General features: G+C 42.1%; 5 protein-coding genes across 10 annotated transcripts in view; 3 read left to right on the top strand and 2 right to left on the bottom strand.

The window, feature by feature from the left end:
• Positions 1 to 6,604: 6,604 nt before the first annotated feature.
• On the bottom strand, positions 6,605 to 26,719 carry LOC129868152 (oocyte zinc finger protein XlCOF6.1-like). Of its 2 annotated transcripts, none has more exons than XM_055941847.1 (2): positions 26,423 to 26,719; positions 6,605 to 7,497 (listed from the first exon to the last, which is right to left on the bottom strand). In XM_055941847.1, the coding sequence occupies exons 1-2, from the start codon at positions 26,613 to 26,615 to the stop codon at positions 6,791 to 6,793; spliced, it is 900 nt and encodes a 299-aa protein (XP_055797822.1). In that variant the 5' UTR covers positions 26,616 to 26,719; the 3' UTR covers positions 6,605 to 6,790. The 2 variants fall into 2 exon arrangements, with proteins under 2 accessions (XP_055797822.1, XP_055797821.1); XM_055941846.1 differs by lacking the exon at positions 6,605 to 7,497 and adding an exon at positions 11,583 to 12,928 and having other exon boundaries at positions 26,423 to 26,700.
• A 14-nt stretch (positions 26,720 to 26,733) lies between these two features.
• LOC129868151 (NHL repeat-containing protein 3-like) lies at positions 26,734 to 39,142 on the top strand. Its single transcript, XM_055941845.1, has 7 exons — positions 26,734 to 26,927; positions 32,021 to 32,176; positions 32,385 to 32,535; positions 35,664 to 35,864; positions 36,154 to 36,245; positions 37,474 to 37,586; positions 37,730 to 39,142. Exons 1-7 carry the CDS (start codon positions 26,835 to 26,837, stop codon positions 37,983 to 37,985), a joined length of 1,062 nt encoding a protein of 353 aa, XP_055797820.1. The 5' UTR covers positions 26,734 to 26,834; the 3' UTR covers positions 37,986 to 39,142.
• Positions 39,143 to 50,297: 11,155 nt separating this feature from the next.
• On the top strand, positions 50,298 to 78,931 carry emsy (EMSY transcriptional repressor, BRCA2 interacting). Of its 5 annotated transcripts, none has more exons than XM_055941840.1 (21): positions 50,298 to 51,001; positions 51,992 to 52,100; positions 55,217 to 55,325; positions 55,464 to 55,563; positions 55,709 to 55,783; positions 58,219 to 58,394; positions 58,994 to 59,143; positions 59,329 to 59,588; positions 59,812 to 60,055; positions 60,275 to 60,499; positions 60,618 to 60,764; positions 62,796 to 62,969; positions 68,073 to 68,209; positions 68,588 to 68,764; positions 70,005 to 70,182; positions 70,520 to 70,693; positions 71,557 to 71,715; positions 73,989 to 74,146; positions 76,447 to 76,995; positions 77,649 to 78,077; positions 78,257 to 78,931. In XM_055941840.1, exons 2-21 carry the CDS (start codon positions 52,095 to 52,097, stop codon positions 78,452 to 78,454), a joined length of 3,825 nt encoding a protein of 1,274 aa, XP_055797815.1. In that variant the 5' UTR covers positions 50,298 to 51,001; positions 51,992 to 52,094; the 3' UTR covers positions 78,455 to 78,931. The 5 variants fall into 5 exon arrangements, with proteins under 5 accessions (XP_055797815.1, XP_055797819.1, XP_055797817.1 ...); XM_055941841.1 differs by lacking the exon at positions 50,298 to 51,001 and adding an exon at positions 51,029 to 51,496; XM_055941844.1 differs by lacking the exon at positions 51,992 to 52,100 and having other exon boundaries at positions 50,298 to 50,914.
• A 28,687-nt stretch (positions 78,932 to 107,618) lies between these two features.
• Positions 107,619 to 117,092, bottom strand: LOC129868148 (transforming growth factor beta activator LRRC32-like). The gene is made up of 3 exons (XM_055941839.1): positions 116,788 to 117,092; positions 115,587 to 115,683; positions 107,619 to 112,309 (listed from the first exon to the last, which is right to left on the bottom strand). The coding sequence occupies exons 2-3, from the start codon at positions 115,677 to 115,679 to the stop codon at positions 110,387 to 110,389; spliced, it is 2,016 nt and encodes a 671-aa protein (XP_055797814.1). The 5' UTR covers positions 115,680 to 115,683; positions 116,788 to 117,092; the 3' UTR covers positions 107,619 to 110,386.
• Positions 117,093 to 121,227: 4,135 nt separating this feature from the next.
• klhl35 (kelch-like family member 35) overlaps positions 121,228 to 122,736 on the top strand; it is a 7,464-nt gene continuing 5,955 nt past the window's right edge. The window contains exons 1-2 of the mRNA XM_055941838.1: positions 121,228 to 121,467; positions 122,410 to 122,736. The exon at positions 122,410 to 122,736 is cut by the window's right edge and continues 566 nt beyond it. Of these exons, the coding sequence (XP_055797813.1) occupies positions 121,447 to 121,467; positions 122,410 to 122,736 (348 nt within the window). The 5' untranslated portion in view covers positions 121,228 to 121,446. The remainder of the gene's footprint in view (positions 121,468 to 122,409) is intronic.

Raw genomic sequence — 122,736 nt, 5'->3', positions numbered from 1 at the left:
CATCTGCAGGGAGAATGTCATCAAACATCACTAGACCCCTGGTCCTTGGAGCCTTAGTGCCTTCTTCTTCTGCTCTTTGGGTAGCCAATCACTCGACTTCTAAAGCAGTACCTCGTGGCAAAACTGCAGATACTGCATTTTGTAATGCATTGCTAGGCTACTGTATTTTTAAAGGGTGGCTGAACTTCCTGACTTTAAATGTAAAAATAATGTATCATCGACATTTGGAACTATTGACATTTTAAAATATTGTCCCATTGTGTCATTTACTGATGGTCCCTATCTAGCCCCATAGGGATATTAAATATCAAACCAAATTGACCATAGGCATTACAATTGGGTCAAGTCCAGCTGCCTTCTGAATTTATGATTACTTGTGTGCCTCCAGCTATGGCAATGTGGTCAGAATTGAAATAAACCCAACCTAAGGAAAACTGTTACAGTACCTTTCATTCCGTAACATACATTTTTTTCCGATCATTGCACAAATCTCAGTTTTGGACGAGACTAACTTTATAACCAAAGTTAACCTGTTTCAGCTGGGTAGTCAATTTTTACACAATAATAAATGTTTCTGATTGATATTGATGACACATAGGTAATTTTCAAAATGAGCAGTTGCTTTTTACGGGCAATCACTCATTAAATGCATAGCTGAGTATTCTAAAATAACATGTAATATGTCAAATGCTTTGAAAACAATATGTGTAGACTAACAGTGAAATGCTTACTTAAAGGCCCTTCCTAACAATTCTGAGAAAAAAAATAATAGAAAGACAATAACACAAGGAATAAATATACAATGAGTAACGATAACTTGGCTATATACACAGGGTACCAGTACTGAGTCGATGTGCAGGGATGTGAGTTATTTGAGGTAGATATATACAGTACCAGTCAAAAGTTTGGACATGTACTCATTCAAGGGTTTTTCTTTATTTGTAATATTATTCTACATTGTAAAATAATAGTGAAGACGTCAAACCTATCAAATAACACATGGAATCATGAAGTAACCAAAAATGTGTTAAACAAATCAAAATATATTTTATATTCTTCAAAGTAGCCACCCTTTGCCTTGATGACAGCTTTGCACACTCTTGGCATTCTCTCAACCAGCTTCACCTGGAATGATTTTCCAACAGTCTTGAAGGAGTTCCCACATACAGTTGAAGTCGGAAGTTTACATACACCTTAGCCAAGTACATTTAAACAGTTTTTCACAATTCCTGACATTTAATCCTCGTAAAAAAAATCCCTGTTTTAGGTCAGATAGGATCAGCACTTTATTTTAAGAATGTGAAATGTCAGAATAATAGCAGAGAATTATTTATTTCAGCTTTTATTTCTTTCATCACACTCCCAGTGGGTCAGAAGTTTACATACACTCAATTAGTATTTGGTAGCATTGCCTTTAGATTGTATAACGCGGGTCAAACATTTTGGGTAGCCTTCCACAGGCTTCCCACAATAAGTTGGGTGAATTTTGGCCCATTCCTCCTGACAGAGCTGATGTAACTGAGTCAGGTTTGTAGGCCTCCTTGCTCGCACACGCTTTTTCAGTTCTGCCCACAAATGTTCTATAGGATTTGTGATGGCCACTCCAATACCTTGCCTGTGTTGTCCTTAAGCCATTTTGCCACAACTTTGGAAGTATGCTTGGGGTCATTGTCCATTTGGAAGACCCATTTGCAACCAAGCTTTAACTTCCTGACTGATGTCTTGAGATGTTGCTTCAATATATCCACATAATTTTCCATTCTCATGATGCCATCTATTTTGTGAAGTGCACCAGTCCCTCCTGCAGCAAAGCACCCCCACAACATGATGCTGCCACCCCTGTGCTTCACGGTTGGCATGGTGTTCTTTGGCTTGACAACCCTCCCCCTTTTTCGATGGTCATTATGGTCAAAGAGTTCTATTTTTGTTTCATCAGACTAGAGGACATTTCTCCAAAAAGTACGATCTTGTTGCAAACCGTAGTCTGGCTTTTTTATGGCGTTTTGGAGCAGTGGCTTCTTCCTTGCTGAGCGGCCTTTCAGGTTATGTCAATATAGGACTCGTTTTACTGTGGATATAGATACTTTTGTACCTATTCACAAGGTCCTTTGCTGTTGTTCTGGGATTGATTTGCACTTTTCGCACCAAAGTACATTCATCTCTAGGAGACAGATCGCGTCTCCTTCCTGAGCGGTATGACGGCTGCGTGGTACCATGGTGTTTATACTTGCGTACTATTGTTTGTACAGATGAACGTGGTACCTTCAGTCATTTGGATATTGCCCCCAAGGATGAACCAGACTTGTGGAGGTCTACAATTATTTTTCTGAGGTCTTGGCTGATTTCTTTTGATTTTCCCATGATGTCAAGCAAAGAGGCACTGAGTTTGAAGGTAGGCCTTGAAATACATCCACAGGTACACCTCCAATTGACTCAAATGATGTCAATTAGCCTGTCAGAAGCTTCTAAAGCCATGACATCATAGTCAACTTAGTGTATGTAAACTTCTGACCCACTGGAATTGTGATACAGTGAATAATACGTGAAATAATCTGTCTGTAAACAATTGTTGGGAAAATTACTTGTGCCATGCACAAAGCAGATTTCCTAACCGACTTGCCAAAACTATAGTTTGTTAACAAGAAATTTGTGGAGTGATTGAAAAACACGTTTTAATGACTCCAACATAAGTGTATGTAAACTTCTGACTTCAATGGTCCAACTCATCCCAAACCATTTCAATTGGGTTGAGGTCGGGTGATTGTGGAGGACAGGTCATCTGATGCAGCACTCCATCACTCTCCTTCTTGGTCAAATAGCCATTACACAGCCTGGAGGTGTGTTGGGTCATTGTCCTGTTGAAAACAAATGATAGTCCCAACTAAGCGCAAACCAGACCATAAGGACCACAAGGACAGATTTCCACCGTTCTAATGTCCATTGCTCGTGTTTCTTGGCCCAAGCAAGTCTCTTCTTATGATTGGTGTCCTTTAGAAGTGGTTTCTTTGCAGCAATTCAACCATGAAGGCCTGACTCACGCAGTCTCCTCTGAACAGTTGATGTTGAGATGTGTCTGTTACTTGAACTCTGTGAAGCATTTATTTGGGCTGCAATATCTGAGTGGCAGTTAACTCTAATGAACTTATCCTCTGCAGCAGAGGTAATTCTGGGTCTTCCTTTACTGTATTGACTGAACTTCATCTATAAGTAATGATGGACTGTCATTTCTCTTTGCTAATTTCAGCTGTTCTTGCCATAATCTGGACTTGGTCTTTTACGAAATAGGGTTATCTTCTGTATACCACCCCTACCTTGTCACACACAACTGATTGGCTCAAACGCATTACGAAGGAAAGAAATTCCACAAATGAACTTTTAACAAGGCACACTGGTTAATTTAAATGCATTCCAGCTGACTACCTCATGAAGTTGGTTGAGAGAATGCCAAGAGTGTGCAAAGCTGTCATCAAGGCAAAGGGTGGCTACTTTGAAGTATCTCAAATATAAAAACATTTTTTATTTGTTTAACACTTTTTTGGTTATTCCATGTGTTATTTCATAGTTTTGATGTCTTCACTATTATTCTACAATGTAGAACATACTCAAAATAAAGAAAATCCCTGGAATGAGTAGGTGTGTCCAAACTTTTGACTGGTACTGTAGATATAGGTAGAGGTAAAAAGTGACTAGGCAACAGGATAGATAATAAGCAGTAGCAGCACGTTTGTGATGAGTCAAAAGTGTTACACCATGCCCAAACCGGATGCGCATATGCGCATCATGTGCAAATTGATTTTGTCCCCCTACACCAAATGTGATCACGACACGCAGGTAGAGATATCAAAACAAACTCTGAACAAATTATATTATTTTGGGGACAGGTCGAAAAGCATTAAACATTCATGGCAATTTAGCTAGCTTGCAGTTGCTAGCTAATTTGTCCTATTTAGATATCTAGCTTGCTGTTGCTAGCTAAATTGTTCTGGGATATATACATTGAGTTATTCTTTTACCTGAAATGCACAAGGTCCTCTACTACGACAATTAATCCACACATAAAAAGATAAACCGAATAGTTTCTAGTCATCTCTCCTCCTTCCATGCTTTTTCTTCTTTGGACTTAATATGGCGATTGGCATCTAACTTTCATAGTTACCACAACAACCGACAGAACTCAGTTCATCTTTCAATCACCCACGTGGGTATAACCAATGAGGAGATGGCACGTGGACATATGCTTCTAAAAGCCAATGAGGAGATTGGAGAGGCAGGACTTACAGCACGTTCTGCGCCACAAATAGAAACAACTTCTATTTTAGCGCCTGGCAATGCAGACGCTCGTTGGTGCGTGCGAGCAGTGTGGGTGCAATGATTGAATAACAAGTATGTGTAAATTTATTTTGCAACGCTCGCGCTTGCGATGTGGCCGTTGCGGTCAGCATGTTAGTGCAAAGGAGGGGGGGGGGGGGGGGGGTGTCAATGCAGATAGTCTGGTTAACTATTTAGCAGTCTTATGGCTTGGGGTAGAAGCTGTTCAGGGTCCTGTTGGTTCCAGACCTGTTGCATCGGAACCGCAGAGAACAAAGGCTATGACTTGGGTGGCAGGAGTTTTTGACAATTTTTAGGGCCTTCCTCTGACACCGCCTGGTATTGAGGTCCTGCATGGCAGGGAGCTTGGCCCCAGTGATGTACACTACCCTCTGTTGCACCTTGCGGTCGAAGGCCAAGCAGTTGTCATACCAAGCGGTGCTGCAGGCAGTCAATATGCTGTCAATGGTGCATCAGTCAAACTTTTTGTGGATCCAAGGGCTAATTGTAAATTATTTTCAGCCTCCTGAGGGGGAAGAGGCATTGTCGTGCCTTCTTCCCGACTGCATTGGTGTGGGTGGACCATGTTTATGACGTGGACACAGAGAAACTTGAAACTCTTGACCTCACTACAGCCCTTTCTATTGTGGACACCAGGTTTTGTACTATGTGTTGATCAGTGACGGTCAGTGCCGTATAAGGTGAGGGAGAACGTTTTTATTTTTTTGAGCATAGCCTTATTTCTATTACAGCATACTGGATGACTGTCATTCATATTCCATTCACCCAGTTCAATGTAACATTGATAGGTTTAGGCTACTATATGATACTCACATTTTCCCTATACCTATTATGAGGTTGCTACAACCTACACTCTGAATTAAAGTTTACAACGTAGGTGCACACAGGCCGAGAGAACATTTTAGGGTGACAGTGACACATTGACAGACAAAACGTTTCTTAAACGGTCTAACACAAATCGGCGGAATGAATAAACCCCTGATCACACGTAAACACAGTTCACTTTCATAGCAACCATGTTGTATTCCTTCTCGCGTCTATGCTCTCTCCTCCTCTCCCCTTTTCCCTTCGCGTATGGACTTCAATGCACAACACATCAGCTGTTTGTGACCAGGCGGAAAAAAACTTTCAAGCAATAACGTTACAGCGTTCAGTTAGTAAGCAGTTTAGCAGTTACAATAAATCATGCACATTTGTGGCCTGCTGGAGGTCATTTTGCAGGGCTCTGGCAGTGCACCTCCTTGCACTAAGGCGGAGGTACCGGTCCTGCTGCTGGGTTGTTGCCCTCCTACGGCCTCCTCCACGTCTCCTGACGTACTGGCCTGTCTCCTGGTAGCGCCTGCATGCTCTGGACACTACGCTGACAGACACAGCAAACCTTTTTGCCACAGTTTGCATTGATGTGCCATCCTGGATGAACTGCACTGCCTGAGCCACTTGTGTGGGTTGTAGACTCCGTCTCATGCTACCACTAGAGTGAGAGCACCGCCAGCAGTCAAAAGTGACCAAAACATCAGCCAGGAAGCATAGGAACTGAGAAGTGGTCTGTGGTCACCACCTGCAGAATCATTCCTGTTTTGGGGGGTGTCTTGCTAATTGCCTATAATTTCCACCTTTTGTCTATTCCATTTGCACAACAGCATGTGAAATTTATTGTCAATCAGTGTTGCTTCCTAAGTGGACAGTTTGATTTCACAGAAGTGTCATTGACTTGGAGTTACATTGTGTTGTTTAAGTGTTCCCTTAATTTTTTGGAGCAGTATATATATATATAAATATGTATATATATATATGTGTATTTATATATATATATATATATATATATAAATATGTATATATATAAATATGTATATATATAAATATATATGTATACATATGTATATATATATATGTATATATATATATGTATATATATGTATATATATGTATATATATATATATATATATGTATATATGTATATATGTATATATGTATATATGTGTATATATGTATATGTGTGTATATATATATATGTATATGTGTATATATATATATATGTATATATATATATATATGTGTATATATATATATATGTGTATATATATATATATATGTGTATGTATATATGTATATATATATGTATGTATATATGTATATATATATGTATATATATATATGTATATATATATGTATATATGTATATATATATATATATATATATATATATATATATATACATATATATATATGTATATATATATATATATATATACATATATGTATATATGTGTATTTACATCAATGGATAGGTAGAGACTTCCTTTTCATTCCTGTAAGACAAAAAATTAAGGCATGGTCCAAGCCCTGCACTTTTAAAATGGTTGTGTTCCTATGGGAATTTGCACATATCTAGAGCGCCATGATTCGGTAAAATACGTAAAAAAAAAAAAAATCCTTTCAACCCTATATCTTTAAAATCTCTTATTTCCCAACAATTGGAGGACAAGTATGTTGTTTTAACTGGAATGATGTGGTAAAGCCTTTTTTGCAAAAAGAACATCTATATGGTCTTTCCCCTGTGTGATTCCTCATATGCACTCGCAGGTGTCCAATTTGACCGTAGCATTTCCCACATTCATTGCAGAAATAAGATTTCTCCCCTGTATGGGTCCTCATATGCCTTTTCAGAAAAGATTCCCAATTGAACCTTTTGCCACAAACATGACACCTGTATGGTTTCTCCGTATTGTGAGAAACCATAATCACCTTTCTCATATGAATCTTGTTCTTCATATGCCTCTTGAGATCCCAGTTCCGTTTGAAACATTTTCCACAAATTTGACAAGTAAATGTTTTATCTGATACTCTGTAGCCGTCTCCATCAGGTTCTGTTTTCATCTCAGTTGTGTTGGTGGGCGAATCCACAATTCGGATTTGGAAAAGATAAGAGGGCTGAGGTGGGTCCTGATTTTTCCCAGAGGCAGGAGTGAATATGAAATCTTTGTTATCAGAATCCAGCCTTTCAAGCAGCTGTTCCCCTTGACTGGTCCAGAGTTCCTCCTGTTCCTCTTTAATCTGAGTGGGCTCTGGGTCCTCCTGCCCCAGACTGGGGTTCCACTCCTGCTCACAGTGCTGCTGCTCAGTTGGAAGCTCCTCTTCAGAGACTGGGAAAGAGTGCTGCTGTTGGTCTGGAGAGAAGGATAGGGAATTAAGAATCGTACAATTTTTTTGGGGACATATTTTCAGAATTAATGGGACCCTACGGCCTATGGTTATACTAAGGCAACAAAATATATACAGTGCATTCGAAAGTATTCAGACCCCTTGACTTTTTCTACATTTTGTTACGCTACAGCCTTATTCTAAAATTGATTAAATACTTTTTCTCCCTCATCAATAACACACAATACCCCATAATGACAAATTCAAAAACAGGTTAAGACATTGTTGCACATGAATAAAAAATAAAAAACAGAAAAACCTTATTTACATAAGTATTCAGACCCTTTGCTATGAGACTTGAAATTGAGTTTAGGTGTATCCTGTTTCCATTGATCATCCTTGAGATGTTTCTACAACTTGATTGGAGTCCACCTGTGGTAAATTCAATTGATTGGACATGATTTGGAAAGGCACACACCTGTCTTTATAGGTTCCCATAGTTGACAGTGCATGTCAGAACAAAAACCAAGCCATATGGTTAAAGGAATTGTCCGTAGAGCTCCGAGACAGGATTGTGTCGAGGCATAGATCTGGGGAAGGGTACCAAAACATTTCTGCAGCATTGAAGGTCCCCAAGAACACAGTGGCCTCCATCATTCTTAAATGGAATAAGTTTGGAACCACCAAGACTCTTTCTAGAGCTGGCCGCCCGGCGGAGAAGGGGGAGAAGGGCCTTACTCAGGGAGGCGACAAAGAACGTGATGGTCACTCTGACAGAGCTCCAGAGTTCCTCTGTGGAGATGGCAGAACCTTCCAGAAGGACAACCATCTCTGCAGCACTCCAGCAACCAGACAGAGTGGCCAGACAGAAGCCATATGACAGCACGCTTGGGGTTTGCCTAAAGGCACCTAAAGGACTCAGACCACGAGAAACAAGATTATCTGGTCTGATGAAACCGAGATTGAACTCTTTGGCCTGAATGCCAAGCGTCACGTCTGGAGGAAACCTGGCACCATCCCTACAGCGAAGCATGGTGGTGGCAGCATCATGCTGTGGGGATGTTTTTCAGCGTCAGGGATTGGGAGACAAGTCAGGAGAGGGAATGATGAACGGAGAAACGTACAGAGAGATCCTTGATGAAAATCTGCTCCAGAGCACTCAGGACCTCAGACTGGGGGCGAAGGTTCACCTTCCAACAAGAAACGACCCGAAGCAAACAGACAAGACAACACAGGAGTGGCTTCGGGACAAGTCTCTGTATGTCCTTAAGTGGCTCAGCCAGAGCCCGGACCCGATCAAACATCTCTGGAGAGACCTGACAGAGCTTGAGAGGATCTGGAGAGAACAATGGGAGAAACTCCCCAAATACAGGTATGCCAAGCTTGTGGCGTCATACCCAAGAAGACTCGAGGCTGTAATCGCTGTCAAAGGTGGTTCAACAAAGTACTGAGTAAATGGTCTGAATACTTATGTAAACGTAATTTTTCTGTTTTTTTATTTGTAATAAAAACCTGTTTTTGCTTTGTCTTTATGGGGTATTGTGTGTAGCTTGATAAGGGAAAAAAGCAATTTTAATCAATTTTAGAATAAGGCTGTAACAAAACAAAAATGAGTATTTCAGTCTGTAATAAAGCCCTTTTGTGGGGAAAAACTAATTCTGATTGGCTGGGCCTCGCTCCCTAGTAGGTGGGCCTGGGAGGCAATATGCCCACCCACTTGGGAGCCAGGCCCAGCCATTATTTATATAAACTCAGCAAAAAAAGAAACGTCCCTGTTTCAGGACCCAGTCTTTCAAAGATAATTAGTAAAAATTCAAATGACTTCACAGATCTTCATTGTAAAGGGTTTAAACACGGTTTCCCATGCTTGTTCAATTAACCATAAACAATTAATGAACATTCACCTGTGGAACGGTCGTTAAGACACTAACAGCTTACAGACGGTAGGCAATTAAGGTCACAGTTATGAACTCTTAGGACACAAAAGAGGCCTTTCTACTGACTCTGAAAAATACCAAAAGAAAGATACCCAAGGTCCCTGCTCATCTGCGTGAACATGCCTTAGGCATGCTGCAAGGAGGCATGAGGACTGCAGATGTGGCCAGGGCAATAAATTGCAATGTCCGTACTGTGAGACGCCTAAGACCGAGCTACAGGGAGACAGGACGGACAGCTTATCGTCCTCGCAGTGGTAGACCACGTGTAACAACACCTGCACAGGATCGGTACATCCGAACATCACACCTGTGGGACAGGTACAGAATGGCAACAACAACTGCCCGAGTTACACCAGGAACGCACTCTCCATCAGTGCTCAGACTGTCCGCAATAGGCTGAGAGAGGCTGGACTGAGGGCTTGTAGGCCTGTTGTAGCAGGTCCTCACCGGCAACAACGTCGCCTATGGGCACAAACCCACCATCGCTACACCAGACAGAACTGGCTAAAAGTGCTCTTCACTGATGAGTCGCGGTTTTATCTCACCGGGGGTGATAGTTGGATTCGTGTTTATCATCGAAGGAATGAGCGTTATACCGAGGTCTGTACTCTGGAGCAGGACCTCAACGCTGTGCGTTACAGGGAAGACATCCTCCTCCCTCATGTGGTACCCTTCCTGCAGGCTCATCCTGACTTGACCGTCCAGCATGACAATGCCACCAGCCATACTGCTCGTTCTGTGCGTGATTGTCAGTGTTCTGCTATGGCCAGCGATCTCAATCCCATTGACCAAGTCTGGGACCTGTTGGATCGGAGGGTGAGGGCCAGGGCCATCCCCCCAGAAATGTCCGGGAACTTTCAAGTGCATAGGTGGAAGAGTGGGGTAACATCTCACAGCAAGAACTGGCCAATCTGGTGCAGTCCATGAGGAGGAGGAGGAAATGCAGTGCAGTACTTAATGCAGCTGGTGGCCACATCAGATATTGACTGTTACTTTTGATTTTGACCCCCCTTTGTTCAGGGACACATTATTCAATTTCTGTTAGTCACATGTCTGTGGAATTTGTTCAGTTTATGTCTCAGTTGTTGAATCTTATGTTCATACAAATATTTACACATGTTAAGTTTGCTGAAAATAAACACAGTTGACAGTGAGAGAATGTTTTTTGGGGGGGTGAGTTTATATATATAAACAAAATGCCCCCCCAAAATATCCAAGAAGGATGTTAAACTTTATTAAAACATACATTTGTTTTACAATGTACACATTGTCTGTCCCAGAACAATAAGACTGTTGGATGCCGGTTATGTTTGTGGACATCTGTAAATACATCCACCTCGCAACCTCTGTGTGAATCATAAAATGTCCGTTTTCCACACCGGTTGTAGTACTTGCTGCATTAACTGCTCCTGTGCGATTCCTCATATGCCATATCAGGCTACTCCTCTGCCTGAAGGATTTACCACATTCCTTGCACTGAGTTTTTCCCTAGTCTCTTGATTGTTACCAGAACACACACATGGTGTGTGAATGATCATGGGATTTTTAATTGGCATGCCTTGATTAAGTATTTTCTACACAAAGAGCATCTGTATGGTCTCTCCCGTGTGTCCCTTCATACGCCTTTTCAGATCAGATTCCCAATCGAAACGTTTGCCACAAACATGAACACTGAACTGTGTTCACTTGTGTGTTCCCTCATTATGCGAGTTGTGACTGAAGCAGTTGCCACATTCACTGCATGAGGGTCACAAATGTGACTATCCAGATTTCAGACACAAGTAATTTCACACACACACACACACACACTGCTACATTCTGAAACACCATTGTAGTCTCCATCTGGTTCTGTTAACCTCTTCAGTTGTGTTGGTGGGATAAAGATATTAACCAATTTGGATTTGGTTAATATCTGAGGGCTGAGGTTTCGATCCTCCTGATCACATTTACTTTTCACAAAGGCAGGAGTGAATATGAACTCTTCAGCCCTTCCAGCTGCTCTTCTGCCCGCCTCATTGGTCCAGAAATCTTCATGTTCCTCTTTAATCTGTGTGGGGTCTGAGTCCTGCTTCATTCCTGCTCACAGTGCTGATACTAAGAGGGAACATCCTCTCCTATCCTCAGAGGAGGATAGGAAAATAATCTTTCTCAAAAAATGTATTCCTTAATCAATGTTTAATATGGTACGGTACATTTATTGATTATTATAAATCACTCAGAAAATGTCCTTACACTTTCAGAGCTTGAATATATGTCAGCATGGTCATTTGACATCGTCAGAGATAATAAAAGGAAATATGTATTTATTTCCTTAATGAAATATTATTTCCTTAATGTCCAGTTATCTGATTACAGCAAAGTGGTGAGCTTACATTGTACAGCGTGCATACCATAAAAGAAACAGACACCAAGAACAAACATAAACAATGGAACAAATGGCAACAAATGGGATGGCAGGTAGCATAAATGTTAGAGAGGCAGGCCAGCATTTCAACCCCACATTATAACAACACAATTTGAAAAAGTCAAAAGGAGTGAATATTTTTTTTATACCCACTGTATATTGTTTCTCTCCAGTGTGAATAATCAAAATGTTCAGTTTTCCACTCAGGTTGAAAAAGTTTCTGCATTATTTGCTCCTGTGTGTGATGCCTCATATGGTTGCTCAGAGTTCCCTTCTTCCTGAAGGATTCGCCACATTCCTTGCACTACTGTAATTTCTCCCCTGTGTGTGCACTCAAATGTTTAGTCAGACTTATTTTCTGGTTGAAGCATTTACCACAATATTGACAGCAATACTGTTTCTCCCCTGTATGACTTGCTGTATGTAATCTTAATTGAAATGCTGTGGTAAAACATTTTCTGCACAGGGGACACTTGTGTGGTTTCTCCCCTGAGTGTCGCCTCATATGCACAGTCAGATGTCCGATCTGACGGAAGCATTTGCCACATTCATTGCAGCCATAAGGTTTCTCCCCGGTATGGGTCCTCTTATGCCTTTTCAGATCAGATTCCCAATAAAACAGTTTGCCACAAATATTACACCTAAACGGTTTCTCCCCTGTGTGTCCCCTCATATGCACTGTCAGATGTCCGATCTGACTAAAGCATTTGCCACATTCACTGCAGCAATAAGGTTTCTCCCCAGTATGGGCCCTCATATGCCTTTCCAGAGCAGATTTACAGTTGAAACATTTGCCACAAACAAGACAAGGGTTTTCACCAATGTGACTTGGTTTCATCTTGATCTCTTTAGTTGTACTGGTAGGGGACTCCACAATTTGCATTTGGAAAAGATGTGAGGGCTGAGGTGGGCCCTGATTTTCGACAGAAGCAGGAGTAAATATGAATTCTTTGGTATCCGACTCTAGCTCTTTAAGCTGCTCTCCCCCCTGACTGGTCCAGAGTTCCTCATGTTCCTCTTTAATGTGTGTGGTCTCTGGATTCTCCTGCTTCAGACTGGGGCTCCACTGCTGCTGTTCAGGGGGGACCTCTTCTGGGAGCCAGAGCTGATGGAGGTCTGGAGAAAAGGATAGGAAAGAAGAATCTTTCAAAAACTATTAATTCCTTAACCATTGTCTTACATGGTTAGTTGGTACACTTACAGTCCATTTATACTGGATAGACGCATGGTTGCTTTGAGTTGGGAGCAGTCTGACCGCATGCCTTTTTATCGGATTCTCCCAGAGAACCTTGAGGCCTCTGTTGCCTGATCTTCCATCATTCTACACTCAAAACGACTAAGTCCTACGATTTACAATGTTAAATAACGCTAATACGTGAACATTGTGAACACCACTTTTTATTTCTTTACTGTAATAAGCTTGGAAAAAATATTTAAAACTCTGTTGGTGCTCAAATCAATTGCAAAATCCACAACCCAATGCTCTTTCTGGAAAGTGCCATGGGCCAGCTGTTGCTAGCCTAGTCTGCGGCTTGCTAAATTTTACTTTCAGCGTTCAAATGTTGACAAAATGACTAATATGCTGACCAAACCGGCTCCGCACGTGCGTCTGTGTGCGCCATCGTGCAAGTGTTGATTTTGTCTATCCCCATCAAACGCGTTCATGGCACGCATGTTAAAATATCAAAACCAACTGTGAACCAACTACATTAACTTGGGGACAGGTTGAAAACACACATGAAAAACATTCACGGACATTTAGCTAGCTTTCTGTTGCTAGACAATTTATCTTGGGAGATAGACATTGGGTTATTTTATCTGAAATGCATATGTTTACTTTTTTTGCTGGATCCGAGTATAAATTGTTATCCATTTTGAGTCCTACAAAATTGTGTGTACTCCAACAATTTATCCACTGTTAAAAAGCTAAACCTTGTTAGTTTTCTTTGAATAATTTCTTCAAATGTTATATGGCAGTTGGCAACCAACTCTAAGGTGCATTACAGCCACCAATTGGACTGGAGTGTGGACCTTGTTCATCTTTTAAAAATCACCCACATGAGTATATATGCTAGAGGTCGACTGATTAATCGGAATGGCCGATTAATTAGGGCCAATTTCAAGTTTTCATAATCGGTAAATCAGCATTTTTGGAAACCGGCTTGTCACCAAAAACACTCACAAACTTTTACAGACGCACAACCGAGAGCATCCTGTCGGGCTGTATCACCGCCTGGTACGGCTGCTGCTCTGCCCATAACCGTAAGGCTCTACAGCGGGTAGTGAGGTCTGCACAACACATCACTGGGTGCAAACTACCTGCCCTCCAGGACACCTACACCACCCGATGTCACAGGAAGGCCAAAAAGATCATCAAGGACAACAACCACTCGAGCCACTGCCTGTTCACCCCGCTATCATCCAGAAGGCGAGGTCAGTACAGGTGCATCAAAGCGGGGACCGAGAGACTGAAAAACAGCTTCTATCTCAAGGCCATCAGACTGTTAAACAGCCATCACTAACATTGGATGGCTGCTGCCAACATACTGACTCAACTCTAGCTACTTTAATAATGGAAAAATTGATGTAATAGCCACTTTATATAATGCTTACATACCCTACATTACTCATCTCATATGTATATACTGTACGCTATACCATCTACTGCATCTTGATGTAATTAAAGGCATCATTAGCCACTTTAAATAATGTTTTCATACCCTATATTAGTCATCTCATATGTATATGCTGTACGCTATACCATCTACTGCATCTTGCCATCTTGATGTAATTAAATGCATCATTAGCCACTTTAAATAATGTTTTCATACCCTACATTACTCATCTCATATGTATATACAGTACCCTATACCATCTACTGCATCTTGCCATCTTGATGTAATTAAATGCATCATTAGCCACTTTAAATAATGTTTTCATACCCTACATTACTCATCTCATATGTATATACTGTACCCTATACCATCTACTGCATCTTGCCTATGCCGTTCGGGCATCACTCATTTATATATTTTTATGTACATATTCGTATTCATTCCTTTACACTTGTGTGTATAAGGTAGTTGTTGTGAAATTGTTAGGTTATATTACTTGTTAGATATTACTGCATGGTCAGAACTAGAAGCACAAAGATTTCGCTACACTCGCATTAACATCTGCTAACCATGTGTATGTGACAAATAAATTTGATTTGATATTGCACTCCATGAGGAGACTGCGTGGCAGGCTGACTACCTGTTATGCAAGTGCAGCAAGGAGCCAAGGTAAGGTGCTAGCTAGCATTAAACGATCAAAAAAAACAATCAATCAATCTTAACATAATCACTAGTTAACTACATGTGGTTGATGATATTACTAGTTTATCTAGCTTGTCCTGCGTTGCATATAATCGATGCGGTGCCTGTTAATTTATCATTGAATCATAGCCTACTTCGCCAAACGTGTGATTTAACAAGCGCATGTCGTTGCACCAATGTGTACCTAACCATAAGCATCAATGCCTTTATTAAAATCAATAAACAAGTATATATTTTTAAACCTGCATATTTAGTTAATATTGCCTGCTAACATGAATTTATTTTAACTAGGGAAATGGTGTCACTTCTCTTGCGTTCCGTCCAAGCAGAGTCAGGGTATATGCAGCAGTTTGGGCCGCCTGGCTCGTTGCGAACTGTGTGAAGATCATTTCTTCCGAACAAAGACCATAATTATGTACAATTCTGGCAAATTAATTATGACATAACATTGAAGGTTGTGCAATGTAACAGCAATAATTAGACTTAGGGATGCCCGTTAGATGAAATACGGAACGGTTTCATATTTCACTGAAAGAATAAACGTTTTATTTTCAAAATGATAGTTCCCGGATTTGACCATATTAATGACCTAAGGCTCGTATTTCTGTGTGTTTATTATATTATAATTAAGTCTGACTGAGCGGGGGTAGGCAGCAGCAGGCTCGTAAGCATTCATTCAAATAGCACTTTCCTGCATTTTCCAGCAGCTCTTCAAGCATTGCGCTGTTTATGACTTCAAGCCTATCAACTCCCGAGATTAGTCTGGCAATACTAAAGTACCTATTAGAATATCCAATAGTCAAAGGATTATGAAATACAAATGGTATAGAGAGAAATAGTCCTATAATTCCTATAATAACTACAACCCAAAACTTCTTACCTGGGAATATTGAAGACTCATGTTAAAAGGAACCACCAGCTTTCATATGCTCTGAGCAAGGAACTTAAACGTTAGCTTTTTTACATGGCACATATTGCACTTACTTTCTTCTCCAACACTTTGTTTTTGCATTATTTAAACCAAATTGAACATGTTTAATTATTTATTTGAGGCTAAATTGATTTTATTGATGTATTATATTAAGTTATAATAAGTGTTTCTTCAGTATTGTTGTAATTGTCACTATTACAAATATATATATATATATATATATATATATATATATATATATATATATATAAAAAAAAAATATATATATATATACATAAAAATAATAAAATAAAAAAAATCAGTCGATTAATCGGTATCAGCTTTTTTTTGGTCCTCCAATAAAATCGGTATCGGCGTTGAAAAATCATAATCGGTCGACCTCTAGTATATGCTCTTAAAAATCTATAAGTAGGTGGGAGAGGTGGGATATTCAGCACGGCAAGCGTCTAAAATATACTGAACGAAAATAGAAAAGCAACAGTGTTAGGCCCATGTTTCATGAGCTGAAATAAAAGATCCCAGAAATGTTCCATATGCACAGGAAAAATGTTGTTCTCAAATTTTGTGCACAAATGTATTTATGCTCACTAACAGGGATGTTTCTCCTTTACCAAGATAAGTCATGAGTCAAGTGGTGGTCACACCAGATACGTACTGGTTTTCTGATCCATAACCCTACCTCTTTTTTAAGGTATCTGTGACCAACAGATGAATATGTGTATTCACAGTCATTTGAAATCCATAGATTAGAGCTTAATGAATTTATTTAAATTTACTGATTTTGTTATATGAACTGTAACTCAGTAAAATCATTGAAATATTTGCATGCAGCATTTTATTTTTGTTCTGTGTCAAACCAAGTTATATTTTAGCGCCTGGCTACGCAGGTGCTAAATGATTGAATAATGAAATGATTGAATAACATGTATGTGTGAATGTATTTTGCAACGTGGCCGGTTTGGTCAGCATAAGTCATGGCATTAGAAAACAAAACTGCCATTATCATGTTATGTTCCCAGATGCACGCACACACACACACACACACACACACAACGTTCATGCTTATAATTAGTTAGCTACAATGACTAGCTATATTACCTACAATTATACATCTAGCTAAACTAACTAGCCAGCCAGCCAAAGCAGGGTCATGGGTGGAAGGGATGCAACGTCTGTCAAAACCGACTTCATACTTACCAAAATCCCCTAGTATTTTTATCAGCAGCGGTGGCAAAGGTGTGGGGGGTGCTGGGGTCACCACCATGTAGAAATGAATAGGGGATATAACCTTAACCACCAGAGCTAGTTCATGGTGGTTAGCATGCAACAACAACAGCTGGGCGCTAGTTAGAAAGTTATGTTTATTTTGACGGGCGAGTGAGAAATAACTTGTAATAATATATTATTCTAAACAAAATTCTATGTTTTAAGTGTGAAGTACACATTGGTCTAAAGAAAGGAAATTCACATGAGCACCACAATGCCTACTCCATTCATGCTCTACCAAGTTTTTCCCAACACCCTGCTTTGACCTACTACAGAAGCGGTTGGCCTATTGTACTTCAAACAATGTGCATGCAGGTTGCTTAGGATTTAAACCTTCTCAAATAGCCTAATTCATACTCAGAGGAGGTGCTCCCACAATAATGTGATTTGAACTGCATACAAGTTAAAGTATTGGATTCTTCGCACACACACTCCAACCCATTCCAAGCTTTTTTTTTTCTTTCTATGAAAGCAAGCTGTGCTTTTATACTTAAAAGGCCATCATGCTAGATTGAGCGAGCGGCTTTGCACTGTAGTAATGTGGTGCCTGCCGGTATTTCCTTAAACCTTTATATTAGCAATACATATCATTGACAAAAATATATATTTCATAAAACATTTTCAGGTCAGTAGGTGTCCAACATAATAACAGATTGTGGCATGTTGGAAAGTCACTCATATATCACTCATATTTTTAGGGGGGGGGGGGGGCTGGAACTGTCAGCTAAGTGGTAATAAACTGAGAAGAGATTTCAGGAGATAATGCAGATGTGTGTATGTATGTGCGTTAGTAATAGAAGGGATAAAAATAACGTTTTTGTATATGCACGTCAGAGATCTCTCGAGAATAAACACTATTGATTCATTTGGACACGGGTCTATGTCTATTTTATGCAAATAAGGATCTTAAATATTCTTAGAAATGGTGTTTGCTTTGTATAATTAAATTGGTTAATGAACATATAGGAAACGAATTCCTTCAACAGTAATATCAACAAAATCAGAAACACTTGTTTAGCAAACATGGTCCTGTTTTATCAATTGCTGTGCTGATCAATGGGCAGTTTGAATTGGTCGAATGAATATGTAACAATACATACAGCCTCATGATACAGAGTGAGAGAGACACAGACAGAAATGACTAACAGAAATGAAATAATGTGTCCCTGAACAAAGGGGGGGGGTCAAAATCAAAAGTAACAGTCAGTATCTGGTGTGGCTACCAGCTGCATTAAGTACTGCAGTGCATCTCCTCCTCATGGACTGTACCAGATTTGCCAGTTCTTTCTGTGAGATGTTACCCCACTCTTCCACCAAGGCACCTGCAAGTTCCCGGACATTTCTGGGGGGAATGGCCCTCGCCCTCCGATCCAACAGATCCCAGACTTGCTCAATGGTATTGAGATCCGGGCTCGTCGCTGGACATGGCAGAACACTGACATTCCGGTCTTGCAGGAAATCACGCACAGAACAAGCAGTATGGCTGGTGGCATTGTCATGTCAGGATGAACCTGCAGGAAGGGTACCACATGAGGGAGGAGGATGTCTTCCCTGTAATGCACAGCGTTGAGATTGCCTGCAATGTCAACAAGCTCAGTCCGATGATGCTGTGACACACTGCCCCAGACCATGACGGACCCTCCATCTCCAAATCGATCCACCTTCAGAGTACAGGCCTCGGTGTAACGCTCATTCCTTCTACGATAAACACAAATCCGACCATCAGCCCGATGAGGAAAAACCGCGACTCGTCAGTGAAGAGCACTTTTTGCCAGTCCTGTCTGGTCCAGCAACGGTGGGTTTGTGCCCATAGGCGACATTGTTGCCGGTGATGTCTGGTGAGGACCTGCTTTACAACAGGCCTACAAGCCCTCAGTCCAGCCTCTCTCAGCCTATTGCAGACAGTCTGAGCACTGATGGAGGGATTGTGCATTCCTGGTGTAACTCGGGCAGTTGTTGTTGCCATCCTGTACCTGTCTCGCAGGTGTGATGTTCGGATGTACCGATCCTGTGCAGGTGTTGCCACTGCGAGGACGATCAGCTGTCCGTCCTGTCTCCCTGTTGCGATGCCTTAGGCGTCTCGCAGTACGGAAATTGCAATTTATTGCCCTGGCCACATCTGCATTCCTCATGCCTCCTTGCAGCGTGCTTAAGGCATGCTCACGCAGATGAGCAGGGACCCTGGGCATCATTCTTTTGGTGTTTTTCAGAGTCAGTAGAAAGGCCTCTTTAGTGTCCTAAGTTTTCATAACTGTGACTTTAACTGCCTACCGTCTGTAATCCGTTAGTGTCTTAACGACCGTTCCACAGGTGCATGTTCATTAATTGTTTATGGTTCATTGAACAAGCATGTGAAACTGTGTTTAAACCCTTTACAATGAAGATCTGTGAAGTTACTTGGATTTTTACAAATTATCTTTGAAAGACAGGGTCCTGAAAACGGGACGCTTCTTTTTTTGCTGAGTTTATTATTTGACATTATACCGTATCGTTTGACCAATATCGCAATATGATTTTTGCGCTAGTTGGCTGTACTTGCACCAAAACTCCAGTATTTTTCCTTTATTTGATTGTTTTCCCATCTTTTTAAATAGTGAGCCAATTTGTTTTTAGCACTATTATTTCCATGACTGATCAAAGCGTGTCTTTTCTCATGGCTCTCTTATCCTCTGCAACAGACATATGGTGAGTAATATGTAATAGTAATATGTTTGGAACATCGAATAGCAATACATATCAAATCGGCATGAAAGTATCATGATAGTATCGTATCATTAGGTCCATGGCCATTCCCAGCCCTAGACTACAGCTCAGCGTTCAACACCATAGCACCTTCCAAGCATCGAGCCACACCATTGAGAGCATCTTGACTGGCTGCATCACCGGTATGGCAATAGCACTGCCCTCGACCACAAAGTGCTATAGGGTTGTCCGGACTATCTTGCACTGACTCTATGCACACTCACAAGATTACACACAGTGCCTTCAGACAGTATTCATACACCTTGACTTGTGCCACATTTAGTTGTGTTAGACAGAATTCAAAATGTATTAAATTGATATTATTTTACTCATCTACACACAACATCTCATAATGAGAAAGTGAAAACATGTTTAGAACTGTTTGCAAATTCATAAAAAATGAAATACATAAGTATTCACACCCGAGTGAATACGTTATAATCACCTTTGGTAGCGATTACAGCTGTGTGTCTTTCTGGGTACGTTTCTAAGAGCTTTGCATACCTGGATTGTACAATATTTGCCCATTATTCTTTTAAAAAATTATTCCAAGCGCTGTCAAATTGGTTGTTGATCATTGCTAGACAACCATTTTCAAGTCTTGACACAGATTAAGCAGATTTAAGTCTAAACTGTAACTCGGAACATTCACTGTCTTATTGGTAAGCAACTCCAGTGTAGATTTGGCCTTGTGTTTTGGGCTATTGTCCTACTGAAAGGTGAATTCATCTCCCAGTGTCTGGTGAAAGCAGACTGAACCAAGTTATCCTCTAGGATTTTGTCTGTGCTTAGCTCCATTCCGTAGATTTTTTTATCCTGAAAAACTCCCCAGTCCTTACTCAATAATGTGTTGTGTTGAATTTGACCCCAAATTAGTTGACACATTTTTTGCAGTATTACTTTAGTGCCTTGTTGCAAACAGGATGCATGTTTTGTAATATGTTTTATTCTGTACAGGCTTCCTTTTCCCTCTGTCATTTAGGTTAGTATTGTGAAGTAAGTACAATGCTGTTCATCCATCCTCCGTTTTCTCCCATCACAGCCATTAACTGTAACTATTTTAAAGTCACCATTGGCATCATGTTGAAATCCTTGAGGGGTGTCCTTCTTCTCCAGCAACTGAGTTAGGACAGACACCTGTATATTTGTGGTGACTGGGTGTATTTGGTACAACACCCAAAGTGTAATTAATAACTTCACCATGCTCAAAGGGATATTCAAAGTTAGATTTTTTTACCCATCTACCAATAGGTGCCCTTCTTTGCGAGACATTGGAAAAACTCCATGAATCTGTGTTTGAAATTCACTGCTCGACTGAGGGACCTTACAGACAATTGTATGAGGTCATTCAAAAATCATGTTAAACCTTATTGCACACAGTGAGTCCATGCAACTTATTATGCGACTTGAGCAAATGTTTACTCCTGAACTTATTTAGGCTTGCCATAACAAAGGGGTTGAATTCTTAAATGACTCAAGACATTTCAGCATTTCTTTTTTAATTAATTTGTAAACATTTCCAAAAACATAATTCCACTTTGACATTATGGAGCACTGTGTGTAGTCCAGTGGGGGACAAAATGTCAATTTAATACATTTTAAACTCAACTGAAACAAAATGAGTGGGGAAAAAAGAAATCAAGGGGTGTGAATACTTTCTGAAGGTACACATACACACCTGCTACTCTATTTTTTTATTCTGATGCCTAGTCACATTGATCTGGTACTGGTACTCCCTGTATATAGCTTCATTCTTGTGTATTTTAATCCTCGTGTTACTATTTTTTAATTCCACATTGTTGGGAAGTGCTCGTAAGCAAGCATTTCACGGTAAAGTCTACATCTGCTGTATTCGCTGTATGTGCAAACATTGTTAGAAGTAATTTCCTTAGTATGTGACATCACAGTTTAGCAAGTGGGAGAAGTTAGAGCTCAGATGATAGACAAGTTTCCCACTAGTAATTACTAGTTGGAGGGGCGTTGAATTAGATTTTTCCCAGTCGTATAATGGCATTTACAAATTAACGAGATGTTATGAACGCAGCATTACTCCAATCAAACTAACGCTTAACACTCTCCCAACATCTGCAGACAGATTCAGTCTCCTTTTACAAGCGGCAGTATGACAGTTTTGACAGAAGCTGCATCCCTTCTAGATGGGGCTAGTAGTAGTAGCTAACTAGCTACAGTGAATCCAGCACGTAAAATAGACAACTCCGCTTAAAATGTGATATTCATGAAGACAACATGCAACCTGTTTGTAATGTTTCAAGACACGTATTCAAGATAAGTGGATCTCAACTGTACCCACATCCAACTGAATAAGACGCTTCACAGTTGAGCTTGACCTTGTCAGCAAAATATTTACTTTGTCATTAAGATATAAAACATTTTTATACCCAACAACTTACAAGTTCATGGATATCATCATTGTTGGGAAAATACACATTTTAGAGTGGTAGGGGGAAACCCCTGTGCACACAGGCAGATACTTCTGTAAGGCTGTTTTTATTCATCAGTGGCACTATTGTAGCTATCCAGTACACAGTTCTGTGCATGCCAATTAAGTGTTAGAATGGTGGCTAAGTTTGACATGTTTTCTTATGGGAAATGCTAAATGTTCCCCGTCTTAGTAATACATGTCTTTGGCTGATAGGGCTGCTGCACGAATTTCGCAATTTCAAAAATGGCCACACATTGATCAGGTCACACGCAGTCACATCCTCCTAGTGCTGAGCAATAAACCAAAATGTCTGTAATTTGTTTTTTTAAAACAACTAATTGACCGCGTAGGTTAAATTATTTGAATTCCATTTTTTTTTTTTTATCTGAGCTCAATGCGCACACTGCACAGTTTCTCTAGAGATAAATCAGATCCAACCTGAACTGTGCAATATAAACTGAAAAAATAAATAAAGGGAACACTTAAACAACACAATGTAACTCCAAGTCAATCACACTTCTGTGAACTCAAACTGTCCACTTAGGAAGCAACACTGATTGACAATAAATTTCACATGCTGTTGTGCAAATGGAATAGACAAAAGGTGGAAATTATAGGAAATTAGCAAGACACCCCCAATAAAGGAGTGGTTCTGCAGGTGGTGACCACAGACCACTTCTCAGTTCCTATGCTTCCTGGCTGATGTTTTGGTCACTTTTGAATGCTGGTGGTGCTCTCACTCTAGTGGTAGCATGAGACGGAGTCTACAACCCACACAAGTGGCTCAGGTAGTGCAGTTCATCCAGGATGGCACATCAATGCGAGCTGTGGCAAAAAGGTTTGCTGTGTCTGTCAGCGTAGTGTCCAGAGCATGGAGGCGCTACCAGGAGACAGGCCAGTACATCAGGAGACGTGGAGGAGGCCGTAGGAGGGCAACAACCCAGCAGCAGGACCGCTACCTCCACCTTTGTGCAAGGAGGAGCACTGCCAGAGCCCTGCAAAATGACCTCTAGCAGGCCACAAATGTGCATGTGTCTGCTCAAATGTTTGGCATTTGCCAGAGAACACCAAGATTGGCAATTTCACCACTGGCGCACTGTGCTCTTCTTCACAGATGAAAGCAGGTTCACACTGAGCACATGAGCACATGTGACAGACGTGACAAAGTCTGAAGACGCCGTGGAGAACGTTCTGCTGCGTGCAACATCCTCCAACATGACCGGTTTGGCGATGGGTCAGTCATGGTGTGGGGTGACATTTCTTTGTGGGGCCGCACAGCCCTCCATGTGCTCGCCAGAGGTAGCCTGACTGCCAATAGGTACCGAGATGAGATCCTCAGACCCCTTGTGAGACCATATGCTGACACATGCACATTTGTGGCCTGCTGGAGGTCATGTTGCAGGGCTCTGGCAGTGCACCTCCTTGCACAAAGGCGGAGGTAGCGGTCCTGCTGCTGGGTTGTTGCCCTCCTACGGCCTCCTCCACGTACTGGCCTGTCTCCTGGTAGCGCCTCCATGCTCTGGACACTACGCTGACAGACACAGCAAACCTTTTTGCCACAGCTCGCATTGATGTGCCATCCTGGATGAACTGCACTACCTGAGCCACTTGTGTGGGTTGTAGACTCCGTCTCATGCTACCACTAGAGTGAGAGCACCGCCAGCATTCAAAAGTGACCAAAACATCAGCCAGGAAGCATAGGAACTGAGAAGTGGTCTGTGATCACCACCTGCAGAATCACTCCTTTTTGGGGGGTGTCTTGCTAATTGCCTATAATTTCCACCTTTTGTCTATCCCATTTGCACAACAGCATGTGAAATTTATTGTCAATCAGTGTTGCTTCCTAAGTGGACAGTTTGATTTCACAGAAGTGTGATTGACTTGGAGTTACATTGTGTTGTTTAAGTGTTCCCTTTATTTTTTGGAGCAGTGTAGATACTTTTGTACCTGTTTCCTCCAGCATCTTCACAAGGTCCTTTGCTGTTGTTCTGGGATTGATTTGCACTTTTCACACCAAAGTACGTTCATCTCTAGGAGACAGAACGCGTCTCTTTCCTGAGCAGTATGATGGTTGCGTGGACCCATGGTGTTTAAACTTGCGTACAATTGTTTGTACAGATGAACGTGGTAACTTCAGGCATTTGGAAATTGCTTCTAAGGATGAACCAGACTTGTCTACAATTTTTTTTCTGGAGTCTTGGCTGATTTCTTATGATTTTCCCATGATGTCAAGCAAAGAGGCACTGAGTTTGAAGGTAGGCCTTGAAATACATCCACAGGTACACCTCCAATTGACTCAAATGATGTCAATTAGCCTATCAGAAGTTTCTAAAGCCATGACAATTTTCTGGAATTTTCCAAGCTGTTTAAAAGGAACAGTTAACTTAGTGTATGTAAACTTCTGACCCACTGGAAATGTGATACAGTGAATTATAAGTTAAATAATCTGTCTGTAAAACAAGTGCTGGAAAAATTACTTGTGTCATGCACACAGTAGATGTCCTAACCGACTTGCCAAAACTATAGTTTGTTAACAAGAAATTTGTGGAGTGGTTGGAAAAACAAGTTTTAATGACTACAACATAAGTGTATGTAAACTTCCGACTTCAACTGTACCTCTACCTGAAAATACATGATCTAAGTGATTGATAGTTGGTATTCAGCCATCCTAGAAGTATACCTCATTTACTTTGAAGAACTACAAAATAATGATATAATATACAAAATAATATATTTATATGTCACTACTATCATGGCACTTTTATTAATAAATATAGGACAACACACACACCACGACAATAGAGACAACACTACATAAAGAGAAAGCTAAGACAACAACATAGCAAGGGCAGCGACACATCATGGTAGCAACAACATGGTAGCAGCACAAAACATGGTAAAAACATTATTGGGCACAGACAACAGCACAAGGGGCAAGAAGGTAGAGACAACAACACATTACGCAAAGCAGCCACAACTGTCAGTAAGTGTCCATGATTGAGTCTTTGAATGAAGAGATTGAGATAAAACTGTCCAGTTTGAGTGTTTGTTGCAGCTCATTCCAGTCACAAAGGTTGCAGTGACATCCATAACCTGAGCAGAAACCAGATTGCATAACAGAGAGAATACTATAGACATCAAGAAAGCCAGTCAGTTGATTACTGACAAGTTTCCTGCACTTTTGATAAACAAGCAAAATAGAAATAGGCCATATAACAGTTAGGATCAGCTTGATCTCCCCCTTTAAATCAAGGACTCTCTGTGGCTGCTTTCCAAGCAATGGGAACCTCCCCAGAAAGGAGAGAGAGGTTAAAAAGGTTGGAGATAAAGGGGCAGCAACCTTAAAGAAAGGGTCTAAACCAGATGGTTTTGGGGGGTCAAGTTTAAATGTAAAACCATGTGAGATGAAAATAGACAAACTAAAGGGTGTGCAATGTGTAGGGCCACTTGAGTGGACATTCTGAACCTTGTTTGAAGTCACTAGGTCACATGACCAAAGAGCTATTGAAATTCTACATTTTGGAAAATTCATGTAAAATCATGTGAGATGAAAATGGACAAACTAAAGGGTGTGCAATGTGTGCCTATGCCATCAGGTTAGCTACAACCAGTTTTGAAAGTGTTAGGAATAATGGTTAAAGAGCTATTGAAATTTGAACATTTTGATTTGTCACCATGTTGACGCTCCCTAACTGCTGTCGGTGGACGTAAGGAAAACTACAGGCGAATATCCAACCTGAAACTGTCTTTACTTCGGTTTACAGGGACTATGCTTGGGAAACCCTTATTCCCAATCCCACTTTCTCCCCATGACCGCAACCATAGCACGACAAACGGTAACTTTGACCACTAGGGTCGTAGCCTACATTACATGCTTCAAACCATGACTCGACACAGTAGTTGCTACAAACCTGCTCGATGTAATTTTATCTCCGGATTGAAAACCAAATCAAGCAGCCGTCGTAAACGCTTGATCTCCTCCTTTGAACTGGAAATTTCGTCCTGGTATTCTGTTATCGTTTTTTCCACTTCTACGTATATCTCCACAGCAACCGCGGTTAGTCGCTTGGTAAGAAACCCATTCAACAACTGTAGTTTGGACATTTTGAAGACCTAATGTAAAAGACTTGATCACTTCTAGCTAGTAGACTCGCTACGTATGGAATAAACCTCTCAGACAAAATGTACCCAAGACCACGTGACCTCAACTGCGAACATCGTCATGTGATCAAAGTAGGAAGTGGCGTTTTCGTCTGATTCAAAGGTGCTAGGTTGGGTGGAAGCGCCCGATATATTTGATTGTTAACCTTCCAAGGTTTCCCCATGAAAAGACGAAATCATATGTGTTTGATAGTGACGACCATGGGGACACTTTTTCTGCTTATGGTGGTATTATATGGTTCAATAAATTCACAGGTACGTAGCTCCTTTCAATTGTTTTTATGGTATTGACTTACCTGTTTTGTTGACTGTCAGCATCATATCCTTCCTTGCCCTTGTTGAGTTAGCTAACAGTTGCCAGTATCAATAGTTACTTGTCATATGTGCCCTAATACATAGATTACGAAATTATTTCTCACTTAAAACCCTGTTCAGAACAAACGGTCTGTTTTAGAACAGGATCCTGTCTGTCCTGTTAAGATAAAAAAGTCAAAATACTGGGCTGCATTCAGTACGTCTTTGTAGTTGAACCAACGGGATGGGTTGTGGTAAATGCCCTGTTTGAGACCATCAAATCCATGAGATATTGTGGGTAAATGGTCACTGACTGATCTACAAATAATAATGAGTAGTTCATTATTGTGCAAAATGATTTGGAGATAAATCAGTCGGCTGCAATGTAGAACAAGCCCAAAGACAGTACAGTATAAAACCCCACAGTGGATGTGTCATAATACCCATAAAACCTAGCGGCCAAACAGGAAAATGGATCCAATCGTTTTCCAGCATTAATTTTTACCCATAGGGGATTTTAGAAACACTTCAAGAAAGGGCTGTGTTTTGTGTAGGCTGATCCTGGCGTGACGTTTTGATAACCATGTAAATCTCTCTCTACGACAAGGTGACTTTTATCAATATATTCCCCTCTATTTAATTAGCATCAAAGTAGACATCATGCAAAACTACAAATCCCTGCAAACTCCTGCACGTCATCTCTAACTGACCCCTTTGCTAACAGGTATTATGTCAATTTGAAACTTGCGCAAGACAGTTAACAGAATTGTCAATTTAAAGAAATGTAGCTAATTTATTCATTACTATATTTAGATATTAGATAGTTAATTCAGAGATTATTACCTTTGCCTCAATTCAGCAGTCTCTTCCAAATCATGGTATTTGTGGTTCTTTGTGATACTAATTAGCTGCTAATGTGTCTATTTCATTTTTGGGGGGTAAATACAGGTGAATATATTGATAAATCACCTTGTACTAGAGAGATTTAGACCGCTTGCTTTCCAGCCGAAACAGTTTGGTAGAATTGGTGCATATATTATGACAACATTTTGTGACGTTTTGGACATCGGTGCCGTTTTTTAAGGCGGTTTGGGCACCCATTTTTTTTTATAGTGGCAAGCCGAAGTATGGAGCCGAAGTCTTACACCCCTTTGTCTGTGATTGGTCAACAGTAGGGATTCTTCAATTAAGACTTTGTTGTCATTCAATGAGAGACGACTCGTTTTTATGCACATTTTTTAATTGAAAAATACTGCACCAAACATCTTAGTTAGATGTAAAATTGTGCAACTAAGATCTCTTCTGAAAAAATGTCAAAATTAATGACAGATTTCTTGAGTTATCTTTGATTAATTCTGACTATTTTGAGGAAGTGTATACTGACTACAGCATCTCAACATGGACATACAGTAATATTGCTGCTTTTTTTCTAATTTCTGAAGCGAAGGTCTTTTATTAAGGGAGTATTGCAAACACACTTGTTTGATGGGAACCATTTCCCTGTTTGACCACTAGGTTTTATGGGTATTATGACTGATGCTGTGGCAGTCGCCAGCAGCATACCACTACTGGCTTGCTTCTGAAGCTATGCAGGGTTGGTCCTGGTCAGGCCCTGGATGGGAGACCAGATGCTGCTGGAAGTGGTGTTGGAGGGCCAGTAGGAGGCACTCTTTCCTCTGGTCTAAAAAATATCCCAATGCCCCAGGGCAGTGATTGGGGACACTGCCCTGTGTAGGGTGCCGTCTTTCGGATGGGACGTTAAACGGGTGTCCTGACTCTCTGAGGTCATTAAAGATCCCATGGCACTTATCGTAAGAGTAGGGGTGTTAACCCCGGTGTCCTGGCTAAATTCCCAATCTGGCCCTCAAACCATCATGGTCACCTAATAATCCCCAGTTTACAATTGGCTCATTCATCCCCCTCCTCTCCCCTGTAACTATTCCCCAGGTCGTTGCTGCAAATGAGAACGTGTTCTCAGTCAACTTACCTGGTAAAATAACGGTAAAATAAATAAATAAATAAAACTCTGTGAAGATAGGCAGAAACTGCTTCTCCAATAGAAATCCCCGATCACGCTTGTTGGCAATGTTATGGTGACGTTGGCTAGCTAAGCCAAAGATAGTTAAACTGTGTCGTTTACAGTGGTAACAAATTAAGCATAGTAGGCAGAACAAGCAAGGAGGTGGGCAGGTTTGAGCATGTATTTGTATATTTCCATTAGGGAACACCTCCTGTGAAGTATGAAAACTGTGCACAAACTCAATTCGACCTTGCACTCCTAAACAACGCAATTTTTAAAAACTTTGGATAAGCATAGACTCCATAAAACTTAGTACACTGTTCTGAACAGAGTTTTTAGTTTGGGGGACAGAAAAATGGATTAAAATCAGATTTTTCATAGATGAGAAAATTTGCAGAATGTCGGCCCAGTTTCACCGAGTGCCATCCTCTCCCACTACCTGCGACTGAACTTCCTCTCACTACCACATTTGGTGGTGAGAAAACGTTGTAAACGGATGCTTCAGGTTGATAGCCTTGTGACGTGTCTGGGTTACCCCTTCTGTCTGTGATAAGCTAATGCAGAAACACATCATCGGGTCTAAAGGTTGTCTGTCGCCGAACTGCGAATGTGCAGGCCGTCAAAAATCAAAGACACTCCTTCGATATAAAATTGCTTTTGACGAAAATGAAAACGTGTCAATTTCACAAGGTTGGAGTAATGACTTGTTCAGCTACTTAGAATATTGGCTCGAATTTAGGTTGTTCCTTTAGATTCTGAGAGAATTAACACCTAAGGAAGAATATTTCACTTCTGTCATTGACTTCTCAAATCCAAAACCCCGGCTTGTTCTGATCTCATGCATTCCCCGGAAGTTTTGCTTTGTTGCGCCTCTGGGTTTAGAAACTTTGTTGGTGGGAACCATCATGAAACTGAATAAATATGTTTTTTTTTATCTTGGAATGTGTAAAGGGGATTTTCAGGTGAATATAAAAAGAGAGCAGTCGTTGATAATATCAATAAAAAATCTGTCCGGGTTTATTACAAGTTGCAACAAGGAGACACCTCCAGAACAGTAGTAGAGAAAATGTCTGGCCCACACACTACAGAACATTCTTTAAACACCAGCCTGAGAGGCTTGAAGGAAGTCACAACATTAGCTGCTACAGAATCACACAGTGTCACAGATTCTTTATCTGTTATTCAACACTGGCAGACATTTGATACTGGCAGCTAAACAGGTCAAAGGTAGGAACATCAGCACTTAGTTGCTACCGATAGAAAACAACTTAATTAAATATGGTACTTAAACACACAGTAAATCCTGTTTTACTACCCCCAATGGAATGCATCTGTCTGCGTCTCCCCGCACATACAGTGCCCTCAAAGTATTCACACCTCTTGAATTTTTACACATTTTGTTGTGTTACAGCCTGAATTTGAAATGGATTAATTTTAGATTTTTTTGTCATTACACACAATAGCCCATAATGTCAAAGTGGAATCTTGTTTTTAGAAATGTTTCAAATTAATTCAAAATGGAAAGCTCAAATGTCTTGAGTCAATAAGTATTCAACCCCTTTGTTATGGCAAGCCTAGATAAGTTCAGGAGTAAAAATGTGCTTAACAAGGCACATAAGTTGCATGGACTCACTCTCTGTGCAATAATAGTGTTTAACATGATTTTTCATGACTACCTCATCTCTGTACCCCACACAAACAATTATCTGGAAGGTCCCTCAGTCGAGCAATGAATTTCAAGCAATGAGTCAACCACAAAGACCAGGGAGGTTTCCAATGCCTCACAAATATGGGCACCTGTTGGTAGATTGGTTTTAAAAAAGCAAACATTGAATTTCCCTTTGAACATGGTGAAGTTATTAATTACACTTTGGATGGTGTAGCAATGCATCCAGACACTATAAAGATACAGGTGTCCTTCCTAACGCAGTTGCCAGAGAGGAAGGAAACCGCTCAGGGATTTCTCCATGAGGCCAATGGTGACTTTAAAACAGTTACAGAGTTTAATGATAAGAGAGAACTGAGGATGGATCAACAGCATTGCGGTTACTCCATACTAACCTAAATGACAGCTTGTAAAGAAGGAAGCCTGTAAAGAAAAAAAAATATTCCAAAACATGCATCCTGTTTGCAATAATGCACTTAAGTAAAACTGCAAAAAAAATGGCAAAGTAATGTCCTGAATACAAAGCGTTAACTTTGGGGCAAACACAACACGTCACTGAGTACCATTCTTCATATTTTCAAGCATGGTGGTGGCTGTATCATGTTATGGGTATGTTTGTCATCAGCAAGGACTAGGGAGTTTTCAAGGATAAAAAGAAACGGAATAGAGCTAAGCACAGGCAAAATCCTAGAGGAAAACCTGGTTGAGTCTACTTTCCAACAGACACTGGGAGACATAAACCTTCCAGCAGAACAATACGCTAAAATTCAAGACCAAATATACACTGGAGTTGCTTACCAAGACGACAATTAATTTTCTTGAGAGGTCTAGTTAAAGTTTTGACTTAAATCGGCTTGAAAATCTATGGCAAGACTTGAAAATGGCTGTCTAGCAATGATCAACAACCAACTTGACAGAGCTTGAAGAATTTAAAAAGAATAATGTACAAATATTGTACAATCCAGGTGCGCAAAGCTCTTAGACTTACCCAGAAAGACTCACAGCTGTAATCGCTGCCAAAGGTGATTATAACATGTATTGACTTTACTTATTTAATCAATATATATTAGTCTTTTATTTTTCATAAATTCTAACATGTATAAAAAAATGTATATTCCACTTTGACATTACAGAGTATTTTGTGTAGATCGTTGACAAAAAAATGACAATTAAATCCATTTTAATTCCACAATATGTGGAAAGAGTCAAGCAGAGTGAATGCTTTTTCCGAAGGCACTGTACCAGCAAGTTTATTACATATCAATCCATATCAACAGTAAATCAAATACAGTAAAATAATTAGGCCTAATCAAATAATTTCCCATTAGAATGCATAAGGCAATGTTTTTTTTTTTTTTTTTTTGTCAGCAATCGGAAACATCTGGCCTAAAACCAGATTACAGACTTCTTGGACGACCACTGTACAAATTGGATATCAACTGGCCCAAATATCCCGAGCTTTTCAGCGGCGAGGTATTTGGAGTGGCTGTCAACCAGTATGCCGGTGTTGTATATGTTGCACAGGTCAGTATGTTATCTTGATGTCCTGTATTTGATTTATAGCCAATGGTGTTATGATACAAAACTTAAAGGGAAAAGAAAAAGCAAGGCTTAAAAAAACAGATTAACATAACATTGTCATTGTAAAAACAGTGCTGAGTACAGATGTGCTGTACAAAATAGATGACAATGTAGGCTATTAGGTATTAAATAACAAAACTTCTATGTCCAGAGAGGTGAGACGGTTCCAAAGGTGCTGGTGTTCACAAGAGACGGAGAGTTCCTACAGGCCTGGAACACGAGCACCCTGGAGATGCCCCATGGGATATTTTTGGCCGACGCCGCCACCAACCCCACTGTGTGGGTCACGGACGTAGGAAACGGTAAGGCCTCACAGCAGACCTATGCCCGGTTTCCTGATAGAGATGGAACTTAAGCTTATGAGTGTAACGATGCACCTTTCCTACAACGACCGAAGATGTAGCATGCGTTTCCCAAAACACCATGCAGAGAGAACGGTTGCTAAGTCCGTCGTTGGAGTATGTGTCGATACTGATATGATCGAAAGGAAGGGAGTGCTGCTTTCGGATCAGCTTCATTCAGCTCTTTCCTCAACATTGTAATTACAGTGCATTTGGAAAGTATTCAGACCCCTTCACTTTTTCTACATTTTGTTACATGAAAGCCTTATTCTAAAATGGATTAAATAAAACATTTTCCTCATCAATCTACACACAATATCCCATAATGACTAAGCAAAACAGGTTTATAGAAATGTCTGCAAATGTATAAAAAAATATATTTAAAAAATACCTTATTTACATAAGTATTCAGACCCTTTGCTATGAAGCTTGAAATTGAGCTCATAGGCATCCTGTTTCCTTTGATCATCCTTGAAATGTTTTTACAACTTGATTGGAATCCACCTGTGGTAAATTAAATTGATTGGACATGATTTGGAAAGGCACACACCTGTCTGTATAAGGTACCACAGTTGACAGTGCATGTCAGAGCAAAAACCAAGCCATGACGTCGAAGGAATTGTCCGTAGAGCTCCGAGACAGGATTGTGTCGAGGCACAGATTTGGGAAAGGGAACCCCAAAATTTCTGAGGCAATGAAAGTCCCTAAGAACACAGTGGCCTCCATCATTCTTAAATGGAAGAAGTTTGGAACCGCCAAGACTTCCTAAACAAGAACCCGATGGTCACTCTGAAAGAGCTCCAGAGTTCCTCTGTGGAGATGGTTGTCCTTATAGGTTCTCCCATCTCAAGATATAACTCTTTGGCCTGAATGCCAAGCGTCACATCTGGAGAAAACCTGGCACCATCACTACGGTGAAGCGTGGTGGCAGCATCATGCTGTGGGGATGTTTGTCAGCTGCACGGACTGGGAGACTAGTCAGAATCGATAGCAAGGATGAACGGAGCAATGCACAGAGATCCTTGATGAAAACCTGCTCAGGACCTCAGACTGGGGCGAAGGTTCACCTTCCAACAGGACAACGAACCTAAGCACACAGCCAAAACAACGCAGCAGTGGCTTCGGGACAAGTCACCGAATGTCCTTGAGTGGCCCAGCCATAGCCCGGACTTCAACCCGATCAAACATGTCTGGAGAGAACCTAAAAATAGCTGTGCAGCAATGCTCCCCATCAAACATGACAGAGCTTGAGATGATCTGCAGAGAAGAACGGGAGAAACATTCCAAATACAGGTGTGCCAACCTTGTAGCGTCATACCCAAGAAGACTCGAGGCTGTAATTACTGCCAAAGGGGCTTTAACAAAGTACTGAGTGAAGGGTCTGAATACTTATGTAAGTGGGATATTTCCGTTTTTTATATTTTTATTTTCTAAAAACCTGTTTTTTCTTTTTATTAATGGGGTATTGTGTGTAGATTGAATAAGGCTGTAATGTAACAAAATGTGGAAAAAGTGAAGTGGTCTGAATACTTTCCGAATACACTTTATTTCACAATACTGATGCCGTATCGGCTCCTACAGAGATATTACCATCTACGGCTGCAAATACTATAATGCTTACCCAATAAAAATGCTCTAAATCACAGATTTTGCACGTTGCGCACATGTTCGGCTGCACCATTAAATATTTTTGGACAAATTACAGATCGTAGTTTACATGTAGCAAATAGAACTCAATTGATTGAACATAGTTTACTCGTTTATCTTTTAATGCAGTCATCTCGGTTTGTATTTGAAGCATATTTTTATGTTGCTTGTTTGTATCAATTGCAAAGACATTGGCAACTTTGTATATTGTAGTCAACTTTGTTCTGAAGTTATTGAGGTCAGAGAGAAGGATAAACCATGTGGTTCTATGTTTAGCGGAGATCTTCTGTGTATGTGACGCGGGAGGGCAAAAAAGCATCTAACAACGCACTTAGCTGTTCTTGAAGTGGTCTGATGTAGGGTTCAGATTACGAGTGTTTTCAATTGCAACTTTAACGATAGTTTTGGGAAACCACTCAGAGATTTAATGATGGTCATACGAAGGTTCTAACGATGAACTTAGCCATAAAGAGCCACTGAACAGGCCGATTGGCACGTGTTTTTCTATTGCTCATTAGAAAACTAGATTTCAGTCTTAGAGGTGTGTTTCTTGACCGATTCCGCATTTGGTTAAGGATGTTTGTTCCCTATGAGACACTGTAGATGCAGAAGCCTATTTCACTTCCTCAAAAAATCCCCAGAATTAATCTAAGAACTCATGAAATCTGTAATACATTTTTACATTTTGGCCGAGGATGTTTTAGATGCACAATTTTACATCTAACTCTAACTAAGGTGTTTGGTGCAGTATTTCTCAAGTAAAAACATTTACGAAGTGTTGTCTTATGTAAACAGTCGGAGCTGCTGGGCAGATCTGTCTCACTGACTATGCTATTGGATAGAGAGCAATCACCGCAGATGTTCACCCTATGTTAGTGGGCAATTGGACATCGTCAAATCAAAACCTAACCTTCATTTACCGGTGTGACACACAAATGTTCCAAACTCTGTTTTAGACTAGACTGACTGAATGACCAAAATCATCTTATTTACACTTTGTAGTCAATTTTGACTCTAAAATAACTGTTTCTGACTCATATCGATGCCACATAGGCCATTTTCAAAGGGATTTGTCGCTTTTTAAAGGCAGATGCTTTTGGTAAACCGGGCCCTGGGTCGTGTTCATTAGGACACGCAATGGACAACATTTTGCAACGGAAAACTGAAGCGCTATTGTGAACGTATTCTATGTACTAAACACTTTAGTATTGTCAAAATACGGTGTATTTACTTTGTTTGTCATACACACATCTGGCTGATAAACAATGGATCCAGCTAAAGTGCCTTGCCTAATAGAAAACAGTTTTTACACCACCTCATCACTCATCTATTTCCCAAAATATGAGCCTCCTTGACCTGTCTGCTGTCTCATTGCTTAGAATGCTGCTGTATTCTCAGTGTTTTGAGTGACTACTGTATTTTTCCTATCCAATCTGTTGTAGGCCCGTATGGTCACTGCATTAAGCAGTACTCTCCCTCGGGCAAGCTGCTCCAGGTGCTGGGCTCAATGGGGGAAGCTGGCTCTGGGGTCAACCCGCTCCAGTTTGACCAGCCCGCTGAAATCTTTGTTCACAGCTCTGGGGAGATCTACATAGTGGATGGGGACGGAGGGATTAACAACCGCCTCATCAAACTGTCCAAAGGTGATGATGACATTATAACCACAGAGAGCCTAGAATAAGTTATGAGTTCTATATGTCATTCTGTGGTTCTAACATTACGTTCTGTGCCAGAGCCACACTTCCAAAATGCCATTTATATGGGAATGTCAGTTCTAGAAATTATATTTCCAGAACGGACATTCCCATTAAAGTTCTCGTAATTCTATTTGTATGGCCATTCATAGAAAATGGTGATAGTACGCATTGAAATAACATAATGCTATAGCCATGGTGTGATCCATGTTATAACCTCTATATGGTTTCTCTATAGACCTGGAGGTGCAATGGATGCACGGAGAGAAGGGCCAGGGCCTTGCACAGTTCTACATCCCCCATAGTGTGGCAGTAGATAACTATCAAAGGGTAGGTGCATTGTGCAGGACTCTGCTGTATAAGCAGTGCTGTGTTGAAGACAACTTCAAGTTCAAAACCTTATTGTCCAATATTGTGAAGTGATGTCTAAGCAGGCACCTTGTGGTTGAAATGCTTCACAAGCTGAAATCCAAGTCTCATCTCACTCAACTTTATAGAACTGTACCTGATACAGATTGTGGTGACATTTTCGTGTTGCAAAGTGCAAGAAATACTGTAAACCTCAGAATTTTGCAGTGTAATTTAATGTGAAACTTTTCTTCAATTATATGTGTTATATGGGCTCCTGAGTGGCGCAGCGGTATAAGGCACTGCATCTCAGTGCAAGAGGCGTCACTGCAGTCCCTGGTTCGAATCCAGGCTGCATCACATCTGGCTGTGATTGGGAGTCCCATATTGCGGCGCACAATTGGCCCAGCGTCGTCCTGGTTTGGCCGGGGTAGGCCGTCATTGTAAATAAGAATTTGTTCTTAACTGACTTGCCTAGTTAAATAAAGGTGAAATAAAATAAATAAGGTGGCGATTAATTTAAGTAGAGTTTAGTAAGCTGGGCATTACATAAATACACTGAGTGTACAAAACATTAGGGACACCTGTTCTTTCCATGACATGGACTAAACAGGTGAAAGCTCTGAAACATTATAGATGTTAAATTGCGTGTTAAATCCACTTCAATCAGTATAGATGAAGGGAAGGAGACCGGTTAAAGGAGGAGTTTTAAGCCTTGAGACATGGATTGTGTATTTGTGCCATTCAGAGGGTGAATGGGCAAGACAAAAGATTGAAGTGCCTTTGAACGAGGTATGGTAGTAGGTGCCAGGCACTACCGGTTTGTGTGTCTGGAACTGCAACGCTGCAGGGGTTTTCACACTCAACAGTTTCCTGTGTGTATCAAGAGAATGGTCCACCACCCAAAGAACATCTGTCCAACTTGATACAACTGTGGGACGCATTGGTGTCAACATGGGCCAGCATCCCTGTGTAACATTTTCGACGCCTTTATAGTCCATCCCCCGACGAATTGAGGCTGTTCTAAGGGGAAAAGTGGGTGCAACTCAATATTAGGAAGGTGTTTCTAATGTTTTATACACTCAGTGTAGTCTCCTCTTTATAATGCATATTATTTAAGAAAAGTTTCAAATGAAATCACACTGCCAGATTATGAGGTTTATGGTAAGCTTTGGATTTTGTGGTAATTGTGTGTTGTGGTGTTGCGTAGGTGTGGGTTGCTGACAGAGGAAACAAGCGAATCCAGGTGTTTAATTCTGTGACTGGAGACTGGCTTGGAACATGGGGAAGCTGTTTCAATGAGGACGCACCCTACTCTGTCAGGTTGGTAGTGATAGTCCCAATATTTACCTGTCAGTCTTATTTTGTTATCTTTCATGGACTAACTGGTTTTGCTAACTGCAACTCAATATTAGGAAGGTTTCCTTAATGTTATGTACACTCAGTGTAAGTAATTATCCCCATAGGTTGACACCAGACCAGAAGTACTTTGTGGTGGTGCAGCTGAACACCAATCAGATCTCCCTACTGGAGGCTCCACCTGTGGGTGTCATTGGTCAGTGCCAGGTGGTCAGTGTCATCCAATTGGCTGAAGACGTCAAGCCCCACCTAGTGGACCTGGACCTGAAGACGGGGGCTCTGTATGTGGCTGAGATTGGTGCCCAGCAGGCTCAGAAGTTTACCCCATTCAGCCTGGGTACTGGCTTCCTGCAGGATGGTTGATGCACTCTATTATAGGCCGTGTTCCAGGCGGACTACATTGCAGACACATGACAGATCTCAGAAGAATTGGTGTTTAACATATCAGTTCACCACATCATATGATAGCAATCTGATGCCCGACTGCGCAGTCTCTGACGTGGGCACAGAACCACTGGCTGATGCAGTGCAACGTCTGCAATGTAGTTGGCCTGGAACACGACCATAATCATTTGATGAGAAGTTAACATGTATATTTAAATAGATTCAAATGAGCCAGGCCACTTATTGGACAAATCAAAGATGCCATTTTCTCCCCATACTGCTCGCTAACTAAGGCATAAAGTCCTTTGTATGTAACGTGCTACGCCAAACAGGAACTCTTAACCAGCTCTATATGTTTACTGTTTAGTTCTTATGGAGGTATAGAAAAGTATTGCATGTCCAACTAACCAATCTCACTGGTCACTTACGTTAACGGCTTGATGTTAACCAAACCTCATGATCCTGTTACTTAATTGCATGAAAGAAATGGTTGTAAGAACCATAATTTGAATTTCTTTAAGGCAGCTATGTTTTAAAAGCGTCAAAGTGACTTGTGCTGTATGAGGTACTACTACTATCAAGTGAGAAACTTGTTTTCTTACTTGCAGTATGTTTGATCACAGTAATATGACCAGTGCTATTCAGATTAGATTTGAAAGGGTTCGGTCTCATCCGCTAGCCTGGATATCTTTTGCCAGGGGATGTGTCGTGATATATGAAATGTGTGGTTTTGCATTGAAAGTGTATAACATAAGCTTTTAATGCATAACATAAGCTTTCAATGCAAACGCATAACATTATTATGCTTGTGTGTGCATATGGTTTCATTGGAATTACAAGTCATATCATCCTGTCTTTTTTGTGTTTTTACCCTGGGGAACAAATCTTATTTTATGGGGAAATGTTTACATTGCTTGCTCCTGAATATTGTTTATGGTCATATGCATATCATATTTTGTTAATTTTGATTGTATGAATGTATTGTGATTTGTTTCTGCTGCTTTTTATTAGTGCCATAGTCATGCTCGGCATCATTGAATGTTCATTGAATTTTCAATTTTTATGTTGCTTGTTCTTTCATTTTCAAGGGTAAAGATTGACAGAAATAAGATCTAAATAAACTTTTTGAAAACCAATTTTGTCATAGTGATAAAGCTTCCCCTGGCTTTTGTCTGTCATTATTTTGATGCATGAATACCAGGGGAGGACGGCTCATTATAATTTCTGGAGTGGAGTGTAATGGCTGCAATAGAGTGAATGGAATGGTATCCAAAACAATATTAGGAGCTGTCCTCAGCAGCCTCCACTGATGAATCCACAACCCCTTCATGTAAAGGGATTCTGAAAACAGCAAGGCAAAGAAAAACAGGAATTACAGTCTGAGTGACAAATGTAATTAAATTATCAATCCACAGTAATTGTAAACAAAATGCTGTGAGAAATCTGGTTTAGTAGAATAGAGTTGAAATCGGAAGTTTACATACACTTAGGTTAGAGTCATTAAAAGTCGTTTTTCAACCACTCCACAAATGTCTTGTTAACAAAATATAGTTTTGGCAAGTCGGTTAGGACATCTACTTTGTGCATAACACAAGTAATTTTTCCAACAATTGTTTACAGACAGATTATTTAATTTATAATTCACTATATCACAATTCCAGTGGGTCATAAGTTTACATACACTAAGTTGACTGTGCCTTGTAAACAGCTTGGAAAATTCCAGAAAATTATGTCATGGCTTTAGAAGCTTCTGATAGGCTAATTGACATCATTTGAGTCAATTGGAGGTGTACCTGTGGATGTATTTCAAGGCCTACCTTCAAACTCACTGCCTCTGCTTGACATCATGGGTAAATCAAAAGAAATCTCCAAGACCTCAGAAAAAAAATTGTAGACCTCCACGAGTCTGGTTCATCCTTGGGAACAATTTCCAAATGCCTGAATGTACCACGTTCATCTGTGCAAACAATAGTATGCAAGTACAAACACCATGGGACCACGCAGCCTTCATACCGCTCAGGAAGGAGACGCGTTCTGTCTCCTAGAGATGAATGTACTTTGGTACAACAAAGACAAGGTATTGGAGTGGCCATCACAAAGCCCTGACCTCAATCCTATAGACAATTTCTGGGCAGAACTGAAAAAGTGCGTGCGAGCAAGGAGGCCTACAAACCTGACTCCGTTACACCAGCTCTGTCAGGAGGAAGGGGCCAAAATTCACCCAACTTATTGTGGGAAGCTTGTGGAAGGCTACCTGAAACATTTGACCCAAGTTCAACAGTTTAAAGGCAATGCTACCAAACACTAATTGAGTGTATGTAAACTTCTAAACCCACTGGGAATGTGATGAAAGAAATAAAAGCTGAAATAAATCATTCTCTCTCCTATTATTCTGACATTTCACATTCTTAAAATTAAGTGGGGATCCTAACTGACCTAAGACAGGGGATTTTTGCTCGGCTTAAATGTCAGTAATTGTGAAAAACTGAGTTTAAATGTATTTGGCTTAGGTTCTAGGTAAATATCCGACTTCAACTGTAGGTGTTCCTTTTGTCCAGGTGGGAAAGGGCAGTGTGGAGTGTAATAGAGATTGCATCATCTGTGGATCTGTTTGGGCGGTATGCAAATTAGAGTGGGTCTAGGTTTTCTGAGATAATGGTGTTGATGTGAGCCATGGTGGTCTGCTGAAAACATGTTGATATTACAGACTCGGGAGAGGTTTAAAATGTCAGGGAAGACACTTGCCAGTTGGTCAGCGCATGCTCGCAGTACACGTCCTGGTAATCCGTCTGGCCCTGCGGCTTTGTAAATGTTGACCTGTTTAAAGGTCTTAATCACATTGGCTGCAGAGAGCGTGATCACACAGTCTTCTGGAACAGCTGATGCTCTCATGCATGTTTCAGTTTTATTTGCCTCAAAGCGAGCATAGAAGTAGTTAAGCTTGTGTCACTGGACAGCTCTCGGCTGTGCTTCCCTTTGTAGTCTGTAATGGTTTGCAAGCCCTGCCACATGCGACGAGCGTCAGAACCGGTGTAGTACGATTCGATCTTAGTCCTGTTTGATGGTTAGTTGGAGGGCATAGCGGGATTTCTTAGAAGCTTCCGGGTTAGAGTCCCGCTTGAAAGCGGCAGCTCTAGCCTTTAGCTCTTTGCGGATGTTGCCTGTGTAGCGTGGTTCGTTCTGCGTTGTGTAATTCTTAATGAAGACGCTGCCACAACTGATGGTCTGCTCGTTGAAATCTTTTTATTTGCCCTGCACACGAAGAGACAACACACACGTTACCCTTGGTGCAGTCACAGCTATCCGGCACCTTGCTAGCCGAGGGTCAGGCAAAAGAGAATGATAAAGTGGTATGGGGATACAGATAACCCGCGATGGGCCAAACCAAAATATACAAAACTTTTACAATCACTTGTATGTACAATATTGGTATGAAAAAGTGTTTGTACACCAAATAAAAACATTAGCTATGCAGCTGTAATTAAATAAAAAAATACACTGAATTATTATTATTATTATCAGATTATTAACATCCCCTCTTGACCTGGCCTATTTGAATTGGTCCTTGTGTGCAATTTGGTGCGTAATCTAGGGGAACAACATCACACTGCTACATTCACCCCCACTGTTTTACACTAGATTATAGACCCAAAACAAAACACATTACCTCAAAGGTAACAAAGCAAAGAAAGAAAAAAAAAAAATTCACACCCACAGGGCGACAGAGTAACCCAGTGTAGTCCCTTAATTCTAGACCCACAAATGGTCGATCAGCTGAAAAGCTATCCCGCGAAGGATTAGGAAAAATAAGGGGGTAGCTAATCCCTTATTCAACCGTATACGAAAAATGCCATTTACATTTTATGCCGATGGACTACACACAAAGTTACATGAATTGTCAAATATATTAGACAAACCCACAAATCATTCTAAGACATGCTTAGATTTCCTACATTCCTACAAAAGAAAAGGTAGGCAATATCCTACCGTCACTGAGAAAACAAGAACTGTTTCATTTCCTGTGTAGACATAGTTTGGATTAACCTATCCACTGGCTTAATAAGTCTACCCAGTCTAGTCCGAACACCCTCACCCACAAACCTAGCAGGAATGTCACAGACAGCACTAACCCTGCTCAGAGGTCTAACCTCAGGATGGGGAGTACTACAGATCCGCATCTCCGGAGCCAGCACACTTTCAGTTACCGACTCAACACTAGTAGTGTCAGACGACTGATCAGAATCCTGGTAGATTGTCACAGACCACACTGACGAAGCATCTTCAACCAAGGTAACATCATCCACACTGAATGGAGTTTCACAATCAGAACTCTTGTAGGCTTCGGGGATATCTCTCTGGTCCACTTCTGCTGAGCACACCTCACTTAAGGGGACTTCATACGGTTGTTCCACCTCACTTCCATCAGCCGGGACTTCACCATCCTCTTGGAGTATCCTCCCAGAAGACTCAGGAAGGCCTGCTACCCAGTGGACAGTCCTGGCGTCACTCCCATCCATTTGGCTGGACATTGCAGACATCTCAGAGATCACGTCACCACTCGATAGAGATCCGTGACCCTCAGGTTCCTCCCACGAAGGTAAAGGCAGAAAGTTGACTGGCATAATCAGGTTCCTATGCACAGTTTTGATGCGTCCAGTGGTAGGGTGTTGGATACGATATGTGTTCAGTGAGCTGTTCTTTGCAACCACTATGTACACCACACTCTCCCAGCGATCAGCCAGTTTCTTCTTGCCCCTCTCCCCCTTGTTAGCAAGTAGAACTCTATCTCCCTTCTGCACCGAGTGACCCTTAGACCGTCTGTTGTAGACCTCGGCTTGTCTCTTTTGTTGCTTACTGGCATGCTGCTGGGCCAATGTCATGGCCTCTCTCAGATCCTCACCCAGAGACTGGACATACTTATCCACATCTACTGTGTCCCCATCCAACAGCACACTTTCAAACATAACATCTACCGGCAACCTAGGGGTGCGTCCGAACATCAAGAAGAAGGGTGGAAACCCAGTAGTCTCATGAACAGTGCAGTTATAGGAGAATGTCAATGTGTTCAACATCTGAGGCCATTTAGCCTTAGACCTAGCTGGCAGAGCTCTAATCATCCCACCCAGTGTGCGATTCAGACGTTCTGCTTGACCGTTACCCATGGGATGATAAGGTGTGGTGTGGGACTTTTCAACACCAGATAACTGAAGTAATTCTGCAATAAGTAAACTCTCGAAGTTTGCACCCCTGTCAGAATGGATGCAATCAGCGAACCCATAAATGCAGAAGAAATTATTCCAGAGAACACGAGCAACAGTCTTAGCAGACTGGTTTGGACATGGATACGCACAGGCCAGCTTAGTAAAGTGATCAGTCACTACTAACACATCAATAGACTTGTTGTTTGAATCTTCGGCAGTCCAGAAATCAATACACACAAGTTCTAAAGGTGCCGTTGTCACAATGGAGACAAGTGGGGCTCTTGCTTCAGGCTCAGGTGCTTTACTCAACACACATCTCTTACAGTGGGCCACATATTCCTTGACATCCTTCTCCATAGATTCCCAGTAAAACCGCTGTCTCGTGAGCCACAATGTGCGCTGCTGACCCTGATGACCAGCATCATCATGAACTCCCTTCAACACAAGGCCTCTCAAAGACACAGGTACGACATACTGGAATATTTTCTTCTTACTCACTGGGTGTTTTGAGACACGATACAGAATCCCTAACCGCGTGGTGAGTTTCCCCCACTGTCTTAGAGTATAAACTGTTTCTTTAGCTTCAAAGACTCGCTCTCTCCTAGATGGGCGCCGGCCTCTATCTACAAAGAACATTACTCTGCTGATGATAGGATCCAGTGACTGGTTATCATACAGCTCCTTGTGTGTAAGGACAGGTAAAGGGCTCTGACCCATGGACATCAACTTCTCAAGGTGCTGCACATGTGAAACGGACCTCACTGTGGCACCATCATCCCATCGGCGATGGGCTTGGAGGACAGCAGACACCTCTTCACAGGAAACCAACCCACTGACATTGTCTCCAGCTCTACTCAACTCACTCCCAGGAGCCATAGACGTTCCACAGCCAGCCTCGGGCTGCTCACAGGAGAGACGGAACATGTCTTGTACATCATCCAGTCGAAGACCTCTGGCTTCCTCCAGCAGGACATCATATGGAATTCTTGTCAGTCGGTGCAGAACTTTGGGGCGGACAAATGGCTCTCTGCTCAAAGCATCAGCAACGACATTCTTGGGCCCTGGTATGTACTGGATATCAAAATCAAAAGGTGCCAGCTTTGCAACCCATCTCTGCTCACATGCATCAAGTCTCGGCTTTGTAAGAATATATTTGAGTGGATTGTTGTCGGTCCACACCGTAAACTTATGCCCTCGCAGCCAATGGCTGAACTTATCATGAATGGCCCATTTCATGGCTAGAAATTCCAGCCGGTGAGCAGGATACTTGGATTGTGCATGATTAAGAGATTTACTAGCAAAAGCTATTGGCCTGGCTATGGCCTTCCCATCTTGCACTTGGGATAGTACCGCTCCCAAACCACTAGTAGATGCATCAACAGAAAGCAAAAATGGCTGAGAAAAATCTGGATGAGCCAGCAGTGCCTGGTCAACTAGTGCTGCTTTCAAAGCTTCAAAAGCGAGTTGACACTCGGCAGTCCAGTCTGCAGCAGTGAGCCTGCGAGAGGGACCAGGCCTCTTTCTGCCCTTGCCTCTCCTAGGCTTCTTCTGACCTGTAGTCAGCTGAAACAATGGCCTAGCAACCATGGAACAATTCTCAATGTAGTGTTGATAGTATACTACCATACCAAGGAAAGAACGGATTTTGCTAGGAGACGGAGTGACACCATCAGCTTCCATCATCTCACTCTCAGTCACATTCAAAATGGTTTGAATCTTAGCAGGATCAGTGGCTACGCCCTCCTGAGAAATGATGTGGCCCAAAAACTTAACAGACCTCCTCAAAAACTTGCACTTAGACGGAGACAGTTTAAGATTGTGCTCCTGCAACCGCTGGAAAACCATCTCAAGTCTCTGCAGACTCTCTTCCTCCGTCTTAGCAAAAACCATCAGATCATCCAAATAGCAAAGGAGACTTAGAAAGTTTTGGTCCCCAAAGATGGTCAGCATCATTCTCATAAACGTAGCCGGGCTGTTGCAAAGGCCCTGAGGCAAACGATTGTACTCGTGCAGACCTAAAGGAGAGGAAAAGGCAGTGTATTTCTTATCCTCTTCATGCAGTGGCACATTGTAGTACCCTGATGTCAAGTCCATTGTGCTGAAGAAGGCATTACCTCCCAGCGCCGCCAGTACATCAGCCTGATGAGGCAGGGGATGAGCATCCTTCACTGTGCGGGCGTTTAACCACCTGAAGTCAGTACATAGACGCAAGTCCCCATTCTTTTTCCATACCAGCACCAATGGTGAGGCATACTCGCTGCTGGATTTTCTGACGATTTCCTTTTCCTCCATATCATCCAGTGTTTCCCTGAGTTTTTGGTAATCAGCTGGAGAAAGCCTACGATAAGGTAATCGAAATGGGCGGTCATCAGTCAGCCGTATGCGATGGCAGAACTCTTTTGCCTCTCCACAATCCAGGCTATGTCTAGAGAACACCGTGTCATACTTCTCAATTAAACCGACAAGTTTGTCTTTCCAGAACTGTGAGACTGGACACTCCTCAACCGACAGGCCTTGAAGTCCAAGATTGCTCAGTGTACTGTTTCCATTAACTACACTGCCATCAACTGAACTCTTGGCTGTAAGACTGCCATGTGAGCTGTCACATTGTGCTTTTGCCACGTTCTGGTAAGCAGCTTTCTGCTTGACATCATCAAAATCCTCCAATGCAATACAAGGGTACACATCTGCCACTTTAGCATTTCGTCTCAGGGTAACTGGCGAAGTTGTTGGATTCACAATCTTCACAGGGAGCCATCCATCCCCCCACAGAGGCGTAACTACTCTCCCTACTAGTATGTGTCGATTCACACAACGAGACGTGCTGGGTTCGACAACAACAGTACTGCCCACAGAGAGTTTTGTCTTTGGGGGTAAGCGGCCCCACACAAGATGCTCACTCATGGGTTGGAGCGTTACTGCCCTCTTCAACTTAATGGTGCCCACTTTATCTGGGATGGAGTCTCCTCTCCATCTCTCCAGATTTGATAGGAGACGCAGGAACTGGCTGTCCTCACACTGTCCAGAGGGACCTGGCGTACCCACCACCTGCCAGTAGCTGTCATTTGATTTGAACTGTCTAATCAGAGACTTCAACACGTTAGTGCCAACAATGAGTTCATCAACCTGCCCATCTACAATCAGCACTGGGACTACATAACTGAAGCCATAAAGCTGTAGTTTCAAGTCACACATGCCCACTGGGCTAGTTTGCGTCCCACCACAACCCACCAGTATGATGTCTGAAGGAGCTAGAAAGTTCCCCTCTACCACTCCTGCCTCCCTCAACCGAGGTACAATATCTGCGCGCAGAGTAGTAGCCATGGACCCACTATCTAACATCCCCTTCAGCTCAACTTTATCCTGTACTAGCACGGTGGTGTAAAACAAACTGTCATTCTGAGAAATTCTCATTGTGTTCTGAAAAATTACTGTGTTGTTCTTGGGTACTGACTCACAAAAATAAGAATAAACAGATTGGATATCATCATCAGTGGAGGAAAAATTAGACTGCCTCACATTGCCCTCCTCAGAATGGAGACTTTCTAGTTTTCCTGAGACCTGCCAGTCTGCCCACATACAGGGCTCTTTCGCTTCCCAGTCTCACTACAGTCAAAGCTCATGTGGCCAGGAGAGAAGCACTTGAAACACAGCTGGTGCATCTGACAGTGAGCTTTGGTCCAGTGATTAGTGCTTCCACAGACAGCGCACTCACGCTCACGTTTGGGGAACTGTTTACGGGGCCCTCTGTTCACAGACTGAGTATTGCTGACAAGAGCCTTCTCTAGCATACTCAAAACCTTCTCTAATGTCCCACCCTCAGATACAGATTGGGCCTGTTCTGGTTCACGGCCACATCGAGAAAAAGATGACACATTAGGTCTGCTCTCAGGATCCACTTCCTCCTGGGGGGAGTCGAAGACAGCAGCCACCTGCTGTGAAAGTTGTGTTCTACATGCTTTACGCTCCCTTAACAGTTCATCCAAACGATCCTGTACCTCACTGGCTGTCCAGTCACGAAGGGGTTTGCATTTGAACACTTGGGCCAACTCTTTATCAGGACAGTTACGTACAAACATGACTGCCAACTCTGAGCACTGATTGGGCAAGGTTCTACCCTCACTTACAAGGTACTGTTCAGCTGCTTCTGCAGCTTTGTTAAGCCTAATCCAGAAATCTAGTGGACCCTCATTAGCATATGGTCTCATTGAATAGAAGTCAGCTAATGGCATACCTGAGTAGACAGTATCCCCAAAGTGTTGCTTGAGAACACTGAACACTGCCTTAACATCTGTGACAACAGGGTTGTTACGCATCCAGACTTTGGTCACATCCCGTGCCCTCCCCATGAGCCTAGACATCACCTCCCCAACATTCTCAGACCCAGTGTAACCCCTCTTCTCTAGGTAGACTCCCATTAGCTCCTCCCACTCCAGGACAGAGTACTTATCTGAGCCATCACCCCTGAAGAAAGGTGGAGCACTAACCTCTGACTTCACAACCAGATTCAGCTTGGACGCATCAATTAAAGTTGACCCACATTGTTGAGGCAGGGGAAACTGCTGGGATTGGTCAGGGGAATGGGCAGGAGAAAGACTTGAAGCCCCAGGCTGCAGTAAACTCGCTCTGATAGATTCTCCTATCTCTGAACCAATCTGCTTAATAAGGTCACTAAGCTGACTCGGTGTCCCATTATTACTGAGGACTGGGGACAATGGTACATCAAGAGACAGAGGTGGGATACCCTGGTCAGGTGGAGTAAACAGCCTACCCCTCCCAGTGCTTGTAAACTCAGGACTAGCAGCCACTCTACTCCCAGGAGCTGACTGTACCAATGGTGTAAATGCATGGACACCCCTCCCTCTACCCACACTAACCACACCAAAATCGCCAGCATAACTCATCTTATGGACTTGAGAGTCTTCCATGGCTCAATAGAGAACTAAACTACAATGTAATTTACTGCATACAAATACAAAAAAAAAATGCAATAAACAAATTCCCTCAAAACATGCAAATAAACGCCAATACAATTATCTAGTGAATATGCTACATTCACCTTCACTATTTACAGTATACATTCACTTATAGCAAACCATCAACAAGTGCGCATGCGCGGGTCGCGCATCTCCTCCACATGCACAGCTCCGGTGGTCAGCTTGAGCTAACCAGTCGGCAGGTCGCGGCACCAGTTTGTAGCGTGGTTCGTTCTGCGTTGTGTAATTCTTAATGAAGACGCTGCCACAACTGATGGTCTGCTCGTTGAAATCTTTTTATTTGCCCTGCACACGAAGAGACAACACACACGTTACCCTTGGTGCAGTCACAGCTATCCGGCACCTTGCTAGCCGAGGGTCAGGCAAAAGAGAATGATAAAGTGGTATGGGGATACAGATAACCCGCGATGGGCCAAACCAAAATATACAAAACTTTTACAATCACTTGTATGTACAATATTGGTATGAAAAAGTGTTTGTACACCAAATAAAAACATTAGCTATGCAGCTGTAATTAAATAAAAAAATACACTGAATTATTATTATTATTATCAGATTATTAACATCCCCTCTTGACCTGGCCTATTTGAATTGGTCCTTGTGTGCAATTTGGTGCGTAATCTAGGGGAACAACATCACACTGCTACACCTGTAATCCATGGCTTCTGGTTGGGGTATGTATGAATAGCATTCTCACATAGGTGTTCCTTTTGTCCAGGTGGGAAAGGGCAGTGTGGAGTGCAATAGAGATTGCATTATCTGTGGATCTGTAGGGGCGGTATGCAAATTGGAGTGGGTCTAGGGATTCTGGGATAATGGTGTTGATGTGAGCCATGACCAGCGTTTCGAAGCACTTCATGGCTACAGACGTAAGTGCTACCGGTCGGTAGTCGTTTAGGCAGGCTACCTTAGTGTTCTTAGGCACTATGGTGGTCTGTGCCCATGTTGGTATTACAGACTCAGACAGGGAGAGGTTGAAAATGTCAGTGAAGACACTTGCCAGTTGGTCAGCGCATGCTCGCAGTACACGTCTTGGTAATCCGTCTGGTTGGGGTATGTACATACGGTCACTGATGATGTGGTGTACTCCTCAATGCCCTAAGATTCCCGGAACATATTCCAGTCTGTGCTAGCAAAACAGTCCTGTAGCTTAGCATCTGCTTCATCTGACCACTTTTTTTATTTATCTCGTCACTGGTGCTTCCTGCAACCTCCTGTGATGGATATACAGACAATATACATCTCTCCACACAATGGGAGTCATTGTCCACAAAGCAGCATGGCGGGCTGTCTAGCTCCCGCCTACCCTTTCTTTGGAGTGAAGGATATATCTCATTATCGTAATCAATTTTTTAATCTTCAATAAGGGTTGCTGACGTCAACCGCCTGATTTCAACGGAGAGACGCTATGATACTAGCCTCATGGCATGAATATGCTTCTCTGATATAACGTTTTTTTTTGTCAAAGTCGCCATAGTGTCACGTGTCCTACTTAACGACCCTGAGTTTATAAGCACGGATATCGAGTCTGCAGCACGAGCATGCTTTTGCGGCACAGTCGATAGCGCGCTGGAGTTCGGTCTATCTCCCGGGTGGTGCAGTGGTCTAAGGCACTGCATCTCAGTGCTACCTGCGCCACCAGAGTCTCTGGGTTCACGCCCAGGCTCTGTCACAGCCGGCCGCTACCGGGAGGTCCGTGGGGCGATGCACAATTGGCATAGCGTCGTCCGGGTTAGGGAGGGTTTGGCCGGTAGGGATATCCTTGTCTCAGTATGTAAATGTAATAAAAAATGTATGCACTCTACTGTAAGTCGCTCTGGATAAGAGCGTCTGCTAAATGACTAAAATGTAATGTAAAATGTCGAGGGTTCGAGACCTGCTCCTTGCCTGTTTCAATACATTGGTGTCAGAAGTGGGATCGGACCTTGCATCCACGACAGTGCGTGTGCGTGGCCGGTGAGCGCGTTCCTGTAATACGTAGAGTCGCAAGCTAGCGCGAGGAAAGGAGGGAGTAGTGTAACGACCCTGGGTTTATAAGCGCGGAAATCGAGTCTGCCGCTCGAGCATGCTTTTGCTGCAGAGTCGATATCCGCGCTTATAAACCCAGGGTCGTAACATTATATTAGTACACTCGTAACAATTTAAGCATTACGAAACTCCTATTTGATCAATTAAACCTCACGTAGCAAATAAGCCATTAATTTTTGATGTTGATCAAATTCGATACTCATTGACTTTGACGCCAACTGCTGGAGGGAGTTGAGCAACCCTTCCTCCAACCCAACCTCTGTTTAAAAATGACATTTGAGAGAAATGGTATGAATGGGCGGGATTTATAACTTGTGACTGTGGTAACTAGTGACGACCAATGCCAAAACCCGTGCACAAAGAATGTCAACAGTGACGTCATTGGGTCCTAAAAAAAGTGTTAGAAAAACTGCCTATTTGGATTTATGTCTCTGGGTATACCTGAATGGGTTTATTTTTTAACCGTTTTTCATTATTAGTCCATATGTGAAAAAATAAGGGGGTTATAGATCCCAAAATGATCAATATTAGATCTTAACTTTTCAAAATCATGTCAATCCAATCCAGGTTTATTTTTGGACAACATCATTTCAGGCCCAAGTGTTTTGACGTTGTTCAATCATGGCGGAATTGAAGGTCTTTGGAACTGAGGTGGATCCTCATTAAAGAAAAACATATTTTGGTGTGTGCAACTTCTGTTGGATTAATATGTAATAATGTATTGATCCTTTCAATCAGTACTGTCATAACGACGTTGCAACACTGCATGGTAAGTTGGAAGAATGAAAGCTACCAGCTAGCCGAATAGCTAGCTATCAAACGTCGTTAGCTTACTCCCAGGGGGATGCTTGCACAACTTGAAATGCTTGATAGTAGCTAGAACTATGCAAACAGTTTATCTTAGTGTTATATATTATACAAATATATATTTATTTGCTGTAATGTCATATTTTGAGTGTCATGCACTCGCAATTTAGTAGTTAACGCGTTACCTCGCTAATGTTGTTGTGCAGGCTAACGCTGGTTTTGCAAACCAGAGTAAGTCATTTGGCACCCGTAGGCTGCTTCTAACTATCTAGTGTCACTGTTTAGCCACGCAACTGAATGCGTTTTCTTCCTATGTCAATGATATTAGGACGGTAGAATTGAAGGAGTATTTAAGCCTCTTACTGAAAGGATGTCAACAGGTACCAACCAATGATATGTATTAACCATAGATGACTGACAGGGGGCGGTGTTTTGAAGCTCCCGCGCAGCCATTCTGGTACGATAATCTCTTTTCACGCCACTTCCATTCCAGGTTAGGATCGTTTATGCAGCAGGCTTGGAGACTGAGGTTAGGTTAGGGTTAGCGTAAAAAATAGGAAAAGGGTTAGTGCTCTACTAACCTGCTACGAAAATCACTTCTTAAAAGTTTGTCCCATTTGGTGCTCCTCTGTTGGGGAAAAACATAATAATAATTAGACGAGGTACGATCATGAATATCCTACAAACGGGACATCAAAAACTGTAATATCCTATGTTTCACGGAATCTTGGCTGAATGACGACATGTATATACGCTGCACCGGCATGACAAAACAGTAAGACGAGGGGGGGCAGTCTGTGCATATTTGTAAACAACAGCTGGTGCACGAAATCTAAGGAAGTTTCTAGATTTTGCTCGCCTGAAGTAGAATATATTGTGAAAAATTGCAGGCCACACTACTTGCCTAGAGTTTTCAGCTATACTTTTCGTGGCTGTTTATTTACCACCACAGACAGATGCTGGCACTAAGACCGCACTCAGTCAGCTGTATAAGGAAATAAGCAAACAGGAAACCACTCACCCAGAGGCGGCGCTCCTAGTGGCCGGAGACTTTAATGCAGGTAAACTTAAATCAGTTCTACCTAATTTCTATCAACATGTTAAATGTGCAACCAGATGGGAAAAAATTCTAGATCACCTGTACTCCACACACACACATGCAAAGCTCTCCCTCGCCCTCCATTTGGTAAATCCGACCACAACTCTATCCTCCTGATTCCTGCTTACAAGCAAAAATGAAAGCAGGAAGCACCAGTGACTCGGTCTATAAAAAAGTGGTCAGATGAATCAGATGCTAAACTACAGGACTGTTTTGCTATCACAGACTGGAACATTTTCCTGGATTCTTCTCGTGGCATTGAGGAGTACACCACATCAGTCACTGGCTCTATCAATAAGTGCATCGAGGACGTCGTCCCCACAGTGACTGTACGTACATACCCCAACCAGAAGCCATGGATTACAGGCAACATTCTCACTGAGCTAAAGGGTGGAGCTGCCGCTTTCAAGGTGCGGGACTCTAACCCGGAAGCTTACAAGAAATCCTGCAATGCCCTGCAACGAACCATCAAACAGGCAAAGCGTCAATACAGGGCTAAGATTGAATCATACTACACCGGCTCTGACGCTCGTCTTATGTGCGAGGCAAGTAACACAGAGGCATGCATGAGAACATCAGCTGTTCCGGACGACTGTGTGATCACTCTCTCCGTAGCCGACGTGAGTAAGACCTTTAAACAGGTCAACATTCACAAGGCCACGGAGCCAGGCGGATTACCAGGACGTGTGCTCCGGGCATGTGCTGACCAACTGGTAGGTGTCTTCACTGACATTTTCAACATGTCCCTGATTGAGTCTGTAATACCAACATGTTTCAAGCAGACCACCATAGTCCCTGTGCCCAAGAACACGAAGGCAACCTGCCTAAATGACTACAGACCCGTAGCACTCACGACCGTAGCCATGAAGTGCTTTGAAAGGCTGGTAATGGCTCACATCAACACCATTATCCCAGAAACCCTAGACCCACTCCAATTTGCATACCGCCCAAACAGATCCACAGATGATGCAATCTCTATTACACTCCACACTGCTCTTTCCCACCTGGATAAAAGGAACACCTATGTGGAAATGCTATTTGATTTGATTTGCTATTCATTGACTACAGCTCAGCGTTCAACACCATAGTACCCTCAAAGCTCATCACTAAGCTAAGGATCCTGGGACTAAACACCTCCCTCTGCAACTGGATCCTGGACTTCCTGATGGGCCGCCCCCAGGTGGTGAGGGTAGGTAGCAACACATCTGCCACGCTGATCCTCAACACAGGGGCCCCCCAGGGGTGCTTGCTCAGTCCCCTCCTGTACTCCCTGTTCACCCACGACTACATGGCCAGGCACGACTCCAACACCATCATTAAGTTTGCAGATGGCACAGCAGTGGTATGCCTGATCACCGACAACGACGAGACAGCCTATAGGGAGGAGGTCAGAGACCTGGCCGGGTGGTGCCAGAATAACAACCTATCCCTCAACGTAACCAAGACTAAGGAGATGATTGTGGACTACAGGAAAAAGAGGACCGAGCACTCCCCCATTCTCATTGACGGGGCTGTAGTGGAGCAGGTTGAGAGCTTCAAGTTCCTTGGTGTCCACATCACCAACAAACTAGAATGGACCAAACACACCAAGACAGTTGTGAAGAGGGCACGACAAAGCCTATTCCCCCTCAGGAAACTAAAAAGATTTTGCAATGGTCCTGAGATCCTCAAAAGGTTCTACAGCTGCAACATCGAGAGCATCCTGACTGGTTGCATCACTGCCTGGTACGGCAATTGCTCGGCCTCTGACCGCAAGACACTACAGAGGGTAGTGCGTACGGCCCAGTACATCACTAAGGCTAAGCTGCCTGCCATCCAGGACCTCTACACCAGGTGGTGTCAGAGGAAAGTCCTAAAAATTGTCAGACCCCAGCCACCCCAGTCATAGACTGTTCTCTCTACTACCGCATGCGGTACCAGAGTGCCAAGTCTAGGACAAAAAGGCTTCTCAACAGTTTTTATCTCCAAGCCGTAAGACTCCTGAACAGGTAATCAAATGGCTACCCGGACTATTTGCAATGTGTGCCCCCCCCCCCCCCCCCAACCCCTCTTTTACGCTGCTGCTACTCTCTGTTTATCATATATGCATAGTCACTTTAACCATATGTACATACTACCTCAATCAGCCCGACTAACCAGTGTCTGTATATAGCCTCGCAACTTTTATAGCCTCGCTACTGTTATTTTTCACTGTCTTTTTACTGTTGTTTTTATTTCTTTACTTACCTATTGTTCACCTAATACCTTTTTTGCTTTTTGCACTATTGGTTAGAGCCTTTAAGTAAGCATTTCAAGTTAAGGTGTTGTATTCTTGCGCATGTGACAATCTTTGATTTGAATGATAATAATAATACAAAATAAAGATTTTGGAAGCTATAGAAATGCTTTTATTCTACATTTGTTTTGACAAGTATATTCCATTATAGACACCTTAATGCATATTTCAAAATTATATGTTAACTGAACATAAAAATGTATAAAAACATACTACTTAAAGCACATTTTTTTTGAGAATACTGTTACTGTCACCACTACAACAAATAAATCCTTAAATGCATGTAATTCTGTCCTTGAAACATTTGATTGAAATACTGTAGAATTCCATTCATTTCTATGGATGGAGTACCAATATGGCCGACAGGTGGCTTCAAAGCCTCTCATTGGCCATTACATAACATCCGTAATCCAGGGTTTATACACATAATTGGTACCAACTCAGGGAAAAAGCTTACTAATAACAATAGACCAGTGGCTTAGGTTAGGTAACTAACTTGTATCAATCCTGTTTTGGAAGCTGCTGGCAATGCTTGTTTATGGTTTAATAATATCCATATTCAGATATGGAACTTCTATTACTGACATCCATATTGCATTATCCAGTTCTGATATATTATGACTTATCAGTACATAGTACATAGTACACCTTCTTCCACCATTACTTTGTACATGAAAGGTACCCTAACACTAAGAGTTGGAGAAACGTACTTTATTTGAAATATGAATATTTGTAGTGCATGGATAATCTAGAAGATTACATATTTGACATGTCCTCTCCTCTTCTGCTCACTCTCAATGTAGTTGATGATTCAGCAGGAGAAACCGCAGCTGACCGGCACCATGCCTGTGGTGTGGCCCACCCTCCTTGACTTGGGCAGGGATGAGTGTAAGAGAATCCTCCGTAAACTTGGTAAGTGCCTTTGAATTTATCCGGCCTCTCTGGCTTGCCTAATGCATGAAGTGATTTGTCACTTTCAAAGAACCCCAAATGTTACTGCTATTTCAGATTGAAAGTTGTTTTTAATGATAAACCATATTGTTTCAACAGAGCTGGAGGCGTATGCCGGTGTTATCAGTGCTTTGCGAGCCCAAGGCGACCTCACCAAGGATAAGAAGGATCTCCTTGGAGAACTCACTAAAGTCCTCAGGTAAACCAGCAAAGTCACTGTATATTTTTCTCATAGCTAGAGGAACCTATGAAATATGGGGCCCTTTTCCTAATAAAAACAAACTTGGCTTGTGACTTAATTGCTCATACTTTCTTTGCTAATACTGTATGGTTGTCTCCCACAGCATTTCAACAGAGCGTCATCGTGCAGAGGTCCGTAGGGCAGTCAATGATGAGCGCCTTACCACCATTGCCTATCAGTAAGTCAAGTTACCGTCTTTAAGGTGATCAATACTAAAACTACATGCACATTATGACCTACTACTACATATTAGTACACACTTCAGCCCCTCAATTTATCATATATTTACCATGAGGAGTACACCACATCAGTCACTGGCTTTATCAATAACTGCATCGAGGACGTCGTCCCCACAGTGACTGTACGTACATACCCCAACCAGAAGCCATGGATTACAGGCAACATTCGCACTGAGCTAAAGGGTAGAGCTGCCGCTTTCAAGGTGCGGGACTCTAACCCGTAAGCTTACAAGAAATCCTGCTATGCCCTGCGACGAACCATCAAACAAGCAAAGCGTCAATACAGGGCTAAGATTGAATCATACTACACGGCTCCGACGCTCGTCTTATGTTGCATCGCTTGCAAACTATTACAGACTACAAAGGGAAGCACAGCCGCGAGCTGCCCAGTGTCACGAGCCTACCAGACGAGCTAAATCACTTCTATTCTCGCTTCGAGGCAAGCAACACTGAGGCATGCATGAGAGCATCAGCTGTTCCGAACGACTGTGTGATCACACTCTCCGTAGCCGACGTAAGACCTTTAAACAGGTCAACATACACAAGGCTGCGGGGCCAGACGGATTACCAGGACGTGTGCTCCGGGCATGTGCTGACCAACTGGTAGGTGTCTTCACTGACATTTTCAACATGTCAGTGAAGTCTGTAATACCAACATGTTTCAAGCAGACCACCATAGTCCCTGTGCCCAAGAACACAAAGGCAACCTGCCTAAATGACTACAGACCCGTAGCACTATGAAGTGCTTTGAAAGGTTGGTAATGGCTCACATCAACACCATTATCCCAGAAACCCTAGACCCACTCCAATTTGCATACCGCACAAACAGATCCACAGATGATGCAATCTCTATTGCACTCCACACTGCCCTTTCCCACCTGGACAAAAGGAACACTTTTGTGAGAATGCTATTCATTGACTACAGCTCAGCACTCAACACCATAGTACCCTTAACGCTCATCACTAAGATAAGGATCCTGGGACTAAACACCTCCCTCTGCAACTGGATCCTGGACTTTCTGACGGGCCGCCCCTAGGTGGTGAGGGTAGGTAGCAACACATCTGCCACGCTGATCCTCAGCACAGGGCCCCCCCCAAGGGTGCGTGCTCAGTCCCCCCTCAGTACTCCCTGTTCACCCACGACTGCATGGCCAGGCACGTCTCCAACACCATCATTAAGTTTGCAGATGACACAACAGTGGTATGCCTGATCAGCGACGAGACAGCCTATAGGGAGGAGGTCAGAGACCTGGCCGGGTGGTGCCAGAATAACAACCTATCCCTCAACGTAACCAAGACTAAGGAGATGATTGTGGACTACAGGAAAAGGAGGATCGAGCACGCCCCCATTCTCATCGACGGGGCTGTAGTGGAGCAGGTTGAGAGCTTCAAGTTCCTTGGTGTCCACATCACCAACAAACTAGAATGGACCAAACACACCAAGCCAGTCGTGAAGAGGGCACGACAAAGCCTATTCCCCCTCAGGAAACTAAAAATATTTGGCATGGGTCCTGAGATCTTCAAAAGGTTCTACAGCTGCAACATCGAGAGCATCCTGACTGGTTGCATCACTGCCTGGTACGGCAATTGCTCGGCCTCTGACCGCAAGACACTACAGAGGGTAGTGCGTACGGCCCAGTACATCACTAAGGCTAAGCTGCCTGCCATCCAGGACCTCTACACCAGGTGGTGCCAGAGGAAAGTCCTAAAAATTGTCAGACCCCAGCCACCCCAGTCATAGACTGTTCTCTCTACTACCGCTTGGCAAGCGGTACCGGAGTACCAAGTCTAGGACAAAAAGGCTTCTCAAAAGTTTTTACCCCCAAGCCATAAGACTCCTGAACAGGTAGTCAAATGGCTACCCGGACTATTTGCATTGTGTGCCCCCCCCCTTTTTTTTTGATGCTGCTGCTACTCTCTGTTTATCATATATGCATAGTCACTTTAACTATACATTCATGTACATACTACCTCAATTGGGCCGACCAACCAGTGCTCCCGCACATTGGCTAACCGGGCTATCTGCATTGTGTACCACCCACCACCCGCCAACCCCTCTTTTACGCTACTGCTACTCTCTGTTTATCATATATGCATAGTCACTTTAACCATATATACATGTACATACTACCTCAGCCTGACTAACTGGTGTCTGTATGTAGCCTCGCTACTTTTATAGCCTCGCTACTGTATATAGCCTGTCTTTTTACTGTTGTTTTATTTCTTTACCTAGCTATTGTTCACCTAATACCTTTTTTGCACTATTGATTAGAGCCTGTAAGTAAGCATTTCACTGTAAGGTCCACACCTGTTGTATTCGGTACTCGTGACAAAGAAACTTTGATTTGATGACAATTGTATCTGTCTTGTCAAGCATGTCAGGTCCCAACAGCTCCTCAGAGTGGTCCATCGAGGGGCGTCGGCTGGTCCCGCTGATGCCCAGACTGGTCCCCCAGACCGCCTTCACTGTGACGGCCAACGCAGTGGCCAGCGCCACAGCCAATCAAAACGCTTCGCTTCTGCTGCCTGCCGAAACAGGAAATAAAGAAGGTAAGATCAGACAGCTCAAGGTGGAAATTTCTCTCAACCACAGATCTAGGATCACATTACCTTGCTCCTAATCTTAGCCTGAGGGTTAATCCATTTGACTTCAATCACTTTTTGATAGCACCTCTTTTGATTTGAACTGAACCTTCCATATGTGTTTGCCCATTTAAATGGACTTTTTGAACCTGAATGCCAAATTATTCAAGAGATAAAAGTGCTCAAACTTGACCTATTTTACATGCCCCCACCATACCATGAGACATACATGTCTTCATCACTGGAAAATATATACTATTGAGATTTGATATAATTTAAAAGCTTACAAACAGGGTTGTCAGACTATTTTATAATTTCTAGAATTTTTTGAATACATTTTTTTACCTTACTTCAATTATGTAAAAATGTGTAATCTCAGACATTTAAAAATATGAGCATATATTGTAGCTTAGACCCTATTTTACGTCATCTGGCCCTGTCAGTAGTTAGGTGTAACTTTCTACCTGCAACATTAACTGAAGAGGGAGGAAGACATTAAATTATGAATCACTTATGTCTCCTTATAGTGTATTTTTATATGAAGCATGGTTGTTATTTGTTTGCAGTGGTTGTTTGCTACTCCTACACAAGCACCACGTCCACCAGTGCCACGGCGCCCAGCGGCAGTGCAGCAGCCACGGTGAAATCCCCCCGTCCGGCCAGCCCTGCCTCAAACATGGTGGTGCTGCCCAGCGGGAGCACCGTCTATGTGAAAAGTGAGTGTCAGAACAGAGATTCCATGTTTGTTTATTATTTTACTTTGGAAATAAAAATACGTGTTATTTAAGAATTTAGCATTGGTTAAGGAGTGTCCGGTGTGACACTCACTTAACAGAACCTGAAGTCTGTCAATGTATCGCTGCATTCTGTGTCTCCGTCTGTATGTTTCTCTCTCCACCAGGCGTGAGCTGCTCGGATGAGGACGAGAAGCCGCGTAAGCGGAGGCGGACTAACTCCTCAAGCTCCTCCCCTGTGGTGCTGAAGGAAGTGGCCAAGGTGGCCCCGCCCATGTCCAAGACCATCACTGTGCCGGTGAGCGGCAGCCCCAAGATGAGCAACATCATGCAGAGCATCGCTAACTCCCTGCCACCGCACATGTCCCCCGTCAAGATCACCTTCACCAAGCCCACCACCCAGACCACTAACACCACCACGCAGAAGGTGAGCAGGACAGAACTGACCATTGTTCAGTATAAATCCTCTTGTTCTATAGGCAAAGAGTCAATATAGTGAGGTGTGAGCCAGATAATATAGGAATGGTTGGATATGTTTGAATGGTCGTAAGTGATTGCATACTGTTTGCAAACTCGATTGTAAGTGATTGTGTATATGAACTTGATTGTAAGTGGCTGTGTAATTTACTGTATAATGTATGTTTTGTCAGGTGATCATTGTGACGACCTCTCCAAGCTCCAACTTCGTTCCAAACATCCTGTCCAAGTCTCACTCACACAACTACGCGGCGGCCATGTCTAAGTTGGTGTCCACCTCCATGCTGACCTCGGCCAACCAGAAGCAGACAGTGTTCATCCCGGCCAGCTCCAGTCCCTCCTCGGCCCCAAACACGGTCGCTGTGACCACCATGGTTTCTTCCAGCCCATCTGTGGTCATGTCGACAATAGCGCAGGGTAGGTTTGAATGTCCCACTTCCTGCAGTGTTTTCAAATAGTTTGCTTACTCAGGATTTATTACCGGCCTTCGCCCAATTTAGACAAAGATTGTCTTGTTCTAGCTACTAAGACCTTTCATGTATACAACATTTTATTGAAACTGGAATTGTACTGAATTGTGTGTATCTGATTGGTCTTTGAAACTGACCACTATTGCTTGTCCTCTCCCTGTGCCAGGTGGCTCGTCGACGGGCATGAAAGTGGCCTCCGCCAGGCTCCCCTCTCCTAAGACCATGGTGGGCTCTCCAACCCAGATTCTGGCCCAGTTCCCCAAGCAGCACCAGCAGTCACCCAAGCAGCTGCAGCAGGGCTCCCCCATGGGGGCCGGCGCCATGGGCCAGGCCCAGTCCTCTACCACTCTCCCCGGCTCCAAACCCACCATACAGATTAAGCAGGAGTCAGGTGAGTACAGGGCGTGATACCCAAATCTACTGGTGTTAGTACTCTACCCTGAGTGTGCAAGTGTACAGAACGTGTTAATCATGTATTTAACTAATAATTTGTCTAATTGTACCTGTAGGTGTGAAAATCATCACCCAGCAGATACAGCCCAGTAAGATCCTGCCCAAGCCCTCTGTAGGCATGTCCAGCAGCAGTTCCTCCCCCATCATGGTTGTCAGTAGCAACGGGGCCATCATGACCACCAAGTTGGTGTCCCAGCCCACAGGTGTGCCTTCTCACATACGGCTTTTCGACTGTAACACAAGTGTTACACTAGTGTATACACACTGATGTTTTACTAGGTAAACTGTGTTTCCAAAGCTAGGGCTGACAGTGAGGACTTGTGAAGAACAAAATCAACAACCTTTGCATAATCAAAACAGTTGCTTTGTGAGGAGGTATTAACTAGAGGTTGACCGATTAATCGTAATGGCCGATTAATTAGGGCCGATTTTCAAGTTTTCATAACAATCTGTAATCGGCATTTCTGGACACCGATTTGCCGATTATTTAAAAAAAATTTTTTTATTTTTTACACCTTTATTTAACTAGGCAAGTCAGTTAAGAACACATTCTCAATTTCAATGACGGCCTAGGAACGGTGGGTTAACTGCCTTGTTCAGGGGCAGAACGACAGATTTTTACCTTGTCAGCTCGGGGATTAATTTTTGCAATCTTCTGGTTACTAGTCCAACGCTCTAACCACCTGCCTTACATTGCACTCCACTTATCTTATAAAAAACAATCAATCTTAACATAATCACTAGTTAACTACATGTGGTTGATGATATTACTAGTTTATCTAGCGTGTCCTGCGTTGCATATAATCGATGCGGTGCCTGTTCATTTCTCATCGAATCACAGCCTACTTCGCCAAATGGGTGATGATTTAACAAGCGCATTCGCGAATAAAGCACTGTCGTTGCACCAATGTACCTAACCATAAACATCAATGCCTTTCTTTAAAATCAATACACAAGTATATATTTTTAAACATGCATATTTAGTTAATGTTGCCTGCTAACATGAATTTCTTATAATTAGGGAAATTGTGTCACTTCTCTTGCGTTCCGTGCAAGCAGTCAGGGTATATGTAACAGTTTGGGCCGCCTGGCTCATTGCGAACTCTGAAGTCCATTTATTCCTAACAAAGGCCGTAATTAATTTGCCAGAATTGTACATAATTATGTACAATGTAACAGCAATATTTAGACTTAGGGATGCCATCCGTTAGATAAAATACGGAACGTTTCCATATTTCACTGAAAGAATAAACGTTTTGTTTTCAAAATTATAGTTTCCGGATTCTACCATTTTAATGACCTAAGGCTCGTATTTCTGTGTGTTATTATGTTATAATTAAGGCTAGTTTGCGGGTTGCGCGCTAATAGCGTTTCAATCGGTGACGTCACTCGCTCTGAGACTTGGAGTAGTTGTTCCCCTTGCTCTGCAAGGGCCGCAGCTTTTGTGGAGCGATGGGTAACGATGCTTCGAGGGTGGCTGTTGTCGATGTGTTCCTGGTTCGAGCCCAAGTAGGGGCGGAGGAGAGGGATGGAAGCTATACTGTTACACTGGCAATACTAAAGTGCCTATAAGAACATCCAATAGTCAAAGGTAAATGAAATACAAATCATATAGAGAGATATAGTCCTATAATTCCTATAATAACTACAACCTAAAACCTCTTACCTGGGAATATTGAAGACTCATGTTAAAAGGAACCACCAGCTTTCATATTTTCTGAGCAAGGAACTTAAACGTTAGCTTTTTTACATGGCACACATTGCACTTTTACTTTCTTCTCCAACACTTTGTTTTTGCATTATTAAAAAAATTGAACATGTTTCATTATTTATTTGAGGCTAAATTGATTTTATTTATGTATTATATTAAGTTAAAATAAGTGTTCATTCAGTATTGTTGTAATTGTCATTATTACAAATACAATTTTAAAAAGCGTCCGATTAACCGATTAACAACTGTCATCCAAACATGTAAATAATACACAAGGACAGTAGATGTCTGCACTGGTTTGGATAATCTGTGTTTTAATCCTTTATTCTATTTTACTTTATATTTCTCATTTGCTTTTTTTTCTAGTAGATTTTTTGCATTGTTGGGTTTTGAGTTTGCAAGAAAGGTATTTCACTGTACTTGTGCATGTGACATTAAAACTTGAAACTAGATATTGATATGAAGAAATACTTAGCAAAGCCTGGTCAATTTATTTTCTTTAAAAAACATTGATTTTGTGCAGGCACCCAGGCCACATACTCAAGGCCCACTGTGAGCCCCTCCATTGGCGCCAGGATGGCGACGTCAACCAGTGGTGCCACCTACGTCAAGACCACCAGCGGCAGCATCATCACGGTGGTCCCCAAATCTCTAGCCACACTGGGCGGCAAGATCATCAGCAGCAACATTGTGTCTGGTGAGTTTGACAGTTCTGTAGTGTTACTAGGGTTTCGGGGGGGTATTTACCAGTGATGTTTACATTTACCAGTTAACTACTGGAATTTTGGATACTTTAAAGGATTTTAAATAATTTACATAACATGTAAAATATATGTTGCTAATAATAAAATGTTTTTTTCATATGAAAAATAGAATCACAAAGCTGTCAAACATCCTCAGTATAAGCTATCGACTTAGTGAATACCGTTGCTGTTTAATATGGAGGTTTCTATCTGGATTAAATTTGTTGTTATTTTACACTGTCAATGTATCTTTGTTGTAAATACTTTGGGGCTGAACTAGTGGAAGTTGTGAAATAAGTCAATAGTTGGAAGCGTTGCAGAGTAAATTGCAGATTTCATTCTTGATTCAATGTTTTTTATTTTTTATTAATTTGGCTATTTTCTCCTAAATCATATTGTCTATCTACTAGAAACTCAGACGACATTGACACGGATATAAAAATGTATATGAATATATACAATGGTGTAAAGTATTACTTTAAAATACTTTAAAGTACTAAAGTGTTTTTTGGGGGTATCTGTACTTTACTATTTATATGTTTTTACTTTTACTAAACTACATTCCGAAAGAAAATAATGTACTTTTTACTCCATACATTTCCCCTGACACCCAAAAGTACTAATTATATTTTGAATGATTAGCAGGACAGGAAAATGGTCCAATTCACGCACTTCTCAAGAGAACATCCTGGTCATCCCTACTGCCTCTCATGTGGCGGACTAAATAAACACAAATGCTTCATTTATAAATGATGCCTGAGTGTTGGAGTGTGCCCCTGGCTATTCATTTATTTATTTTTATAAAAATAGTGCCGTCTGGTTTGCTTAATATAAGAATGTGAAATAATTTGTACTTTTACTTTTCATACTTAATAAGTATATTATAGATATTACATTTACTTTTGATAATTAAGTACACTACCAGTCAATAGTTTAGACACCTATCAATTCCAGGGTTTTTCTTTATTTTGACTATTTTCTACATTGTAGAATGACATCAAAACTATGAAATAACACATGGAATCATGTTGTAACCAAAAAAGTGTTAAACAAATCAAAATAGCCACCCTTTGCCTTCATGACAGCTTAGCACACTCTTGACATTCTCTCAACCAGCTTCATAAGGAATGCTTTTCCAACAGTCTTGAAGGAGTTCCCACGTATGCTGAGCACTTGTTGGCTGCTTTTCCTTCACTCTGCGGTCCAACTCATCCCAAACCATCTCAATTGGGTTAAGATCGGGTGATTGTGGAGGCCAGGTCATCTGATGCAGCACTCTATCACTCTCCTTCTTGGTCAAATAGCCCTTACACAGCCTGGAAGTGTGTTTTCAGTCATTGTCCTGTTGAAAAACAAATGATAGTCCCACTAAGCGCAAACCAGATGGGATGGTGTAGCTTTGTTGGTTAAGTGTGACTTGAATTCTAAATAAATCAAAGACAGTGTCACCGGCAAAACATCCCCACACCACCACCTCCATGCTTCACAGTGGGAACCACACATGCGGAGATCATCCGTTCACCTACTCTGCATTTCACAAAGGCACTGCGGTTGGAACCAAAAATCTAATTTGGACTCCTCAGACAAAAGGACAGATTTCCACCGGTCTAATGTCCATTGCTCATGTTTCTTGGCCCAAGCAAGTATCTTCTTCTTATTGGTGTCCTTTAGTAGTGGTTTCTTTGCAGCAATTCAACCATGAAGGCCTGACTCACGAAGTCTCCTCTGAACAGTTGATGCTGAGATGTGTCTGTTACTTGAACTCTGTGAAGCATTTATTTGGGCAGCAATTTCTGAGACTGATAACTCTAATGAACTTATCCTCTGCAGCAGAGGTAACTCTGGGTCTTCCTTTCCTGTGGCGGTCATCATGAGAGCCAGTTTCATCATAGCGCTTGATGTTTTTTGCGACTGCACTTGAAGAAACTTTCAAAGTTCTTGAAATATTCTGTATTGACTCAGCTTCATGACTTAAATTAAAGTAATGATGGACTGTCCTTTTCTTTGCATATTTGAGCTTTTCTTGCCATAATATGGACTTGGTCTTTTACCAAATAGCTCCATCTTCTGTATACCACCCCTACCTTGTCACTATTTGTTTAACACTTTTTATGGGGGGTTATGACATGATTCCATATGTGTTATTTCATAGTTTTGATGTCTAAAAATAAAAATAAACCCTTGAATGAATAGGTGTGTCCAAACTTTTGACTGGTACTTATATACACTGCTCAAAAAAATAAAGGGAACACTTAAACAACACAATGTAACTCCAAGTCAATCACACTTCTGTGAAATCAAACTGTCCACTTAGGAAGCAACACTGATTGACAATAAATTTCACATGCTGTTGTGCAAATGGAATAGCAAAAGGTGGAAATTATAGGCAATTAGCAAGACACCCCCCAAAACAGGAGTGATTCTGCAGGTGGTGACCACAGACCACTTCTCAGTTCCTATGCTTCCTGGCTGATGTTTTGGTCACTTTTGAATGCTGGCGGTGCTCTCACTCTAGTGGTAGCATGAGACGGAGTCTACAACCCACACAAGTGGCTCAGGTAGTGCAGCTCATCCAGGATGGCACATCAATGCGAACTGTGGCAAAAAGGTTTGCTGTGTCTGTCAGCGTAGTGTCCAGAGCATGCAGGCGCTACCAGGAGACAGGCCAGTATATCAGGAGATGTGGAGGAGGCCGTAGGAGGGCAACAACCCAGCAGCAGGACCGCTACCTCCGCCTTAGTGCAAGGAGGTGCACTGCCAGAGCCCTGCAAAATGACCTCCAGCAGGCCACAAATGTGCATGTGTCAGCATATGGTCTCACAAGGGGTCTGTGGATCTCATCTCGGTACCTAATGGCAGTCAGGCTACCTCTGGCGAGCACATGGAGGGCTGTGCGGCCCCACAAAGAAATGCCACCCCACACCATGACTGACCCATCACCAAACCGGTCATGCTGGAGGATGTTGCAGGCAGCAGAACGTTCTCCACGGCGTCTCCAGACTCTCACGTCTGTTACATGTGCTCATGTGCTCAGTGTGAACCTGCTTTCATCTGTGAAGAGCACAGGGCGCCAGTGGCGAATTTGCCAATCTTGGTGTTCTCTGGCAAATGCCAAACGTCCTGCACGGTGTTGGGCTGTAAGCACAACCCCCACCTGTGGACGTCGGTCCCTCATACCACCCTCATGGAGTCTGTTTCTGACCGTTTGAGCAGACACATGCACATTTGTGGCCTGCTGGAGGTCATTTTGCAGGGCGCTGGCAGTGCACCTCCTTGCACAAAGGCGGAGGTAGCGGTCCTGCTTCTGGGTTGTTGCCCTCCTACGGCCTCCTCCACGTCTCCTGATGTACTGGCCTGTCTCCTGGTAGCGCCTGCATGCTCTGGACACTACGCGGACAGACACAGCAAACCTTTTTGCCACAGTTCGCATTGATGTGCCATCCTGGATGAGCTGCACTACCTGAGCCACTTGTGTGGGTTGTAGACTCCGTCTCATGCTACCACTAGAGTGAGAGCACCGCCAGCATTCAAAAGTGACCAAAACATCAGCCAGGAAGCATAGGAACTGAGAAGTGGTCTGTGGTCACCACCTGCAGAATCACTCCTGTTTTGGGGGGTGTCTTGCTAATTGCCTATAATTTCCACCTTTTGTCTATTCCATTTGCACAACAGCATGTGAAATTTGTCAATCAGTGTTGCTTCCTAAGTGGACAGTTTGATTTCACAGAAGTGTGATTGACTTGGAGTTGCATTGTGTTGTTTAAGTGTTCCCTTTATTTTTTTTGAGCAGTGTATATACATCACACTCTACATGGCCATAAGTATGTGGACACGTTCTTGTCGAACATCTCATTCCAAAATCATAGGCATTAAATGGAGTTGGTCTCCCCCCTTTGCTGCTATAACAGCCTCTACTCTTTTGGGAAGACGTTCCACTAGATGTTGGAACATGACTGCAGGGACTTGCCTCCATTCAGCCACTAGCATTACTGAGGTCGGGTTTTCCGGCCTGGCTCGCAGTATGCGTTCCAATTCATCCCAGAGGGGTGGAGGTCAGGGCTCTGTGCAGGCCAATAAAGTGCTTCCACACCAATCTAAATTGTCATGCTGAAACAGGAAAGGGCCTTCTCCAAACGGTTGCTACAAAGTTGGAAGCACAGAATCGTCTAGAATGTCATTGTATGCTGTAGTGTTAAGATTTCCCTTCACTGGAACTAACAGGTCTAGCCCGTAGCATGAAAAACAGCCCCAGACCATTATTCATCCTTGCATTCGCGCAGGTAGCGTTCTCTTGGCATACCTCAAACCCAGATTAGTTCGTCGGACTGCCAGATGGTGAAGTGTGATTCATCACTCCAGAGAAGGCCTTTCCACTGATCCAGAGTCCAATGGAGGCAAACTTTACACCACCCTGGCCGATGCTTGGCATTGCTCGGCCATGGAAAACCATTTTGTGAAGCTCCTGACAAGCAGTTATTGTGCTGATGTTGCTTCCAGAGGCAGTTTGGAACTCGGTAGTGAGTGTTGCAACCGAGAACAGACAATTTTTAGGCACTACGCTCTTCAGCACTCAGTGGACCCGTTCTGTGAGCTTGTGTGGCCTACCACTTCACGGCTGAGTCGTTGTTGCTCCTAGACGTTTCCACTTCACAGTAACAGTACTTACAGTTGACCGGGGCAGCTCTAGCAGGGCAGAAATTTGACAAAATTATTTGTTGGAAAGGTGGCATCCTATGACAGTGCCACGTTGAAAGTCACTGAGCTAATTCAGTACGGACCATTTTACTGCCACTGTTGGTCTATGGCAATTGCGTGGCTGAAATAGCATAATCCACTCATTTGAAGGGGTGTCCACATACTTTTGGCTATGTAGTTACTCCAGTATACATGTATTAAAGTTTACATAGATTAGCAAAATTACCCAAAACAATTATTCTGTAAACTTTTGCAAAGCTAAGTGTTACCAATTTTGACTGAACATCTAGTTGTCCAATTATAGTGACTTCAAATGTTGTGTTTTGGCAAACCTTTAGATGTTCTTTCCCCCTCCATTGCAGGTACAACAACTAAGATAACCACCATTCCTATGACGTCCAAGCCCAATGTTATTGTGGTGCAAAAGACCACTGGCAAAGCAACGACCATCCAGGGCCTGCCTGGCAAGAATGTGGTCACCACACTGTTGAATGCAGGGGTCAGTTCAACATGATTGTTATTATAAATGAAACCATTTTAATTAAGACATTTTTTATGTTAGATTTTATTTATCTAGATTCTAAGTAATTATATTTCAGAAGTGTTTCAAATGTATTGACCCCAAAACCTATTTTACATTTTTTTGGTAGTTCTAGTTTAGCCTTTCTGTCTGATCAGTCTATTGCTTTCAGCTCCATATTATGCATGCTTGCATGCTTGCATGCTTGTTTTCAGTTGTCATTTAGCAGACGCTCTTAATTCATAGCGACTTACAATTAGTACATTCATCTTAAGCTCTGGTCAAAAGTAGTGCAATAAAAAGGGAATATGGTGCCATTGGTTACAGAACCAAAATATGAATGCCTCTGTGCCATAGTGCGAAAAGACCCTGCAGGGTGTGCCGGGGTCCAAGCCAGCCATCATCACAGCCTCCAGACCCATCACCAAGATGATCGTGACCCAGCCGAAAGGCATGGGCACAGGGGTGCAGCCCAACACCACCACCAAGATCATCCCCACCAAAATAGTGTACGGCCAGCAGGGCAAGACCCAGGTCAGTAACAGTCGCTGTCTATGTAGGGTGAAGTTGCCCCTAGACGCTGGCTCTTGGGTCAGTTTAGCCTTTACCCCACTAATGGTTAGGGTTGGGGAAGCTGATCCTAGAGCTGTCTGTACCCTGGGGAAACTTCACCCCGGAGCGTCTCAGCCACTCAACGAGTAGTGTGAACGAGATCATTTCGTACTTAAAGCTCTTTGTCTTGGATACAGTTCTTTCGGAAAGTATTCAGACCCCTTGACTTTTTCCACATTTTGTTACGTAACAGCCTTAACTTAAAATGGATTAAAAAATAATAATTCCGCGTCAATCTACACGCAATAGCACATCATGAAAAAGCAAAAACAGGTTTTTAGATTTTTTTTCAAATGTATACATTTAATTTACCACAGGTGGACTCTAATCAAGTTGTAGAAACATCTCAAGCATGAGCAATGGATACAAGATGCACCTGAGCTCAATTTCTAGCCTCATAGCTAAGGGTCTGAATACTTATGTACCTAAAGGTGTTTTTATTTTGAACACATTTGCTAAAATCTCTAAAAACCTGTTTACGTGGCCTCCGGAGTGGCGCAGTTGTCAGTTGAACGGTGTTTCCTACGACACATTAGTGCGACTGGTTTCCGGGTTAAGGGAGCAGGTGTTAAGAAGTAGCACGGCTTGGCGGGCCATATTTCGGAGGATGCATGACTCGACCTTCACCTCTCTCGAGCCCGTTGGGGAGTTGCAGCGATGAGACAAGATCGTAACTACCAATTGGATATCACAAAATTGGGGAGGAAAAGGGAGGTAAAATTACAATTAAAAAATATATATTAAAAAAATAACTTTCGCTTTGACTTTATGGGTTATTGTGTGTGTGTGTGTGTGTATGTATGTGTATATATATATAGATATGTATATATTAATAATACATTTTTAGAATAAGGCTGTATCATAACAAAATGTGGAATAAAGGAAGGTTTCTGAATACTTTCTGAATGCACTGTATATTTTAACTTCTGTCCTGAATTACCAATGCATCAGGTCAGTGTAACTTTAGGATTGCATACCGCTTTAAATAGGCACATTAATTAAATGTATGGTGTTAAAAAGGAACACCAGGACACTTGACATTGGTCTCAGCTGTGCTGTACTTTATGGAGCAACAAGAACTATTTCTCTGGTGCCATTCACTGAGCTATTCTAGGTGTGTAATATCGAATATAACCTTTTTTAAACATTGATTCCTGTCCAGGTGCTGATCAAGCCCAAGCCCATCTCCCAGACTGCAGTGTTGAGCGAGCAGACCAGGCAGCTGGTGAGCGAAACACTGCAGCAGGCGTCCAGGGTGGCTGACGGACAGGAGGGGGCGCTGAAGGATGAGTCAGGTGGCATCGCCGAGGGCAGCTTCCAGCCCGCCGAAGGCAGTCACGGTATGTCGTGGCACTCCACATAACAGCAAGAAGTACATGATATAGCCTGCAGCCTAACTACGAGAACAAAAGAGACACTCAAGTTAAAACAGTGTATTGTAGTCTCGCACAGCTATTAAATACCTCATCTGTAGTATGAAAGTGTATCTATTCTCACAAGTATCCAGCTAAGTTCAATTCCCTTCACTTTCAAATGGTAAAAAGCTTCACTCGCGTAATATAATTATTTCAATTCCCTTTTACTTGAATGCCATGTCCAATTTAATTCCCACATTGATTGGAATCTAAAGGGAGTCCGCACAATTCCATATGACTTGTTTTGGTTGTCACCGGTCAGACTCCCAGCCCGTAGTGCACATCATCTCCTCCAGAGGGCAGGAGTGGGCTGAGCAGCATGAAGTGTCGGTGGAGTCCGGCCCCACCATCATCTACCAGGATGTGTCTACGGGGAACGTGACCCAGTCGGCCACCTCAACCATTAAGGCCCTGCTGGAGCTGCAGCAAACCACAGGTGACTAACAGACTGACCACCGTCACCATGACAACTACCATACCACTTACCAGGGTTGGGGCAATTCCATTTAAATTCAGAAACTGAGTAATCTTCCTGGCAACAGGGCTAGTCACCTGTTAATAGTGCCTGTTATTATGGCTGGGATTCTATCCCAAGAGTCAGTGGAAGAACTCTGGGGGGTTTTCCAAACCACTTCCCCTTTTGTAATCTTTACTGCTGTGGACCGTTCACTGACTTCTTGTAAAATGCTGTTTGTTGCTTGATATTGAGCGTGACTGTTGAGTGCGACTGATGCCTGATAAACAAAAACATCCCCCTTTTAGTGTTTGCAGATAGAAACTAGATGGAGCCCTCGCCGTATTGCACCTATCTAGTCCTTGCTATAGTGGTAGGGTTGGCTAATCTTGGCAGGGTTTTGTACCAGACCTGATTCAAATAATATAGATATTTAATTTGTACACCACGACTAGTTGAATTAGGTGTGTTAGGTGCTGTGCGAATATCCTGACACTGCAGCCCCTAAAACAACATGAATTTTAATACAAACGACTTGAGAAGAAAGCCCCAGCTTCCGACACCTCAGTTTTTCCACACATGGCCGACACACAATTTCTTACCGGTGCGATTAATGGGCCTGTGGCGCACTCAAACACAGCCTGATAGCAGGTCAAGTGACTGGACTCTCTGGGACCTGATTCTGGGAGAATCAGATGTAAAAGTGTTCGTCGTTGGGGTCAGACTGCTCTGAACTCTAATTCTCATGTAAGTGATGGTACTTTGTTGTCCCGCGTCTTTCCAAATATAAATGGAGTAGTTGTTTATTAGTTGACTGATGGTGACAGTCTCTGTTGCCTTTACAGTGAAGGACAAGAGTGAGGCGAAGCCCAGGCAGCACACCATAGACCTGAGCCAGATGGCTGTGCCCTTTCAGATGGCCCAGGACAAGAAGCAGCAGGATCCAATCTCCCCTGGGACATCCACTGTAGAGACTGAACCGTCCACTGAATACATCACTGCTGGTACATGAACTGACCACTGATGTTGCCTCCCAAATGGCACCATATTCTCTATATAATGCACTACTTCTACTGAGGTCCAGCCCTGTTCAAAGGTAGTGCACTATATAAGGGATAGTGTGCCATTTGGGAAGCGAGCTCACTGAAACATTTCTCCTTGGGCATTACACACAGCCAAGACACTATAATCTGTCTTACTTTTTAGTTTCTCAGATTTGATCAATTGTCATATTACACTGTATTGTCATCACTTTAGGAGGACACCTAAAAGATCCCCAAAGTGATGATGTTCCCTTTCTTTTCATACTGTTTCATTGCGAAATACATTGATGTACAGTACCAGTCAAAAGTTTGGACACACCTTGGCTTTCTTTCAACCAGCTTCATGAGGTAGTCACCTGGAATGCATTTCAGTTAACAGGTGTGCCTTGTTAAAAGTACATTTGTGGAATTTCTTTCCTCCTCAATGCGTTTTGAGTTGATAAGCTAGGGCTGGTATATAGAAGATAGCCCTAAAGACCAAGTCCATATTATGGCAAGAACAGCTCAAATAATCAGAGACATGACAGTCCATCATTACTTTAAGACATGAAGAACTTTGAAAGCTTCTTTAAGTGCAGTCGCAAAAACCATCAAGCGCTATGATGAAACTGACTCTCATGAGGACCGCCACAGGAAAGGAAGACCCAGAGTTACCTCTGCTGCAGAGGATACATTCATTAGAGTTACCAGCCTCAGAAATTGCTTCAGAGTTCAAGTAACAGACACATCTCAACATCAACTGTTCAGAGGAGACTGCGTGAATCAGCCCTTCATGGTCGAATTGCTGCAAAGAAACCACTACTAAAGGACACCAATAAGAAGATACTTGCTTGGGCCAAGAAACATGAGCAATGGACGTTAGACCAGTGGAAATCTGTCCGTTGGCCACAGCATTCTGCAGCAACACGCCATCCAATCCGGTTTGGGCTTAGTGGGACTATTATTTGTTTTTCAACAGGACCCAACCCACCTCCAGGCTTTGTAAGGGCTATTTGACAAAGAAGGAGAGTGATGGAGTGCTGCATCAGATGACCTGGCCTCCACAATCCCCAGACCTCAACCCAATTGAGATGATTTGGGATGAGTTGGACCGCAGAGTGAAAGAAAAGCAGCCAACAAGTGCTCAGCATATGTGGGAACTCCTTCAAGACTGTTGGAAAAGCATTCCAGGTGAAGCTGGTTGAGAGAATGCAAAGCTCTCATCAAGGCAACGGGTGGCTACTTCGATGAACATTTTTTTTATGTTACTACTTGATTCCATGTGTTATTTCATAGTTTTGATGCCTTCACTATTATTTTACAATGTAAAAAATATTATAAAAAAATAAATAACTTTAATGAGTAGGTGTGTCCAAACTTTTGACTGGTACTGTATATCATAGTTCGTCACCCCTTAATGATATTACACCTTGGATGGAAAATTATACACTTTCCTACTCATGTATTCAGGGATTTACACACAATCGTAGCCCTTAACCACGCAGAAATAAGCAAAGTGAAAAAACAGCAGGCTGTTCTATTCTTTAGTGAGTACAGCTAAGTATGTCTCGAAATAATGCCGTTCCGAGTATTTGAGAGCAATTCCATGTTAAAAACAAGGTTTAGTAAAGTATGTCAGATAAAATATTTTGATGACAGGCAAAACAAAATACAATAGACAAGGTGGGATATTTTTCTGTTAAATTAATTATGCGATAAATGGTGGAAACCTATTTTTTTTATCCACCAATATTGATATAATAACCCTTATATTGAATTAAACTAGGAGTCACCTGATAACATGTTGTGTGGTCCTCCCACTACGACTCGTCGGGAAAACATGCAGTTTATTAGGCTACAGATTAAATAAGTTATGATGAACTTCAGAGGGTGGTGAAAGTGCAAGGTGATTCTTGATTCTCCTTTCCAATACATATTGAGGGTCTTATTCTGGTGACATGATTGATGCTTGGCTGCCGTTTTACAAATAAAAATAATCTCGCTCTTTTGTCCATAATGATCTCATCATGTAGGCTATACGTGCGCTCTAGCCAACAGTGCTATCTGTGGACACTGTACTGTATCTGTTGGCTGGAGTGCACGTGCCTCTTATCTGCAACAAGTTAATTTAATGGAATCACCCCTCTGGTGGGAAAATGCGCATATTGTTTTTAAGTGGATTTTAGAATATTCACATGCAAAATCTGTTCCCAATTGGATGGGAACCTAACTTATAATGATCTCTCGTTGTGCAGTTAAAGCCAGCCGGGCCGGACCATCCTCTGGAGGCGACATGGTCATGTCCGCTAGCCAGCAACTGGCGGCGTCCTCACAGAGCACAGGTCACACCCCCATGGTGGTCAAGTCCATCCCAACTTCCTCTGCGGTCACCGTCACACGCATTGTCCAACTGGTGAGACAAAAGCCTACCTAGTATATGAACTTAAAAATCACAAATACATGTTCGTCTTTGTATTCTTCTTTTCCAATGTTTTATCAAATCATATAGTATAGGTAATGCAGTATAACATGCACTATCTCACTGGCATAGGATCTCACTGTTCATTAGGTAAGTGTACCAGTATACAGTTGAAGTCGGAAGTTTACATACACCTTAGCCAAATACATTTAAACTCAGTTTTTCACATTTCCTGACATTTAATCCATGTAAAACTTCCCTGTCTTAGGTCAGTTAGGATCACCATTTTATTTTAAGAATGTGAAATGTCTAGTATTTGCTAGCATTGCCTTTAAATTGTTTAACTTGGGTCAAACGTTTCGGGTAGCCTTCCACACAAGCTTCCCACAATAAGTTGGGTGAATTTTGGCCCATTCCTCCTGACAGAGCTGGTACAACTGGGTCAGATTTATAGGCCTCCTTGCTCGCACACGCTTTTTCAGTTCTGCCCACAAATTGTCTATAGGATTGAGGTCAGGGCTTTGTGATGGCCACTCCAATACCTTGACTTTGTTGACCTTAAGCCATTTTGCCACAACTTTGGAAGTATGCTTGGGGTCATTGTCCATTTGGAAGACCCATTTGCGACCAAGCTTTAACTTCCTGACTGATGTCTTGAGATGTTGCTTCAATATATCCACATAATTTTCTCTCCTCATGATGGCATCTATTTTGTGAGGCACACCAGTTCCTCCTGCAGCAAAGCACCCCCACAACATGATGCTGCCACCCCGGTGCTTCACGGTTGGGATGGTGTTCTTCAGCTTGCAAGCCTCCCCCTTTTTCCTCCAAACATAACGATGGTCATTATGGCCAAACAGTTCTATTTTTGTTTCATCAGACCAGAGGACATTTCCCCCCAAAATACGATCTTTGTCCCCATGTGCAGTTGCAAACCGTAGTCTGGCTTTTTTATGGCGGTTTTGGAGCAGTGGCTTCTTCCTTGCTGAGCGGCCTTTCAGGTTATGTCGATATAGGACTCATTTTACTGTGGATATAGATACTTTTGTACCCGTTTCCTCCAGCATTCTTCACAAGGTCCTTTGCTGCTGTTCTGGGATTGATTTGCACTTTTCGCACCAAAGTACGTTCATCTCTAGGAGACAGAACGCGTCTCCTTCCTGAGCGGTATGATGGCTGCGTGGTCCCATGGTGTTTATACTTGCGTACTATTGTTTGTATAGATGAACATCATCCCTTCAGGCATTTGGAAATTGCGCCCAAGGATGGACCAGAGTTGTGTAGGTCTACAATTTCTTTTCCGAGGTCTTGGCTGATTTCTTTTGATTTTCCCATGATGTCAAGCAAAGAGAAACTGAGTTTGAAGGTAGGCTTTGAAATACATCCACAGGTACGCCTCCAATTGACTCAAATGAGGTCAATTCGCCTATCAGAAGCTTCTAAAGCCATGGCATCATTTTCTGGAATGTTCCAAGCTGTTTAAAGGCACAGTCAACTGAGTGTATGTAAACTTCTGGACCCACTGGAATTGATACAGTGAACTGTAAGTGAAATAACCTGTCTGTAAACAATTGTTGGAAAAGTTACTGCACAAAGTAGATATCCTAACCAACTTGCCAAAACTATAGTTTGTTAACAAGAAATTTGTGGAGTGGTTGAAAAATGAGTTTTAATGACTCTAACCTAAGTGTATGTAAACTTCCAACTTCAACTGTATCAATATGCACCAATATATAGGTAACTGCCAAAATAATGGAAACATGAGGGATACAAATAGTGTTGAAAGCAGGTGCTTCCACACAGGTATAGTGTGAGTTAATTAAGCAATTAACATCCCATCATGCTTAGGGCCATGTATAAAAATGCTGGGCAGGCCATTATTTTGGCTACCATGGCTATGTCCCCATAGGATGACAATACCCCCATCCACAGGGTACGAGTGGTCACTGAATGGTTTGATGAGCATGAAAACGTTATAAACCGTATGCCATGGCCGTCTGTCACCAGATCTCAACCCAATTGAACACTTATGGGAGATTCTGGAGTGGCGCCTGAGACAGCGTTTTCCACCACCATCAACAAAACATGAAATTATGGAATTTCTCGTGGAAGAATGGTGTTGCATAGAGTTCCAGACACTTGTAGAATCTATGCCAAGGTGCGTAGAAGCTGTTCTGGATCATGGTCGCCCAATACCCTATTAAGATACTTTGTTGGTGTTTCCTTTATTTTTAGCAGTTACCTGTATTTCCATATATACCACTATTGGCAATGATAGTATAATGTCATTCCAGGCGTCGGAGGGCCAGCTTATCCACAGTAAGCAGGCGGAGGAGATGGTGATGGAGGAGGGCGAACTAGAAGGGGACACCCTGGACCCCCAGACGGGCCTGTTCTACCGTTCCATCCAACTCGCGGCAGCCCCTGCCCCTCAGCACCACACACTCCCCCAACCCCAAAGCCAGTCACACTCTGAGCCCCAGTCGGAGCAGGGCAGACACATGCCCAACTCCACCCAACCCCCACAGCTACACAGCAAGCCCCAGATGAGCCAGCCTTCCTCCACCTTGGTGAAGAAGCCACCACAGCTCCAAGAGCAGTACCAGCCCAAGCCCCAGGCTCCAGGGCAGAGCCTGAAGGAGAGGCCCTCCTCTGCCTCGGGATCCCCCCAGCTGGTGGGCCTGGGCACCCCTACAAAGCCACCCTCCCTCACCCCCCAGCTCCCCAAGTTGCAGCAGGCGCCCACCTCCCACCACAGGCCCATCCACACACAGCTGTCCCAGCCGCCACCCCTGCAGGCCCACCACCCGGTGGGTGCAGACAAGACCCCTTCCACAAGCCTGGTGAGCACCATCCCTCTCTGATGGACTTCCAGGGCCCAGTAACTATTTTATGTATTAGTCTGGGACAAATCAGGTTGACACAGTTGAATCATCAACTGTCAGATGCATTGTGCTATAATGCTTTAGAATAGAACTTAATTTAAACTTTATTTGCCCTCTAGATGGATTGTGACTTACACATTTAAAAGCATTTACACAGAGTACACATTCCATACATGTAAATCTTGTTCTGATTCACAGCACTTGTCCCTTGATGGGCCTTTTTAAGATCAACGAGATAAGACAAAGCTCTGGGCACCATGCCACAAATTCCCTTCCAATCAGATCAGTGTTATTTGTAAAGTAGCGCAGGGAGCCTGACAACCTTCACAGCCCTCCCTGTAATCACAACCTGAAAATAAATTACCATTGTTTTTCATTCAAAAAGGGGCCCCTGGGTTTGTAGAGTTTCCCCATGCCCTACACTAGTTCCAACCATAGAAATGGAAGGGGAAGCCCTTTCCGACCATGGCAATTTGACTAACACTCATGGGTACATTCAATATGGCCGCTGGTCTACATATTACAGAACATTGACTTGAATGGCAATGTCTGTTCTATTAATTTCTATAGTTCCAACCAAATTCATTTTCCCCATCTCTCCCCCGACACAGCCGCCAATCATCACCCAGGGAGCCAGCATCACCAAGATCACCTTCGGCGGTAGCAGTAGCCACCAGTCCCCGCCCGTGTCCAGCAGTGGCGAGGCCACAGCGAAGCTGGTCCCCGCCGAGCCCAGCAGCTCGGGCCCGTCCGGCGGCGAGAAGCCCTCCGTTTCGGACATCCTCAAGATCTCTATGATGGAAGCGGAGATCGACCCTAGCGCCGAGCCAATGGTGGTGGACTCGTCCAGCGACTGCAGCCCCTACGGGAAGGGTGTTGGGGCAGGGGGAGATTTAGGTGTGTTGGGGGGCTCAGGCCCGGTCATCAGCAGCTCGGGGGCCTCCCTGCACCACTCATCCCACTCCAAGCCCCAGCATAGCCAGTTTAGCCGCATCCAGGGCCTAGTGGCCAAGGGCAAAGAAGACCTGGATGTCATTGAGGTACATTTCTGTGATTTCAAAGATTTATGTTATAGCATAGCAAAGCATTACTAATTACATTTTCTGAGCCATATGATTAACATTTCTTAAATATTGCTTATTATAGGACAACAGTCATCTAAGCTTTTAACATCTATAGACAATAAAAGCTAAATAACATCCGTTACTTCCCTCCCCAGGTGATCCCTCGGTACTCTATCATGCCAGACTCTAGCCAGTCCAACGTGGTGGTGGAGCCCAGCGGCTTCCTCGAGATCAGCAACTACACCAGCCAGCGGCTGGACGAGGAGAGCGTCATGGAGCAAGAGGTGGACAGCAGCAATGACGAGGCCACGACTGTCAGCCCCATGGAGGGCTGCGCCGACCAGTCCCAGTGACCACTACACATGTCAACTCCGTCACGTCACACACGATGTGTGACAGGGATGATGCAGAGATGAGGGTGATTACGGTCATCACAGTGACTTGTGGATACCTCCCAACTTAGTTAGAACCCTAATGACGTCACGGCAAGCGGATAAATGCGGTATTTGCATAACGGTATTTGATTAGATCAATTGTTGAACACCATTTTTGATATGGTCTCCTTCGACAATGTAAATTTTAATACATGATAGTACAGTTTGAGTTTCTGACTTGTAATAAATAAGTCTGATGGCCTTCAGATTACTTCAGTTTGTTTAAAGTGGGCACATACAGTGCAGTGATTCAAGATTTGTCACAGACAATAAGGCTGACCATAAAGGGATTGTAATAACCCTTGAGGAATTAGCACTTTGAAGTTGAAACAGTTGGTAAGAAGAATTGTTGGAAGAAAAAAAGAAATACAAACAAATAAATACACTTTCAACCTTGTTAGTTTGGGATGGGGGTTTCTGTTTTGTGTTCTCTGTGTAACTTTTTAGAATTTTAACTAAACTTTTATACAACAGCTTAAAACTGTTTTTCTGTTACAGGACCGCACACAATTTGGCATTCCCTTGGTGAATGTCGTTTTGTACATGACCTATCAGTCCATCTTAATGAATTGACCTTTCAACATGAGGAAATCACCAATGTTTCCACCAAATGTTTATTTGCATTCAATCATAGGGGTAAAAAGAAAGGCTTTATGTAAGCTAGGCTAGTGTGTGTGTGTTGGGAAGTTTCTGTGAATACCAGCACCCTCTTGTTAGTGCCATAAGTCTGGGTTGTATAATTTACAATTTTGTCATTTAGCAGATGCTCTTATCCAGAGCAATTTACAGTAGTGAGTGCATAGATTATTATTTTTTGTATTGGTCCCCCATGGGAATCGAACCCACAGCCCTGGCTTTGCAAGCGCCATGCTCTACCAACTGAGGCTATACAGATTTTATGAGTGTGTTTACACAATGTGTTTGGTCTAACTGCTGTGTAGTCAGCGATGGAGATGGAGGCTAGCCATTGTGCTAACTAGCCTACAGAGCATATGTGTACTGGATGGCTGAAAGGGGAATCTGTCATTCATTATAGGGTGCTTTTGCCCTCTCGTCGGTCTTTGGCGAATCTTCTCATGTTATCCACACAGAGGGACTTTCTGTGTCCAGATATTGCTAAAGCCAGGAGTATGCCCAAGCCCAAGGGAGGAGGATGTAGACCTACAACTAGCTCTCCCCTCATTTACTACTTTGAGTGGTTAGCATTGTGTGCTAACAAACCACATTAGTAGCCAAAAGATGATTCAGCGGTTCAATTCGCAATCTTTCTGGATACAGTTTTGGGCATTGCTTTGAGGTTGTTTCTGGCTGAACATGTGACAAGCACCTGTTTTGCTAATTGAAATTGTAAATGATACTTCAACTCGCATGGATTCTAAATCATGCCTCAAAGTCTTTGTACAACTGAAAATATATAAGCATGGCAGCACATACCATAATAAATCAGGTGTGTTTTGTAAGAATGGGGGACCACAGACATAATCATCATTGTCCTTTTATTTAGCCTTTGGTTGTTTTGTATGTTGCCCTAATTACATGCACAAGGTGTTTATAACCCATTATCAGTTACTATTTACAAATGTACTTCATAATATTATACCACAAATTTTCATTTGAAAATCCCTTTTGTGTATATATCATTGACACCATGCGCAAACTGTCTGTCTTGTTTGCTGCACCTGTTTTATAACTGTATTTACCCATTACAGCTAATGGGGAAACTGCACTCTGACAACAATCGATTTACAGGGGTGTATTCACTAGGAACCACCCGGTTCGAAACGGTTTTAGTACAATTAGAAAGATAAGGAAGTGAGGTCACACGGGAAGCCCCTTCGTGGGATACCATAGTAAAAGCTGTCGTAACCTCTACGCTAGAATTTCCATGAATAATAGATTCTCTTTAAATTCTAAATAGATCTTAAAAACCCCTTGACGTTGTCCGCGCCCTGCGGAAATGTAATTAGCGTAATAAAAAAATCCCCACAAAAATCTGTTTAAACTAGAGACATCTGTTGTTTTTTTTGCATGGGCTGCAATCCACCGCATCCACGGTTGTCGACCATGCGCTACTGCGGTGAAAAGTTGCAGAGCTATAGTGTGTTTGTCAGACCATGAAATATCCCGAAAATTGGTATTCTCACGAAAACGTCTGTAGCATCCAAACTGATATGACCCCTCTGTGGAAAGATGATACTCTCACGAACACCTCCTCTGTTTTGCTCTACGATCCCCGACTCGTCTAGTCGGTTCTGCCAACTTCTGTCTGTAGCGTCTGAAAAGTTTGGGCTACACACTAATATGACCCATCTTTGGAAAGATGAGACTCACGAACACGTACATGTCAGTGTTTTTGACTTGGACGCCTCACAAGACTGAAGGTAGCCTGGTACCAGTTTAAAAAATGAATGGGAGAATATATGGAAGTAGTTTAGTGCCTCAAACAAAAAAAGGGGGTTTTATATTGTTCCCTGAAATAAAAAATAACACCCTGGTCGTTCTTATATCCCTCAGATATAGGACAGACACTTCCAAACAAAATAATTTCCATGTATGAATCTGTTGTTCAATCTGTTTCTATGGACTATAGCAGAAAGGTCAAAATGTTATATAAAATATTTTTTTCAATATTTTTTTATGCCTAAAGGGGTCTTAAAATTCTACATCAAATCGCTAAATGATCATTGTTATGACCATCTTAAAAAATGTCAAACGTTAGCTTAGTAGACCCCATTTTGAATTGGGTCTACTGAATCTGAAACTTGTGCTAGTTGATTCCATTGAATACAACCTTTTTCAATTGCAATCCCCAACAAAAATGTGCATAGTGGTACTTGAGAAGTCTCAATTGCTGAATGTAACTTCATAAAAGAGGAACTGAGAGAACTTTCACTGCCAAGCTTGTGGTTCAGACTCCCAAACCTCTGTGTGTGTTTAGACCTTGCCACCACAGATCGACCAGCGCAACCACAACTAGAACACAACCACTCGACTCCGCTACCCACCTCAGCATGGGAGCAAGCAAGTCTGGGCCTCAATATAGGAATACTCTTTTTACCCAACTGTGCTGACCCAAACCGTACTATACTGGCTCAGATCATTAACTTTCACTATGTCCTTCCCATTACTATTCCAGCTACTCTGGTGGATGCATGCCCAGTCCAATTGGTTTGGTTTGGCTTAGCTAAGTAGAGTGAAATCACAACTTGTGCATTTATTTCAGTCACACACAGATCATTTTTCTTAAGTTCAGATCATTTAACTTAGGTTCACTATAAGGTATACTGTGTCTCTGCATGCATATGTTAATTAAAACCGGATACATTCTTGCTCTTGTTGTTGGACACGTCCTTCCTTCTAAGACGTCTACTGGCATCACTAGAAGAAGAATCTTTAACATACACACTCGGATTGTACATCTGATGTACAATGCATTTAATTTTCACACAATGGTTGTGCTATTTTTTGTGATAAAACCATTGTCCAACCAATGTTTGTGTCATTGTTTTTGTACAGAAACATTCCACTGTATCACAACCATTGTGCCAAAAGCAATGTACATCAGTTCAGTGTGTGCGGAGTGGAATCCAGACAGAATCTGGTTTGTGGTAATACTCCTGGTTAACCTGATCCCTCACTTTAATACTCACTGTGGTGTCCATGGAGGGAGTTGAATGGGCATTTGGGGCCATATGTATTAAGTGTCTCAGAATACGAGGGCTGATTTAGGGTCAGGTTTTCCTTTTAGATTATAATGAATAAGACTACATGGACAGGGTGGATCTGATCCTAGATCAGTACAGAGTGAATCTGTTTCTAGATCATTATGATGTGGCTCACTCGCTGGTAGATTCGGGGGTGTCATCATCATGTTTTTCTACCCTCCTATCGATGTTTGATCGGGCTTAGTTGAGGTGGTAGGGTCACTCCGACTCCTTTTTCAGTGACTGGTCTTCTGGGTATTCCTGTATTCATCAACCTGGCCTGCTTTTGGTCTAACTTTCTCCTGCTTTGGAATTGATAACCTGGGTTGAGTGTGCCCTCCTCAGGCTGAGATCTGTCCGGCAGCCCAGACGTATTTGGACGTGGCCCCCTAGGATATGTGGCTCTATTTGTGGCTCTATATAGTTGCGAAGTAATTACAATTTAGCAATTGACACTGGAGTGATAGATGTGCAGATGAGGATGTGCAAGTAGAAATGCTTGTGTGCAAAAGAGCAGAAAAAAACATATGGGGATGAGGTAGGTAGTTGGTTGGATGGGCTATTTACATATGTGCTGTGTACAGCTGCAGCGATCGGTAAGCTTCTCTGACAGCCGATGCTTGAAGTTAGTGAGAGAGATATAAGTCTCCAACTCAGTGATTTTTATTATTTTTTTCTTCTTCTATTCGTTCCAGTCATTGGCAGCAGAGAACAGGAGGAAAGGCGCCAAAGTAGGTGTTGGCTTTGGGGATGACCAGTGAGATATACCTGCTGGAGCGTGTGCTACGGGTGGGTGTTGTTATCGTGACCAGTGAGCTGAGATAAGGCGGAGCTTTACCAAGCAAAGACTTATAGATGACCTAGAGCCTGTGGGTTTGGCGACGTATATGTAGCGAGGACCAGCCAACGAGAGCATACAGGTCGCAATGGTGGGTATTTTCTGAGTAGAGTGTAGGTTACAGCCAGGTCTCATGTCACTGACGCCCCCCCCCCCCCCCCCCCCCCCCCAACTTTGAGGAGACGTGCAGGTGTGTGTGTGTGTGTATTTCCATATTTCTGTATATCTGTGTGTATGCTGCTACATGACAACTCTCATATTTTCCTGTGTAACATCAGAAAGCAGTAGAACACCACAGAGATTCTTGTCAACATGTGAAGTGTGTGTCAACATCTGTCACCAATATGGACTGCGCTGGTGAGGTAAGCATACTGCATCTGGTAGGGCATTTTTTTAAATCAGTACCCTTTCTGGATTTTTCAGCACTTTACTGCTGCAACTGAAATAACAATTTATTGTCATAATTTCTGATTGATGTCGATTACAAGTGAATGAGACACGTGCCGGACAGAGCAGCCAAAGCCATCAAAGCCATGTGCTAGGCATCTGATGAGATAAAGTTAAACATTTTACACCTCATCAGCGAAGACAGTTATTATAGTGCCCATTTATAACACAATCTATCAACGGCTAAGCATTATCAGACAGTTTGTCAATGCTTCTAATGTTTAAAGTTGGGGTTGGAGGCGCGCTGTGTTAAGAAGCAGTGCGGCTTGGTTGGGTTGTGTTTCGGAGGACGCATGGCTTTCGACCTTCGTCTCTCCCGAGCCCGTACGGGAGTTGTAGCGATGAGACAAGATAGTAATTACTAGCAATTGGATACCACGAAAAGGGGGGAAAAAATGTTAAGAAAAAAACACCAGTCTCAACGTCAACAGTGAAGAGGCGAATCCGGGATGCTGGCCTTCTAGGCACAGTTCCTCTGTCCAGTGTCTGTGTTCTTTTGTCCATCTTAATATTTTATTTTTATTGACCAGTCTAAGATATGGCATTTTCTTTGCAACTCTGCCTAGAATGCCAGCATCCCAGAGTCGCCGGGATGCTGTAGATATTCCATAAAAAATCAACCGTTTCCACAACAGTCATTTTCAACATTAATAATGTCTATACTATATTTCTGATCAATTTGATGTTATTTTAATAGGCAAAAAAATTGCTTTTCTTTAAAAAACAAGGACTTTTCTAAGTGACCCCAAACTTTTGATCGGTAGTGTGTATTGGTTTTGCTCCGCTGAATACGGCCCTGGATTGGTCAGAGAGAGAGCCTGTTGGTTGGCCAGGAAAGAGGCTGTGCTATGCTGTACTCCCATAGTGAAATCCTTGGTTTATGTTCAGGGCCTGCTCCAGGCATAAGCGACGTAAGAGGTCGCTTATGGCCCACGGCCGCTAGGGGGCCCCGAGCCAAAGAAAAAACATTTGGGGTCTCAACTTACTGTTGAGAGTTAGAATAGTAGAATACACAAGGTGCAATTTCGAAATTTGGTTGTGCAGCAGAAGTTTTTCTCCTGTTATATCAGTCATTGACAGTCACTAAATTAGCTATGTCAGCTAACAATTTTTTGATTGGTAAATTAGTCTAGCCAGCTACTGTATCTAAACTTGCAGTAATCCAGTAGACGTCCAGTAGAGTTGCATGAATTTTGTTATTAAATTGCTAAACTTCTCTACTCCCCATGGCAAGATGTGTAGAATTGCAGAAAGCTTGCTTTAAAACTGCAACACTTTCTCTACTCCCCATGGTAAAATGTGTAGAATTGCAGGAAACTTTAACACTTAAAGGGATACTTCTGGATTATGGCCCTTTATCTACATCCCCCAACAACAGTAGTATGCAAGCAGATACCCATAGACTTCCAGTCATTGCGCTGGCTAGCATTGGCTTGCGAAACTGCCTCTAACTTCTTTCATACTGGACACAGAGACATAACAATGGTATCCACTAATTCATCAGACTCTGGGGAAGTAGATAAATGGCCTCCATGCCAAAATCCAAACTTAAATGTAGCTTAGCTCTGTGCTCATCCCTATGGTAGATGTCTTAGCTGGACTTTGAACTTCTGACCACAACCACCAGTTGGTTAGGGGCATAGGGGAGAATGAGGTTTAGGAGGGATAGATGAGGAAGATGGGAAGCAGGAAGGGGATAGGAGGACGGAGAGGACAAGCAGGGAGAGGAGAGGAATAAATGGAGGAGAATTAAAGGGAAGAAGGAGAGGATAGGGTAAGAGAGAGGAGGTGCAAGATAATATGAGTAGCAGGGGGTAACGGGGATGAGGAGGAGAAGGATGTACTGTAGATAGTATGGGGTGGAGGGGGGGGGGGTAGACTGACCTCTGGAAAGCATTTGGCTGAAGAACCCCCCCCCCCAAAAAAAGTGAGTCTGCCTGGGAATGTTAGGAGCAGAGGACATAAATAATGTTGGCTGAAGGTCACCTTTGATCTCTCGGTTTCTCATGTTCCCTCTCAGACTGTGTGCAAAACCTCTGACCGGAGTATCAGTTCTGGGTTGTGTTCATTGGGACACACTATAGCAAAACAGTTTGCAATGGAAAACGGAATTAAGCGTTTCTTACTGGACTAAGTTTAGACATTACCTAGACTCCATTTCAGAGCGTCTTCTTTCCATTTCATGCCTACTGAACACAGCCTTCCTCACAGAGATTGTCAGAGTTTGAATATGACTCATCTTCATTGGAAACATCCAGGAAGCAATGAAGAAATAAAAACCAATGGTGTCAGTATATGATTAATTGCTAAGGTTTCCTAATTTCATACACATTATTGTTCGCCAATGTTGCCTCGTGTGTTGTAATCCAACTCTGGGTCATATTCACAAGCAACCAAACTGTAGCAAACAGACCTAAACATGGAGGGATTACCTTAATTTGTCCAATGAGAAACGCATGTTTTCGTTTTCAGTTGCAAAATGCTTTTCTATGTTGTGCACTATTGAATTTGACCCTGGGTTCCCTCTGACCAATGAGGTTGGACATACACAGACCATAATGTAAGAGGTCAGACAGTCAGCAGTGTTTGATAAATGTTAGTGTATATTTTCAATGTTTTTGTCATAATAAATGCTGCCATCATATCGCATTGTCTCTAAATTGTTTTACTGTGTTCAAAATGCCGTAGTCTGTAATTTCAGGTCTTTGGTAGAATTTAACCTTACATTTTTGAGAAACAGATCATATTGAATTTCCTCCCTCTGGTAATGTGCGTTTTGTGTTATTTGTTATCTGGCAGAACGATCATACTGGAATAACTTCCTCAACTCTCTCAAATGTCCCATCATTGTTTTGAGGGTAGGTGGCGGATCTCTGCCAAAGAGGTAGCAATTGTCAGAAAAGTCAGTTAATTGAGTTTAGTCCACCAAGTTAGCATACCCTATTTGCGTCCCAAATGGCACACTATTCCCTACATAGTGCACTACTTTTAAAAAGTAGTAGAGAATAGGGTGCCATTTGGGACATTGCACCCACTCTTAACAATGAGGAAGTCCCCTTATAGCATCTGTAGTCCATCCCTATGTGAGAAGTACCCTTCACACACTACTATCAGGTTCCCCTATCCCACACACTCAATAAAGGCCACAGACAGAGGGGCGGTACACTCTACTTAGACAGATAGTGGGTGAACATTTAATTTCGAGTGAATAGCCTAGTGGAACAAAGGCAGGGGCAGTACCAGCGAAAGATAAGCAAAATGTCAGTGACGCAGCGCTTCTGTAAACTATGACAGAGCAAAAAGAGTGTTTGTTCTATATTGGTTTTTACCACATCTCCATCTGCCGATGAATATTGATGTCATGTTATTTCCACGTTGTCTCTGTATGCCTCAACACTGGTATCAAAAACGTTAGGGACCCAGTTTAAATGAAAACAACATAAAAATATTTTATGCAGCATTCATAGTCTTCATAAGCACTACATAGAAAGATGCTTCACAAATCAAGCAAAATGTTGCCAAAGGTGGCATAAACCTTTTGCCAAGTATTTATTTAAGAGCAAGTTAAATTTACCGAACCATCCAGTTGGTAGTACTTTTCCACCAGTCCTACCATTGCTGTCATGTGTGTAATTGTTTGAGTATATGTATTTATTATGGATTCCCATTAGCTGCTGCCACTCTTCCTGGGGTCCGGAAAAATTACGTCAGTTATACAATTTTAAAAACATTACAATACATTCATTACAGATTTCACAACACACTAAGTGTGTGCCCTCGGGCCCATATTCCACTACCACATATCTACAACACAAAATCTGTGTGTGTGTATAGTGCGTATGTTATCATGTTTGTGTCTGCCTAGCTTTGTGTTGCTTCACAGTCCCCGCTGTTCCATAAGGTGTGTTTTTATCTGTTTTTTAAAAATGTGATTCTACTGCTTGTATCAGTTACTTGATGTGGAATAGAGTTCCATGTAGTCATGGCTCTATGTCGTACTGTGCGCCTCCCATAGTCTGTTCTGGACTTGGGGACTGTGAAGACACCTCTGGTGGCATGTCTTGTGGGGTATGCATGGGTGTCTGAGCTGTGTGCTAGTCATTTAAATAGACAGCTCGGTGCTTTCAACATGTCAATACCTCTCACAAATACAAGTGGCGAGGAAGTAAATCTCTACTCTACTTTGAGCCAGGAGAGATTTACATGGATATTATTGTTTTCTCTCTGTGTACATCCAAGGGCCAACCGTGCTGCTCTGTTCTGAGCCAATTGCAATTTTCCTAAGTCCCTCTTTGTGGCACCTGACCACACGACTGAACAGTAGTCCAGGTGCGACAAAACTAGAGCCTGTAGGACCTGACTTGTTGATAGGGCTGTTAAGAAGGTAGAGCAACATGTTATTATGGACAGACTTCTCCCATTCTTACCTACTGTTGTAACAATATGTTTTGACCATGACAGTCACCTCAACTTGCTCAATTTCAATATGATTTATTACAATATTTAGTTGAGGTTTAGGTGAATGATTTGTCCAAAATACAATGCATTTAGTTTTTTAAATATTTAACAAATATTTAAATATATCTAACTATTATTCCTTGCCACCCATTCTGAAACTAACTGCAGGTCTTTGTTAAACTGAAATGCCTGTAACACTTATGTAGTAGCTGATGTGTATAGTCATTCACATACATAGACACACTGACTTTACTCAAAACAAGTGGCATGTCGTTAGTAAAGATTTAAAAAAGTAAGGGGCCTAGACAGCTGCCCTGGGGAATTCCTGATTCTACCTGGATTAAATGCAACCTTTATTTAACTAGGCAAGTCGGTTAAGAACAAATTCTTATTTACAATGACGGCCTACCGGGGAACAGTGGGTTCAGGGGCAGAACGACAGATTTTATCTTGTCAGCTCAGGGACAAGATAACCTTTCAGTTACTGGCTCAATGCTCTAACCACTAGGCTACCTACCACCCCATGTTCGAGAGGCTTCCATTAAAGAACACCCTCTGTGTTCTGTTAGACAGGTAAAACATTATCCACAATATAGCAGGGGTTGTAAAGCCATAAAACGTACGTTTTTCCAGCAGCAGTCTAAGATCAATAATGTCAAAAGCCAAACTGAAGTCTAACAAAACAGCCCCCACAATCTTATCATCAATTTCTCTCAGCCAATCATCAGTCATTTGTGTAAGTGCTGTGCTTGTTGAATATCCTTCCCTATAAGCGTGCTGAAAGTCTGTTGTCAGTTGGTTTACTGTTGCATTGTATCTGGTCAAACACTATTTTTTCCAAAACTTTACTAAGGGTTGGTAACCGGCTGATTGGTCAGCTATTTGAGCCTGGAAAGGGGGCTTTACTATTCTTAGGTAATATAATTACTTTTGCTTCCCTCCAGGCCTGAGGGCGCACACTTTCTAGTAGGCTTAAATTGAAGATATTGCAAATAGGAGTGGTAATATCGTCCGCTATTATCCTCAGTAATTTTCCATCCAAGTTGTCAGACCCCGGTGGCTTGTCATTGTTGATTGACAACAATAATATTTTCACCTCTTCCACACTGACTTTACAGAATAAAAAATTACAATTCTTGTCTTTCATAATTTGGTCAGATATGTGTCGTGTCAGCGTTTGTTGCTGAATGATGGAGCTGAGTTTGCCTTTTTCCCCAAAGATTAATTGAAGGTGCTCCAAAGCTTTTTACTATCATTCTTTATGTCATTTATCTTTGTTTCATAGTATAGTTGTTTCTTCTTTTTATTCAGTTTAGTCACATGAATTCTCAATTTCCAGTACGTTTGCCGATCGGTTGTGCAGCCAGACTTATTTGCCATTCCTTTTGCCTCATCCCTTTAAACCATAAAATTTTTCAATTCCTCATTCATCCAGAATGATTTAACAATTTTTTGTCATTTTCTTAATGGGTGCATGCTTATTAGTAACTGGGATAAGCAATTTCATAAATGTGTCAAGTGCAACGTCTCTTTGCTCCTCATTACACACCACGGACCAACACATATTCTTTACATCAACAACAACAGGAATCACTACAAAACTTATTGTATGACCTCTTATACACTATATTAGGCACAGCCTTTGGAACTTTGGTTTTCCTAGATATGGCTACTATATTGTGATCACTGTAGCCATATTACTTCAGCAGTATTTAACATGAGATCCTCTCTAATCTTTACAGGAATGTGATTCTGAATATAAATATCAACACCTCCACCACTGGCATTTCTGTATTTTCTGTACATTTTATAAGTTTGTATTGCTACCACTGTATCATCAACAGTATTGTCTAAGTGAGTTTCAGAGATAGAATATGAATGTCATCTGTTACTGGCCATGAACCTTGTTTCATACGCTACATATGTTAACGTGGGCTATATTTTGGTCACTTTTCTGGCATGGTTGCTTGATTTCATTGCTTTACTGGGAAGCTTTGCGTAAGTAGATACAGTTGAAGTCAGAAGTTTACATACACTTAGGTTGGAGTCATTAACTTGTTTTTCAACTCCTCCACAAATTTCTTGTTAACAAACTATAGTTTTGGCAAATCAGTTAGGACATCTACTTTGTGCATGACACATGTAATTTTTCCAACAATTGTTTACAGACAAATTATTTAACTTATAATTCACTGTATCACAATTCCAGTGGGTCAGAAGTTTACATACACTAAGTTGACTGTGCCTTTAAATAGCTTGGAAAATTTCAGAAAATTATGTCATGGCTTTAGAAACTTCTGATTGGCTAATTGACATAATTTGAGTCAATTGGAGGTGTACCAGTGGATGTATTCAAGGCCTACCTTCAAATTCAGTGCCTCTTTGCTTGACCTCATTGGAAAATCAAAAGAAATCAGCAAAGACCTCAGAAAAAAATTTGTAGACCTCCACAAGTCTGGTTCATCCTTGGGAGCAATTTCCAAATGACTGAAGGTACCACGTTCATCTGTACAAACAATAGTACGCAAGTATAAACACCATGGAACCACACAGCCGTCATACCACTCAGGAAGAAGACTCATTCTGTCTCCTAGAGATGAACGTACTTTGGTGCGAAAAGTGCAAATCTATACCAGAAAAACAGCAAAGGACCTTGTGAAGATGCTGGAGGAAACAGGTACAAATGTATCTATATCCACAGTAAAAACGAGTCCTATATCGACATAACTTGAAAGGCCGCTCAGCAAGGAAGAAGCCACTGGTCCAAAACCGCCATAAAAAAGCCAGACTATGGTTTGCAACTGCACATGGGGACGAAGATCATACTTTTTGGAGAAATGTCCTCTGGTCTGATGAAACAAAAATAGAACTGTTTGGCCATAATGACCATCGTTATGTTTGGAGGAAAAAGGGGAGGCTTGCAAGCTGAAGAACACCCATCCCAACCGTGAAGCACAGGGGTGGTAGTATCATGTTGTGGGGGTGCTTTGCTGCAGGAGGGACTGGTGCACTTCACAAAATAGATGGCATTATGAGGATGGAAAATTATGTGGATATATTGAAGCAACATCTCAAGATATCAGTCAGGAAGTTAAAGCTTGGTCGCAAATGGGTCTTCCAAATGGACAATGACCCTAAGCATACTTCCAATGTTGTGGCAAAATGACTTAAGGACAACAAAGACAAAGCCCTGACCTCAATCCTATAGACAATTTGTAGGCAGAACTGAAAAAGCGTGTGCGAGCAAGGAAGCCTACAAACCTGACTCAGTTACACCAGCTCTGTCAGGAGGAATGGGCCAAAATTCACCCAACTTATTGTCGGAAGCTTGTGGTTGGCTACCTGAAGCGTTTGACCCAAGTTAAACAATTTAAAGGCAATGCTACCAAATACTAATTGAGTGTATGTAAACGTCTGATCCACTGGGAATGTGATGAAAGAAATGAAAGCGGAAATAAATCATTCTCTCTACTATTATTCTGACATTTCACATTTTTAATATAGAGTGGTGATCCTAACTGACCTAAGACAGGGAATTTTTACATGGATTAAATGTCAGGAATTGTGAAACTGAGTTTAAAGGTATTTGGCTAAGGTATATGTAAACTTCCGACTTCAACTGTATTTGTCATGTTATTTTTGTTAGTGCAGGATAAGCTGCACACAGTGGACTTCCTACTAGGGCACACTGCATAACAGCATAAATCTGGTTCATAGACACGATTGCTGCATACAATAGCTGTAGGATCATTCAGAGTTATTCAGGGCAGTTAGAGGGACATAAATTAGGTTACTTACATTGTGTCTACCAATTCCCCTGGTATAATGTACATTTGCTAAAAGCATTATGATGACTCAGCGACACAGTGGTAGGGATTACCTGAGGTGGACTTGGGTCATTGATAAGTCATTGTCTCAACACAGCCTTATAATGCTGTGAAAGGATCCAGGAACCCAAATGATTTGGTTGGATCCCATCCTCCTTATAAAACGTGTTTTGTTTCCAAAAGGTATCGAAATTGTCAACAAAAGTTCCACCCATTGAGCTGCAATAATCACGTAGCCAGTTGTGAAGAGAAAGAATCCTGCTTAAGCGTTCAATACCACGATTCATAGAGGGCACAGGGCCAGATATGATGGGTATTTTATTAGTGTCTAGCAGAGAGTCAATCAGCTCTTTGAAATCCAGTTTCAACTGTTCAACCCTTCATTCTGTCATTAAAACCCACATGGACTACGATAGAATCGATGTCCATATCCTGGCGTAGTACATTCTGGAGCAGCTTAGTAATGTTATTTACTTGAGCTCCGGGATAGGACATTGTTTTTGCACCAGGAATAGTCACATTTCTTACCATGGAGCCTCCCAAAATCACGGCTGGAGAGAAGGACAATGAAATCCGCCCACTCCCACGCTTCACAGGATGTTGCAGGCCTCCGACAGATGGAGAAGCACCACTTGATCCAGAGCAGGGACTGAAGGTTGCCAACTTCGAAATCGTAGAGGAAGGAGTAGGCAGAGCGGCCGCAGACACAAGTACACACAGCGACGAAGGTGCAGGAAGATCAGGCTCCAGGGGGCGAAACTATTCGTTGATTGTATCTGCTCCGGGCCTCTCTTTGTGAGTGTAGACTGCTTTGCGGGAGGCCGCTGTCTTCGGATTCCACGGCTCGTGACATTTGACCATTGTTGATTGCCATGCTCCTCTTGCTGTGCTCCTTCGACTCCACTATCAGATGGTGGAGGAGACGCAGGAGATGGCTCCCCTGGCGAATGAACTCCGGGCAACACCGGCCAGTCGGATAACGACAAGACCGAGAGACATCCAACATGTGCGAACACCGTCCAGCCACCGGCGTAGAAAAGGTAAACATTCCACTCTGCGTTTTCCCCAGTTTCTTATGTAGGCTGGCTACCTTCGTGATCAAGGAAGCCACCTCAAGCCTACAATCCTCAGCAAGAAAATAATTGTCACATTGGAACTCTGAGTGATCCAGTTTGTCCCGAAACAAAGCGTAGTAGATACAGCTCCTACAGCACGAGAACCGTTAATTTACTTATCCAGACAAAGAGGGCTCCATTGAAAAACTAATCTGGGACTAACTTCCTTAGCTTGATGGCAGTCCCAGCTGTTAAAAGCTAACGGCGTCACGGAATCCATGCAGAAACAAGTTTAGTATTTATGTTTAACAAAGATTGGTTTTTAGTTCAAATAACAAACCAAGTTTTTCCAGTATACAGTGTTCAGCTGCGCATTCTGATTGGTTAGCTAATTGGCTAACGTGTTTAAGCTTAGTTTTTACCGCAGTCCTTCTTTTACAGTCTTTTAAGTGTTTGAGTAAGGCCAGCTATCTCGCATACTGCATAACATTTGCAGTATGCAAATGTATAGGCCTTATACAAATTTTATTTGAAATTTGATTTATAAAGGGTTTATGAAGGCTTTATTAGGTCTTAAAGCGCCAATATGTAACTTTGGCCAACCCAACCAAATGCAGATAGAAATATGTGTTATAGTCATGTCATTTGCATTGAAAGCAAGTCTAAGAAGTGGTAGATCTGTTCTATGTGTGCTATTTCTATGCTTCACATTCTTACGTTTTGTTTTTGCATCTATTACTTTCGGTTTTGTACACAAGCTTCAAACAGCTGAAAATACAATATTGTGGGTTATGGAAAATATATTTCACAGCGGTTTACATAGTACAATGATTGTCTACACTATACTTGCTTGTTTTGTCACTTAAAGGGAAATTAGGCAAACTATTGCCTAATTTTAGCAACCAGGAAATGCCAGAGTGATTTCTGCATAGTGCATCTTTACATTTTTTTGTTTCTTTTCAAATTAGACTGGCACTAGTCGTGAAACCCTGAACACACCAACATCCGGTGGGAACCCTGACTGTATGTGAAAAGGAGTTAACCACGTGTCTTTGGTTTTAATGTTACATTTCTCTCTCCCTTATGTCCAAGGACTTATGGACACCTGCTAAAGGGAGGATACAGTAGGGCCCCAACTATTTGGTCTCTTACTGCTACTCACCCTATCTGAGCTGCCTAACCAACCTACCACAATCCTGCACCATGTCTAGGCAGATCCAAGATGGCCGATTCCAAGGTGGGATTCAAACCTTGTTCTGTCAGCTGCCAATGTAAACACTATCCAGCTATCCAGTGCTGCTCACAAACTCTCTCTAAATCGCTAAATCTGGCTATCGTTAGCTACACTACTCTCCATGACTTGTCCACATCCATTTAGATCCACACACACATTGTTTGCACGTGCATTGCCTACTGGTGGGTGATTAGCCTACAGCCAAATAAACGTTCATGCACTTGTGAACTTTGCTGAAGTTGCTAGCTGGCTAATTGTTTTCTCTTAGATATGGAGTTTACTATTGCAACCATTTGATGTCAAATTTATTCAAACCTATAGTTGCTGAGGGTCTACTTTTCCATGCAGGTGTTTCCACTGCAAGAGCACAAGCCGATAAGGGCGCTACCCTTGCACCGCAGTAGATTACCTATATTGTTGAACTTGTCTATGTAAATTATATAGAATTACATTTGAATTCTGTAACGTTCATAGCTGACTCCACTTGTACATTTTGGGTTTGTTTACGTTATGTCTTGCCTGGGTTTGTTTTGTTGCCCTGACAGGTTGATATTTCATAATCGTAAATGAGACTTACTGAGTCTGGCTTTAAACAGGCATCGTAATCCTCATGTACATTCTCAGGATCATTGACACTCTTGTCAGAATGGGTTAATGGTGCACACTAACCAGCAATGGCTGGCTCAAGATATGTAGCTACCGTGTAACTCCGTGTTGTTGTCTGTTCACACTGCTATGCTTTATCTTGGCCAGGTCGCAGTTGCAAATGAGAACTTGTTCTCAACTAGCCTACCTGGTTAAATAAAGGTGAAATAAAAATAAAATAAATGAAACCAGTTAAAACTCTCAAAAGGACTTCATGGGAAACTTCTGTAACATTCTTCAGAACAGGAAATGTATTGGTCATCCTGGAGAGAAAACAAGGCTCTGTCTCCATCCCAAATAGCACCATATTACCTACACAGTGCACTACTTTTGATTAGAGCCCTATGGGCCCTTGTCAAGAGTAGTGCACTACGTAGGTTTAATTTGCGTTATGGGCCCTGGTCAATAGGAAATAGGGTGTCATTTGGGACACAAACTCTGTCTGACATATGCAAACTTTAGAAATTCTGCCCTCCATAAACTCTCATCTCTGACCAGGGGCCCTCCTAGATCACTAAAGAGCTGTGGAGCGCAGCTCTGAGGGCCATTTAAAAAAAAAACTAATTATGTTTTTTCCTGGCTCGAATGACTGTGAAACAAAAGGATGTCTAGCTCAATTTGTTGAGACATGGTCTTGTTCTCTAGTAAATGTAATCAGCCAGTGCAGCAATGTAAAGGTTCATGGTCTCAAGCAGACCAAATGTAGTTTTCGCTTGTAACCGCAAAGCAATTGTTGGCGTTGCTGAACTCCATGGATTACAAGCTTAATTTCCAGCATTAACTGACAGGCACTGGGCTACCTTCAGAAAAGCGATTATGCACTTCTTACAAGCTGTCACCCGCTAAGATCCCCATCGCAAAATGAAGGGAAAAAAAGCTCCCTTTTGCTGAACCTTTGTTTTCGTAACCATGTTAGGCAACATTTTGCTATGGACCTACTTATCTTCAGTCGGTCAGTTGTCCGCCCTATTTGGTATTAATTGTCCTTGCCAAATTGTTTCATGGAGCAGGACAGCATCTGTTTCCCGTTTACAGCTCCAAGTCATCATAATACAGTAAAGGAGATAGAATACGAGTTCTGGTGAAAAGTTAATAGGTTTCTATAGGGGGAGATAATTACTGCATCTCAAATGGCACCCTATTCCCTATATGGTGCACTTCTTTTGACCAGAGCCCTATGAGCCCAGGTCAAAAGAAGTGCACTACATAGGGAATTGGGTGCCATTTGTGAAGCAGCCGATGATAATGAAATGGTAAGTAGTACCCCTTTTCACAGCCTATCTGGGTGGTTGGGTTCTGTTACTGTAGGTCTCTTTTCCTGAGAGGTCTGGTCTCCAGACCTGGGGGAGGACGAGGAAGAAATACACACATCACAGCTCTGTGAGCTAGGCAACCATAGAGGACAAAGTGGTCCTGATCAGGTGTGTGTGTGCTTGTGCGTGCGTGCGCGTGCATATGAGTATACTTACGAGTACGTGACTGGGAGAAGGTTCTGAGTCCATGACTGATGATGACTCGGTCCACCACCAGTCTGTTTCACGTCAGGAAAGTGCATGTGTGCTAAGCTTTGGCTGTGTCTGTCTCTCTGCTCCCTCATAAGGTTGGCTTGGCATATACAGATTCACATTATTCTCACAGTGCAATCCTAGTTCTCCTCATAGCATTCTATCACACTGCTCCCATACTCACCCCTTATTCCACCACTTCTCACCCCATCCTCACCCCATTTATCTCTGAGGAGCATGGGAGAGGTCAAGGGTATGGTGTAACCTCTGTCCCCGCTCACTGAAAACACTATTTTACTTGTATAACTAAGATTAAGTGTTTTATTCTAAACTCCATCTGAAAAAATGAAACCCCTGCATCTTTGAGACTATAGTTACTAGGGGACAGCTGTTGTGTCTCATGTCTGTATTCAAACATCGGGATGGGAGGGTGGACATGAGAACAGAACACAAACAAAAAGACTCAGGACAATGGAATCAAACCTAATGCTGCTCAGTTTCCTTGATAAATCAGTTGTTTGCATGAAAAACACAACACCATTACAAACATTTGGCTTGTTCACTTTGAGGTGTTGTGAAAACCAGGGTGGGTCTTTTCATTGTTTGCAGTTCGTTTTATAGTCATTTACCAGGGTTAGGAAAGTGATGCCTGCTAAATAAACTAAATCTTTTGCCAAATCACACAGCCTATGAGGATTTCATTTAATAGTCGCTTTTTGGAAGAAACGGGACTAATCAAAATCGTCCATAATCCACAAGTCTTTCTTAAAGACGCTATACAGAACTTTTTCCTCTGTAGGTGGGTGCTCTTGCACCAAAAGGGGTCCCATAAAATGGAAAAAATATTGTCTAGAAATTACCTCTATGGACAGAAAGGGGCACATCCTAAAACTAAGTGGGATTGGAGTTGGAGTTTATTTGCCGGGCGGGAGATGATGATCGAATGATGGTCGAAGATAAAAGTATAAAAATAGTTGAGGGGCAGCTATTGGGGAACTGTGGGGGGGATCTTCGAGGGTGTGGCTCCCCATTTTTGGCCTTGTGGGAGATCTGTCGAAATGCCTTTGAGCAGGGCATTGACCCTGGATACTTCTGTGTGTCTTTCTAAATGGGAGTCTGTTGACTGGTGTGGTGTAGTTGTGTGTTTTGGATTAAAAAAATAAAAAACGAAGGTTTCATTAATTGATTCATTTTATATTATACATGTATATGAACCATTCAGGAAAGATTTAAGGTAAACAATTTGCAACTAAACTTCGTAAAGCGTCTCTTAACAGAGTTACCTTGGGTCGTTTAACCTTGTACAAGTTTTATGGCTAAATAGGCTGTTGGGGATAATGGAACAAATACCACTTTGAGAAGTGAGTCACCAACATATTGCTCCTCTAAATCTAAACAGATGCAAAGTATGATCATAATTAAAGTTTCATACCCAGACTGACTTCGGTGAACAGTTTCAGGGGGGAAAGCTGGAAAGGCGTGTCTACGTCTCTATAACATGGGATTGTTGGATTTTCAATAGCAAAATCAAACAATCTGGTGTTTTTTTATTCATAAATCACATCATTATTTATATACTCTGTGAGTGGTTAGCTACAGTCCGTATACCAGGTTTCCTCAACTGGCAGCCTACGGCCGAACTTGGTGGTTTTATTTGGCCCCCAAAGTTTGAGCAAAATATGTTTTAATTTTTATTGTTGGACATAAAAGACTGTAAAGACACCCGGAAATAAGCTCCAAGTGATATTAATTTAAGGAATCTGTTTCCAAGTATTCCTAGGCATAATAGAGAGACGTGATCGTATACAAGGTTTGAAATTATTGTTTAAGTCAAACATATCTGTTTGGGTTTCTTGCTGTCAATTTCCAGTCTACAAATTATTTGTAATTATGTTCCGGCCCCCCGACCATCCCCTAAAGACAAAATTGGCCCGTGACTGACTCTAGTTGATGATCCCTGCCGTATAGTCTTGGTATTTCATACTTCCCTTTTGTAAACACAGTTGGCCACAAAAATATCAACTTTGACGTGGTTTTGGAATTTCCTTGCGTCCCATGGAGACCAGGTCCCCTCTTCAGGGAATAGTTTATTACTTGTCTGGACAGTTTGTTAACAGGTCGTTACTAAGTCTAAAACAAATTTATATAAAGGACTTTTATAAGGAGGTGGAGCTCACTATTTGAAAGTAACTTGTATTATTAGAAACAAGTTTTGTTCAGTGGGCCGCTCATCCTTAAGTTGGGTATAGAGGCAGAGACGGACTGGCCATAGAGCAATTCTGGCAAATGCCAGGGGGACTGGTCCATCTTTAGTGCAGAAATATTATTACTTGGCTAATAATGGGGTCTTGAGGGGAGAAAAAAGGGTCTGGTGTGTTAGAACTGCCCGGAATGATTTCTTGTCCCAGTCCGTCCCTGTATAGAGGGGGGGTGCAGTTTGACATAAACACGGCTCTCTCCCGTGACTCAGTGATGACCAGTGTTCAGTGATTCAACACTACTTGAGTAACGGCCAAAGAGGAAAGTGACTGAGGTGTGCTTCCAGTTAAGAAACTGCAAGCATCTCCTGTACTCCGCTCTTATCTCTGACTGTGTCATAAACAAGTCAAAATACTGCAGGAGTGGTCAAAAAAGCAAGACAGGAAATCTGCGTTAAAGGAAATGATGCCTTTAGGCGGGGTAGCATGGAATTGCCAACAACATCTGTCTGGTAAAGGAACAGGAAAACAAGGCGTGAGTGTTGTGCACTTGGTACACGTGTGAGCCTCAAATAGAGTTTTTGGTACATACTTTTACAGACCATGAGGAGAATTTCAATACATAGCCCTAGGCTATTTAATTCACTTCAACAAAAATGTATTTGAGTTACATAGATATAACATAATAAGCATAGATGACGTATTGATTAGATTTTTTTGTCTATCTTAAGCACTCAATGAGAGAGTCAATCATATTGTGAAAGGGAAACCATCACTTTATTCATAGGTCCAGTACCAGTGTGAAAGGAGCAGTGGAGGGCCTTTTAAATAATGCTCAGAACCCTCCCACTCCCAAGATGTCTCAGACAGATGGAAAAGGAATCTGAGCCATGGGTTGTTTGTGGAGTTTGCTCTCTCCTTATGCAACAGCTGACCACTCCACGTGTAGTTACAGTAATGGATCCCCTGCGGCGGGGCTATGTCTGTTCCATATGAGGGACGAGAAACAATTCTTCTGCTCTGGCCTTGGGCCTTTAATACTCCATCCATGATAACGCTCTCCTGTAGCATTTAATTAAACATTGCTTAATTCTGTTGAGCTGGGGTGTCATCTGGTCTTCTGTTCTCCTCTCTTTCTCCAAAGCTAGCCAAGAGAATGACATTCAAGAGTGCAAACCCTGAGAGACATTAAAACGAATCGGAATTGTGGGGAATATTTCAATTGGCAAGCCAACAGTCGAGCATAGATCGTTGGCTGTACTTACTGTAAGACAGTCAAAACAAGGGACTGAGTTCTGCAAATACCAGAATGCCTTCTAAGAATGGTGGCGGCGAGTGGGCGAAAAGTCTATGTGTGTGTGACATCCCCTTTTTATATTAGCCGTGAACATAAGAGCAAGATTAAGTTTTAGCACAGGCTTTAGCGCTGGACACCTGTCAAAACAGAGGGTCCTGAGGAATTTGTGTTCATCTTAAGGGGAGGCTAGGAGAAAGGGCCCTCTATTGTCTGTCTGTCTGTCTGTCTGAGTGCAGCCCTGGGGAGGTCATGTCATGGAAGAAAAATAAATCAGGCTGCTGTGGCAAGTCTCTAATTGATTCCACTTGTGCTTGTTATCCGGCTAACGGCACTCTTGCATGAGGCCTTACTGTAGTGTAGGGGGAGATGGGAGCACAGAAGAACTGGTTCATCTATAAAAAATGTACAGGACAAAGGAAAGAACTATAACAGAAGCCTAAGACTGAGATTTGGAAAGTGTCCACTGAAATGTTGGTTCAAGGGAGTCCCTAATCATCTCTAGCCGTAGACTTGATCAATGTAATTTTGATGGTTATGGAGGGTTTCCTTTATCTACTAAGAACATTGGAATTGAGCTTGTTTTTGTTTCAACACATAAAACAGTTAAAAATAGCTGAAGTCCTCCAGCAATTGTCAGTGCCTATTAACTGGTAGAATTTATGAATATACCGAATTTTCCTCCACTTTCAGTTTAATTAATTAAACCTCTTGAAGCTAGGGGGCAGAATTTGTATGTTTGGAAAAAATAACGTTCCCAATGTAAGCTGCCTATTTCTCAGGCCCAGATGCTAGAATATGCATATAATTGACAGATTAGGATAGAAAACACTCTAAAGTTTCCAAAACTGTCAAAATATTGTCTGTGAGTATAACAGAACTGATTTTGCAGTCGAAAAACTGAGGAAATCCAACCCGGAAGTGTCTCTTATTTTGAAAAATCCCTGTTCCGTTGCCTGCCTTTCCTCCATTTAAAGGGATATCAACCAGATTCCTTTTCTAATGTCTTCCACGGGGTGTGAACAGTCTTTAGACATAGTTTCAAGCTTTTATTCTGAAAAATGAGCGAGATTTATCAAAACGCTTCAGTGGATAGCTGAATGTCCTTCGATTAGTTCATGCGCGCAAAAGTTGTAGCTCGACATTTTCTTTATCTCTTTTATTGAATAGTTTACCGTCCGGTTGAAATATTATTGATTATTTATGTTAAAAACAACCTGAGGATTGATTATAAAAAATGTTTGACATGTTTCTATGAACTTTACGGATACTATTTGGTATTTTCGTCTGCCCTTTATGACCGCTCGAGCCTGTTGATTTCTGAACATAACGCACCAACCAAATGGAGGTTTTTGGATATAAAAATAATATTTATCGAACAAAAGGAACATTTATTGTGTAACTGGGAGTCTCGTGAGTGCAAACATCCAAAGATCATCAAAGGTAAGCGATTAACTTTATTGCTTTTCTGACTTTCGTGACCAATCTACATTGCTGCTAGCTGTTCGTAACGTTTTGTCTAGTGATCGATAAACTCACAAACGCTTGGATTGCTTTCGCTGTAAAGCATATTTTCAAAATCTGACAGGATAGGTGGATTAACAACAAGCTAAGCTGTGGTTTGGTATATTTCACTTGTGATTTCATGAAAATAAATATCTTTAGTAATTTGTTTTGAATTTGAGGTTTTAAGCCAGTAATTCAAAAATAGACCTCATTCCTAAAGCCTATCAAAAGTAGGCAATATTAGTTTTCAAATGGTTAGATAATTTAAAATCTGTTGTGGAAATTATAGATGGTGACTTTTCCAAACATTAAAATAAAATGTAATTCAAAGTACTTTTCGAACTGTGATCTGAAAGTTATCCATTAATGTTTTAAAAAATGATGCATTTAATAAAGTGCATAGCTTAAAATAAATACTGTTCTAGACAAATTAGTGTGGGTTGGCTGTGGCATGATGACACATAGGACATCTGTTTGGGATGAAAGAGGAATAAAACAAATGTTAAGGAGTGATAAACCTCTTTGCTCTCCACAGAAAGTAGCCACAAACCACAATGTCTGTCCGGCCTCTGTTCTCTAGCACTAAAGTTGTTTGAGGATGCAGACAGAGTTTTCACAGTCTCATGACAGCGGTTTTTGAGGGATAAACAACAAATTTAGGGTAACTAATTCACACGCATGGAGGTCTTGGGGACCAGTAATGAACAACCCTTGGCCATGTAAACACCTCCGTATGAAGCAACAAACAGAAAGATGACCCTGCCGCCTTGGCTTTCATGTTCTTTCAGCTTCCCAAGATTCACCCAGTAAACAAAAACAATATCCTGGGGCCCCATGTTGTTTTGTCTGGAGAGAGTTTTGCTTTAGGGTCAAACATGGAATAGGGTCAACTTGTCTGGGGCACGAGAAGGGGTTGCTATCTTTGAGAGAGGCGTTGGAGGGGGAGCTCACACTGCTACTGAGCCTCTGCCTCACTGTGTATTTGAACTGGCAAACATAGAGTGGGCCAGAGTGGACCCACTTTTTTAAATCCAGGAAAACAAGTGAGAGAACTTGAGCCTGAGGGGAGTTTTGTACTGCGAGTTTTAGTCTGGCCGATTTGATTTCCTTTCCCTCCGTTATCAAGGGAAATGTTGAATTCATGGAATTGCAAAACACAAGACATTCTCTCTGCTTTATTAAATATCAACTAATATGAGTTTTGAGTTTAGGAAAACAATGAGGCGGCTTACATCCTGACCTGCTGGGGACCTTTTTTGTAACACAGTGTCATTTGAATAGAATTTAGAGAGTCAACCATATAGGGGCCTATTTTTCCCTCATCTCTCACAGTATATCAAATGCCTCTGGGAGAAAAACAGAACAGACACTGTAAATTAATAGGGATCAAGCCATGATCACGAATGGCTAATACTTTCATCTGCCAGGGAACGCATTTGTTAGCTGTTGGTTTGCCGCCAAAATGAAACAGTTGTTTAAAAAAAACTTGACTGATGTTCTTCTACAGGGAGGAGGTGAGGGCTCTCGGAGTGTGGTGTCAGGAAAATAACCTCTCACTCAACGTCAACAAAACAAAGGCGATGATCGTGGACTTCAGGAAACAGAGGGAACACCCCCCCCATCCACATCGACAGGACAGCAGTGGAGAAGGTGGAATGTTTTAAGTTCCTCGGCGAACACATCACTGACAAACTGAAATGGTCCACCCACACAGACAGTGTGGTGAAGAAGGCGTAACAGCACCTCTTCAACCTCAGGAGGCTGAAGAAATTTGCCTTGTCAACTAAAACACTCACAAACTTTTACAGATGTACAGTTGAGAGCATCCTGTCGGTCTGTATCACCACCTGGTGCGGCAACTGCACCACCCTCAACCACAAGGCTCTCCAGAGGGTGGTGCGGTCTGCACAACGCATCACCGGGGGCAAACTACCTGCCCTCCAGGACACCTACAACACCCGATATCACAGGAAGGCCAAAAAGATCGTCAAGGACAACAACCACCCGAGCCACTGCCTGTTCACCCCACTACCATCCAGAAGGCGAGGTCAGTACAGGTGCATCAAAGCTAGGACAGAAAAACAACTTCTATCTCAAGGTCATCAGACTGTTAAACAGCCATCACTAGCACAGAGAGGCTGCTGCTACATACGGACTTGAAATCATTGGCCACTTTAATAAATGGAACACTAGTCACTTTAATAATGTTTACTCATCTCGTATGTATATACTGTATTCTATACTATCTATTGCATCTTAGCCTATGCGCTCTGACATTGCTCATTCATATATTTATATATTCTTATTCCATTCCTTTACTTAGATTTGTGTGTATTAGGTATTTGTTGTGGAATTGTTAGATATTACTTGTTAGATATTGCTGCACTGTCAGAACAAGAAGCACAAGCATTTCACTACACTCGCAATAACATCTGCTAACCATGTGTATATGACCATTAAATTTGATTTGATTTGATTCATGTCTTTGGACCACACATCTTAATAATTTGTCTGTAAAAAAAAAAAAAAAAATTGCTCTGTGGACTGTGGGTCTTTAAACGATAAGAGACCTTCGCAGGGTCGTAAATAATGTCAGCTGGATGAGCTCGACCATGAGGGACATAGTGGGGTTGAGGCCTGGGCCAATGTCTCACTCCCTCACCGGACACATAAAAGCCTTACTTTGACACATTGCACAAAGAAGTAAACCTAAATTTACACAAGCCAAATACAATCCTATGGTTATCTCATAGTATGAGAGTTCACTGTACTCTGAATTGGCTGACAAGAATAACATCCATCTGACATTATTGTCTGGACTAGCTCTTGAATGGGTGTGATTTAGCTTTGGGTTACTCAGAGGAAGTTGTCAGCCTTTTACGTTAGTTCCAGCATTGGAGGAGCACGAGCTTTGTAGGTACAAGCTGCAACAACAGTACAGGACTTGATTTAAGGCACTTGTCAAATGTCTCTCTGGTTTTGAGTGCTCTCTAAGAAGTCTTTATCCTTTAAGCGTTTTGGATATTATTAAAATATAAAAAAGCTATGGAGTGTGGCAGCAATTTGTATTGGTGCCAGGAACATGGCTAACATCTGAGGATAGCAGTCCAATTCCACCACCAATACCAGAGAGTAGTAAGAACTTCAACTCTACGACAGACCTCCAATGGTCATCAAGCAAAGGGGTGAAATTCAAAAGTCTTTCCTCGATTCCTGTTTTGGATTCCTTGACTCTTCGACCTTCTCCTCAAAATGCAATGAAGGAGATTGTGTTTTAATAAGGAAGACAAGGAATCATGGACGTAAGGAATTGAGAAAGGACTTTTAAGATTCACCCGAGGTCTTTCTGATGAAGGGTTGGAGTGTGAGATGCACGTACAGAGTGGTGATTGTTGGCTACATAACAGAGTTAAGTTCCCATGGTGGAACAGCTACACAGCAGAGGGAATTGGGAATGTCACATTGGGTGAACGGAAGACACAATTTTCCCATATACCAATAAATAGAGTCTGGAATGGTTGTTTGGATCTTCCTGCCTATCAGATTTTGGATTCTGAAGCGGGCTAGGATGTAGATTGTCTGTTTGTAAGAAACATAGAAGTCCACCAATATGCCATCAAATCCCCGTGTGTTGACATTTCACTGGCATTCCTCACATTGTTTAGGTTGGATAGGAAAAACCCCGGAATCCTGGTATTTGCTGGGCAGATAATGACATGGTATTTACTAGAGCAGCATAGATGTAAAATGAGCTATTGTGTTTGAGAAATTAATTGTCTGCTTTGCAGCATAACATTATCCACCCACCTCTCTCTGCTGTTCTTGAAACAGTACAGTACTGTTAAGGAAAGCATTATTCAAGACCACAAAACTGGAACTATCGTGAGACATTACATCTGACTTATGAGTAACATCTGAATCAAGGCACTATTTACATCTGATCTATACACACTCACCATTACTTATACATTTGGGGTCACTTGGCAGAAAGTGAAAGCTTTAGTGTGGCTTCAATATTTTTAACACCCTCACTAATATGTGAATCATTTTGGTCATCGACTGCGGGGTCCTAACTCCCAGTTGTGGAAAAAGTATGCAAATGTCATACTTAAAAGTAAAGATACCTTAATAGAAAATGTTGCAAGTAAGAGTGAAAGTCCCCCAGTAAAGTACTACTTCAGTAAAAGTCTAAAAGTATTTGGTTTTAAATATACTTAAGTATCAAAAGTAAATGTAATTGCTAAAAGTATCACAAATATAAACCATTTCAAATTCTTAATATTAAGCAAACTCAGACATCATTTACAAATGAAGCATTTGTGTTTAGTGAGTCCGCCAGATCAGAGGCAGTAGCGATGACCAGGAATGTTCTCTTGATAAGTGCGTGAATTGGACCATTTTCCTGACCTGCTAAGCATTTCAAATGTAACGAGTACTTTTGGGTGTCAGGGAAAATGTATGGAGTAAAAAGTACATTATTTTCTTTAGGAATGTAGTGGAGTAAAAGTTGTCAAAAATATAAATAGTAAAGTACAGATACTCCAAAAACAACTTAATTAGAACTTTAAAGTATTTTTACTTCGGTACTTTACACCACTAACTCCATCCGTGACACAGATGTACAGGCATTTTCCTTCCAACATCAAATACTGCTGCTCCCTCTGATAGCTTCCTGTACCAAATGCTTGCTCAGACAGTAAATGACTTAATTGCCTGTCCTACTCATGGGGGGCCTATGAGTCACAGGCCCCGAGGGCCGAGGGGAGGAGGCCCTCATTAGTCTGATGGTGAGCCTACCTAGGCCTCACACACACACATGTTTCTATGGCACCAGTCTATAAAAGTGGCCCTGTAGTGCAATCCACAGGGGCCCTTTGGATCGGGCCCATGTGAATAATAACATAGAACACTTACCCTGCTTTCTACTCTAGTGGTAAGTGGTTGCCCCATTAGCTTCTTTAGGGACTCCGGGACTTCAACAGTTTGTGTTCGCCTAAACACACTACTTAGCCCCAATCAGACATAGAGCTGTCAAGTCCTTGTAGTGCTCATGTTGAAAGAAAGGTGTAGTTTAAATAAATTATCAAATGGTTATTGTTGAGGTAATGGTAGAGTACAGGTAACCCAATAAATAAGGTAACACTTTATTTAGGTAGTCCATTGGTACATGCTCTACAGAATAACAGTAACATTTCAATTATCTACTAACCCTTACCCTAACCCTTATTCTAACCCTAACCCTAACTGTTACCTTAGCAAGCAGTTGCTTATCAACAGATAGTTTGTTGATTGTATGACCATCTGTAGAGCATCTACAGATGGAAAATCTAGACTATCCAAATAAAGTATGACCATATATAAGAACCACTTTTGTTTCTTTGTACCTTTCACTGGCCAACAGTTTGGAATTTACCTCCAAAATCTAACATAAGAGTGGGCTGAATTTATTTTAATTCAAAGTGTAGGGTCTAAAGTTCAACATTCACCTTAGGCTTTGAGAGAATGCACAAAATAAGTTGTGCACAGTGCTCATTTGGGGTTTAGGATAAAAGAGGATAATGTTACTGGGATGATCCCTGTGCATGTCACATCCATGAACACTTGCATTGTTTCACAAATACCTCAGAGACAGTGGTGCATTTTTAACACACACACACCCCTGGTGTTGCTGGGTAATCATGATCGCTTTTGATCATGACAGGCTCTAAACACACTATTAGAAATGGAATCTTGCACCACATCTTTTCACCAGGCTTAAAACCACAGTAAACCACAGTGAGGGTTTAATAAGAACACATCAAAAGAATGAAGCAACCCAAAACAAAACAGCACAACAGATCTATAGTGGTCGGTCCATTTGGAAATGCCGGTCTTTCCGGCCTGACCTGCAGCGTCAGCCTGCATCCAATAAGTTGTCAGTTTATATATCTGTGTCCTGAGGTCTTTCCTGTGAGCCTGCATCCTGTTATGAGAGGTCAGAGGGAGCTGCTGTATGGCTGCCATCTCAGAAAATCTCAGTCCCTTAAGTGAAAATGAAAGAGATGATACAGCAGTGTTCTTGGTGGAGAATAGTAATACACTGTGCTATCTGTGCCCAGGGAGACCAATCAGAGAACATTTTACTTGCTAGAGCGTAAGTTCTATTATTAAGCATCTTCCCAGAACCATGGCAGGATTACATTTAATGCCCCAATCTTATCTGCTTCAGGAAAATGAGTTACCTGGGTCATGTTCATTAGGACATGCAACAGGCAATGTTTTACAATTGGGATTTTTTTTTTCTGTTTGTTTTTTTCCATTTAGTGTCAAATGAACATGATCCCGGTTAGTTGAATAGCTCCTGAAGCTCATATTGAAAACAAAGACAACAGATTCTGTTTCACAGATCATTTACTTAAGAAAATACAAAACAATATAAATATATATTTTTACAGTAGTTCAAAATAGATCCATTGTAATATCCTTCATATGCTGTACATGTAAAAGTGGATAGATAAAACAGAAGCAAGGGTGCAACTTCAATTTAACATTGCATTAAACTGTATGTAACATTGTCATGAAAGTGACAAAACACCATCATAACCATTCTCCATTTATGCTAATATCCTTTCTTTATTAAGCGAAACATACACAGCCGTATCTTTGATAGCCTGTATAAGCATAGCATCCAAACTGAACCGCCAGTCTAGCGTTTCGCTACACACACGTGTGGCTTAAGATTTTCATGACATTATATTATTGTCAATTTATGTAAAATGTTGATCACTGACTGTTGTCTGTGGTGGATGTCACTTCAAGCAGCAGATTACTTCTTTTGTCATATACATTAGTTTGACCTTTGACGGTTTCACTTGAAGTTCAGTCATGTGAGCGGGCAAAAGCAGCAAGAGGGTTACCCCATATGCGATACTGGGACTGCATGAACAGTGAGAAACAGGATATAACTCTTCTTGTAGTGCTATCTCTGGAACAAATATCTATAAATATGATTCAGGTCATATTTCCCTCACCAAGTATTTCCCTTGGCTTGTTTTTCTTGTTTAAAATAGTCCTACCATTAACAAGACAATAAGTAAAGAACCATATCCTTCCTTCTATCACATCAAACTTAGAAATACACTATAATAATGATTTCAGTACTTATGCAACAATGCCCTATGTAAAAGGCAGAAAGCAAACACATCATGCAATGAACTCTCTACACAGTTTGGTCTGTCCTTGGTTGTCACTTTGTCACTGCTTTGTTACTTTGCAGTGTTACATCACTGACCTGTTGGGGCAAGTGTTCCATTTGCATAAGGCTTAGGACAATTCTAGTCTGGGGAATCTCTAGTGTTCATGATTGGTCTTGTGGGCTAGGCCTACGCCGATAAAGAGGCCAAGATCTCTGCGACAACAAATGCAACATGGATAGCTTCCCTGTGAATAACAAAGCAATCTTTCTTCAAAATGACATTGATTGTCTCAAATCCGTGCAATTACGTGATTTTGATTGATATGAAGTTGATCATGGAGATGCTGGTGGAAAAACCTGAATGTTACGCAGTCAAGGATTTCAGTCTGGCATGAGTTCACTGCAACGATGATTAAGGGACCAAGCCTATCCAAATTCCCTGTGAAGAAAGCGTGGGGTTGATGTTTGCTCCTCTCACTCTGCTCTGTCATTCAACCGACATTGGGAGAAAACCTCGAGCCAAGGGCCAGATTAGAATGCTTTAAACAAGGCTTTTGTTTCAGTAAAACAAAACAAGTCCTCCTTTCTGTTAAAGCCTCACTAATCCACTGTATCATTTAACTTATCAAACCGGTAATTTGACTTGACAGCCTCTCTATGTATGGTAGCAACCAGAGAGGATTTCTGGGGATTATTTTTTTTTTGACTAATGCCCGTAGCAAGGGACACCCAGCATTGTGAAATTGCAAAATATTATTTAGTATGGGCTTTTGCAAGAGTGAGTTTATCAATAACAGGAAAGGTATCTGCAGTGCCCTACAAGCTGTGAAAACAAGCTACATTATTTTCTGTCGGTGTTCCGACAGTACTACTTCCTTTGGAGTTATTGCTTCAATCCTGTTTTGGTTCCCCCATAACACCCCTATCTCTACCAGTGAAAAATACAAAAATACAGCTACGAAATTAATATTAACTGCAATTTCTCCTATAGGAATTACCCACAGGAGGAGGAATGATTCACGTCTATACAGTACATCCTATTCATGTCCCACAAATAGGATCTGTAAATTCTACAAAACACTGATTGAATACTAAAGTAGTGTCACAGTCATCTATTCTAAAGAACTGCAGTCATGACCTTCACACCCTGTGGTTTCATAATGATGTGCTGATATTGAGATTAATTGAAGAGAGCTCTCCACTCTGACATTACATGGCACTGATGGGCATGTTTGCATTATGCTCTCCACCATTAGTGTCATTTAGTCTATATAACGAAAATACCTTAGTCAAAAGCAGGTTAATAATAATAAAATAAATCTACAAATACAATACAATTAAAGTGCAAACTACTGCATTGAGAAAGAGAGGTGTTGGTGTATGGCCATAGGTTTGGACCAGCAAATCTAATGCATATCAGCTGACCCTGTGCAGTCATTCAATCTTTTTCCCAGGTGGAAATGGCTACATTTCTATATACTGTATGTGCACATGATAATGATATAAAAAGAGACCACATTCACCCTCTTGTGTTTCACATAACTGTATGTTATTAACTTGAAGAAGAAAAGAATAGAACACTTTCAATTTGTGCAACTTCTATAAGCCACAACATGTCACCAATCTGACCCCAAATGAGTCACTGTGCTACCTGGTTGATCAAATCTGTACTGTCATTGACGTAGTTTCCCTCTCTCCAATAAAGTCCTATTGTTGTGGTAGTTGTTTTTGTGTATTTTTCTTTAACTTCACAGGTGAGCTGAAATATCTAATGGAGCCATTTCCTTCAAGACTTGGCTCCCATGTTCCAGAACTCAACACATTCCCTCCAAAATTGAAATAAAATTAGGAAATAGTGCACACTTCATATTGAAAGGCACCAACAGGCGCTGGTTCTCTCAGCCTAGTAGTCTCTGCGAGGAGACATGTCCAGCATCTCTTTGTCCTCAATCACAGGACACCTTCTTTAGGCCCTGAAGCTGATGTTGAGCTTGCGCCTTTTGGGGTGGCACACCTTGGAGAGCACCACCAGCACCGCGATCAGCACCAAAGCTGTCACCACGATGACGATAATGCTCACGCTCTTACTGTCCAGCTTCTGACACTGCTCTTGCGTCACACTCCCAACATTCACCTCCACTGGCTCCGAGTTCTCTGTGTACTGGCAGGTTACTGTCGCGATGTCCGGGATGACCACATCAGAGTGCTGGAGCATGTTGAGGAAGCGGGGGTTGCTGCAGCAACTGAGAGGGTTCGAGCCCATATAGAGGGTTTTGAGCGTCCGCTCCAGGACCAGGACTGTGTTGTACTCCAGGGTCACCAGGTTGTTGTTCTGCAGGTTCAGGGACTCGATGGAGGACTCCTTGTTCCAAAGGGGGAGAGTGGTCAGCTTGTTGGTGGATAGGTCCACAAATTTGAGACTACTTAGCATGGAAAGGTCCGTGTTCAATTCTGGGATGTGGTTTTCTCTCAGTGAGAGATTAGTTAGGGAGGTCTCCAGACTAGAGAAAGCATTCTGGTGAATGTCCAAGCCTGGGTTTAGGGACAAGTCCAGCAACCTGAGTGGGGTGCCATTGAAGGCATATGGTGGCAGAACCTCAAGATTGTTTCCAGAAAGGTACAACAAGTGCAGGCTTGGTATTGATGTAAAGGAGACACAGCCTGGAGGATCCTGGGAGTTGTGGTCTGTCTGGTGTGATTTTCGCTGTGAAGGGCAGACTTTCAGGTAGTTCTGCTGGAGGTGAAGGCCTCTGATGCTGGGCAGTCTTTGGAACGTTCCAGAGTCCATTATGGTGAGGAAGTTCCCTTGTAAGAAGAGTTCCTGCAGTGACCGTAGGGTGTTCTCCCCAAATGAGAGGTTTTGTAGGGCATTGTAACTCAGGTCCAGGTTCTTCAGAGAGTTTAGAGGGCTCTCCTGGTCTATAGAAAAGGCCCCGATACAGTTATTACTTATGTTAAGATGCACAAGGGACACCATGCTGCAGAAGAAAGACGTCGGTATGCTCTTTATCTGGTTGTAGCTCATGTTGAGGTACTTGAGCCTTGAGAAGTCCTGGTGTCTGCTCATTCCACCTGACTGCGTGTGAGGTACGAACGTGTCTCTGAGGTGCTCGAGCTCATCGGCTGTTCCTGTGGTATTGATACTCATCAGGCGGTTGCTGGACAAATCCAGGTACATGAGCTTGTTCCTTCTGGGGAGAACGGGGAAGTAGTGGATATTGTTTTCCCTCAGGTCGAGGTAGAGGAGCTCGTACTCTAGGTCTGAATCTGTGGTTTGGAAGCACTCCATGCTGTTCTTACTGAGGTTCAGCACCTTGAGTTTGGAAAGATTAAAGTCAGTGATGCAAGTGATAGAGTTAATGGACAAATCAAGCTCGGACAGATGGAGCAACGAGTCAAATGCTCCGTCCTCAATCTCTAAGATGACGTTGTTGTGAAGGTCAATGTTTCTTAAGGCCAAAGATCCGCAAAAGGTCTCCTTGCCAACTTTGGTGATACTGTTGCCATTCAGAGAAAGGTTCATTAGTGCTGGGGCTTCACTGAGAAAAAAGTCGGTCATCCCCGTGTACAGGCCATTGCCTGAGAGGTCAAGCCTCTCCACAGCCGTAAGAGGCCCAATGCTGGTTTTCGAAACAGCAAAAACATCCAAGTAATTACTGGAGAGGTCCAGTACTTGCAGATTGTACATGTCTTTGAACAGACCTGGCTGGATGAACTGGATCTTGTTGGAATGGAGGTTCAGATGATGAACGGTGGTGTAGATTGCAAGAACTTCTTGAGTAAGGTTTTGTAGAATGTTACGAGAAAGGTCGAGCTTTTGAATGCCATGAGGAAGCTTGGCTGGAACGGTCCTCAGGTTCAGATCGTTGCAGTACACGTCATTCTGGACCTGTGGACAGAACAAGGAAAGATAACTACATGAGCTTTGACCTTCACAGCGCCACTGTACACTCCCAGAAGACCACAAGTCACCTTGACACTTTACACTATCACAGACCAAACAGACCAGAGAGTTGTTTTACTGGCCATTGTATCTGTGTTCTTGGCAGTCTGGAAGACTGTGAGGCTTGTGGGGATTTCACCTCATAAAACAAGCTCTTATTACCTCGGGATTTTCAGAACGCCTGGTGGACAAAGTATTTTTCCATATTTATTTTAAACATTCAACTATTCACTTATCAGTGTGGCTGGTAATTGAAACCATATGGCATGAGCCCTCTCTAAATACAACACATTAAAAAAACACGCACACACACTCACATAAAACAAAGTGGATTTAGGTTCTTGGCATACTTGTGGTTTTGAAGTCAGCAGTAAGCATTCCTTAGTTTTAGTTTTATTTCTAAAAGACAAGCTTTTCTGAAAGATTTCTTCTGGCTTTTATGAACAAGTGTTCACATATGTTTTTGATTAATAACTTCATATGCATTTAAAAGAACTTGCAAATCACATACTGTCATACTGTATATTGTCATAGGATCTAAAGATGTTATAACAGAATGTAATACTGTTATAGAAAGAGAAAGAAAGTGAGGTGTGTACAGCACATCTGTAAAGCACCAAGTTTGTTTCCATAAACTAAAGCGAATGCACAAACAATTGACTGCATTTAGATATATTCATACTGATACTGTACATTTGTACATCCACTGCATATCAACTGTATACCCACTGTATATTTGTATATCCACTGTTCATTTTCTTACAGCTCTATGCTCACTATCTAGTTGTATATAATGTATGCAAACTTTGTTTAAACTCCATAGTCTGTATTCTGTCTCTAAATATTGTCTATGACTAGTAGCACCATATCACCAAGTAAAAGTATGTGTAAATGTACTTGGCGAATAAAGGTGATTCTGATTCTAATTCTTATTCTGGACACTGCCTCAAAAAATGAAAACACCATCTCCCTCTAATGTATTTCATTCAAACTGGCACACTGATATCAGTTCTTGCAGTCTAAAGAGGCAATTTCCTGCCCAGTTCCAAATCATCCTGCCTGTTTATACAGTTTTCCCGTCAGTAGTCAGGAATGCGATACATTCCCAGGACTACAGCAATAGGAATTTCATATCAGATATTGTTTTCTTATGTCTTTGCCAACAAGATCTCACGGTCTGACTTCAGCATTCAACGTTTGTCCAGGGGGGATAAATGTCAAACTTGACAGTTAAGTTTCGGCATTAATTCCGATTGGTTAAGTTAAGGGTTAAGGTTTGGGATAGGGTTCAAATAGAAACAACTCAGCGTTAATTTTAGGCATCAATTCCGATTGGTTAAGTTAAGGGTTAAAGTCAATCAATCAATCAAGTTTATTTTATATAGCCCTTCGTACATCAGCTAATATCTCGAAGTGCTGTACAGAGACCCAGCCTAAAACCCCAAACAGCTAGAATGCAGGTGTAGAAGCACGGTGGCTAGGAAAAACTCCCTAGAAAGGCCAAAACCTAGGAAGAAACCTAGAGAGGAACCAGGCTATGAGGGGTGGCCAGTCCTCTTCTGGCTGTGCCGGGTGGAGATTATAACAGAACTATGCCAAGATGTTCAAAAATGTTCATAAGTGACAAGCATGGTCAAATAATAATCATGGATAATTTTCAGTTGGCTTTTCATAGCCGATCAAAGTAGGGTTAAAACAGAAAAAAATGTAAACGAGTGCCTAGCACTTTGGATTGAACCCGCAATCCTTGGAGCCATAGTTTGCGGTTCAAGTCCCTCTATCCCCATCCACACCACCCTAGCAAGCCGCGAGCCTAGTAGATGGTAATAGGCGCTCACGTTGGCCCTAGTGGACGGTATAAAGGCATCTCCTGATGTCCTCGGGACATGGACAAAAGTGAAGTGGATCTGGTGTGACCTGGCTGATCTCCGCAAATGATGGAATAAGGAGAGAAGGAAAACACCAAAGGGCTGTTCTATTGACAGAAAGCAATGCCTGACCTTCTTTTAGTAAAGGACTAACAAAGGACACTGTGTAACATCAGGTCCAGATTGATAGTACCTGAGAGAGGAAACATTCCCCCTACAGAAAGCAGCCCTGAGGCTTTCAGCTCGTTAATTTGATCCGTTTGGCTGTGGACATAGAGATGCTTCATCCAAATACGGAGCTAGACCGAGATTACACATTTGTCAACACAACAACAGGCAGAGGAAGTCAGTCAGTATACCCAAGATGCCAAGAAGAGTCTGACATTAAGTCCAGCTATGTCTAAACACCCACATTAATGTAAGTGCTTGGACGATTATAGTTGAATACACTGTACTGTCTGCAAGTGATTTGAGACATCACAATCACAGTGCAGAGTTGTGAGGTAATGGCACACGTGCCTCCTCTAAGACTATAGCTTGCTTTTATCTTGCCTGGGCACATCTACTTATTCTTCTCCATCTCAAAATGAAACAGTGTAGGTGTGACTACTCATGGGTTATGTGGTCAAACTGTAGGTTCTGTTATCTGCGGTTCAGAGTGTAAGGAAGCAGCATGGCTAGAATAACAAAAAGGATTGGTTTAATATCACAAGACTCCAATAGAAACATTCTATGCCCCTGGACAATTCGAAAGTACCTGATATACTGTACTTTGGATATACAATACATGAGAGGTTTGTGAGAAAACTGCCAAAACTCTCAGATAACAACATCAAGGTACACACTAGCCACTGCACACAGACGTCAATTCAACATCTATTCCACGTTGGATCAACGTAAAGTCCTTGAAATTAAGTGGAAACAACGTTAATTCAACAAGTGTGTGCCCAGTGGATACGCTAAAAGTGCAGTTTTGCAAATGCTATAGTAAAATATAGATATAATAATACTAAACTATTCTTGGTCAAAATCAAAACGACAATAAAACATAGGAAACACTATCAAAACCGATTACAGAAATATCAGTTATCAGCAATTATCAACACTATTCCTCCCCTCTATGTTACTAAAATCAGGGGTCTCACTTTAAATGAAATTCCCATAAAATAAGTGGCCCAGAATACTTATTTATTTTATTGCACATAGTTTAAAACGTTGCAAAAAAAGTGCATTACAAATAAATGTATTATTACATGGCAGTTACATATTTTACACATAGTTGAAATACTTCTAGTTGGCATACTAGTATACTATGAAAACATTCCAAAAGCCTTTTGATGCATCAACTCACTTACCACTTGGCAGGGGGAGAGCTGGCGTGGGGGACGTACCAAGGATGCTGCAACATCACTGACGATGGCCAGGACCAGCCAGAGGTAGGCTGCCATGGTGCTGTGACACAGAGAGAGAGCACACATGAGTGCAGGAAACACACTGATGGGTTTATGATATGAACTGAGACCTGTCATTTATTCCACTTGCAACGTCATATCGCTGCTACTAAGAATTCATGACTGAGCTTAACCATGCATGTCTTGGTTCATTTGGGTAGGTCCGCACATGCAAGGCTTAAATTGTGATTATTTCTTAAATCATGAGGATGATTTTGTTGGTTAGTTACCTCAATGTCTCTGGTGTCCACTGACCGCCAATAACATTTGCAAACTTCATCAATCACAATATGACCCTACATGAGAATATGGAATACTAAACAATATTACAAAGAATGAGAGTAAGAGACAGATTGGTTTGCTTAATAAGTGTAATTGCAGTGGACACTTACAACATGCTACCATGCTACTATGTTTAGTACTTGTTCCTCTCAGGCTTGTTTTTAGTTTTAAGTGACGCAAAAGGAAACTCCCACTGATCACTCAAGCCGAGATCTAAAAGGTTAATTACTATAGGAACAAAGATAGTCTTTAACCAACAACCAGGACTTGTTTTGGTTCTTAGAGCTGAAGAGCTGACATTGCATATCATGCATCTTTATTGTCTCACCACAAATAGTAGAAATTAATAGATATTTCTGTGTCACACTGTACCTACAGCAAAAATCAAGACTTTTATTGAATGACTTTTCTTTGCCCTGAACACAATGCTGTCCACATCACTCAGTTAACATAGGAAAATACCCTCTGAATTCTCAGTGAATGATACTCTCCCCCAAGACTCCACAATAGCCCACGAGAACATAACACTCCTACCCAGCAAGTACAAAAACATTTCACACATTTGCTCTCATGTATTAATCTATACACCCATCCACCTCTTTTCTCATTATCTTCTTTACACGTTTACATAGAACATTCCTTCCCCTACTCCACAACCTCCACTGCTAAGTGTATCGTTCTCCTCTCCTCTTCCCTCTGTTGTACAGCTGAGGACCATTCTACCATTTTCCAATACATTCTTAACATTCACCCTAATCAGCAAGCAGCAGGAACCACGCACATCATAATGAGATATTATCCAAAGTCGTCCATAGGTGTTTACCTCTTCGAAATGGTTACTTTCCCATGCAGAATCTTCTGCTCATGCTGCTGCTGCTGTGGTACTCTCACATCCTCAGTGACACACTCCTACACACTCTCACACACAGCAGACTCTACCCCGCACCTCTTAGCGCTGGTCCCGGGCTATCACATCCTGTGAGAATATCCTGCATCATTGTTGTTTTTCCCCCTTCCCTTCTTTTTGGGAAATACCTTATATGGGATTTGGAAGACCATTTTCTCTGTACTTCCTCCCATATCACACTAATTTCTCACTCTCGTATCCTTCCTCCCTCTCTCTCTTTATCAATCTCTTTCTCACTCTGTATCTCTTTCTCCCTCTCTTCGCTTCTCCCTCGCACTTCCTTTGTCTCTCTTTCTTCCCCTCCCTCTCTTCATCTATCGCTCATCAGTCAGAAGAACTGGGTCTTAATTCTTTGTGGCTTGTTGTTCCCACGTTGGCAGTTGCTCATTCTGGAACAGCTGTGTACATAGGGAGGTTATAAATTCCTTGTATCTTTCTGTAAACAGTTAGGCATGCAAACATATAAAGTTCAAAAAGTGCTCGGCTAAGAGGCTATTTATTATGTGTTCTTGGTAGTCTCCGTGGCCAGCCAAGTTATCATAAACTAACCAGATTGTTATCCTATTCTTCAGAGAAAGACAAACATACATATTCACAAGATGTACACTTTGGTAAGTATCATGTCATTGGCCAACTTTCAAATACTGTTGAAGCCTCAACTGGGGATGTGAAAGATACACATGCGCATTGCACAGACACACGCCCGCCCGCACACACACACACACACACACACGAACGCACATGCACGTCCGCACAAACACTCACCCTTTCCATCCAAAAAGGCGACGTCTTCTGAGGTGTTGTACCATTCCAGAATTGAATCTCAGAAATATGTTCCTCTCTCCCCTAGTTCACCCAGAGGTGTGCATTAAGTGAAGTGAAAGTCCATCTGTGGCAGTCCCCTTTGCAGCTTCCTCGGCCCAGTTATATTGAGCACAATGGGGAATCCCATTACATGGTATGCCTATCCCAAGGGATACAACTAGATAATATCCAACTTCGATAACAATGGTCTATTCAGTTCTATCCATAGTTTACATGTTACAAAGTTTCGTCAATATCTGTCATTAGCTTAACTCCGTCTTTGAATTAGCTCCACTAAATGTGAAAGGGTGAGCCGTTCTGGATAGGTATATTACCTTGTGAGCACACCTGTTTGAGTGAGATGGGTGCAACTGCAGCCTGCAATTCAGAGGGTTCCTGCATGTGGGCATTCCTGCATTTGCATCAACCCCACTTTATACTTCTATTGGTACATTTTTAGGCTATATCTCCAGTACATAAGCGGGAAGCAGGGACACTCCAGTACTGTAGATGCCGGTAATGCACCATAACGTTGGATGGCAACCTCGGATAAACCCAACAGAAGAAGAAGAGGCGGGGGCATCAACAGTAACTAGCTATAGCTAGTACACACCAGTAGAGTGTTCTTTGCCCCAGCCTGTCCGACACTGTTCTCCCGCAGTTCTGTTTAGCAGTTCTGTTAATGATAGCAAGGTCGGGTGATTGGCAGGTGAGAGCGAAGGATAATGTGTGCTAGCTTAGCCAGCTAGTCCTAAGGAGGACTCCGGTACACAGCAGGCTAGCTAGCACATGGTGTTGCCCCTGCCTCTCGCCTGCTGTGTACCGGACCAGCTAGCGGTAGGCGGTGCCGACACCGGTAGACAGTGTACTTCACCCCCACCTGTCGGGCACGGTTTTGTCCAGTACACAGCGGGCAGGGGGTGACACCATGTGCTAGCTTGCTACTAGCAAACTAACTAGTTAGCACAGGGTGTCGCGCCCGCCTGCTGTACTAGCCGGAGGCGGGGCTTCCGGTAAACAGTGTACTTGGGGCCTGCCTGTCGGCACGGTTTTCTCAGGTACACAGGAGGAGGGGGCGATACCGCAGTTCTGTTAACGATGGTGAGGGCAGGTGTTCAGCAGGCAGGAGCCAAGGACACTGTCTACCACTAGCTAGTTAGCCAAGATGACTCCAGTACACAGCAGGCGGGGGCGGAAAAACTCTGATAACACTTTTATTTCCCTTTTGACCCACATTCAAAAGTGTTACACGAGCAAGAAGATATCGTGCTCGGGGGGGGGGGGGGGCGTTCATGCAGGAACCAATGAGATGCTTGAGGGGAGTGTTCAAGAAGGGTGCAGGAATGCCCACATGCAGGAACTCCCCGAATTGCGGGCTGCAGCTGCACACTGTTGGTTTGAGTCGAAACCAGCTTTTTGTCAGGTTTATGTTTATTTTATCTATCAAGGTCTATGTCTCCCCCTAGTGCCAAAAATAATTGATTACACATAAATTGATTGCAAATTCTTCACTTTGAAAATGACTGCTTTGGAAACTGAAATAGTTCATGCTTCTCAATGGTCATTTGAATGATTGATTCGTATCCATTGATTCTTGAAGACTTTAACTTAGAAATGCCCCATGAACTTAGTACAACTCTTAGCCCATCACAATCAAAAATATGAGGTCAGCCTACACAACAATGTTATCTTCAGAATATGTAAAAAAATAAAAAATAAAAAAATAAATGTTGATGTCATATATTATCAGTCCTTGCATCTATAGCTCCATACATTTCTAAAGCACAAGTTAGCTTTGAAGCAAAAGTTAGTGGTGGCTTTAATAAACAGCCAAACAACAGGCTTTGAAATATGTAAACTAACACAGCCAGTCAGCCACAGATTCAACCACAATATACCCTCCATAATTTGCTCTCCCTCAGGTAAGATCTCTAATTCACTATACCCTTTGTGTCTACCCTTTCCCACATGAAGAAAAGGAACACCTACAGTGCATTCAGAAAGTACACACTTTTCCCACTTTTGTTACATTATAACCTTATTCTAAAATGGACTCTATTTTTTTCACATCAATATGAACACAATACTCCTAAATGACAAAGCAAAAACAAGTTTTTAGATTTGGTTTCCACCAAAGGTGATGCTTGGCATTCAGACCAAAGAGTTCAATCTTGGTTTTATCAGACCAGAGAATCTTGTTTCTCATGGTCTGAGAGTCCTTAGGTACCTTTTGGCAAACTCCAAGCGGGCTGTCATGTGCCTTTTACTGAGGAGTGGCTTCTGTCTGGTCACTACCATAAAGACCTGATTGGTGGATTGCTGCAGAGATGGTTGTCCTTCTGGATGGTTCTCCCATCTCCACAGAATAACTCTAGAGCTCTGTCAGAGTGTCCATCGGGTTTTTGGTCACCTCCCTGACCAAGGCTCTTCTCACCCGATTGCTCAGTTTGGCCAGGCGGCAAGCTCTAGGAACAGTCTTGGTGGTTCCTAACTTTGATAATTTAAGAATGATGGAGGCCACTGTGTTCTTGGGGTCCTTCAATGCTGCAGAATTTGTTTGGTACCCTTCTCCAGATCTGTGCCTCAACACAATATTGTCTTGGAGATCTACAGACAATTCCTTCGACCTCATGGATTGTTTTTTGTTCTGACATGCACTGTCAACTGTGGGACCTTATATAGACAGGTGTGTGCCTTTCCAAATCATGTCCAATCAATTGAATTTACCACAGGTGGATTCCAATCAGGTTGTGGAAACATCTGAAGGATGATCAATGGAAACAGGATGCAACTGAGCTCAATTTTGAGTCTCATAGCAAAGAGTCTGGATACTTATGTAAATAAGGTATTTCTGTTTTTAATTATTTATTTTTGCAAAAAAATCTAGTGATATTATAGAGGTGATATCATTATGTTTATTGTACAATAATGTGCTTTTAGTTTTAAATAACATTTAAAACTATAATTTAAAACTATTTAAAACCCTTTCCAACCCAAACTGCATCAACTACCTTTCCATCATCTGAAGCTGACCAGAGACATTCAATTTCCATCTTATCAATATATATTTGTTCTTTGTATTTTTTGCTTTTCATGCAGTTTGAGATTATTTTTGTAATGAGAAGCGCTATACAAATGAAATACAATTACTATTATTATTATTTTGTATGCCTATAGGGGCACAGGATCAGAGGAGAGGCACACATCAATAAACACCTCCATGGAGCACTACTCAGGTCTTAGAAGAATGTAATATAATTGAATGAAATACAATATCATATAATATTTTATTAAATCATAGAGAAATGTGATTTGCAACCAAAAAACAGGAATAGGCCTACCTCTGATGGCCCCTTTCAGACAAACCTGAAATCATCTGCTTTGTGTAGGCTGTGAAAAGCACTGGGTCTGGGTAACAAGGGGGTGGGGGAATATACCTCTAATTACACAGTAGACCTACTGGCATAGCCAAATAATTTATCCCCTTTGTGTTTGTTGGACATAACTGATGCTGTCCACGCTCCTCCCCCTTTCTTTCAGTCGCTACCTCAGTGGTCGAGACAGGTAGGCTAGGCAACGGTTATTATTGCACAGGATACCTCACGTGAACTTCCAGGTTATTGTTTATTTTCTGTATTCGCATCTTCCCTGTCCGCAATCATATAAAAAGCCTAGTGTGTAACTGCCTTTGTAGGATACCTGAACAGTTGCTCTTGTCGGTGAATGATCGACCGTTATTGGTTTTAGGCAACATAGCCTAATTTCCCATCCATGCCAGGTGAAGTCTTGAAGGTACATTTTATAATATTTTGTGCTATTGTGCATGGCTGATTTTTCGTTTATTACCTTATTGTATTCATTTAGGTCTAGCCTATTTTTTTCCAGAAAATAAGTTTGCATGTGAGTGTCTAGTTTAACCAAAGAAACACTTATTTGGAAAACAGTTTTATTGTAGGCTAATGTAATTTTTTAAAATGGAAAATATGAATTATCTGAACAACAAACCATAGTTTCGTATTATGCAGTGTATGTTTAATCTTATTTGTATTCAAATAATACGTTTGTTCCAGTCAATAAGTAAATAGCCTATTATTTCATGATAGTACAAAATAAAGAAAACACTCCGTTTGGATTTTTACTTTTTATATACCACATTCAAAAAAGCCAACGACCAGGTTGTGAATGCTGTATAGCCTATACACGTTTTTTTTCTCAATAGATTGACAAAGGGTGTGGATCAGAACCATAACAGCGCATGCTGTCTGGAAGGCTGATTGGCTGTCCCCGCCGTGATATTATCGTGCAGGGAGCAGCTGCTGTGCATGGCTATCAAATTTCATGCTGTGCCGCCTGTGCATGTAGAGGGATTATTATTGTGTTATCGGTGCGCAATCGTCTACCAATTCAAAACAAGCAACCATAAAATGTATGCTACAGTGGCAATAGTTTTCTTATGGGGTATCTGGTCTTATTCTGTGTACAATTTTTTTTAACATTGCAAAATGGACTTTAATTATAAAGCATATGCAATGAAAGGGATAGTTCACCATAAAATCAAAGTCAGATTTCACTTTAATTCAAATGTTAAAATCAGCTTTCTTCAATGTCAAAGTCTTAACACCAAATGAAAAAAAATAGATTAGACCTAGAACTGTACAACATTAATTAATCCAATAATTTTAAGCCTTTCTCTACTCTCATCTTCCCTCACTCTTTCTCTCTCCCTCCCTCCAGCTCCCTCGTCCATTCCTCGCCATGGGGTTTGGAAGTGCTGGCGAGCCTCAACCTCTGCCTCAGGGAGACCAACAACCCCAGTGGAAAGAGATGAGCTTCTGCGAGGGCCCACGCCACGCAGAACAGATCCTCCAGGTGCTCAACGTCTACCGCCGCAGCGGCACCTTCACCGACATGGTCCTACAGGTGGACAGCAGTGAGTTCCCATGCCACCGCGCCATCCTCAGCGCCGGCAGCATCTACTTCCGCACGATGTTCAACGGGCAGCTGCGCGAGAGCCGCCAGCAGCTGGTGCGCATCCAGGGCATAGGTGCCTCCACCATGGAG

The sequence above is a fragment of the Salvelinus fontinalis genome, chromosome 13 (genome assembly GCF_029448725.1).
Source record: "Salvelinus fontinalis isolate EN_2023a chromosome 13, ASM2944872v1, whole genome shotgun sequence".
In the NCBI taxonomy this organism is placed as follows: domain Eukaryota; kingdom Metazoa; phylum Chordata; class Actinopteri; order Salmoniformes; family Salmonidae; genus Salvelinus; species Salvelinus fontinalis.
Note: the sequence above shows the minus strand (reverse complement) of the source record. Positions and strands in the feature narration are given on the sequence as shown.

Coding starts and splice junctions, on each gene's coding strand:
- LOC129868151 (XM_055941845.1), top strand. CDS start 26,835: ATGAAAAGACGAAATCATATGTGTTTGATAGTGACGACCATGGGGACA. Junction 32,177..32,384: donor GTGTTGTATATGTTGCACAG/GTCAGTATGTTA, acceptor TTCTATGTCCAG/AGAGGTGAGACGGTTCCAAA. Junction 37,587..37,729: donor GACGCACCCTACTCTGTCAG/GTTGGTAGTGAT, acceptor TTATCCCCATAG/GTTGACACCAGACCAGAAGT.
- LOC129868148 (XM_055941839.1), bottom strand. CDS start 115,679: ATGGCAGCCTACCTCTGGCTGGTCCTGGCCATCGTCAGTGATGTTGCA. Junction 112,310..115,586: donor AGCTCTCCCCCTGCCAAGTG/GTAAGTGAGTTG, acceptor TTCTGTCCACAG/GTCCAGAATGACGTGTACTG.
- emsy (XM_055941840.1), top strand. Junction 55,564..55,708: donor GAACTCACTAAAGTCCTCAG/GTAAACCAGCAA, acceptor TGTCTCCCACAG/CATTTCAACAGAGCGTCATC. Junction 76,996..77,648: donor AGACCCCTTCCACAAGCCTG/GTGAGCACCATC, acceptor CCCCCGACACAG/CCGCCAATCATCACCCAGGG.
- LOC129868152 (XM_055941846.1), bottom strand. CDS start 26,615: ATGTCCAAACTACAGTTGTTGAATGGGTTTCTTACCAAGCGACTAACC. Junction 12,929..26,422: donor GATAAAATTACATCGAGCAG/GTTTGTAGCAAC, acceptor CCTTTTCTCCAG/ACCTCCATCAGCTCTGGCTC.